Below are 131,812 nucleotides of genomic sequence, written 5' to 3' on the forward strand. Positions count from 1 at the left end.
TCATATACCACATTTTGAGGTACCAGCAGATTTTGCTCCAGGTAGTGCTGAAAACTGGGAGGGACATGGTGCATGCTTCAAATCCAAGCACACGAGGGGTTCTTCCACTGTCAGTCACCTGGTTTGTCTCCATCCATCCATCCATTCATCCATCCATCCATCCATCCATCCATCCATCCATCCATCCATCCATCTCCTCTTTTCTCCTGGACAAATGGATGGTAATAGAAGCCCTCATTAGACCTTTAGGACTCTTTCAAATATCCCTTGAAAAGAAAGGGAGGTTCAACTCCAGAGCCGTAGCCAGGTTGAAGATGCTTGGCTGGACATTGATTACATTTACACTGTGCCCTACCTCTGGCAAGAGGCAGAGACCCAAGACAAATCCTCTTATGTGTCCAAGTGCCTGAAGTGCCTGCAGTCCCAGGTGCTTTAGCATTACATGGACATACAGGGAAAAAAAAAAAAAAAAAAAAAATCAGGCTCACTGCTATATTTTCCCCTTTAAAATACTACCTATTGAACAAGAAACTTGACAGTGCATCCAGCTGCAGCAGGTAGCTGGATCAAGAAGATAAATCATGGAAAGCAGATGGAAAATTAGACAGGAGTACTGTGTGTAACGGGTCATGTTTAAGCAAGACCTTGTGATGGAGCTGAGTAGATAATAAATCTGCAGATGGAAGCTGATTCCCAAACTGTCACTGAAAGACTATTAGTAACTTTCTAGGTCATGCTAAGTGATCTGAAGATCCATAGGATCCTGTTGCCCTTAGTATGCAGTGAGAAGTTTGAAAAGATGGTTCATGACAGGCTAAATGAAACTTTGAGCACTAACAAGGATCCACAGCCAGCAGCTGGGAAGCTGGAATCATGTTTCTTTCCACTGACCCACTTAGTGATTATTTCTCAATTTTATATTACCTTCATATAACATGTTCAATTAAGAATTTTATTGGAGGAAAAAATATCACACCATATTTGGGGAGATAAATCTATTAATTCGAGTAATTTGTGGTGATAATGTCAATGTTTTTTTCTTTAGCACTAAGATAAATTAAAATCCAGTCTCTCCCTTGAAGAGTTTATAAATAGCACTACACTAATCTTGTGAAGGGCATGGAAGGGTCAAGGAAAGAAAGGAATTACTTAGGGTAGCCCAGGGAAGCAGAGCTCTTAGTGAAGAGGTAAAGCTAAGAAGCGGAATTTGTGGCTTAAACATTATCATAGTGCTTCTTGATATGTATTTGACCTGTAAGTGGTCTCCCAAGAGATAAGAGGAGATCTTAAATGCTTGGAACATTCAATAGGATTGGACTGAATTCCTAAAATTTGGCAAGGAGTTAGCCTTCAAAAGAGATAGATGAGCTAATTAGCTTCTTTTCCATCTTCAGCTACCGTGGCTTTGTGTGTTGCCAGTGCTGACCTTAGAAAGGAAAGTGTGGGACATATCTGTGGAGATGTACTATACATAGTGGTGTATTTTCATGCAGAGCCTCAGAACCTCTGGCATGGAGCTAGATTAAAAAAAAAAAAAAAAAAAGTACTCAAAATAAAGTACTTAAGAATAGCAAGACTAACCTTTTCAAAGAGATCTGATGCAACTATCATTCCTCAGTCACCAGTATGTCTGATTTCTGAAACACCATTAAAAAATAGCAACACATTTTCACCCTGCTAGCTACTACTGGTTAACAGAGTGATCCCAGCACATAAGCACTTGGTAGCCTAAGAAAATATGGAAACACTTCACATGCAATATCTCACTGCTGATTCCTTGCTGTTTGTGTCACAACGCTCTTCACACAATAAATCATCTTGCCTGAAGTGAGTCACTTACCAAAAAGATGCCTCTGTACTCCTTGCCCCTTTATATGTTTGTCCTGAAATTTCTGAATGGATCCAGGATTAGAAGTGTAGACATGGTCAGGATCATAAAAGAATTAATAACTCAAAAAAATGATACTGCATGACTTTTGATTTATTTCTTTGTTCTGTTTTCAGTCCTGATCTTCCCAGCTCACATATCAAAAAGGAGAATGTTGTCCTCTCCTAATGTTACAAAAAACTCAGTTAGTCTTCATCCATCCTGCATTCTTTCTTTTTTTTTTAAGAAAAGGCATGAGAATTTTGCCATTCTCCTTTTTTTTCATATATGGCTCGCCAATCTCTTTAAACAAAAATTTTAAGACTTTCATCTAAACTTTCTCAGTCCAAGTCACACTTGAACCCAGCATTTCAATATCTCTGAACCAAAAAAATTGAATTAATTCAAGACAAAGCAGAGGGCAGGAAACAAGAAATAACTGCTGTTTGCAGCCTCCATGTTGATTTTCGGCACCTGGAACTTTGCACTGACCAATAATCAACTCATAATAAACAATCTGGACATACAGACTGCAAGCTTCATGCAGCACTAAACACTAGTAAGCGTTTCAACTTTTGATACTCATTCAGGAGATGCAAGCTACTGGCAGAAAACAGCCAGGTGTTAGTTAATCATTCTTGCACCATATATCAGATGGATTGTTGCACAGCAATATACTTGGATATGTAGGCTTCATAGTTTTGGAAATTTCAAACTAGAGAAGTTCATCTTGGGGATGTGCTAGCCATTTTCTCTTGGGAAATACTGGCACAAAGTAGCCATTGACCTGAACAGATGGGAATAAAAACTGTGACCATCTCCTCAGAAATGCCAATGATTCTCAATTACCAGTGGGGTATGCAAGTTCCCTGAACCCTTACCACATGTTAGTCTGGTTTCTGCCTCCCAGGAAAAGGAACCTTCATGTATTGAGGAAAAGATGAAGTTTGGAAAGTGAACATTGATTAGGTTGTCACTGGTCTCTGTGTGTCTAGCACACAGCTATTACCTTTGGGATACTAAAGGCTTAATATTGGCAGTATGCATGTTAAAATACAATTTTATGCATGCATACTATGTGACACACCAAGTACCTCTTCTGGAGTCACCATTTGTGGTATACAGTACAGTTATGGATTCTTGCTTTCAGCACAGATTTCTAGGGTATTTTGTAAGTCTCCCTGGAGGATTGGGGCTGAGAAGTCAGACATGTAGCATCAGGAATTAGTTATAGTTGGAAGGCCTCTCCCTCTCCGGACAAATCTTGTCTCAGTGATCTTCTTTTGCCATCACAGCCATAGCAACGCTACTAGCAAAAGATGAAAGATATCTGACAACTTTGTTTCTCTGGAACCACAGAGCTTTCTTCTATAAGGATAACTTTCATGTGGAAGAGACACAGAACTTTTTCCGGGAGTGGGTCCAACACTTTGAAACAAATCCTCATAGGATAGGAGAACCCTCCAAAACCTCACCACCTTCAATTCCTTTGCACATCAAGTGATTTCCTTCTTGCCTCCTGCAGTGTAAACATGCAGAACTGCTTACATATTTGCTTAAGCCTACCCAACTAAGATGTTCCACTGCTCCCACCCCTCTTCCTGTTCTTTGCAATGCTTAATCATAACTGGAAAATGTGCCAACATTTATGAACTTTATGATGAGTATAAGAATAAAGAATAGACAACAGAAATATGTTTTCTTAGCTCAACTGACTGTAGGAATACAGGGAGCGAGAGTGGAAAGAAGGGAAAAAAGAAGACAAACTCTAGGGCACACCAATCCACATATAAAAGAAAAAAAAGAGAGAGAGAAAAGTAGATACTGAATATCTAGTGTGATACAGGAGACTTATGTACAGATCAGGCACTTAGAACTGACACCACCATGAAAGCTCAGAAAGGACAAATTTGACAATTTGTAACAAACCAGAGTCCAAGAAGGCCCCTTTTTCCTTAAAAAAAAAAAAAAAAAAAAAAAAAAAAAAAAAAAAAGTAAAATTATCAGTAGGTCTCTGGAAATCAAAGATGCAAAATTAGTTTTTTTACTTCCTTAAAATTAGGCTGTATTCCACAGTCCTTGGGTGTTAAGAAAATAGGGCATTGGGCCTAAAATCAGGGAAAATGTAGCAGTGCAGCATTAAATCAGCATTTTCTCCTGACCAAAGAAACACAGATGTCTTCAAGAATTCTGGTGAAATTTTCAACTACATGGACTATGTCTGACTCCTTTTCTTTTTTTTTTTCTTTTCTCTTTGTGGAATGTTTGACAGCCTTTTTTACCATTATAAAAAGCAATCCAGACACTCTGTGCATCTACAGTCCAGCAGTCCTGTCCCTGATACCTGTGACCTGCTTTCCCTATTACAGCCCTATTCACAATTTCAAAGCTGCACTGTGTCTTCTTTTCCTCCCCTCATGGATTTACCAAGAGGATCTTCAGAGCATCAACAGAAGTAATCTTTCAGAAAATCCTTTCCCACAGACATGGGAAAGTGCTGGCTGTGACAATCCTGGCTTGCAGCAGCACTGATATCAGGAACCATGGGGAAGCTCATCTGGGCTGATCACCATTTGGGGTGGCTTTAGTCCTGCCAGACTCACTCAGCATTGGAGTCAGGCTGAAGAACCACGTCAGGCTTTCTGGTTTCTGTTCTCCAGCCACATCTGCACATATCCAGTTCAGCATATACCTGGACCTTTTTTTTCCCCCAGACATTTACAATTCTACCTCATGGCATTAAACTTGCCTGTCCTTGGCAATGGTTCTTTCCAGCAGTGCCAGCGACAGCAGGAGTTAGGTGTACATCAACCCTGGGATCTGAGCCGGCTTTAATCGATGTCAGGGCAGGGGGAGCTGCTGGTACAGTCAGAAGCTCCCTGTACTGCACTTATCCTAAGGAGCTGAGAGCTGGGGTGCTGCAGATAAGAGCTGGGGAAGTGCTGAGTGACTGTGCAGCTGAGAGAGAACAGTTCCTGCCTTATCCTGAAGTGGGAAGTTCAACCAGAATGGATTTTGTTGTTTCAAATTACAGGCTGGTGGCTCCAGGCAAATGTAGAGGGGGCTGCCGTCTCCTGAAATAGCAGCAGCAGCAGCAAGAGCAACATGTTGAGATCAGGAGCACTGGCGTGACATTTGGGAGTGAGGGTTGCTGAGATGGCCTTTGAGTGCCAAGGTCACAGCCCATCAAAATGCTGCTCATCACTGCCTGACCCTTCACTCCATCCTCTCCCCACCTTTACCAGGAGCTGGGGGAAAGCATGCAAGGGCCAAGCCCCACTGCATCAGGAGCCAAGACAAATCTTGCAGTCAGAAGCCCTTCCCTCCTAACAGCTCCCCTTTTTCTCGCTGAATCCAAAGCCTTTGGCTACATGGGAGCTTAAATATTTTGTTGCACCCTCCTCACTTACAAGAATGTAGCAACTGACCCTAACGCTTTAATCCTCCCATTGTCTTTAAAAGCTTTTTATATCGTCACCAATAAAGATTGCCTGTCTCAAGGGTTTTCCTGCTTCTCTGGCTGGGTTACAGCAGTGGGGTGGAGGTAGAGGAAGGGGGGTACAGGGAAGGGAAGAGAGCTGGATCATTGCCAGGCTTTAAAAGGCTGCTTAAGCATTTTTCTGTGGCTTGCAGGGTTTTACTCAGCAAAGTCTCCCAAGCCACAGAATATGCCTCTACTTGTATAACATTACAAAGTTAAGATGATTAGAGTGTAAGCCTCAGCCCTCTGGAAGCTGCCCTTTTGTCTCTGGGGTGTAACGATACATTATTTGTCCTTGTCTAGTTCTTATCTTATTAATGCACTGTGTTATTTCTGCTCTCCCTCCCATCCCTGCTCCTGCACACATACCTCCCTCTCCTGAACTTCAATTAATGGAACAATCGTGTGCTTCTAACCCTTTTCAAAGCTCTGGACTGTGACTCTGCATGTGTGTGTGTGTGTGTGTGTGTGTTTGCACTGCACGTACGTGTTGGAGTGAAGCCTTCCTCTTCATCACCCTGCCCTCCCTGAGCAGCTCAGCACACTCTCACCCCCACCAGTTGCAGAAACCCCCAGCAGTCCAGGTCTGTGCCCCACTGGACTGTGTGTTGTTAGCTCAGGGCTCAAACCCTGCCTGTTCGCAGTGCTCAGATCCACAAATCCTCATCACTACATTGAATTTTCTTTTTTTCATCTTGCCTCCTTCTCATAACATGCCATTTTCCTACTGTCCCAGGATTTGCCTGCATCTTGCAGTATGTTCTAACATGAAAGGAGGGATCCCCTCTTGTGCTACCAGAAAGCACAGTGGAGAATCAGGCTCATGGAGGTGCCTTGTGACCTCTGTATGTTTTCATGCACATGGGAATCAATTGCAAATATTTGGGAAAAGGATGCTTCGTCAGCTTAGGAGCCACTGGAATGGGCCAGGAATACTCCACAACATGCTGACATAGGGAAATGGCTCCAGTTGAACTGAAAATCTCCACAGCTTCAGAGAAGATAATCACTGTGGGTGTCAGAAATTCCAGGATATAAGAAAGGGAGGAAATTAACTTTGGAATTAAAGCAAAAGAAGGAGTGAGGGTATCCAGACTCCACTTTTAGCTCTCCCGATGGCTTTTATTTTATCCTTGTAAGCATCACGTCCTCCCAAGCACGACGTTGAACAATATCCAACACGTAGCTCTCTGGTTTGTGCTTACTCCTCATCTATCTATAGAACATCTTAACCCTGCTTTTTGCTTCAGCCGTAAACCCCTTGAGGCCTGGTCTGTCTTTTTTCCTCTAGCATTTCTCCAGCATGTGGGACACAATGGTCCATGGCTGAGCACCCCTTGGGCACTCTACAAATTCAAACCAGCCACTGCAATAAATAGCACTGCAGCAAAACAACAGGGGATAGGATCTAAATTTTCTTCATCTTGCTGCAGGTCCTCGCCACTAAACTGGAAGAGAAATGGTTGAGCCTGTCTGCTGGTGGGCAGTGATGTAGGGATGTCAGTGGAGTCTGCTGACAAGGTGAAATGCTCCAGCATCACTTACTAGAAGTGCTGGGAGTCAGAGCACTCAGGGACTACAAAGAGAGAGTAGATCATGCTGCTGTCCTCACTGCAGCCCCTCCCAGATGCTTCTTCTGATCTTTAGCAGAGGCATCTCTATTATTTGACTCCCAGAATTCCCAGGGCTCAGTGTGGGGCCTGAAAACAAGGCTTTGATTGGTATCATTAACATTTCTGAGGAAGTGCTGCCGCTTCCTGGCAATATACCCCACAGAGCACCTCAGCAGGGAGAGAAAAGGGGACAGGACCGCGTTTCATTCCACAGACGTGCAGTAGGAGACAGAGTGTTCTGTTTGCGACAGAACAGCTTTAAAATGCACGGTAGAAACACATTTCAGAGCAAGAAAGGGAAAAAATGTGTTGCCCAATGAGAAAACAAAATCCAATCATATTAAGCCAAAGGAATCTGTCCCACAAAGTGCTTTCCTTGGGCTGTTCAGTGCTCTCTGTAGTAACAGAACACCATTGGCAGGGATCTCCTCTCAATCTCTCTCTTCCTCTTCCAGGAACTATTACCCCCTTCCTGATTTCATTAGAAATTATAGTCTGCATTTTGTCCTGACTGGGGAGAAGGGAGAAGAGGAAGAAGAATTTTACCCAGTAAGCAAAATAATTTTTTTTCTCTCTTTCCCTTCATTTCCATAAAAGTTAACCCTCTAAGATTTTCCTCCCATGAGCAATGGTTAAAGACTGGTCTAGGAACTCCAAACAAGCACAGAAATTCACTCACTCAAAATCTCAGAGTCTGCTCTTTTTTATTACTCCTTTTCCTGTAAGACCTTTGAGACTGGTTTTAATAGCACATGAGTGTCACCAAGACTCAACGAAAATAAGGAGGAAAAGCTTTACCCAAGTTCTATCCTTTGGCTTTATTGGATGACCAATTTCTAATATTCTCAGTTTGCCCAGAGACCAAATGCTGTGCAAAGCAGCAATCACTGTTATATTCAGTAGTTTGGACATTGCCATATTGCACAAAGGAAAGTAGTGCAGAGAAGAAAGCAAGAGAGAGGGAAAAAAAAAAAAAAGCCTGAAATGGATCTTCAGTATCAACTTAAAGAAAAGGGGTATTTTTTCTTTTTTCTCCATAAAATCTCTGTAAACAGCAATGCTAATTTTAATACTATTTTCAAGTTTGTTGAGAGTCCACAAAACCCAGACTGAGTCTAGATACTCACATCTGGTTTTAAAGGGAATTAATGCTGGAATTACTACAGTATTTTGCATATAGTTAAATGTTTAGCAGAAGTACAGTATGTTCAAATTAGTTTTTTCTTTTACCATTCATGGGAAAAATGTCGCTTGTGAAATACATATATTATTTTTGAACATATATAAATATTTGAATTGAATATATCACTTGGGAGCAAAAATATTCCTGGTACTAACTTAGGCTATAGCAATTGCCATGGGTAGATCTCAGAGGGCTTTACAAGGAGGTGAGGAACAGGGTTCTGATGTCCCAGATGGGGAAACTGAGGTCAGAAGAAGTCAGAAGAACTGCAGGCATTTGCAGAGTCAGGAATAGAATAATTATTTTTGAGGGCCAGGTCTCTGTTTTGCTCATGACCTTGATAGACTGTGTCTGTCCCCAGAAACTTCACAATAAAAAGCAATTTCTCACCTGCAAGTTCCACTGCAATTTCAAGCATTTCCTCACTTTTGTAGTGAGAGAAGCTCTGAAATCTCAGCAACAGATCTTGACCCATAAAGCCTCTTGTAGCAGCCTCCACTGCTTACATGCTGAAAGCAAATTGCATCATCAGTGGCTTAATGCAATTACTAGTTTCTCTACTGGATGTTTATATGCATTAAGTATTTTTTCATCCAAAAACTGAGCATTGGGAAGAAGGATTGGATCTGCATGACAGCAAAGATAGCCCAATGGCTGGGCACAAAAGGGAATATTGAGGCCTGTGTCTTTACCTTACAGGTCTAAATATTTGTCCAGACACTGTGTACTGTGATATCCAAACTGAAGGCAGGTGACTCAGACCTAGAAACAGTTTGTTTGCAAAAAGAAACATAGCCACACTAAAGTATGATGCAAACATGGGCTGATAACATCACCTTTTTTTGTTTGCCAAAGGTAAAATGTTCTTGAACTTTTTCATAGAACCAAAGAAACAAACATATAAATTAGTATCTCAGAAAAGACCACAGAAGTCTGCTGGGCACAAAACTTTTGCACCGAGCATTCAAACCTGTCATCAACAGCAGTCCTCCCAGAGACCGTGTGTGTGTGTGTGTGTGTGTGTGTGTGTGTGTGTGTGTGTGTGTGTGTGTGTGTTTGTGTGTGGATTTGGCTGCTTAGACAATAAAGGACAGATTTCCTGGCACTTACAAAGAGGGGCAATGCTGAGCTATGCTAATCGGCATCATCTGGTGAGCCTACCCTGCCCAGCCACTTGAATGCAACCCCAGCAGATTCAGTGAGTGCTGTCCCCAGTGTGGGAGTCTGGTTTCAAACTGGTCACCTTGCTGCAGCCCAGATTCTGGTTGGCAGCCAGTTGCAGATCTTGCCAAGAATTCTCTCTTCCTTCAGTGCATTTTTCCCTAGCTCTAAAATGAAAATCTCAGAAGGGGAGGGAGGGAGGGAGGGAGGGGGTTTATTTGCAGCATGGTTGAACAAAATGTCCTTTGCTAACTGCACTTCAGCTGCAGGGTAGGGCTGCAGCTTGCAATTTGCAGTGCTTGAAGCATCTCAAACTGTTCCCTAGCCTCTGAGGCAGGTGTAGAAACTGGTTCTTGTCTGCTTCACAGGCAGCAGGAGAAGCTAAAACCTCCTGCAAGCTGTAAAACACATCTTTCCTGCTGGATGTGTTAAATATTGCTCTGGCTTCTCAGTGCACATGAGTAGCACTTACTCAGCTGCATAACACCCTTATGCTCACCAGAGAGACCAGTAATGAGGCACAAGGCCTTAATTAACCACTTTTCAGATGTTAATTCCCTTGCAAGGCAGTCATGGGAAACCCAGAACTTCTGGGATCAGAAAGCAAAAATAATTCCTTCTCAGCAGAGCGAGGGTCCTATTTTGCCAGCCTGGCCTGTTGACATCTGTTGGAGACCAATCTCCAGCTTCTAGGAAGGCCAGAATGGAGGGTATTTGTAGGAGAGTTTGGCTTCCCCCTCAAGCTCCCTTGAGAACAGGAGGGCAGCATGTGCCATGGGGGCTCATCACAGCACATTGGAGAGGAACCGTGGGGGCTCATGGATGGCATCTGTTCCCTCCCTTTTCCTCCTTTGTGCTCCTTCCTCCTTGCTCTAGGCAGACTTTGTATCTCCATTCCCTCCCATTTTCCTGCTGGAAGCTGTTGTCTTATGCACAGGGAGAAGCTCTCTGGGGGGAGGATATCTGCACAACTCCACAAGAAACACTGCTGAGCTCCATGCTGATCTAAATGCTCTCATGCATCTGGGAGACAAAGAAAGCAGCAATCCAAGGCTGCATTAATACCACCCCTAAAAGCTGTCCTTAAAAGTTTCTGCCTTGTCAGCAGTAGAGAGCAAGGACTGGACTGCAGACATGTGGTTACAGCCCCCTTCCTTGCTGTGCTCCTGCAGATGCAGGGATAAACTGCAGGAGTCACAGCAAGGCCGATGACATTTGACTGTATTGTGAGCACATCCTCGCCATTTCCCTCATCACAAAGGTTATGTGGGCAGCAGCACAGGAAGACCTTGTGTAACTGCAGGCAGAGCTGGGATTTATCAATCCTCACACACACACTCCGCCTTGCCGCCAGAATGTGACGGCAAATCGCAAAGGCAGAATCCAGCTTAAAGACAATGCCCATTTGTTCTGGGGTCAGAAAAGTGACAGGATGGGTGGTGAAAAGGTAGGATTTCTTGGACTGACCTCTTCTGGAGGAAATCCCCTCTTCTGGTCAGCTGAAGGGCTAGGAGGGGATGCTTTTAGGGCAGCAGGCCAACAGTATTGTCAGTGATGACAGGGAGATTTCCCAGACTAGTCTGGGACAAAGGCAGGTAAGAAAACACCAGCACTAAAAGCCCTCTTTGCCTCCCCTGAGTGTGAGGCTCAGGTTTGCCAAAGCTACACCACCCCATCCTTTCCCACCCCAGGGCTTTTTCAGGTACCATTCTGTTGTGACACCTGCTGAACCAAACTGGCATGAGGCAGTGAGGGAGCCCCTGCACCACCAATGGGGATGAGTAAGGATTTGGAGTGTTGTAATCTGTAGTCCTGGAAATAGCCCTCACAGTTCCATAGCTGCCTTGAAGAGCCAGGTCACGTTCATAAGGGCTAGAATCTCTCCCAGCCCCAGCACAGGGCCAGGCCAGGCCAGGCCAGCTTGGAAACAAATGAGCCACAGAGACAGAAGCTTCCCACTTGACCCTGGAGAGAAACTCTTCTTTGCCATCAAGTGGAAAACCCCTGGCTTGCCTTTCACCTGAATCTCAGAAATCAATGAGAGTTGCAGCAGAACTGGGTGCATTCCTTTGTTTTCCTTTTTTAATTTGTGTCACTGGATAATGCCAACTTCTCTCAGAGGAGGGAACCCTTCTGAAAGATCAAAATTAAAATGAAAGATGCAAATCTCCTGGCAATGGGTGCCAAGCCCTCCTTTCCAGAATCCTTCCAAGGGGTGACACAAGGAGGAAAGTGAATGAGAAGCAGATGGCAGAGATACACCCCAGAGGAACGATGGATATTTCTGCTGTGACCCACCAGGGGAAGGTTTGGAAGCGCTGACACTTTTATGGCATTCTGTTTTATTGTGCAGAGCATTTTTTTCTTGTTAGTTTTATTTTGGCTTCTCTGGGCAACATATTTCTAAAGGGCAAGAGACATGTACCCTACGTGCCCATCTGCAGCAGCAGAGCCACGGAGAGCTGGCAAGAACTAAGCTGGACATTACCTGGCCTAAATCTCTCTCAACAGAGAAAATATCAGTCTTATGCTAGAAGAATCACCAAAATGAAGGCCCAAAGTTCTCCATTTTCCCAGCACAGGCATGTCTATGATAAAAGACTGGTGTGCCCATCTGCTGCCTGCTGTCCTGATCTTCTTATAACATATTCTTTTTAAGCACTGGCAGATCATACTTTCTTCATCTGATGTGGAATTTGCCTCAGTTTCCTCACAAATGGATTATGTGAATGAACCAAAAGTCACTTCTTACACTTCTGCAAAAGACTCCCAAGACTTCGACTTCTTCCTTATCGCTTTTCTCAGCCCACTCCAAGGACATCCTAAGCCACTTATCTGAAGACATCCAACAAGTGGCTGTCCTCTTCTTCAAACTGTCACAAGGGAAGAAAACCCCACAACTCAAGCCCACATATATCTTTGGCCTCTCTTGCCTTAGTCTCCTCCAGAAGCCCTTGGTTTGTTTAGATCTGAGATAACTGTGAAGCAGTGTGGGGATACTCTCCACCTGAAGCCACAGCTTCTATTAAAACCTGGCATAATATTCAGATATCAGAGGTGCAAACCTGAGAAGAGAGATGTGCAAAAAAAGCTCTCCAGCTTAGGGTGAAGAGCACCTGGGGAGCACAGCACAGCAGTGGAGAGTCAGGACAGAGGAAGAGTTTTGGCATTTACCTCACAGCCAGCATCTGCCAGTGACTTTGCTAATTCATCAAAATAGCCAGATGAAAGCCTAAGGGACTAACCTCAGTGTGCATGGAGATTTAACAGCTCTCTGAAGAGAATGAAATAAACAATTGCTGCCTTTCAAAGCTGTTCTGGTTTTTCTCCTTACAGAGATGATAAGGCTTCCAGGATACCAAAAGAGATACTCACCTCCCTGTTTCTTTAAATACAAAAGTTTCCCATAATACAGACAACTGCATAAAGGGTTTAAGGACAGTCTGACTTTCTAACCACCCTTTTTGACCACAGAATACTTTTGGCTTCACTGAATACTCATCTAGGATTCTGCATGTTACCCATTAGGTGAATGTGGAGATGCTAGCAAAGAACTCAATCCAGTTCTCATCAGTATCTAGTACTCTCTCGCAATGCGGACATGCTACCAGACTCCTCTGCTGCTGTGAAGGAGTCAAAGTCTCTGGGAAAGACCCTTATGGGTGCCTGTTTTTGCAGGCAACACCACACTGAGAAACTGTGGATCTGGGTGTGCATCACATGCTCAGGAGACAAACTCACAAAGGGCCAGGCACAGAGCAAGCGTGTCAGGAATGTGTGTCTACCAAGAGCATCGAACCATCTGCTTTTCTCAGTACTCAAGTGATGAGCTGTCACCAGTGGTTTAGAGCAGTATTTTAACCAAGTTGTGCAAAAGAGAAGAAGAAGAAAAAGCCAACAGTTTTCCCCACTGCCCAATTGCAAAACATTTCCACTCTTGGGTTCCAACTGCTGAATACAGACATCAGGTTTCTATGGTTTTAAAACTAAAGTGACTGGAATAAAGCAAAGCCAGTTGCAGAGGCTTCATTCACATGGTTAGATGATGGCACCTGATAGACTTACTGAGACTTCCAATCTGCAGTTCATGCACTTTTCCTCTGATGAAATTGAAGGCACCTTCAAATCTGGAGCTTGTCCCTTCATACCCTGGTGACCCAGAGGCTTTTTGGCATGACAGTCTTGTCACCAGTGACAGGCACCTTGATAGTTCCCTTCACTGCTGAGGGATCCTTGCCTTGTTCAAGGTCTTCCCAAGATCTATCAGAAAAGTACACTGGTATCTTTTGAACCCATAATAAACAAGATCTGTAAATAATCTTGAGGGCAGAAGTGTGACTTCCAGTCAGTTACTGCGGGTCAACCAGTTATATTTTCTATTATTATCTTTGACAAAGAACATAACCATGAACACGTCACTTTTGTGTTGGCATCCAGTGTATGGGGTTTAGTGCTCTCTGATGAAGAACAATGTGAACTTTGAAAAAAGATATAGCTACAGCAAAACAAGCCTGTGGGATACAGATTTGACCTTTTCAATCTTGCCACTATTCCCTTCCAGAGGAGTAAAGTTACTGCCCTATTTGAACATGAAATCCAGCCCCCAAAAGCAAAGTAGGATAGAGCAAACACTGAAATTGCACAATATAAAAAATACAGAATTATACAGCAACCAAGAGGAGAACATGGAGAAAAAGGTGCCAGAGGACATGCATCTCTACCCTACTAAATATAGTTTATTTGAAAGTATTTTACATTTAATTAAAGTAAAGCAGATAGGACATAAGCATAACTTTCCCCTAAAAGTAAGAATTGCTGGCATTCCACTTGCTTAAATTATTGCTTTTTAAAGAGCTGATTAATTCTTGCCCCTCTTAGTTAAGAGAGCAAACAAATATTATATAGGGGGTTTTACTTCCCAGGCCAAAGTGAAATTATGCTTTTGATAATAATTCTGAAATCAGACTTTATTTTGGACTTCATAGGAGCACTTTATGGAGATAGTAATTTATGTGAACTAGGTTTCTTTTTTTACAAACTAAAGCATTTAAATACTAACATAATACTAATAAGTACTAGCATGAATTTCTTAATATTTTTTATGTCTTTATTTAGAATGTGTAGCATTATGTTTGAACTATACCAAACCAGAAGATTCCCACATAGTTACTTTCATATTTCAGAAGTCCAGATATTCAGAAGTTGCATTCTACAAATCATCTGAGTTTTTAATCATTTGCATCAATCTAAGATAGTTGATTTAAATCCTCTCTGGAATTCTGACAGGGTGAGAATTGCATTCTTAACAACTTTACCTGCAAAGTTCAATATCAATTCTGAACCTGGACCCAACTAAAACTTCTGCTCCAGACCCCAGTTTGCTCCTTTTGTTCCATCATTGCATCCAATGGCATCCTGCTGACACAGACACTGAGTCTTGGGTTCACACATCAGGTGTAGGGTGCAGGTGTAGGCACAGGCAGAGGAAGAGAGGCACAAGAGTTCTGGCAGGGAAAAGAAAAAGGTCCTCTCTCCTGCAGAACTGAGACTTATTTTGTGGGGCTAAAGGAAGTGGGGCACCACAGTCAAATTCCTTTTTATCATCCCTTGTAAGTCACATTTCCAGCCTACAAACCAGCCATTATCAAGATTAGTCAAAGGCAATGGCAGAAAAGTGCACACTAGCTGCTGTACCTCACTAGTCATGACAGGTTTTAATTTGGCCATTTAAAGAATCTTTGGGCCACCAGAATGAGTTCTATTGGCTAGTTCTGAGTGAAAAATTTAAAAAAATCCCTTTCCCCGTCTCCTTTACTGCCTGTAGGGCAGGTGCAAGCTGACAGCTCCATGCCTATAAATTGCTGCTGGAGCCATTGAAGCCTTCTCTTCAAACCAGATGCTCTTCTTTTCTGCATGAGTAGCAGAACACATGCCCTGACCGTCTCCATCTATTTTTAAAATATGGATTTCTTCATAGCTTGTTTATAGCTTTATGTGCTGGGGAAAAAAAAAAAAGCAGAATTAACTTAAAAGAGGAAAAAAATGTCTGTGAGTCAACATGCATCCTCTGGAGGCACTGGAGAGATCTGGAGAGTTAAAAAATCTATCTGGTTTGTTGCATGAAACCATAAGGCCAAACTAAAGAGTTAAAAAAAAATCCTAAGAAAGTTTTAGAGTTAAAAGTAAAGAAGAATGTTAACAGAAAATAATCTACCCCAGTAAAACATTTCAAGCCATTATCCTGCAGCTGCAGTTTTCCCAAAAACAATCATATCACGTGTTCATCAGCTATGAGGGAGCTCAGTCCTTGCCAGGTCACCCAAGGATAACAGCCTGAGTCTTTGGACTCCATTTTAAGAAACCATTTTGCAGGCACCATCCCTTCCACCGCAGACTCATTCCTCCGGCTTGCCTGTGAAGGCGCCCCAAGTTTTGCATCTGTAAGGAAGCAAATGAAAACCAGAGGAAGCCCCCACTGATGGCATGTCACGAATCTGGGAGCTCTGATACAAACAGCAGCTCCCCAATGAAAGAATGACAAAAATATGGTTCTCAGAGCTGGAGAACTTCCTGTTGCTTTTTAGCTCTACCACTGAAGAGGGAGGAAATATGTGACACTGCAATATAATTATTATTTTCCACTGTCAGGGACCCAGGACAACCACATTACTCATGTGGAGCCATGAGCAAGCTGAACAGGTCCTCCCAAACAAGTGGTAATAAAACTTCGCTCCTGACGGTGCCATCTCCAGAGCAGATGACACATCTTTGTTTGCTTTCATTCAGATTTATGTGGGTTTCCTAGGCCTCCCTTTCCTTTCTTTGATGTTGATCACAGACAAAATGATGTCACTCTTGCCCAGAAGCTGGCACCAGGCACAAGTGCAATAGCAAATGAATTTTATCAGTAATTCATGACATGCTGGCAGTGGATGGCTGGCCCTGGGAATCTCTTTGCCCAGGCCTGTAGCCAGGCTGGAGAAAGCAAGAATTTACATCTAGTGCAAATGTGCTTCAGTCCCATGTTGCCACCTGTCTTCCTGATCATTCCTGTACAGCCTGAACCCCTTATGTAAGAGCACAGAGCCCTCTACATACCCACTGCTCCACAACACTGGTGGTCTATAGCCTCATGCCTACCTGCCCTGATAGGATAGACAAAATAGATTGTTTTAGAATTTGCCAGAATGTGGAAATACTTTGTATTTTCAGATCAATCAAGTGCAACTGTCAGTATAAAACTGCTGACCTCCTGTATTAACGCCCATTATTTCAATATTTATTAAGACAGCTATTATAGTATCTAATATAACCCTTTTAAAAACTCTGAGCTTTGTTCAACTGTTGGTATAGAAAAGATCTCAGCATTACTGTATCACAAACAAACTTTAATTTTTTATTACTTCTGCACCCAGCTTTGTATTCCTGGGCATTTGCCCAGAAGTTTGTGCTTTAAAAATAAAAAGAAACAGTACTGGGCACTTCCTTGTCCCACCGGGGTGCTCAGTGCCTCAGTGGGCTGGCCCCAAGGCTGTGTGTGTGAAATGCTCATGTTCTGCAGGCAAAGGGTCCCCCCACCTCCTGCAGTCACTGCAGCAGGTCTCGGTCGGCACCAAACAGCTCAGTTCAGCGTCAGGCCTGAGTCTCAGTTGCTTCAGCTTGCTGGATGGGATCCAAGTGCTTGTCACACTGCCACAGCTCTGCTAGGGAAGTTGCATGTCTTTCCCTGTGCCAGCTTTATCTCAAAGCTTTTTTCTGTATATAGTTCAGTGATTTAAGTGGATGACGTGGAGGCACAGGAGTTGGAGTCCTCGCATGTTGTGTGCGGCACCAGTGGATAAGGAGAGCGTGAAGGAAGTGAGCTATCCACCCACACACAATCAACACAAGGATTTGATCTCACTGGAGATTTTTTCTCTTTTATTTGCCATCATAATTAAACATTTCTGCACTACCTTGATCTTCAAACCCTTCTTGATCTCCAAGTCCCTCTACCTCACTCTCTGTGTGTGTCCGTGTGGCTGGGTCCCTTGAATGTTTATTCTGCTGCAAAGTGCAGTGATTTCTGGGCAGGATGTCCAAAGATAAATCTGGCTTGTGGCAAGAGTTAAAAAGATTACAGTAAAGCCTTGTTTACAAAAGAGAAAGATCAGCTGCTGTTCTTGGAGTTTGTTTAAAAATTCTTTTTTTAACCATCCTTCTTTGTGTTTAGGTTTGTTTCCCTTGTTAAATAAATAACCGGTAAGGTCTCCATTGATCACCTCCGTCCTGTGCGTGTGCCTGAGGAGAGAAGAGGATTTCATGCCTTTCTGGAAAGGCCAGAAAATTTCTAGGAAAACTTTGTTAAGCATCAGGGAGTGGCAGAGTTAAATGCAGCCCAAAACCAACCAACAAGCTGGAACAGGTGAGAGAGGGGTCACTTATGATAAGTCATATATTCATGAACATATTCACACAGAAATCTTTCATCTTTCTGCCTTGCCTTCTTCCACAAGGTGGCCTGAGCAGTGATAGCTACTGACTTGACCTGCCTGTGGATCCATCTGCCTCCTTTTCACAACAGGAACCCCAGGACTGAACAATCAGAAGAGCATCAAGGTCTCTGGTAGATAAAACAGCCTGGCCAAACTTGAAGGTTTTCCCAGCCTTTTCAGCTTTTTTACCATAAAGGGCTGATGAAGAGAAAGCAGGGATGAAGAGGAAGCTAATGCTGACCTCTGTTGACAAACCAATGGAAGAAAAATTCAAAGACAACTTCTGGCTCATCAGTCCTTCAATCACTTCCCAGTGTGACTTTCCACTCTCCTACATTGTTTGTCCTTCCCTAGGTTCACACTTTGCAGGGGCTAACAGCAATGCCTGGTGTTTCTTCAGCTCACAGAGTGCTCAGCAGTGTTGCCTCCACAGGGACATGAGCACAGCCCTCCCCTTATTGCCCTGGCTCTATGGTGAAGACAGACACATGTTATGGGGCTCAGTACGATTCTTTGGGACCACTTTGAAATACAGCACATAGGACCATATGTCCCTTCCCAATGGTGGAAGCCATTTTCTTATACAAAGAAACTGTTCAGGAAGCTAGACCTATGATTTTACATAGATGAGAACAAAGTTAATCTCAGTACAACTTAGGGAATAAAAGCAGTGCTTTGCTTAGTTTGGATTTCCTTAATATAAATATTATTTTTCCTTATATAAAATAAAAGCAAGGTATGAGGGAGTAGGTGAATAGAATTCATTTTAGGAGCACAGCATGAGTGCATTTGAAGGCGAAGTAGATGTTGTTTTTCAAGAAAGCAGTGATGCATTTCAGAACCTTGAAGGGCTGTTAGGGCCATAATTAACTGCAGAGAGGTGAATGCATTCATCAGCATAGATGACCTCTTTACCAATGCTTACCAGGAAATAATAAGCAACATTTAGGTGTAGCTCCTCAGTGAAACAGAAGCTGCCAGGATTGAAATTCCTCTGTGGAACGAGAGCTCCACCTTCAAAGCAGAACTTCATTCTGCAGTGTCTCTTTCCTAAAAAAAGAACATTGCAAAATAGAGACCAACCTACCTGGTCTGGACATGCACTACATTTTTTTCAAGCTAAGGAAAACATATGACAAGACTGGGAAGTCTTCTATAAAATCATCTGGTCACATAACAAGACAAGATCTTTAAGGCTAACAGTTTAAACCATGAGAGTTAATGTGCCTTGGTCAAGACCCTCTTTAATTCTAAGTTAATAATTTGTTTGATCAATTATTCAATCATTCAGGGCCTGCAATAGTTATATACATTTTAAATTTATACATATAATTGTAGCAGCTTCAAGTTGAGGAGTAGAAGAATGTCCAAATATGCTGTTATCCATTCCTCATGTAACCAATTTTTTTATCCTCTTCTAAAATGTCCATGTAATGGCAAAGTGGTCAAAGCAAGACATACCTGCAGTGCTACTTTAAAGTCATGGCACTTCAGACCAAATTTTGCAATAACAGAAAAAAATTTTCTCAGAAAGCCTTATTCCCCCTTTCCATGCCACCAGACCTGAATCCTTGCAAAGGCTTTAAAAGTACTGAAGCAATGTTTGCCTCATGCCAGCCCTTCACCTGGGGTTAACATCAATGCCTAGATTTCCTCAGTCAGTGCCAGAATGAGCAATTAGTCCCCTACTTGTGAACTCCTTTCAAAATACTGCCAACAATTTTTTGCACAACTACTCATGATGTCCATTACAAATATGGCAGCCCAAGTTTTCCAGCTCCTGTCCACCCTTTTACCCCGTGGTTTAGGACAAGCATGGCAGGGAGGCTGATGCTCACAGCACTTTCTAGTTTCTATCTCTAATGGCACCATAATGAGGCTGACAGAAGCGTTAGGATTAGTTTAGTAGAGGAATTAAGCATCTGGACAAAAATTGGATATGATGGATTTTCCCCATTAGGATTTTTGGTCTGAGCCCAAGATAAATGATTATCGGTGTAATTACAGGGTGATTATGCTAAGTTAATTAATGGCATGTAGCTTTATTTACAACATATTCTGTTTCCCCAAAGATTCAGAGAGTGCCTTCCCCTCCCAGCCTTCCCCTCCTTTAGCAGAACAGTTCCACACAGACTTGGCATGCTCCAGAGGATTTAACCAGTTGCTTACTTACAGAAGCTATAAGCAGATGCATGGGCTTGAGGACTCACTTATTTGGGCTCTGACCAGGAAACCACTGGGGTTGTGTCTGCTCACAGCACCTGAGCATGTGGCCCTGGGGTATTTATCATGGTTCAGAGGTGATCAGCATACAGAGCTCAATGCAGGTGCACTGCTGAGGACAAAGACATGTTATGACCTGAGGAACTCTTTCCCTTTCACAAGAGATAACAGGGATAGTCCCAGGCTGACAGGGAAGACCTGAAGGCTGTGTGTCATGATGATACCCCATTCCCCAGTAAATCTGTTATTCGTATAAATATGAAGAGGGAATAAATTAGACACAAATAAGGCAAAGTGCTCAAGAGGGAAGAAAAAGAAAACCAAACAAGTTTCCCAATAATTTGGGAAAACCAAATAAGAAATCAACCACAAAAGCCCTGCTGCAGTCACATTTGAAAACTCCCTGGGAATTCAGGCCAACAATGTAATGAAAATTAAGTCTGGAAGATAGCTGCTTGCTTTTCTCACTACTGCCTCTTCCCAGCAAAGTACATGATACCACCAGGGAATCTCATACAAAATGAGGGTTGAGAAGGCAGCAGGGGTAAAGGCACCTCCTATACAAACACACCTCTGTTCAGAGGAGGAACTAAGAACTCCATGTGTCCTGCATCACTGCAGAGTGAATTCAGGGTGCATTTTGCCACTGTGCTTCACACCTGGGAAGGAAGTCAGAGACTGGGATGTGCAGGTAACCTCTAAATCATGCAGTGTTCAGACTATTGCTTTCAGGACAGGCAATGCAGAGGGATGAGAAAGGGCCTCTCTTGTTAAGCACTCTTCTTCCCTCTTTCTTCAATGGCTCATACCACAGATGTGAGTACCCAGACAATACTTACAGGCTCTGACACATAACAGGAGCTCTCAGTTTGACCTTTTTGAGGCACTGACTTCACCCTCCTGCAGGTCTTAGTGGATGTCTTACTTCTTTTCAGATCCTAATGACTAAAAGCAGTCAAATACATACATAAATATTTACCTCCATTTGCTAAGGAGACAAGACTTACACGATTGAGTGGTGTCCCCTTGAGTCAATTACTAGAGAAACTGAGCAACTGAAACTGGTTAGCAGAGGTCTCAAAACACTCTAAGCTGAAGACAAATAGGTGACCCATTAGAGAATAGGTACTTAGTCAATGCTAAGATATGTAAGTGCAACACTGTATTCAGCATCAGAAAAGTCACTTTCACAAACACCATTCAAGTTTGCGAAAGAGATTATATCATGAGTCATGACTTCACCATGTGTATTTCCTGGTATCTAGCAAGGGGGTTGGCAGTCTGTGATTTCTTAGCTGTTATGGAAAAACAAGTATCAGATAAAAAGTATTAGAAAATAAACCTTGCCAGAGGTTCATCAAAGGACCCTCTATCTTTAAAGGCCACTGAGATGGTTTCAAGCCATCTGTCATGCTACTCCATCATACTTCCCCAGCAAAAGTGTGAAGCTTTTATTTAGAAAGTCTTTTCATACCTTGTTGCCCTTGGACTTCTTTGCAAATCCTTTCTGTCATCTGTCCCCAAAGAAAGCCAGCTCCCATTTTAAATGGGTGGGGACATTGCCATTTTGAGCTATTTTCCTTCCTCCTTCATTAGTTGCTTTTGAAAGTCTTGGCCTAGGTGATTCGATTTGTGGCAAAGCTTGAAGAGAGTTCCAAGTGTACCAATCAAATGCCTGCCATGTAGAATACTCCTTCTTCTATGTAGGTCAGAAAATCACTTTCCTGGATGCCAGAAAAGATGGGGTATTCCATCAGCCCTTGCATTGCCCAGAAGCCTGGCTTCATTAGGAAAAAATGCTTATTAAAATTATAATCCTGAATCTAGTTCAGACCTGAAGCCACAGGCCTTCATCAGCTGCTCAGTCAGCTTTCCCATGAGTGTGTGATCTGACATCCCTGTTCGGACACTGCTCACTCTCTAGCCTGCAGACATTCACCCATGCCTCATTTCTCCTGTCCTTGGGAAAATTCCAGATTTCCCATGTAGAGTGAAGAGAAAACACAGCCCAAAGGCAAGGGAGAAATGAGTTGTTGGATGCAAAGATCTTGCAGGTCTCCAGCTGCTGGGAACTTGCAGGGGAATTATACTTCTTGTCACCTTGGATTTGGGTCAGAAGAACAACACGCATGTGATTCTTCCAGAAATTACTGGAAATTGTGTCCAGTGGAGTTGAACACAAGGAAGGAGCACAAGTCTCTGAGACAGGAATTGTGACATTGAAGCTGGAAGATTTTATGTGGGAAGAAAGGAGCAGACAGACTTCACAGACATATCCCAGACAGTGCCAAGCCTATATCTAAAGTGTCCCTAACCCAGGGCAGGAGAAAAGAAGCAGCTCTCTGTGTCCTTTAGATGAACTAACCATTTCCATTGCATGAGTTTGGGTTTGTCTATTCAGTTCAGAGTCCTGGAATTGGGTCTGTAATGCTCCTGTCTCTCAGGGAACATCCAGAAACCATTACAGCCAGGTGACCAAGGGGCACAACACAAAGATAGAGGGCAGGCAGAGCAGGTGTGGGCAGGTGAATTGGAACCACCAGGGCTTTGGATGGAGAGCCATGCTTCATGCGATATTGATTTGCACATGGCAGGTTCCCTGAGGGTGGATGATGGGGAGATTGGCAGAAAAAAAAAAAAAGCAGTATCTAACAGACTGTGAGCTGTACCACTTCTTAGGATAACCAGATATCCAGTACTGAGCATGCCTCTGATGATATCATTGACCCAGCTCTGGAGCAAATAGCAAGGTCTCTCTCAGGTTCTTTTGCAGTCAGAAACTGTAAAAACTGGACTTGTTACTCTGTCGGTGTGAATTAGGTCCCAAGAAGGCTAAACACATCTTAATTATATTTGGCAAGTCTTTCTATAGAGAAACTATGACAGTTTGAATGGTACATAATATTTGGATTTTTATTCTCCTCGGTGTTCATGCAAATCAGGAGAAGTACTACATCACACCTTAAAACCCTCGAAGAACTTGGCTAGATATGTGAATAAGCAAACACAAAAGACAAGTATGCCAATTTTATTTGTGTCTTTTTCAATTTTCAGTCAAGGCCTCTGCAAGTAATTTCTGATGATTTTTCAGGTATCTCCCTTGTTCATGGGCAGAAATGGCACACCTGTCTGGAGGCAGGAAAGGCAGGCTACCTGATTTCAAATGAAGATGTAGCTTAAGGTCTGAACCAATGGACTTCCTAACAGGAGGCTGACCAAGGGCCATGGTTTTTCAAGTTATCTGTCCTGTTTCCAGGCTGTCAATCTCACCAATGAACAGTCCTTTCTCTCCCAGGGCTCAGGAGCATAATTATTACCAAAGCTCAAATTATCATGCGTCAATAGAGCCATGGTGATGAATCACGAATGCTGCTACGAGCAGAGGAATTAGGACTGGAATGGACCTCAGGAGGTCACTATGGCCAGCATTCTTCAGTCTGTGGTCCATGGTCTGGTAGGCATCAGGCAGTAGCCAGGAAACTTTGGAACAACTTAATTTTCCAGTATATACACTCATTTCCACATGTGGGAGCAAGCAAGGAAGTGGAGGTGGGGGCCCGAGGGGGCAGGGATGACGACAGTAACACGGTTTAATGTTTGAAAAGGGCTGGAAGTGCAATCTATTGTAGAAACATTGCACTAGGTGAACTGTAGTTCCTCCCGGATCAGAAAGGTGAAGTCATCCTTGGATGAATTGGTAGAGGAGAAGCAAGGGCTAAAGAACACCAGTTGAGTCCAATCCTCTGTCCTAAGGCAGAATTCAGCTATATTAAAACATTTCTGCCAAATATTTTCTAACTTCTTCTTAAAAATTTCTATTAACACAGATTCCACCCCTTCCCTAGGCAATGTATTCCAGCATTTAACTGTTCTGACTGTGAAAAAGTGTTTCCTGATGTCTAACCTGAATCTTTCTCAGAGCAATTTAATCCCATTATGCCTTGTCCAATCCATAGGAGACCCAGAAAGCAATTTATTCCTTTTCACAGCCCCAGGCAGCACAAGGTAAAACATGTTAGCATAAACCTCACTCAAAAGCATACAGTATGCAATCTAGAGAAGCTCAGAGTACTTAACTCAAGGAAATTTGTGTTGTTTGGAACATAAAACAATATCCTTCTCCTCCTCAGCAAAAATAAGGTAATTGGTTCATGGTAAAAAGGGGTAAACTGCAAGTCCCAAGACATCCTTGAGCTATTCCCTGAAGTCCTCCTCCAGGGAAAAAAGTCCACTGATTTGCCCCCAAAATGTCATACATTAAAAAAAAAAAGAGGTACTGAAAGCAAGGTGTCTCTTAAAGGTTCCTACTGTCTCTAGAGCTCTCTTATTCCTCTGCTGTGCCAAGAAATCAGAAGGACCAATAAAATGGTGGGGGAAAAAGAGCTTTGTGGGCAGCTGTTAAAAGAAGGTTGAATGCTTATTTATTTATTTTTCTATGGGAGAGCATTGATGCAAAGAGAGAAAAACAAAGAATTGCTTTTGGAGAAGTCCAAAAGCTCCCTGCTGACAGGTTGGCCCCACCCTCCCCTCTCCAATGCACAAGGACTCTTTTCAAAGAGAATCACCTGGCCCATAAATTCCAATTTATGGTAATTTAAGGAAATAGTCTACAAACTCCAGTCTCCAACAGTGTTACGAAAAAGCAGGATTAAGCACAGCGATTAAAAAAGAAAAGCATTTCCTTGACACTTGACTTTGCAGGTGGGATTTGCTCCAATCCTCCTAGGTTTGTGGCTTCACTATGCAGAGCCTTCAAGGGGTTAAACTGGCACAGATGGGGTGGGGGTTACAAACACTGTGAAGGCTGGAGGAAGGGCAAAAGGAAATTAAGTGGCTTCTTTCTTTTCACCTTCCTTTTTCTAGTTATCTGTAGCAAGGCCTCAGAGTACCTATATTTAGACTAGGATATATAAAGAAGCACAGATGGACACTTGACACAGGAACATTTCCCATTTTCTATTAAGTTGACTAATTTTTAGCTTCTGCACTGCTTTCTTCAGTGATCTGGGATTTGGCCAAGGACAGAAAAAAAGCTTTTTAGGGCCACTTACTGAATAACGATCTTACCCGAGACTTAATTACAAATGTGGTGTTCCAAATTAGATAGGCAATGATGTTTGATTCAGTAGGGAGACACTTCAGAAACCAGGGCCAAATACTTCAGCTTTGTGGGGAGAAGAACAGAAAACATGGGCATGTCATATCCCTTTCAGTCCTTCTGGGACCACATGTCTTCTTTTAATAAGCATGTTGTCCTCTTCTCATACAGGGGAAAGCTCCACCAGAGGGCAAGTTGGATTCTTCATCTCTACTCCTCTTTTGGGGAGGCCAGAAGTTTACTCCACAAATGGTCAGAAATTCTCTCCTTTCCAGTTTTAGTTTATTCCTGGACACATTTATCTTTTTGCCTTCTGGTATGAAACATTTTTACTTCAGCTTAAATAGCTCTTCCCCCTCTGGCATCTTACTTTCTCCAACCTCAGCATAGCCACAGAAACTTTCTTGACCCTTGTTTTCCTGAAAAAAAGATAATGTAAGCAAAGTTCCCTTTCTTCTCTTAAGAAAGAGGGTCTCCAATGCTCTTTTTCTTCCCAAACTCGTATTGTACTCCTGCGCTAACATCAGTGTTCTGTGTGTAAAGAAACAGGCTGCAAGTCTGGTCATGAAACAGAAACTGGCTACAGGATCCTACTAAAGACCACAGCACCAAGGCTGAGGTACCATGGATGATCTGGCAGAAAGTCCAGGGGGAAAAGCTCAGAAGGAAATTCAGTCTGTACCCATTGTTTCATGGTCTCCACCAAAGAATGACTGTCAACACATGCCTTCCTGGGATAATATTTCTTCCAAAGCTCCATGGTGCATGCCAGGAGTCCACACCTCACCAAGCCACGTCAGCATGTCTTCTGTCTTCCCTCACAAGGAAGTCCACGGGAGACCCTCTCTACAGACACACAGAGTGTGGGTCAGAAGTCAGACTGCTTTCACCTCGTGCAGGGATGACAAAAGCTCCCCACACCAGCCAGTATGATTTTGACATCCGCATCTTCCTACCCCTACCACCATCCTGGACACCTGCTCCTATGCTGCCACCCAAAACCTGACAGCGCCTCAAAGCCAGGAGTTTGTTCCTCTGCTGCATTTGTGTCCTCACCACTCCTGACCCAATTGCAATCTAATTCCTACCAGTCCAGCCTGCCTGGTTTTCAGATCATGCAGTCTCTGCATCCCAGACAGAAGGAGCAGGTTCACAGGAAGCACCTGGGGAGCAGCAGAGTGCCAGGGTTAGAGCAACAGGGCAGGATGCAGTTAATGCTCCCTGGTGCTGCTGTGACTACAGTGGTGAAGGAAAGGTGTGGGTTCCTCTGAACGCAGAAGGACCAGTGATGGAAAGGCTGAGCTTGGCCATAACATTACCCTGACATCAAGTTTCCATTATGTTTTTGTTGCCATTTCCAAGTACAATTGTCTTTTTCCTGGGAGAGAGGAAGTGTTGAAACCATATATTTTCATTTCCCACCTAGAATTTCTGTGGGTTTTTCTAAAAATTGAAGGTGAGGATGGTGGGGGGAGGGGGGGAAGAGATATCTGCTTGCTTGCTTCCTTGACTTTCTTTCTCTTTTTTCTTTTCCTTCTCATTCTTTCAAATAAAATTAGCTTTTTTCACTGACACAACTCTCTCCCTGCCCCTTTCACTTCCTATCCAGATTTGACCTGTATTTTCTTAAGCATAAATTAATAATTTAAGATGCCAAATTTAGCATGCTAGACTGAGCCTATTTTCCAGAAGACAAATGTACCGCATTCTATTAAAACCTAGTTCCTGGATTCTCTCCCTCAAGATGTCCAACAGTTATTCCATCAATGCTATTCCTCCAATATACAAAGAGTCAAAATCTCCAATAATTTCAGAAAGCATTATCTTTTTATAGTCAAGACAGTAATCTGAACTCTAAAACAAATGAAATTTATTCCTTAAAACAACCCCAAAAACTCAAGAGATGTCAGCATATTTATTCATAAACAAAACTTCTCTAGCACAACCCTGAACTTCCCAACAAGCAGTTTTGTGAGTGAACTTTATAGTATGACATCAGTGAACAGATGGCAGGCATAGCTGTTGGCAGAGTGATGAGAAAGCTGGCCATTTATAATGGAAAATGTCCTGATAAAATGGAATGTGCTTATTTTATTCCACGGTAATGTTTATAAAATTCCTTTCCTGAGGCTTCTTCGAAGATCTTTTCATCATTATTGCATTATTATTAATAATAAAACATATAAAGGAAAAAATGTGCATAACAAATGACATTTTAAATACCCCAGAGAGAAAAGGAAAGGTTTTCAGCACTGTCAGGGTTGATTGCATTGTGATGATTTGTTATAACCTTTACAGTTACAATCCATGATGGCACGGACATTTCTCCCAACAGGGTTAATTGTAGAATAACACTCAATAATGGGCAGGCCTTCCCCCTTCAAGGGACAACACTGGAGTGTGAAGGCATGCACAGATGCTGCCAAATCTCTACCTTGAGACTCTCTGAATGCTGATGTGCCTCAAGTCATTCAAAGGCAGACTTTCAGCTGGATTTAATTCAGGATAGGTCCAATATGAAAGCAGTGGGGAACAAAGCTGGGCCTTCAAAAAATTGTACTGTTGAGAAATAGTTTTTGCCTTGAAAAGTCAAATCCAGGTAGTGCAATCTATTAAATTCAATCAATTTGAATAGTATTTTCTGGAAATTTCCAATGATGGCACATGACACAAAGCTGGGAAGGAAAAAATTCCTCTCACAGATAACCCCTGGAAATTCTGCACTAGTGCCTGACAGGAGGAGACACAGGATGAATTGAGGGTGGGATTCCTTGACCCACCACAGTGCTGAGTCACAGCACTGAGAAAGGAGACCTCTTCTCACTCCTCCACATTCTACCCTATTTGCCTTAATTTCAGGACCTCAAAACCAAATCGGTTTTGCTAAACTTAAAATGTCTTACAAAGCGATTTCACTTTGATAAGACAGGATGAAGACGTGTGGTTTGACTTAATTACAACACATTTCCTTTGTACACAGCCCCAACAAACCAAGAGAGATATCCGTGACAAGGTTTAAGATAGCATAAAAGCAAATAAGCAGGGGAGCAATTCATAATAATAATTGAAGGATTATCATCAGGTAGTTCTTATCAGTCCTTATCTTCCAGTTTTTTATAAAAGCAGTTGATATCATTATTGTCATTGTACAGATATTGAAGCTGGGGTCAAGAAAGGTCAAATAACTGACGAATGCTTGCCCTGCCAGACAATGATAGAGCTACAAAGCTGCTCCTTCTATACCTGTTACATTCTGATATACTGCATCCACCAGAACAGAAATCTGACAAAATAGACTTTGTCCCAGTACAAAAAGATGGGAGCCAAAAAGCTTGTAATCTTTCAGAGAAAAACCACCTCAGTAGACAGACTCTCTTTCCAATGTATTTAGCAATACAAAACAGAGAGGGCAGCTATGATCCCATGCTATCCACTTACAACCAACAGGCAGTGACCTTCTGGTGTGTTACAGCAACATGGTTAAACAAACAACGTGCTGTTCCAGCCCCCCGTGGGTCAGATTCCTTGGTGGGGACAATCTATTTCCAGCATTTCCATATCCGGATCTGGAAGTCATTATATCCACCTATTCCTACAGTGAGCCACCCTGAGTATATCTGAAGTCTCTATCTCATCCTGAACAACATGCCAGAGACCAGCTGTGCTGGAGGAAACTTGTTTTCTAGTAGATTCTCAGACTCAAATCTTCTTAGGCACGGAACACCCGCTAGTCTGGGTGAACTGGATGCTGAATTCACAAGTTCCAGGGTCATGCATGAAATCCAGCATGTCACAATTTTATGCTGCTTCCTGCTTCCCTCTTTCACAATTCTGAGATGTCCTCAATTTACCTGCAAATATATTAAGAAAGTTCTTATCTTTTGGACAAAACCTCAACTTGGAAAAGCCACAGGAACTATAAACTATACTTCAGCAAATTGCCTTAAGCTCTCCAGCTCACTGTGGTTTGATACTCTGCCTAGTGGACCATTCCTAGTCCTCAAATTAATCCACAAAAAAATTTTTTTAATTTCCTTCCATCTGCAGCATTTTTTGTTCCACCTCCTCTATACAGCTCTGGTTCCCTGAGACAATAATTGCAACAACAACAATCAAATCAAACAGCAACACAGCAACAGCAATGTGCCTAATATCAGGCTCCACTGTGGTCACTTCTCTGCTTAACATGGTAGAGAGACATGGACATGGGCACCAGGTTCCATCTCTCTCTTGCCAAGGATCCAATATCCTGTTCTCAGTTCACACATTTTGGATCTGCCACTGTTTCTGCCAAAGGAAAAAAAAAAAGCTTCATTTTACAGGAGAGGAATGAGAAAAAAATAAGAAAGGGAGAAGATGAGGAAGAAAGATTTTTAAAGAACAGCCAAGATAATTCCTCCTGGATATTTTGATCTTTTAAAATAATTTGTTCTTGAATAAACTATATTCTGGTGGCCCTCTGCAGGAGAGTGCCTAGTGGAACATAATCCTTTCACCTGGGAAGAAAAAAGGTGCAAGATAATATTATTCTTTTACAATTCTAAGAAAAAAATAACTTTTGGATGAGAAAACTCTACTGGGAACAAGAGGAGATTAACCCTCTCTCAGATCTATTGCAGAGCTTCCTCTCAGATATGGACAGACATGCAGAGATACAAACCAATTTCAGAAATGGGTTCAGGTGAAACAAATCCCACCAAGATCCAGAACCAGTGACTGAAAACCATTTCCCAGAAATTGCTTTTTGCTTTTATCCCCACTGCCAGAAATCATGTCACAATTTAGGGCACTGCAATGGCTCCACCTCTGTCCTCTGTTTGCTCAGATCTACTTCCTTTAGGTGTTCATACCTAAAAGCTCCTTTGTGCATCATCCAAAATCAGATACCTGTCCCCTAGAGGCATGGTCCTCTCCTGTCTCCTTTTTGGCTGGGATGGGCATGAAGCTCTAGAGCTCAATAAATAAAGCTTACAACTTCAAGATGAAAACCAGTCAAGACTACTCCTTCCACTTTGTTTGCCAGGGTATTCCTGGTCTGAACCATCCTAACTTGTGTGAGTGTCAGAGACCTGCTCTGGTACACAAGGAAGTAGCACTGAGATGCATCATCCTGAAGGTCCAAGTGAAAGTCATAAAGGCTCTTTGACTCCACAGCTTTCATGGAATAACTCCAGGTTGACACCAGGTTTGGCAAGAGCAAGTAGAGTGACTCTTTTATTTTATTTCCTGAATTTAGTACTGCTTCCAATTCATGTCTGTTCCCTACTAAAACTCCAGACCTTTAAGTACTGTTTTCTGTAGAGCTGTATTATTTACTCCATGCTAGCTGGGACAGTCCTGTATATGTCTGACTTGGTTAGTTTCAGTTTCTTTTGGAAGTAGGTCTCAAATAGTGAAATTCATTCAGGGTCATAGAAAGCTCAAAAAAAAATCATTTTTATAATGTTAGATTTTTAGAATAGATACAGGCCTTATACCTAGTTTTCCAGCTGAAGTGATTCAATTCATGGTTTAGGTCCTACAGCTGGCTTGAATTTGACCTCCATTGCAATGACAACCTAGAAGAAGAATGAAATGAAATAACAATTATGAAACACCCTGATTTTTTTATCTTTGCTGAACAATCCAAGCAAAGTTCTGTTTAACAGATTGCAGTGAGATTCTGCAGCAGCCTCAGTATCCATAGGCACTTGCCCCCTGTTCCCAGGTACTTATGTTTAGAAGATCCCATCTGGTCTTGTAATATGGTATCAGAGTACATTCAATACATATTCTGATCACTCTGAGACTGCTTTATTTATTGGCAAGAAATTTTAAAATGTTCATTAAGGAAAACAAAATCATTTTAAAAGACCATCCTTACTGAAGCAGCAGCTGAAGAGCTTGTAGTCTGAAGAGCATCTCCTGAAGCTCAAAAAGCAGGAGAGCTGTGATTTTGGTCACATTACTATGACAGCTGAGCCAGTAACCAAAAATTCAGAAATTAGTGTGAAATGATGCCACTAGACTATGAAATTCAACTATTGTGCTGTTGACATTTTCTTGCCATTGTGAGCTCAAAAGAATCCAAATGCCTTTAGTCATTTAGACTTTACTTCAGACACAGCCTTATTTTCATTTCAATGTTGTTGATGTATGAAGTTGTAATATTGTCCACGCATGTTTCTTGTCAATAACATTAAGAAAAAAACTATTTATAGATCTCCCCTGTTAAAAAATGCTCCATAAAAACTGAGTCGTTTGTTTACAATGATAATACAAATGGCTCCACTCTCCAGCTCAGTTCTAGCCCTTTAAATTCAGAAGCCTAACTCTGCTAAGTTCAGTTTCCTAGCAATAATATTCTGCTCTATGTTTCTGAGCATACAGCCAGCACTGGCAATGCCTGACATAGCCTTATTTAGGCAGAGCACAGGAACAGCCCAGAGTCACTCATGCCCCCAGGGCTCAGACCAGATTAAAGGTTCTGTTATGGGACTTTGCAAGGAGCCCAAGTAACACAGCAGTGGGAGCACTTGGGGAGGATGGTGCCTTGCACGACAGATTAACCTTCTGTCTCTTTCACACAGGTATCTCCACACTATTGTGCTATTCCTTGCTAAGCAAATGAGCTGTACACCAGGATTTTATATACACAGTCTTTGACCACTGGTCCAGAGAGTGATTGTTATTTTTGAGCAGACATGCAGAAGCTTCTCAACAAGATTTAGCACAAGACCTGGTGCTCTGGGTCTATGATTTGTTGGAGCAGAGAGTGGATCATCCACCAAATCATACAAAAAATAATTTGTTTTGCATCTTGTGGAGGTGTCACAAAACCATAATTGTTTTTCTAATAGTGATTGCCTCCTTCTCTATTGAAAAAGGAATAAAGAAGGCAAAATGCCTTACCACAGATAAAAGCACAATCTATCATATCTCATTTCCTTCAAAGTTCCTTGTACCACTTCTACGTAGTGCTATATTTTCCCTGCCCTGGCTCCAGTGATGACTTCATTAGATTCACAGTCAGGCCTTATATGATTCAGCCAGGTGTTGCCTGTATGCCTACATCAGAGCTACACATGAAAGGAGAGAAATCCCTACTTCTTCAGAGTGTTTTCATGCCCCTTCCACCAAATTAGCACTGACAGAAAGCGGAAGGGGAAGGCAGTGACACATTTGACCATACTGCTCTCTGAAGTGAACACATCTAAATTCCCATTACAGGATTTTGCCCTGTAATTAAAGCATGGCTCAATCCAGCATTAGAAAGCTAATGTGGCTGAAATTAAGACAGGAACTTTTTCAACCCTCCCTCGGTGCTTATTCTAGCAAAGACAGTCCAGAAGGATTTTATCAGTCCACAGGTTTTCTTAGGTCTTTCTTAGGGAGGTGAAGAACAAAGAAACAAATCCATAACTGGAACTGAATATTCATCTCAGCTGCATGCCACAGAAACTGCTTCTGTACCCCATCATTCCCCTATCACCTTCTGTGTCTTATAATAATATATTCAGGTAATACAGCCTTCATTTCCTTAAGTTCCAAGGGACTATTCTTTGCATATTTTTCTCTCTAATTTCAATATTTATGATTTCACACCAGACTGTGTAGGTGTGGTAGATCATTTATTTTGGATCCCATTGAGTTTGAGAGCTCCCTGAAATCTCCAAGAAATGTTTTTAGCCTTGCATTCCCCTTTTTAAGATATTAGTATAACCTAGCAGAGATGGGTAATTTGGGACTCCCATAACGCTGTCTTGTCTTTTTCTGTTATCAGTGCTCAAGGTGAAACTTGGACAATCTCCAGCCTTCTCCCCTTTAAATTAATTGGAATAAAATGGGTAGTCTGCTTCATTGTTCTTGCTAATACTTCAAGTGTTCCTCCTTCCCTCAAACAGCTTTGATGTCATCTAGTTCCACTTGAAGGGGAAAGAATGTGTTTGGGAATAATTAACAGGCTAAAAATTACTTTGTCAGAACATTTGTGTTATTGAATTACTTGCAGCTACCAGCTTTAGAGAGCTGAGACAGTGGTTGGGCACAACTAGAGCCCTTTAAAGGCAAAAAAAGTATGCTCTTTTGGTGCAGCACAAAGTTGTCCTGAAGAGGGGCATGCTAATCTCCTGATTCTGCCTCAAAACTCTCATGTTACCTCAGGAGCATTAAATAGTCTACCTACACTTCAGCCCCTCACACAAAATCCCCCTTGTGACTCTGGACTCATTATAGCATAAGCAAATATTAACATTACAACAGAGCTGTCTCTTAACCTGCATTCCTGCCTCATCCAGCATAAGAGTCCTGGATTTTGTCAATGCCTCTGGGCACTGCTTTAATACAAATAATTCTCAAGTCAGAAGTCTTTCTTTCTTCCCTCTTATATAGAGCATTGTTATTTTGAGGAGATGCAATAATAAATCTGCCAGCCTTTATAACAAGGACTGTGAGCAATCAATACAAAAAAAGTCAACTAACATATGGCTCTTTCTTTTGCCACTACAAAGCAGAAATAAAGACACTTCTGTTGCCCCTCTACAGCTGATTTAGAAACTCAGATCACTTAGTCTCTTGTTTCATTGTGAGAACAAGCATATATATAGAGGATTGCTTTAAAAGTACACTTTGGTATGGGATAATTTTACAGAAAAGAAAAAGTTCTGCCCTGAATAAATTGCATTTCATGCCTGGATTTTCAAGCATTTGAGCTATCTCACCCCTGCAACTAAGATAGCTGTTCCATCAGCTGTGCCAGGATCTAGCCCGAGGCTCTTGGAGATTTAACCTTTTCAAGACAGGGAGAAGAACCTAAGATCAAATTTAGAAACCAAATTTACCTTCTTCACTCCTTTAAACTTATGCTGTGGTGGATCAGATGAGCTGTTCTGTGCCTGAGCAATTGCACAGACAGGAACGTGCACATACAACACATTTACTCAATAGGAAACCAGACTTGATAGCAAAAGAGGAGAGCTTAGATAAACACACACAAAAAAAAAATCTTTTAGCACAGCCCCATTTTCAAGAGGCCCCATTTTCTCTTCAACCCCAAAAGCTCCCTACCTCCTCCTTCATTCCTTCTAAATCAAAGCTGGACCTGGCAATACCTATGGCTCAAAGTTATCTCCAGTGCCTGTGCTTATTGTTCCTTTATATATATATATATATATATATACACACCTTCAGCTTAGGCCAGTTTGTAGCCTGTGAGAGTTTGTTAGAGAAGGATTAGTAGTACTTTTGAGGAAGGGGCAGTGCTTTATTTCATTCAAGAAGAAAATAAAGAAAAGTAAGAATGTCTTTTCTTTCCACAGAGCTGTATTAATGGTCTGTTGTAGCAAAAGGAAGTGTTTCTGTAAGGAAGCAAAAGAAAATCTGGTCTGTCCTAGATGTCTGAAAGCCTGGTAGGCTAATTTTGTCTGCTGCTGTTTTATTGCTAAGTTAGTCTCTGCTGTATGACTCCTGAGAGGGGCTTGCATTTATTAGTCAGAATGCTCTCTTAGGCTAGTTCTTATTTCTTCACTAATATGTTTTGTTATAAAAGCTTTATTGTATCTGTTCATCTTATGTCTGTTTCCTATCTCTATACCTTCAGTTGAAGGGAAGGGCAGAGTACTCAATGTGAAGGAGTAGCAAAGATGAAAAATCCACAAGTAGTGAGCAAAAGAGATTTTGGCTGCTGTGGGTGGGGAAGGATAGGTTGTCCTTGACAACTAACACAGCCAAGCCTGGTATGTGTGAAAGCTACTTGCTTGTCTTTGACATCCACAAAGGAAATATCTGGTGTTTGAACTGAAAGGCACCCAAAGCCATGCACCGTGATTCAGCACCCTTTTTTTCTGCCTCTGAAGAGAACTGTAAGCTCTGAACACAGATCATGCTGCTAAATGAGTTTGCTGTATGTGTCTTATATCCGGTAGTGAACACACTTCTATTAAGCTCAGCTGTGTTGTATTTATTCTGTTGAAAAACAAAGGAATGCTGTGCCTTCCTAAGGAGTTAATCCCCTGCCTGTGACCCTGTGGTCTGCCTCAGAAGCTATAGTTAAAACTCTGCTTTTAACCACATCCTCTGCATGTTATGTGGTGAGTTTGTGCTGTTTTGTGTTTCCCTCTCTCCTGATTGTTAGGAGAATAAAAGGTGAGAAGGAAGCCATTGGGAAGTGTGGCTAAGGAAGGAAAAATATAACATATCAGCCAGACCACCCAGTTGTCATTAACTTGGAAGGTGTCAAAATGTAAGCTAGGGTTGCCATCACAGCAGACTAAAAAAATTGGAAATTCAACTCAGCATGTAGGGGGAAAACAATCTTAATGGTTAAAGTGAGTGATGGGATTGGAAAACTTTGAGGGTCAGGCATCATAGCAGGATACATAAACATGAATTTCTAAATAATGTCTGTCAAGTGCTGATGTCCTGATTTGAACCCTTAATGGTAGCTAAGAGGCAGCACAAAGTGTTTGCTGTGAACCCCCCAGCATACAGGCACCCCCAGTGCCCCAATGGCCTGAGTATAGTTGTTCTCTCTTTCTACTTTGGTTTGGAATTCTTCTTTGAACTTTAGTTCTCATTATTTTTGGACTTGTCACTTTGTTTGGAAAGATTTATTTCCACTGCTCCTTCTCTGTTCTTTCCTTGCCTCTTCTCCTCTGGATGCTTTTTTGGCAAAGCCTATTGCTATTTTTTATGACTTTGTGTACTGTTTCAAAACAGTAAAATGTTTTTGAAGCAAGATGATCCTGTGTTGCTATGCTCATGCAGTAGCTCCTCCACCTCTGCTCCTTTTTGAAAGACTTGTGCTATACTTCTGGTTTTCAGTGCTCATTAAGAAAACAAGATACTCCAAATTGTAAAACTAAAAAAAAAACAAAAAATCCCCTCTTCCATGCATCATGATGTTACTGAGTTTTTTACTTCCCTGCATGACAGTGAGCCAGATGTCATTTTGTGATCACATGCTTTTACTCACAGATATGAGATATGAGTAAAAAGGAGCCGTCCTGATACTTCTGCCAGGTGAAATTGAATTCAGCTGAAATTGGTGGTGTAAGAGGGACAGCTGGCCCGTGTGATTTCTGAATTGCCACTTCCTTTGGACACCAGAACTAAGAATAAAATGTTTGTGTATTTTAAATTATGTTGTACCATCCTAGAAACAAATGAACAACTTGGAAGTTGGAGGCAAAGATCTAAATCTAATTTTAGTAGCTCAAAATCCATGCCAATTTATAAAAACACATGTAAATAGATTTGATTGGCTGAAATGGTTTTCCTTTAGTACACTGCTATGAGGCTTGTCCTGTGTCTTCAGGGTCCTACAGAAAGCTCTTGAAAACTCTTCATTTTATTCAGTACACTAAATGATAGCAATAGACATTTATATTGAGATTATTTGAAGTGTTTCTGTGTACTTAACCAGTATAGTTTGAATATTAATTTTATATGAAGATGGGCCACAAAGCTGAGTTTGGTGCTTATAATGGCAATAAAAGCAACTATTTTAGTTGTGTTTCTAGGGCTAATACTTGTAGTTCTCAATTCTTTTTTTTTTTCTGAAATTGATATATTTTTAGAAATAGTCTATTTCTCTTTTCTGCCAGTCAATTTTTTTGTTTGTTTGAAGAAATGCTTTTTGAGGTGCTGAGGTTGCTATACAATACTGGTCTGTCTTAAGGGCTTAATTGTTTGGATGGCTACAGAAAAACCCTTGTAAGTAGATGTAGGTGCAGTCTGGCTGGCTGATGGAGTGACAAGATGCTGGAAATACATATTCACAGCTTTCCAGAGATGTGGAATGGAAGGGCCACTGTGACACTTTGAGGAGAATTGCAACAACATGGTGCAGAAGGAGAGTAGCTTCCTGATTTGGACTTGTAATGAATATCACAATGAATGTCACTGAAGGACAGCTGAATGTCAAATTTCAGACTAAGAGAGATGTTAGGTCATAACATGTAGCTATCTACAGAAAGCATCATACAATTCAGTCTGGGAAGATCTAATGCTGCTTTCAAAGTTAACAATTTCTTACATCTTTTCAGATTGAAAGTTTTAAAGTAACTTTATTCCTCTCATTTAGACTTTCTCCACTGACTTTCCACCTGACATTCTCTTGTGACACTTTATCCTTATACCTTTCTCTGACTCTATGCTGGCTGAAATACCTCTTTTTCCCTCCTGATGAATGACTTAAATCTATTACTAAATAAAAGCTTAATTCCACTTTTATTAGGCTATCTCCTGCACCTGCTTCCTCTTTCTTGAAGAGCACAAGCCAGAACACAGTACACTCAGGTGTGACAAGTATACAGTGTAAGAAAAGAGGATTGTGGACAACTCAGGAGAAAATAATGAATTTGTCCCCTTTTGGTGGAAAGGGACATCCCAAAATGAAAGAAACTCTGTCAACAATTGCAGTGCTGTAGCAATTTGAACGAGGCCCATGTACACCTGCAAAAATAATTTGTGCAGCAGCCGCTGGAGGGGTAATAAAGGGTTTTTTTTTTTTAATCCAGTCATTGGTAGAATGAATGGATATTGTCAAAAGAATCCCTTTCCTGTATTAAAAATAAGCATGTCTTGCTTCAGCTTCTGCAAGACACAAATACCCCAATCATTTTTCCTTCCTTTCTGGAATTCAAAACAGGCTTTCAAGGGCAAAACAAAGAAGTTAAAATTCTAGTGAGACCTGTGGAATGCAGCTCACAGTGAGTATGATATGGAGGGTCCTCAGGCAACCAGGAATTTCCTCTGGAAAGTGAAAAACAACTCTCATCTGAAGAAATAAATTTAAATAAGCTGAAGGTGAAAATGTTGGAGTTTGGAATGGGCTTTCTTAATGGTCTACAGGGACAGAAGCTGTGAAAGAGGAACTGTGTCCATCCCAGCTCTTAAGGAATTCTCCCATTATTTTGCCTTGTGGTGGGGAGTTTGTGGCTTAACCGGTTTCAAACCCAAGGAAATGTCTCTGTTCCCTGCATCAAATTGGACTACTTTCTTTTTTTTTTTTTTTTTTTTTTTTTTGGAGAACATTTGTAGGCCTCAGACTGTAAATGGCGTGGCTGCCTGAAGTGAGAGCAGGTAGAGGCACAGTCTACTATGGCATGTGCTTTCCAGAGGGAATGATGGATGTTTCTTGGGCACAAAGGACCCACAGGCAGAAGGGAATGTGTGTGGTTTTAATGTCTCCACTGTATCAGCTAAAACCTTGAGGCTAAATGCCCTCTTTAAGAACTTTAGAGATCAGGTTTGTGGTGTTGTCCAAGGTTTCTGTTGCAGAAGATGTGTACCTGGTCCTGAAGAAAGCTTGCACTTGTATGTACGTGGTGGTTTGCCTCTGAACATCATACAGATTGTCCTGATAGAATTGGCTTTCACCTGTCTGTGTATCCTACGAGGAAGGAAGAGGATGGCACTGTTTGGGATTCAACATCATCAGTCTCAAGTATTCAAACATTCTCATGTACCTGCAGCATGGAAAGCTGGCATATTAACACTCTTAATTTAATAAGCCCCAGAATAGCAAGATGGTGGGTGATTAGTGCAAATAGGTTGCTGTTTTATCAAAGATGCTTTGGAGAAGGTCTCCTGGGAAGAATATTTTCTTGATCATCAAATGCAAGTTATTCCCTGTTGTACTGTTTTGAGCTCTGTAAATTATGTGAGTGTTTGCCCTTTGCCCGAACAACCTTCAGCTGCCTTTGCCCCCCATACCCACCCTCTCCTCTAGTGTCCAGCACAGCATCTGCCACCCAGTCACTGATCCTGCTTTAGACACCCTGCTTTTGGTTTATTTCTAATCAGTTGCAGGGATGAGGGAATCCTGTGCTTGGCAGTACTTGTTTCAATTCTGTTTGATTTTGCTTAGCTCTCATAAAATTGATCCCGAAGGGCCCAGTCCATTGCATCAGCTTGCTGCTTGCTTTCAGCTTCCATGCCTTTGCTTGCTTGCAGGCAGTCACCCAAGAGCAAAGTCAAACAAACTAGGCTACCAGGAGGCCAGCCAGAGGCTGTTCTTGCAAAAGAAATTTCACCCATCTTACCCAGAAAAGGGTGGGGAATGAGACAAATTCTCTATTAAACTACTGGCTAAAGGACATCCTGAATACTCCTGTCTCCCTTTTGAAACAAATATAAATAATTTATTTTTGTTATGGGGGTGGAGGGACCTGTTATGGACACAAAAATTTTACTGCTCGTAGTTTCAATCTAAACTTCAGCTGCCAGCATTTCAGGGCTATGTAACAGCCAAAACAGAGAGAAAATAAATAAATAAATAAAATAACCACAAATTTAACAGTAAAGCTGCAAATCTGAAACATTCTTAAAGAAAGCCAGATGTAAAGGTGTTATGGTCAAGCTATGTCTTCTCTTTTTTTGGTTTGTTTGGGGATTTTGGGGGTTTTTTTGGTTTTTTGTGGTTTTTTTTTTTTTTTTTCTGCTGTTGCTTTTTCTGCTATTGTCTTCACTTGATGAAATAAGGCATACTACCTCATTTGTATTCCTTTAAGTTGTGGAGTCTGCTCCTCTACCAGTCTGGGTAGATATTAACAAGGGAAGAAATGGGAGAAGAGAAGATGCTGTCTACCTGCAAAAATGCAGTGCCACAATGTTCTCCAGGAGCTGATGCCACCAAGCCCCGCTCAGCCCTTGGCACACAAAGCAATAGCACAGTGCACGCATAAGAGCAGGGAGGGGACTGGAGCAGGCTCCTTGCATGTTGAAGCTGCTTGAGAATTTAGTTGCCAAACACTGGCAAATTTTCTATTAAGCCTGTGTGATTTTTTTTTAACTTTACAACTTGACCATATTTATATATATTTTTGTTTTTCACATTGATGGTATAAGTGCCATCTGTGAGACCACAGCCGTTCTTCTGTCAAATTTTACATTCCTATTCTAAGCAAAGGCGTTACAGTTTTTCAATGGAACAGTTGTTTATTTCTTTTTTCACTTGGACAAAAAGATGTCTTCAATTTTCCTTGGGAGTGGAACTGTTTTAGCTGAAACTTCAAATAAAATAATTCTGAAGCAGTATCATGGAAAACTTCAGGTTAAGCCATTTCAGTGTGATAGTTTTAAAAGCAATGATAAAACAGAGACCTTTCTTCAAGAAAAAAATGTTAAATTCTATCTTTTTTGCCTACATTTACAGAACATGGGGTGATAGGGCTTTTTAGCCCTATCAAACATTCTCTCTGTGGGAAAAACACCAATTTCACCTCAAATCCTGCCACTTATTCATATGGAGGGTGAAGAGCTCTACAGCCCTCAACTTAGTCAGGGGTATTGAGTGCATTGCCTGATGCCAAGTGCAGGAAAGACTAAGGTCTATATTCATCCCTCAGTTCCCAGGTGACACCAAAGGATGGGATCAATCAAGTGCTCTCTACTGACCTCAGCTGTAGCTTGGTGACCTTCATCAAGTCCTGTGAAAGCACTGAGCCTGAGCAATTCCTGTCAGCAGCCCACAGCTCTACACAGTCCTGCCATCTCTGCTTGGAAAATTCCCTTGGCTTTGCTTCCTCAGAAACTTTTATAAGCTCCATAGAGACTGTAACTCCAATGGCTCAAGTCAGCAAACCCAGGCTGTTCATCCATCCCCAAACACATTGCTCATTTTGAGCAAGAAAATGGAATTAAGAACTTCCTTTAATATATGAATATAGTTTTTAAAAAGCAAAAATAAGGAAACAAGCATTGGAGGCAAGCTGAAAATATTTTTTGAGTTTTATTGCCTCTGCTTGAATCAAGCCATTTAGACTAATATTACTCTTTCCAATATATTTATGAGTATGTTCCTGCCATGGCCCATTTATGACATGGGAAGTGTGTGAGGCACATGGGCCTTAGAGCCCATTGCCTGTGGGGTCTCTGCTGTTTGGCCCAAAGAACAGGCTAAAAGCCATATTTTCTCTGTCTTCATTCTTATGGAAGCAGAAATTGGATTTGAGGTCAAACATCTGACTTGTTTTGGATAAAAGTTATTTATCTCTTCTTTCCCATCGGTTTTTGAATTTTTTTTCCTTTAGTTTCCTAAACTATTTCCCCTTTTTAGAGAATGGGCCTTATTTGAAGTCACTTGGATTTTTCTATCTTCTTCAACAAGACCTTGGACAAGGCTCTAGATACCAATATGGATTTATTTCCACACTTCTATGTGACTGCTCTTTAGTGATCCCTAGTTGTTGTCGTGAGATTTCATGGTTTACCCTGAACCCTGGTTTTCTCCCCTGAAGTTGTGTCAATGACTCCTCCTTTCCCCTCCCTGACCCCTGCCAGCACTGTCAGTCACTCCTGGCATTCCAGAAGTTGAGTGATTGGGCAGGTTCAAAAGATGCCCTCCACCCCCAGGGGCCATTGGGCCATCCAGGTGTCCTTTGTCCCCTGAGACCTCCTCTGCCATACCTGGTTGCTGGCTCCCTGTCCCTTCCCCTGTCCCCTCCCCAGGTAAAAGAGAGAGGAACCATGCGGTCCGAGAGATCTGATGGAGCAGTGGTTGGATTCAGAGGCCTGCAGGGAAGTTCTGCTTGAACCTGCTGCTACATTCAGGGGCCTGCAGGCCAGAATAAAAACTCTGAGTTGAACCCTCCATCAGAACTGGCTCCTTTCCTTCACCATAGCCTTAAAGGCTCCTCTGACAGTGGAAACCTGAGGAGAGGAGCCCCTGTGAGGGAAGCTCCATCCCACCACCACCTGAGCTCCAGCATGTCTGAGCTTGTCCATGTGCCCAGCTGCAACATCCAGCCAGCCAAAAGTGTCTCTGGGCTGAAACACCACAGTTGCCACCATTTGATCCAGCAGCAGGGGCCAGACAAGCCAGGGCACGTCCAGTTTCCAAAATTGGTAACTCCAATACCTAGTGAAAACGCCTCGTGCATTTCCTGAAGCATTATAGCCCTTCCTACTGTATGTGAACATGTATTTCCTTCAAGAGTCTTCCATTCATGCCAGCAGCATCCTAGATAATATACAAACATTTTTGGGAGTTTGGATTTCCCCAGGAGACAAAGATCGTAGTGGACTGAGGAAAAGGGGCTGTGATGCTGATTTTAATGCCTTGCAGTACTGCCAGAGATATGTCAGTTGTATACAGAAATACAAAGCAGCCTGCATTCTATTAAAGCCTCTAGCAGATCATTAAGAGCTCAAAATATGCAAGAAATTATGTCTTCCAAACCTGCATGTGATCTACTGCTTGAACAAGTTCCTCGAGGATATGCTCATGGCCCAAGTGACCAGGACAGCAGCATTACAGACTGAACTCTTTCCCTCCTAAACAGCAAGCTTTGGACAGAAATTTACCATTTAATACCATCACTACTGGCTGACAGTCTCTGGTATGCAATGTGCCTACAAACCTGGGGCTGAGGAAATTTTTTTTTTGCTTCAAACAATGGCATCCTCTACATATTTGCAAAACTAAATTTTGCATGTCTGGTATTCCGAATGGCTTTCTACATCCAGTGTTTCTACTGGAAGGCATTGATTCTACTTAAACACCAACCTCCATCCAAATTTTATTTAAATTTTACTTGGCATCCAGTCAATATTAAGGTGGATGGACACACTCTTAGGCATGTATTGCTCTGACCATACAAGGATTCCTTTCTTTGGTGGGGGAAAGAGCGCCAGAAAGCCTTGAAATATAGGTATTTTACTGAATATATTTGAAACCCAGTGTTGCTGAACCCATTTTGCATCTTGCTCAAGTTTCATCTGTACACACACTCTAACAACTCACGTATTGTGGCAGCTTTGAGAATGGTTCAGCTGCAGGGCCCTTCACCTTTGCCCATCTGCCCTCCCTTCTTTATTTATGAACCTGCAAAGCCGTCAATGTTATTTTAAAAAATCTTGCTACTTGACTTTGTTTATACTAGTTCTCTCACTATCTCAGAATTGAGCTTAGGGTATAACCCTGCATTTATACAGTTATTCTGCTTTTGCTTCATCTGTGCACATTTTCACTTCTGTAATCTTACCCATTAGTCACGTCCTCCTTGTCTCCTCCCCCTGAACACCAAAATGTCAATATGGTTTCTGGTTTCTCCCTACCTTCAAGGTAAGGACAATTTGGTCTAAATTAGTAGAACTACCAGTCAAAATCAGACTTGGTTTCTAAATTAGTTGTTAAAATTCTCTTCCAGGAGGCTTTGCTCTTTGTGCCAGGTTCTCTCACAATCCTTTTCTACCTACTAAGAGTATCTCTGAAGCCTTGAACCCCAGTCCTCCAGCTTTTAGCCTTTATTCCTCTCCCTCCTGCTGAGCCAGTGGATACTTGTCTGATGTTATAAATCCATGTAGGGTCTCCACTCATCTGAACATGAAGCCTCCCTTCTTATTCCTCTTTATGTAGTTAAGGAACCATTTCCTACCTGTGCTAGCCTTATTCAGGGTGTAGTTTACATGACTTCTCTGGAGGTTTAAAGAGCCAGAATAATCCTTTGTAATCTGTAAAGATTTACTCCTATAACAGACACATTCCCGAAAGCTACACTGGAACAAATAGCCAGTAGGAATATCTGCAGGTTTTGCAACTGTTCTGTATTGCCAGGCTACCAATGTACAAAGAAAAGAAAATCATTATGCCCTTCAAAGTGAGCCAATTCAGTGGGAGTAAATGTTTGAAGAATATTCTGTCCCTTCTTCCTTGCCTGTCAGCATAACTAAAGCCTGGAGGAAATTTCTAAAGCATGTGGAAATCTAGAAATCAGTTCTATGTGGAAGCATCAGTTACATTTTCACATAAGCCTTTGATTTATTCACTGAGTTTTTTGTGCAGACTGTAGAATTTCCCTGTCTTTTCTGGTTTTGACCCAGGTGTACCAGGTGGCAAAAATTCAACCCTAGGTTGTGGAAATTCATACGTTTGTTTAGAAGGAGCTATCAGCAGAAAGCAATGGCTGGAGCTGCCTTGCCAGCCACTGTGATAGGAAAGCCCTTTCTCTGCACAATGCTATTTGTTTTCCTAGAGTAAGGCACTGAGGTAGGGCATCCTCAGGAGGGCTCATGATCATCTGGTTTTAGGAAAATAGCAATTTCCTTCTTATTTCTCCCAATTAAGACATTTGTTTTTTAAATAACTTCCCTCTTTCTTGGATTTGAGTCCATCTGGTTTTGTTTCCTATGTTCAGAGGATCTTATAGGAGGAAGTGGGTGGTCATCCAGCTAGAAATAACACCATGCTGTCACACCATCTGACTGTTTTCTGAGATCCTCCCAAGCATATTGCCCAAAAGTGACCTCCAGACTACTTATGTGCTAGTGGGGATTAAATGTTCAGACAAAATGTGTGAGCAACAGATGAAGCTGTATTGTAAGAAGTTGTTCTCCAAGGACATTCTTCCACTTGCCTCTTGAACAAGATCTGAAACAACATCTGGACTAGGATTTTTGTCACATGACTTTAAACATGCTGACATTTGACTTCAGTTAACCAGTGACACATTCTGATAGCTCCTACAGGCTAAGGATTTTATTTATATTTTAGATTGTATTTATTGTCCATTAATAATGTACTGCATAATAACTCAAGCCACATTTATTGAGGCTGTTGCAATTATGTAACAGCTATTATGCTTCTAATACGTAACTGGAACCACTCAATTACATATGAATTAAAGAAGTTTTCTAGTTTACTAAGAAGTCAGCAGTTGTCAGCATGGATTTGTTGTTGGTAACCAGAACAAAACTCATGCTCTGGAAATTATGTTTTTCCTACGTGACATCTGCCCACAATTTTGGTTTCCCTTCTCCTTCTTGACTCGTGCAGATCACCTGAAAAAGGAAAATGAGAGAAGGTAGAGAGTAGAGACTGGGACAGGAGGCTGAAGAGACTGGCCCAAGACAACACAGCAGGAGGTCTGAGGTGGATCAAGGTGTGAACATGGATCTCCTGAAGTCATACTCTCATTTCACATTGCCTGGCAGTGAAGGTGGAAATCCTGCCCCTGCTGCTATTCCACACCCCAGGGGAATCTCTTAACCACCTGGCAAGTGCTCCCCTGTCATAAGTGGGTTTGCTTGTACAAAAAAAGTCAAAAACTTTGAAAGGTCTTCTTTTTTTTTTTTTTTCCCACCTTAATGTGGAAAGGGAACATTTATGAAATCTGTTTCATGGGCTGAAAAATTGCTTCTCTCTCTACTCTAGAGCAGATTGATAAAAGACTCATGAGAGCAAATGAATGCTGGGGGGGGTGGTGGTGGTGGTGCTGGTGATCTGCGCAGCTGTGCATAATACTTATTATTTTTACAAGTCACTGGAGGTATTTGGTAGGGTCAATATGGTAAGAAATCTGGACCTGAAAGTGAAACACAGTGTCTGTCAGAGGGGCCAGATTTTAATTGGAAACTAAATTTCATTTTGGAGGAAGAGGAAAATACCACACTTCTAATGAGATCCAGGGCACTCCAAAGAGCAGCCTGCAAGGAATATTTAAATTAAAAAGTTCTGTTTAGAAAGACCTTTTGTAAATGACTCCTTGATACTGTATGTAGATAAATGCACTTAAGTTCGTTCCTCACGAATGAGAAACCACATATAAAACATGCTGATGACTTAAAGTAAGATTCTGAGAGTCATTTTAACTTTAACCAAGAAAAGTTGATTATTTTTCAAACTGCTCAGAGAAGCTAAAGTTTTCTTTTCTTAAATATTCAGAAGGGAATTATTTTTATATGAAAGTGGAAAGCAAGGGCCAAATTAATTGTACATGAAAAAAACTGAGTTTTCATTAGATGCTTTCAATTAAGAGACTAATTGAGGAGATGCTTTTCTCTTTGGATTTATTTTTTCTTTTTTAAGTTTAGATTTATGCACCTTGAAGTAATTCAGACTCTTCAAAACATAGTACAAATGTTGGTACTTATAAATGAGCTCTTAGAAGTGGTAGTGAGGATTTCATTTAGGTATTTTGCTCAAACCAGGTGAAACTGCGAGCTCAGGGTTTGATCCTTAAATAGTCATTTGGTGGGAACAGAGATTTTGTGCATTGTGCATTGCAACAGCCAGGGGATGAGGGCCTAGGAAAACAGGATGGTGGGTTCCTGCCCCTTCCAGCATGCAAGTACCCTTGGTACAACCTGGGAAAAGGAGAAGGATGCAGTGATCCTAAGAGGACCAAAGCCAGAGTTCACTATCTAAATGACAAAGAGGCAGAGATGAGATTTTGCTTTTCTATTTCACCAAGCATACTTAAATATTTTAAGCAAGTTGAAACTTATTTTGGTTGAAAGATGAGGATGAGTTTCCTTCCTTTTTCTCTATTATTCCTAACCTGTGGCCTTAGCTCAATGGCAGAGCCTTGAAGTCAGAGATCTCAGAAGAGAAATGATGGTATGTGAAAGGATTGCAGGCACCCCTGTGGTGTCCTCATGTGGTAATTAAAACTCAGTCAGGGCTAAAGTGATTAGCAACCAAGTCCAAGAGGAAAACTGGGTGAGGAAGAGTTAAAAATGTCTCTTTCTTTCTCTTGTGTGAAAGTGCAAGGCTGATAAAATAAACAAATCTGTTGAAATCAGGCATTTCAAGCCAGAGACTGGTCATTCCAAGCTCTATAGGGAATAGGGGCAATACCTGTCTGCATAGCACACATCAAATCCCACTTGGCTGTTTTTCAATTGGACTGCCCCTGAGTCCAATTTGAGTGGGTTATCATGGCACAACCCCAAGCCCCCTGAACTAACAGGTCCACAGTAACTTCTTTTGCAGCTGGGTTGACTTTTTCTGCATTCTGGGTGTGGGGGCAGAAGGTTAAATAGCAGAGAGGAGAGGAGAGAAAAATAAAATGAAGGATGAAGGAACTATATATTTGCCTTCCCTCTAGCATGTATCAGTGGATAATGAAATTTTTCAACTGATTAGATGCCCCATTGGTTGGAAAATTTGGAAGCAATCATGCAATTATATCGCAAAACCTCAGAGTCATGTACATTCAGCCAAGTAGAGAAACCAACTATTAGCAAAAATAGAGAGAGAGAGAAGAAAAGAAAAAAAGACTATTTATATTGCAATACTGGTCCTAAAAACTGGAAAAGAAAACACAATGGAAAATTTTCTGCAAACAATTAAAGGAGGGGGAGAAGGCTCAGGATGGGTCTGGTGTTTCAGGATAAATATAGAATTTATAACATAGTAAGAGCTGTTTTTAGTGGGCCTTAATTGAAACTACATTGCTTGCCCCTCTACTGCTGCAAACCGGTGCTGCAGTCCGTGAGAAAAAGAGGGACTGGGTGACTTTCCTAGTAAGGGACTGATACATCTCAGCAGAGAAAACAATGACTGGCAATGCTCATTGCAAGCACTTGGGGCACTTTTCTAAACAGGGGCATGGACTTGTGCTCTGCTCCACGCCACAATGTCTCTGTTTGTGACAGGCACTGTTCAGCCCCCGTCCAGGAGCTATCTGACACACAGAGTTTTGCTAAATGAAGACAATTGCCTGAACTAATGCATTTTTCCTTTTCTTTTACTAAGAGGGTTTCTTGCTCCTCTTGTGCACTCCACCTAGACACGGACTTATAAACACAATGTTTTCATTGGTAGGAAGATGGAGTAATCTGGGGGATGAAATCTGACCCCACTGAAGTCTCAATAACATTGTTTTGGTCTTGGGGATTAGAAACTGACTTCAGCATTTGCAGCCTCTGTCAACAGCGTCCTTCCTTTCCAGCTGCCCACCCTCTCTCTGGGGCTGACCTTGAAGAGAAGGCTGAGGAGACATCTACAAGAGTTCTGTGCACCAGTGCTGGAATGATGTGAGTGGCAAGTGGTCAGAGCAGGATCTGCGGCAGCTGAAGAAGGGGCAGGTGTCTCCAGCACATTCTGCAGCAAACTGAGGACCACATCAACTTCTCAGAGTCCAGGGTCCTGCCTTAGCTTATTAGCTAATGAGGGACCCAGTCACTTTTTAGTCTTCCTTCTTCTCTTTGAATGGACTTCAAATCAATTTTAAGTCATTTTCCACTGAGGGACAAAAAGGAAGAGATAGGCCAGGATGGAGTGGTAGAGGAATTTAAAGAAATATTAGCATATTGTTGGCATATATGAATGGGGGGAAATTGTTGAAACCATAAACTGAACCTGAACAAGTTACTTATCTGATTTCTTTACCTTGTCCCCATCCTGAATGTGGCAATTGGTTTCTTCCCACAGAAGAATTTTATCCCACACTCCCTGCTGGGATTGGAAATGCTCCACTAGGTTTGATGTGTTGGTATTATTCTATTAATGGAAAAAAAATGTCCCTTCCCCTTGGCATTACAGATATGTGACATTCATGAAAAACTAGAAGTGTTTTTATTATTTAATACTATTATTTTCCAAGATAAAAAGAAAATACTTGGCATTTCCCTGCTTGTTGGTGCTGTGGTTTGATCTGTTTCCCCAGAAAAGTGGGAGCTGTTCTTTGGATTCTGCAAAGTCTCCTAGGGTGAGGGGAAATTGGTGGCTCTTTGGAGCTTCCTGGAATGTGAAATGCTATTTAGCACTGGCTTTATGTCCTCAGAAGCTTGGGAACTCCAATGTCTCAAAAGCCTAGGGAATGCCGGGGAAGGATGGACAATTAGATGGGTTAAAAGGGGGGATTCATTAGGAGCATATTCAAATCAGAAACTGCAAGAGAACAGTTACATTCTTTGCCTTATTCTTTACATGAATGTTGAGAGCCAGTGGAAAAAACAGACCATCTTAGAGCTGGATCCAAGCCTAACAGAGTCAGGGTTATGTTTTTGTTTTGTTTCCCACCAAATACTCAACACCCCTATTTTCTCTTCTTCTCTTGCAGGGAAAGAAATTGAACTCAACAAAGAGCTCTTCACCCACCAGCCCTTACTGTCCCACTGAGTCTTTTACAAAGTCTAGGTGCCAGCAGGAGCAGGGTTTATTTTACAAGAATTATTTGCCTGGTCTCTGGACGGTTGTACATCAAATCTGTCTCACAACATGGGAAATGAATGCTGATCTCTAATCTGCTCACAATGTAGAAAAAAAGACCCTACCCTAGGCAATCAATCTGTAGCAGAGCAAGGCTTATGCTGGGAACAGTTGTGAGAAATCTCAGGTTCTTCTATGCAGGGTGCAGGGATGGTTGTAGCCATCAAGACTGAACAAGGCTTGAAGCAAGATCAAAATGACAGTGCTTTTTCCATATGTCAGATTGAAGGACCTGACATTGTCCTCTGCAACTCTGTGAGGCTGATTTTAAAATAACCTGTTGAAAAAGAAAGGGAGAATATATTTATTTGAGGCTTTTACCCACATGTATTTCTTTAGTAAAAAGTGGACATCTGTCTTGAATCTGTCCAATTTATGATGAAAGCATCAACAAGAATGCTTCCTGGTTTGAGAAGAACTAATGTTTTTTTTTATACAAAAACCCATCTTTTTTTTCAGAAAGGAGAAGAAAGTTTATATTCTCTCCACTTTTCTCATGTGGATGATCTCCTGTGTTTGGTGTAGGCTGGTCATTGCTTTTGTTGCCACTAAGACATAAAGCATCAACTTGAACCAGATTCTTTCTAGGGACCTCATGAAAATCACTGAATTGTGTTCTCTCTTTATAGCATGAACTGAGAATAAACTTTTGCCTCCACTTTCTAGGTCTAGAAATTTCACCCCTGTGCAGACAACTTCATGACATCTTAAACACATTATAATCTTGTGATTGCCTTTTCATCCAAAAGAATCCTCATGTCTTTTCATCTGGATAGGTTTTTGGAGTTTTTTTTCTTTTCCCATTCTGCTCAGTACAGTGACTACTCACAGTATCCCAACAGCAGCTGTGAGGAGGAATCCTTGCATAATCCTTAAGTCCAGATGAAGGTCTGTAAAATAATTGATTGTGGGTCAGTGCCTCTACTCAACTGTCTCACCATTTTGCCCTTAGTGTCTTCTAAACTCTGATTGTTATCATACCAAAAAATCAGACTAGTAAAATGAGATGCCTGGGAGAGAACAGAGAACTTTATTATCTTACTAATTTCTCAATCATTTAATTCTGTTTGCAGTATTTAAATTGTTGATTGGAACTGGAAGGCAGATAGGCTACTACATCTCCAAAAGTCCTTTAACTCCCCTTGTAGAAAAGGAAAAACCCATAAGTAGATCACCTTCTATCATGAAATTTGTGTCCATTGCTGCATTTCTGAAGGTCTTCTTCTATCCAGAGGGCTGATCTGAAATCAAGGTTATTTCACATAAAACAAAATCTGCAGGTGAGGTCCTATTAAGCAAAATGGGAATCACTTTCCAAGGCTTTTTGAACTCTCTGGAGTCTTTTTGGTGATCAAGGGGCTTACATTTGCCATATGGAAACAGATCTGTTGAGGGGAAAGTAAAACAATGCTTTCAAAAGAGAGCAAAAGGCCTACAACACTGCACACACAAAATGTTCTTTATATATTAAAAATTTAGTCATGAAACTAGTTTGAACTGACAATTTTACATGAGGAGCCAGTGCCACTAATCACTTGCAGCATAAAATTAAAAAAATTGTAGAGGAGTTCAAATTCTGTTCCGTTAGAGTTTGGTGGTTCTTTTGTCCACTTATATTGCTTTTTGTGGGATCACTTCAGCATAATTAAGAACATTTCCTTTGACCTCTGCAATTTATATCAAAAAATTTTTTTCTCATAAAACCAAACTGAGCACAATTCCACTTTTAAGAATTAATCCTTCAAGTACCCATGTACAAATCCTCAGTAAAGGTTTTGGCTTTACTGCTAAAGCCTTTATAACCCACAGAGGAGAGCCTGCACATAAAAACCCATGAAAATTAATGAACATGGACTTGCAGCAGTGAGAAATTTGGAATTCCTGTTCCTTGGGAACTTCCAGCGTGTCAAAACTTATTATTCTAAGATGAAGCAAGTAGTTTCAACATAATAAATCTGCACAAAAAAAAAAAAATTCTTATAATTTCTGTAAAGAATTGCCAACACTTCAATTGTTCTTGAATAGAAACTATAATGAGAACTACCTTTTATTTGCTAGATTTGACACACACGCTCCATTTGCCTGAAATTCTATTAATACTGGACTTCACATTTTGTGAGGGTCTCTATTTTGACTTTGTAGTTAAAAGGCCAGAACTCCCAGGCTTCCCTACACACTAAACCTTTCTGTCCAAATTACATTTCTCATGCAGCACTAGAGTCACATGAGTACCAAACACAGAACATAATTCCAGCCAAGCCAAGTGTGTGTTATTTCTTGCGAGGCAACTCCTCCAAAGGACTATGGGTCCATAGTAGAAAGAACAAAGTTGCCAATTAAAACTTCCACAAGGCAATGCTCAAATAATGAAACTAAGCTGTATGCCATGGTGAACCAAGACTTAAAAAGCTATGAATTATTTTGTATAAATAAAAAGAAAAAAATATTCTTTTATGAACCTGAGTTGTGTTTCATTTGGATTGCAACACTTTATTTTGCATCATTCCTACTGTGATTTTTTAAATTCTTCACTTTGGAAAATCAGTCTGGTGAAAATTGCCATTCCTGTTGGAGCCTTGCACCATCTCTGCTGTTGGTAGATACATCCTCCTCTCCGACAAGGACAAGCACAGTCCAGCGTTTGGTGAATCAACATAGGCAGGAACAAAGAAGCCAGAGGAAGTTAGGTGATATAGCCGAATGTCACCCGTAAAAGTATGTAGGGCTTTAGTCACCTAAATTACTTCTCTTTTTCACCCTTTCCCTGTGAGCCCTATGTCTTTTCTGCTGACAGATAAGTGCTAAATGTTGTGTTACTCCACAGCACATTAGCAGGAGTTCCGCTGATGTGAGGAGATGACTCTCTCATGTAAAGAAAGAGAAGACTGAAACCAAAGACATTTCTGAGAAAGAACTGCTCTTCACAGTGTAGTTGCTCTGTTACAGAGCAAGAGACTGCAGTTGCAGTAGACATATGTTCCTATTTCAGCCAGAATTGAATTTGGGCTTCCTGTTGCAGTTCAGTGATCGTCTTGGGGCCAGGTGCCCAGTGGGTACAAAACAAAGTAGTACCTGCTGCTTAAACAGCTTGAAATGAGCAAGAGTCCCCTCTCCTGTGGTATTCATTGCGCTTGTTCCTCTTACACATTATACCCACAGTGCCTTCAGCATTGCCCTAAACACCACCCATAACGCTCCTTGTCCTAATCCAGGCCACAGAGTCAAGAGCTTGGGAATTGAATAAAAGCCGACTGTGCAAATGCAGTTTGTAAGTCACAGGAAAGGAAAAAAAAAAAAAAAAAGAGTACATAGACACATTTCAGTTTTCATTGGTACTTCTGGCAACCTTCTTCCCCTACACATCATCATGGAAGAGACAAAACCCAGGCTCCCCACTGAGTACACAAGAAAGGGAGACTTCCCTTGTGCTTCCCTGTGCTGCAAGCTGTAAATTTCTAAAGAGCTCTGCTATAATCTTTTACAGTCTGCAATCCCACCCTTCAGCTTAATGAAATGGAATGGTACAAATGCTCTCTGGACATTTCACTGCTGACAGTTACCCAAGGTTTGTTTCAGCTGTTACAATATGGTTATTTTATTGTCTTTTTTTTTTTCTTGTACAATTTCATGACTAACTATGTGTAAAATGGAAGGAATTTGACTATCCTTTCTTCATCCAGTTGGACACAAACTGGACTGCTTCCTTTAACTCACTTTTCAGCTAGCAGGGCTTGCTTTCTGTTTTCTTTTAAATGTCAGAAAAGGTTAAATAGGCTCTTCAAATCTGCAATAGATTTGGAAGATCTCTAGGGGTAAAACCTTCACAAGAGAAACAGTTTATATTAGTTCAAACAACAAACTCAGGTTCTGAACCTGGAAGGCAGGTAAAACAAACCTTATGCACATCTCACATTAAAAAATCACAGTATTTGTTTTTGCCCAATATAATAATATAATGAAATATTTTGAATGGTTTTAATCTATTTAACTGTCTTGTTGTTTAGGGCTTTTTTACTGTTTTTGCTTTATTTTGTTTGATTTATATTACACTTTTATTTTGCAGTTGGAAATACTCATGCAGATCGAGGATCTGGACATGAGAAAGTGACTCCCACCATTTTCCTGTGTTTGCCTGGTATCCTGCTTGGCCACAGGGATTACAAAGGGGTCAAGGCCCCAGCTATTCTGCCTCATCTCTTCCTCACTTGAAACAGAAAACAAACAAAAACACTGTGTCTAAAAACTTGAAGGAAAGTTGGCGAGGACTTCAGCTTTCACAACTCGCTGAAAAATTCAGCATTCCCCATACCACTGAAACACTACCATCCCAGCTCAGCATTTGCCTGGCAGATACAGTCTTTACCTCAGGTAGAGGGCAAGGAGAGAAGACAGTAAAATGGTGCCTGGATCCATAGAGCTGTCTATCAGACATACCATCTCAATATACTTTAATTTTGAGGTAAGATGGGACAGAAAAACAATATGCAGAGATTTTAGAGAGTGGCATTGTGCATTGGGTGACTAATGCTTTATGCTTTCTACATCCAAACACAATCCACACTGGAGGACAGATACACTTATATCAAATTCCTGCTGATTCAAAAATAGCTTGTCTTTTACTGCCAGATACGTGCAAGGACCTTACAAATTCAGGCTGACCATTGTTTTAAGATTCTTTGGATGCGTCTTTTCTTATTTCTCACTGCCAATATTGTTCATGAGGAAAGAGAGAGAATTTGGCCAGTGAGTAGAAGTTCTTGTGCAGAACGACAAGTCTGGATTTGTTGCACATGCCCTGTGGTACTTGGAGTCAGAGACTTAGAACATGACAAGCATCTCATGAGGAAATGCTTCCTTGATAACTGGACCAACTGCAAGTGTACCCCAAAACAGAAGGGCCTTTGCTTCTGCTTCAGGTTTCCCACTGCAAATGGAAAAGTTCACGTGGGACATGGAAACTAGATAATCTCTTGATGCCATCATTAGTAGCTGAGGTTACTGATAGCTGGTAATCCCTGCCTGCTCTGTCCTCACCTTGCTATGGAGAAGCCAACCCTGTGTCCAGACACCAGACAGGAGCTTGGGCAGGATGCAGTGGAGAGAGCACAGGCATGTCTGAGGAGAGAGATCACGTTACTGTGGTGCTAAGCCCCTCACCTCAGCACTCTTGCCACTGGCAGGATCTCTTCCCAGCACTCTCTTGCTTTGAGAAAAATGTGAAAAGTGGTTTAATTGGCCTCAGGCTTGTTATCACTTATGACAGCAATGATCAGAAACAGAGGCCATTAACAGTCCTGGTATTTAACTTGTACATTCACTTACATACATAGAGGTCCCTGTCTGTATGATTAATGTCATCTCAACATATTCCATTAACAAAAATATGAAGTGCTTTGACTTTTTCCCCCACGTGACTGACAACATAAACACATTGTCGAAAGCACTGAACAGATGGTAAGGCACTTAGGAAAGTTTGCTACCTTTAAAGAAGTCACTGGCCTTCAGCGAGCACTTAAACCACCGTGGGTAGTAACTGAAAGAAGGCTGTCCTTCAACTCCAGAGTGAAATGGAGCAGAACACGGTCACTGCATCCTTCATCCAACAGTAACTCAGCATTCCCATAATGGTTTCTAATGGGAAGCCACCCTCTTATCTGAAGCTGGTGGTCTATCATTAGAGAATGGCACAAGGAGCAGAGGATGGGCAGAATGTGGGACAGCAGCAGGCAGGGAGCAGAACTCCAGTACATGCAGGAAGCAAGCTTGCCACAGTGTCAGCTTTCACCCTTGGACCACTTACAGCTGCCTTCTGCGTCCTTCTTTGCAGGGAAGTATGCTCAATTTACATTTTCTACACAGTAAGCCTTACATTCTCACCTGACAGTATCCTTGGGTCTGGCTGTCCTGGCAATCAGACTACTCTTTCTCATAATTTCCTAGAAATCATTACAAGTTTCATCCTCCCCAGTGTCTATTTTCACTTTTGGGTCTTTCAACAGCTTGAGTAATGAGCACTGATCAACATCAACTTAACTCCCACAATATGAACTAATTATTTCTGCAGAGACGTCTTACCATGAAGAAAAATCTGGAGGGGACTTTGTCTTCCCTGTTCCTACCTGAGGGAGTTTTAGATTTTGTTGTTCTCATCTTCCTGTGACATGGATTGCCTTGAGCAGCTTCTTGTTCTAGCAACTGGTACAGCTTGCAGCACATCCAGGACTAAAAGCTGGAAGGGAAAAGCCTGAAACACCCCTTTTCCCACTACTGTTTTAGTGTGTAAGCTAAGTTATCCTCATTCCTCAGGCTTTGCAATCACTTTATGAAGCCATGCATCCAGAAGTGACTTCGTTCAATTTCCTCTGAATTATTTCCCACAAATATTCTTGTCATTGTCTAATTCTACTACTACAAAGTCTTTAAATACAAGGATTTTTAAAATTCCGAATAACATTTGCTTGAGAGCTTTCTAATGCTAATAGTGCTATTACTATTATTTGTCTTACTAAGCCTTTTTTTAAAGGTAGATCCTTCATTCCCAGTGGAGATATGGTGACCTTTCATAGAGTAACTGGAATACTCTAGCATTTTTTCATGTACAGGCACTGTCCTAATAGCTTTCTTCCTTGGATCCTACTAGTGATGAACTGCCTGAACCGGTTTCAACTCTTCTGTTTGCCCTTAGATGGCTATTAACTCACTAAATAAATATTGATCAGAAAAACAAATAAAGAGATGTTATATAAAAAGTAGCCTGATTAAAGAAATGTGGAAGAAATATCATGAAAGCAAACCTTGGATGCACTTCAGACAATAGGTCTTGTCAAACAAATTTGATGCCATTCTGTAAGGTAAGCTATTGTTCAAGTCTGATTCTAAGGCACAAGTTAAGTAACGCTAGCAGAAAAATATTAATATTCCCACCCACCTAACCTCTCATTGCCATCCTACACCCTTTTTTAGAACATGGTGGCAAAGATTTATGATTTGGTATTTAACACAACTAAGAGCCAGGTATGGTCATGGAGGCTAGGCTGTGGTTCCTCCAAAATATAGGTATTGATGCAACACGCTTCTCCATCCTAAGAAAGGAGCCATGTTTCCACTGAGGGCACAGAAATGATTCAAAAATTTACCTGGGCTTCTAAGTTAGTATGGCTTCCAAAAACAGCAATCACTATACAGTTACTGCTTTGCAACATTAAGTAAACATTGCTCATTAAAAAGATCATTAGAAATGTTGTATGTTTGGATTACTATCATTAGTTTCACTGAAATTGCTAGGGCCCTATATTTTGATTTAAAGCAAATGATCACTGAACATTATATAAAGCAGGAATTAATTAAAAACTGACAGACATCTCAAACTTTCAATAAGAGGAAAAGCCTGAATGACTGTATTTTTAGTGCTGCTGTTCTATGATGAGGGTCATTTTGGATCCGCACTTTCCTCACAAATTTAGTAATGGGTACAAAATCCCTGCTGATAAAAGTTACTCTGTGAAACAAGCATTGCTGGAGCAATGATCTATAATCAAAACATTCAACTGGTAAGTTCAAATGAAATATTTCATTAAAACTTTCTAAGAGAATGGCAGTTCCTCATACCTACAGAAGGACAGATCCTCACCACAGATGTCTTAAGATAGAGTTTAGCAAAAAGGCCATTCATTCTGGTTATGAATACATACTAAATGAGGCTGATGAATTCATAGGATATGTTGAAATAGAAATAATAACCTAACAGATGACATTATTACCTCTGTAGATGACATTTATTGATGCCAGCTGGTTGCATCCTGTTCTGAATCCACACCTAAAAAAGGATACAAAACCACAATATTTAGCATAACAGAACCACATGGTTGTTTTGGGTCTGTAGAAATCCTCTCACCATGGGAGAGTTAAAGAAGTCAATCTGTTTAACAAATCATAAAAGCAACTGGGGAGACAAGAGGTGACTTGATCACTCTATAATTACCTTCCCAAGGAAAAAATAGCAGTTACTAAAGACATCCTTAATGCAGCAGAGAAATGCAGAAAAAGAACCAGTAGCTTGGAGTTGACTTAAAACTTGGCACATTATTTAACTGGGAAGGGATAAGAATCAGCTAATTAGAGTAATCTGCTTGTAGAAACAAAGAACATGCCTTCTTCTCTTGTTCTCATGTTCCCATGACTTTTCTTCTCCAAATAAGACCTGAGCATTTCTCTAGAAAGCACAATTTCACTGAGAATTGTTAATGGATTTTATTAGGTGGTGACCAGGAGAAAAACTGTGCCTAGTATTCATAAACCAGTCAGATCAGATAACTCCAATGGTCTGACCTAGATTCAGATACTTTAGAGCTAAGAACTGCCTGGTACTGACCAGGGCTGTGTGAGATGCTTCACAGTACAGAACCATTTCAAAGAAATTGTATTTGGCTTCTATTGCAGATAATCCTCTTGGGAAAAAATTATTTCAAAGGCATTCATTGAAAGTTTGGTTGCCACTATATTGATTGGACTACTGGTAACAGGCTGAGACAAATCTTGCAAAGTTGTCTAGTACAACTAATACTTACTTATATGTTCTTTTTACTTTTTTCTAGATGAAAAAAAAGTCTGAAATGACACCAAGTCAGGTTCTTCTGTAACAGAATTCATGTGGCCACTGACACACTGGACTGCAGTCATAAATCAAGCCAAACTGAACCGTTAATGACATTAATTTTTATCTGATGCTAGCAATGCAAATGTCTCATAGAAATTACTATTTTTTCTCTGTTTTGATTTCTTTTGGGTTGATGAAAGCCAATAAATCAGCAATTTCAGTGGCAATTATCTAGACAATATTCGTTTGTCTGTCTTCTTTTCTTAGCTTAATGTTTGCATATATATCCTGACAGTAACCTCTGGCAATGGAGGAATATGACATGTTGGATTTATCTCATGTAAGAAAAGCTGTAGACAGTGAATGGCCTTCTTAATTCTCTGATTAAAATGAGCATGTTTGCTTGGCCCATGTCCACAGACACCCCTCTTTTCCAATACACTAATCTTTCTGGACAAGCCACATTAGATGGACTTATCTTTACCATTGAAAATTTTCTTTGTATTCTCTAGAGTTTCTTTAACTTTCATACCAAGATACATGCACACGCCTCATCCCTAATATCCTCAAAGTGTTATTCATGACCTACTAATTTCCAAGGCATATGAGAGAAATAAAATGACTGATTTCACTGATGTTGTTCCTTCCTAATCCATTCAGAACATTTTGAATTTGAGAGAGGAGTTGTTTTCTTGAGCAATTTAGTTTTTTCTGGTTGTTTTCCAAAAACTAGGCAATGTTGGATAATCATTCATTTTCCAAGTACACCAGTGCATGGTCAGACTGTGACCTGTCTGTCTGGACTAGTTTGCAGGATGCATTTTGCTATTTTATCCTGCAGATGTGACATTAAGACACATCTTCAGGATAAAATAGCAAAATTTTCCATTAGCACTTGTTTACTTGTTATCTTCCACTAGCACTTGTTTATGCACTGTGATACACAGATAAAACTGTATTTTAATCATCCACAGCAGTCAGCTATGGACAAGAAGACTTTGGGATATCTGGAGATAAGAATACTTCTAATACACAAAAATCCCAAGTTGTGATTTCAGAAACTCATAGCTTACAGCCAGTGAACATACTTTGAAACACTGGAGCCTTTTTATGAATGTCAGAGCTTGTGATTCAGAGATGGACAAGATTTGTCCACCCAGATTAAGTCTAATGATCTCTTCCTGTATAATATGCATCCTGCCAATGTCAAAGTTGTTTGAAAATGCAGTATATTTTATACATACTAGAAGGATATTCAATGCATACATCTTCTGCTATTAATACTAGTATCTTCACCCACATGTTAAAATTACATTTTCTTTCAGCCAAATATGTTAGATCTTGACATTCTCTTAAAAGGAACATACCAATTTTTTTGCAAACTTCTTGCAATTATCATTGGCTCTTTTGTTGTTGGTTTGGTACTTTAGAGTGCTAGAGGAGAATGTTCCAAAGTAACACAGTGAAATTCTTTTGCTTTATTTCTCTGGAAAGGTCAATAAGACAAGGTAAAATCTGCACAGTTGTTTTGTGAAGAAACTATGAGATTTTGGCTCTGAACAACATTTAACAGGACTAAAAACACCAAAGAAGCCTGTAGCCTCAGGTTTGAAAAATATGAGCAGTCAGTTGTGCTAGAAAATAATTCAGTGCCATGCTTTAAAAGGTAAAATCAAAGAATTCTGTGTGCCATATAAAGCTGAAAGGAAAGCAGAATCCAAAAGGGTTGGGTGACCAGTTTTGAAACACAGTTTGAATAAGATGGATGGATTGGAGCTTGCCGTACTTGATTTGCAGCCAGGAATAATCTTTTCAAAGCTAGAAGTGCTTTTGATCTCTGCCTACTCCTCCTCATCACTTTGAATCTCCAGGGATACAACCCTACCATGCAATACAAGGGAAAGAAAATGTGCTTCAGAAGAGGGAGAGGAAAAAGGACAAGGAAGCCAATGAAATAGTATCTGAGAACAACACCACTGCCTGTAATGACACTGACCTGCTGGTGCCAGTGGAAGAGTTTTGTAATATTTTTCCAGGTTTGCTCTTGTTTTTGATACTAGGCTGTCAAGCTGGTTCTGTGACTCTATACCACCCTCAGCACGCTTCCAGGGGTATTGGGAATGGTTCTTATGAACCTGTGACTTGGGAAGAGTCCTGAAATATTTACAGGCCAAAAGTCCCATCAGGCAAAATTGAGCCAAATTGATGTGACATCAGTGGGAGCAGATACACCGATGAGCAGGGGTCTCTGCATCACTATCTCTATGTAGCTAGGAGCTGGTTGTGTTAGAGGTCAATGCAATATGTTTGCAGTATGCGGCAAACCCAGGAAGCATTTTAGGAAGAAATAAAAGGATATAATCCATCAAATGAGTGCAGCAGAGAGCTCAAAGGGCACATGGTGTTGTTTATAATGGAATGCACACAGCTCAGCTGGAATGAAGTTGCAGCTCTAGTTAGAAAAATGGAAGTGTCTTGTCTTTCAAGGACCATCAGACCTCTTAGTTACACAGTACCACCAAAACCACCTTGGCATTAATTTTGGTTTAGACTGTACTTGCTAAGAAGGATGTTTCCACAGAATTACTGAGGCTGCAGACCTCTCTGGAGGTCTCTTGTAGTATCCTGTAAACAGTAGAAAATCAGAATGTCTTGCTGGGAGCGTAACAATCCAGTTGTTTTGGGATGCCTCTTCTCTACAACACAGATGCTGCAAAGACTGAAACAAAATCACCATCTCCTGTTGGGTGGCATATCTTATGATGCATGGGAGATTTTAATAAGTTTTTCTATGAGTAATATAATCTCCCGAGACTGTGGATACAGGCTTGAGCCATGGAATAAATGTGGCTTTTTGGGCTTGCACTCGTCCTGAGCAACATTCTCCACTCCAAACCGCACCCTGCACTTGCTGGCGGGAGAGTATAAACAGTCAGCTGGAATCTTCCTCTGGTTTCTTCCCACTTGACTTGGAAATCCCGGGTATGGAGGTACCCAATGGCACCACCAGCAGTGACCACCATGCAAACCATTTCTGAAAGCCATCATAGTCATGGCTCCAAGAGAAGCCTGCAAACTGCTGGCTTCCCTGAAGCTGCACCAGGGAGCCAGGTCCTCCAGGGCTGTGGGGCTGGGCAAACCCAGGACAAACACAGACCATGCATCATGTCAGCAGAGATGGATGTCTGCCTGTTGGGTGGTTGAAGGACTGCCCAGGCCCCACTCAGAGTCCACATTCTGATCAGTTCCTTTACAAAATTGCTCTCTTGTTCACCACCCTGCCTCACATGCATACTCACTCATGTACTTCTTCGAGCATACAAGACAAATGTGTATTGCTTGGTGTTCCCCTTGCTTGTCTTTGCATCACCCAGCCCCACAATTCCTGTCAATTCCCCTTCACTTGCTCTTTGCCAGAACATTATTAATTTTCCAGAAACAATATCCCCTAGTGTTTGCCATCCTGTTGTGCACAGGAAAAACAAAAAATGTAACCTTTTCTGAAAAAAGAAATAAAGAAAGAAAAACAGAAAAATGGAAAGATGGGAGGAAGGGAGGGAGAGAGAAGAAAAGATGAAAAAAAATTTCTTTGCCCTCAAAGGCTTTTCTTTTAAAGGTTTTATGAGTTTGCTGACAATGTTAATTTACTGGCATCTCCTTCAACACCCTACCTACTCCATGGAAACTTTAGCCAACTTTTAAAGCCAAACTGAATTCTAGGGAAAACTCACAAGATGCACAGAGAAGAAATTTTATCTTGTCAAGTGTTACACTGATTAGTGGTGGAGTAAAACAAAATCTCAAACAACCTACCCTCTCACTTCTTGTCAAAACCCACATCCTCCTGTTTTTCTCTCTCACTACCACCCTCACCTTAAAAATAAAAGCAATAAAAGGAAAGTAAAATAGCCCCCTTTCTAACCACGTTGGAGAATGAAAGCTTTGAAAGCAAAACAATTCCATAAAATGATCCAACTTCAATTCAAAATAAACTGGTCTCACAGAATAAATTTGGTTATAATATTTGGAAAAACCACTGCATACGTTCCTCCCCGAGGTCTGGTAAAGGGCAGCCACAAATTGTCTGATCACAAAGAAGGAATTTCCCCCTCACTGGTTTGTGGCAAGAGTACATGAGGCTGAGAACCTTGTCAAAGAAGACAAGATGAGCACAACTTCTGCCAAGTGACTGACCCCTTCTCAGTCTCCACATTAAGTAACAGTAAAAAGGGAGTAAGGAGAGAGGAGGAGACACAGCTCCGTACATCAGCTGTGGGGGGAGCCAGCACAGACACAAGATGCTTAAATCAGCAGTGAACAGCAGGGAATCGTTAAAAGATATTTTCAATATATGACTGATATAAAAAGAAAACCTGGACATCAGCATGAAGAAGTTTCTCACCCCCTGCATCTCTGAATAATTAACTCAGCAGAAAAATTCACAATATGAGGCCCCTTTTGTGTGGTCTCAGGTAGAGAAGACACTGGATATCTTCCATCCCACTAACAATTCACTGTGTCAAGGGCAGCTCAGTACCAAATAAGAGACCATCATTTTCTTACTGAAATAGTTGGTGCTGTCAACATTTACTATCTTTCATATTCATTCAGCACATGGAAAAAGGAAAAAAAAAGGAAAAAAAAATAAAATAAGTTGACCACCATCCTGCCTCACAGATCTCTGCACAACCCCAGAAGCCTTCTCCTTGAGCTTGTATAGGATCAATCGATAAAACAGAAATGGAACAAAATGAAGTGAAACAAAAGCTGAGGAGAAGCATCATATGCATCGCATTTGGAATCCTCCACTGTTTTGACTGCTAAATGGGAGGTGCTGTGATTAATCTGTGATTATGTGACTCACCATAATTATGTCTTGTTGAAATTGAATTTATTGAAGCATGAATCATTCTACCCAAAGTAGAACCTAATTGCACGATTGCTGTGGCAGCCATTTAGGGTTTAGAGGAGAGGTTGCTATGTTGGGTGAAGACTTCCGCTCAATTCAAGCAAAGAAAAATTCCATCTTGTGACTTGCAAAAGGGTGAAACTTGTCTGTAAAATGAGAGGAGAAGGAACAATCCCATGAAGTTCCATTTGAAATGCTGGAAAATGATCAGCCAACCTGATTGTGAAAAGCTTCCTTAGACTGAGAAGGTACATAAAATATCACTTTGGGTTTGTAAGCCTGTTGTATTTGAATGTTGTATCACTCAAGACCTCCCACTGTTTCACTGTTATTTCTGGGCACATGCTCACCAGGACTAGTATATATTCACAATAAACCTGTAATTTCATCAGTAAGACCAGACTAGAGAGAGATGAGCCTGGCACTCCTGCTTTGGATGACACATGCAGGAGGTTGAAGTATGTGGTGTGTCTGTGGGGTGTCTCCCAACCAGCAGCTCTGTATAACAGAGAAAACTAAGGTCAACTTGGATTTTTTCCCCCATTTTAAGGAAGAGATCCACATTTTCTATTTGGTTGTTTGAATTTTTGGATGGAAAAGACTTTATTTAAATGGGAATTTTTATGGGTAGACTTTTTGTTCCATTTTTTACCAAAAAGCCACATTTAATGAAACAGTCTTTGTATTCAGTTTAGAAGGGAAAAAAAAAAATTTACATTTTCTCCTCTGATGTAAAATCGACCCTTTTTCCTAACAGAGTTAAATATAATTATTGCTAGCATTTATGAAGGAGTATAAACAATGACTCTCGAGAATAAGGAGTTTTGTACAGTTGTTAAATTTCCTGCTCTATTTTTAAAATTCTTATTGCTGCTGCTTTCTCTAATACAACAGTAGCAAAGGCCCACAACAGCAGTTAAGGTTGAAAGGGGGATGAAAATTGCATTTAAAAACAAAACCAAAGTTAGGAAATACTTTGTAGTGCATAATGCCCAACCAGGCAGAAGAATCAGACAGGGGGAAAGGGTGAAATTTACACTTTTATTTCTCATTTAATGACTAAGTTCTAGGAAAAAGGAAAAAATCCTGCCTCATATCACCCAACCTCAGTGTTCTGTGTACTATTGTTTCCCCCCAATTATATTTAGCCAATGGGAAAGCGGTGCAGGAGTCCCATCTGGTACAACAGAAGATGCCTCTTTGTTGGGATCACATCTGTTTTATGTTCACACTGAATCTTGGAAAGGAGATGTGGAGCCAGGGTATTGGCTTGTCTAGTACAAATTTGTTACTTATTTCTAGCAATGCACCATTGAAAGCAAATATTCAGTGTAAAATAGCTGGGCTTTATGGATGGGGAAAAGGAAATAAATATGACATTTTTTAAGAGATACTAGATGAGTGTGTTTTTGATAGGTGTTGCCTTAGTCATCAGGAAGTTCTGCCCTTCAAGAGGAGGAGCTGCATAAGGTGTCAGCTTTTCTTTCTATATCTGCCTCTCCAGAGAAGGCTTTCACTGACCCTGTCAAAAAGCTTTCCAATTTTCAGTCTGATACTAGAAACACTGGTTCTTGTGTAGGTCACCCATGGTTCCTTTTTTTTTTTTTTTCCCAAAGGCTAGACTTGTTTACCTATATGGCAGTAATTTTATTCTCAGGCTCCTTCAATCTGGTCCATAAGAGATTCCTTCTCATCATGTTTTTTTTGCAGAGACTGCTTTTGCTTGCTGCTTGGTTGGGTTTTTTTTGTTTTTTGTTTTGGTTTGGTTTTTGGGGTTTTTTTTTGGTTGGTTTGTTTTTTTTGGTTTTTTTTTTTAATGGAGAGATAGAGTCACTTCTTGTTGTTACATTGTTACATTGCCAAATACATATTTTTCAAAATAAAAGTGAATTGCAGTAGTTGTTCTTTTTGCATGCAAAGGTTACAAGAGGAAAACTTTTGCCTAGAACTGAAGTTGCACTCAAGCCTTAGTCAATAATTCTATACATTTTCTGAGGTCCATTCATTCATGGCACAAAAAACTTTTGAAACTAATCTTGAGTATATTGGTAGGTATAGTGGTAGACTAGTCCTGTTGCCACCTTCATGTGTCAATTTCTGGCTTCACATTGCTGAATGCTTAATATTTAAAGGAAGGCATGCAAAAAACCTTTCTCCAGGGTGACTTCTCTTCTGGGGCTTGGAAACCAGTCCCTGCAGTCCCCATGCATGGAATGGCACACAGCCATTCCAAAAAAAAAAAAAAATGGACAGGTGAGACTTGCACGAGGGGAATCAACAGAAATACGTTCTCAAGGCCAGGAAGAACACACATTCTTTGCCTTGAAGAGACCCTGATCTTCTTTTTGGTTCTCTGCATCTGCCAAGTGGAGTTAGAGCTGCAGAGAGGGATGCATGAACATGTGTATGGACACAAAGCAGTATTGCAGGCCACCAAGTCAGAGAGGCAAAGATGGTAATAAAGCAGAACTTTTAAAGTCATTTTGCTGCTTCATCCCTGAGCAGATTGGTGGATATCTGCCTTTTTCAGAGCAAGAGGAATGGGGAAAAAAAATGATACTTCAAGATCAAAGCTTTAACCATTTTGCCACAGTATTCAGTGATGGCTCTGACACCTTAGCTAAGAATACTAGGGTAAGGGTCTTGCTGTTTTACTAGTACTCTGTTCCTGATCCACACCAAAAGGTCTGAACAGCATCAGAGTCATCTTCTCATAGGGCATGGGGCCACTCTTGATTCGATGGGTAAATGTCATCTGAGCAAGAGCTGTCCACTGTTTCCACCTCCACAAGAGTCAATCTGCTGTTCGGCCAAGCAGGTTCCAGTTATTGGCATAACTTTCATCCTTTCTCTCTCTATGATAAAATTTTATCTCTCCTGTGTCCAGAAATAAACTGCTGGGTTTATAGTTCTCAAGTTTCATGCTAGGCAAATAACACCATTGGTCCCACAGAACAGTTGTCTGTTTGCTGGAATCAGCAAATATTACTTACATATTTCTATCTATCTATCTATCTATCTATCTATCTATCTATCTATCTATCTATCTATCTCTATCTATCTATCATCTATCTATCTATCTATCTATCTATCTATCTATCTATCTATCTATCTCTCTATCTTTCTATCTTTCTATCTTTCTATTTTTCTATCTATATGTATTTTCTGAGAAATTTATAACCAGACATTTTGATTAGTGTTTTGCTGATTTTATCTGCTTTGCCTTCTTTTCCAGTATATTTTTTAAAGGAAGAAAAACTCCCTTCAGAAGATGTTTACAAACAGAAAAAAGCAACTTTATTTTCTCCTCAAGCCCCTATTGTTACTCATCTGAAAGTTGCTACCTTCCTCCCCACCATCTCTGCAGATGTCTTCACCAAATCAAAACTTGCACTCTAGAGTGCCTTTCCTGGGAAACAGAGTTTAATGTGATCATGCTGTTTATGCGTCAGCCCGAACAACTTCCAGCTAACAGCTTTGTAACCTGACAGGCAGGAAAGAATGCCTAAAAATATTGTGACTATCATATTTCATCAAAATAAACAAGTGGAGAAAGGAGAAAGACTTTCTTACTCAGGGATCACACCTTTTATTGAGCACTAGAGAATCCACATAAGTGAGGGTCTTTGGAATGAGTTTTTGTTTCTTCCTCTACTTATGGAATCACTTTGTCTGTGAGTTGTCACTGCTCCCCCTAATTATAGCCCCCTCCCCTGGGTTGTATCACTTTTTCAACAAGTGTGAAATATTGCCTTGGAACCTATCATCCCACAATTCACCTTGGGTCTGGCCTGGAGGATTGTGCAATTTCTGCAGTCTGCTCCAGTGCAAACAGGAAAGAGAACCTGAGCCCCAGTTTTTACAATGTGCAGCTTGCGTGCAGGAAACGGACCTGCTCGGCAGCATCTCTGGGATGTTTATTGCTCTGCGCTCCCGCCAGAGAGGCCGAGGCCGTTTGCTCTGCTGGCGGAGGGCTCGGAGCCGTCGGCGCTCATCAGGCCTCTGGTGGCTCCTCATCCCGCTGGAGATCAGCTGGAGCAGGCCAGGAGAGGTTCTCAGGCACTGCCTGAGGAACAGGCAAAAGGTTTCTTCTTTTTCCAGAGAGGTGATGTGAACAATTGCAATGCTCCAAAAAGAATGAGCTCCAAGTTAAAAGCCAATTTTTTTCCCTTGTTTTCAATAGCAACCCTGTGTCAAGTGCTAGTGGCACAGTCATCTGCAGTACAGCTGAGACCGTAGGTGAATCCATCTCTGTTCAAGGCATCTCCTTTCTTCACCCACCTACATTTTCTACTTAGCTCAAGTTACTTTGGTTTTGGCACCTTCTGGGAATGAAGTTTCTCTCTCCAGAATACAGATTCAGACTTGGGGAGCTGGGTTGAAATCTTCAGCCTTTTCATTAAATTCATCCAACTTATATCCACACAGGATGGAGCCTCAACCTCCATGCAGTGGTGTTTCTACAGTCATTAGTACTGCACAAATCAATCCTACAGATCACTAGTGAGTAGCTCATGCCAGCTAAAACAGACAAGCTCTAAAAAAGCCTTTCTCCCACACTTTTTATGTTACCCAAATCCATCAAGGAATGAGTTATTTTTTGAATTAATTTTTATATCCATTGACATGTTTCTGTCACAGTTAACATTACTCAAAGGAGGAAATGCCCTAGTGCCTGTATTTTACTGCAGACAAAGAATTTGCATTCTCTCCTCTAATCTTTCACACCATGAAAACAGATACGTAGATGTAGCATGATATTTTGGGACTCCCTCTTCCAGGTTTCCAAACTCTGTGCCCTGTCACTAGGTTGCTGAACTGGGTCACTCCCTTTGCTAAGTCACTTTCTCCCTCTGTAGATCTTGGTTTCTCTACCTTTTATAAACTGCATTTGTGTTCCTGGGTGAGAAGAAGCATCAGAGAACACAATACTAATAGCAGCAGTAAGACCAGGTGTACATTAAAATTCAGGAGATTCTTAACTTTGTCTTGGTTAATCTTGTCTTTGTGGTTTGTGGTTTCCACCTTCGTGTTCTTTTGGCCCCTGTAGCAGCGCTGGGAGATCTACATGTGCTGGGACAGAAAACTGCCCTCTGCATGCCTTGAGCATCTAATCCAGTCCTGGAGAGCAGAGGGAGGCACCACACATGTTTGTGAAAAGCAACTGGTCCTATGTGCAGCTGCAGATGAGCTCCTGCATGGGGGCAAGACCTGAAGTCCAGACATCACTGTCCCAGGGCTTTAGGCCACACAGCAAAACTGCATGTCAGCCAGACATGAGAAGCAATGAGCCCCCAAGAGGGGTTAGGAAGTGAGGACATTTGAAACACACAGACCCTCTCCTCAAATGGGCACCGGAGAAGCTAGAGCAGAACATGCAATCTCTGAAGTGTTGAGCTGTATCAATCCTGAACTCCCAGGAATATGGAGGTATTAGAGCAATTGGTAGAAAATCAGCATGATCTGCTGAAGGGCAATAGAGAGGCAAGATTTAGTATGTGACTGCAAGCTGCTTCATGTCACTGTTTCACTATTACTGAAATCACAGTGTTTACTCAAGGAATGAACTCAAAAAATCTTCTTCACTTCCCCTCTCTTATGTAGTGGATGACCAGAAGCAGCTGAAGAGTAGCCCTGCTTTACTAGCACAAGGTATGACATGCTGCAGCAAAAGCTTACCTGTGCTGGGGTAAGATGATTTTCCACTGGTATACAGGAATATCAAAACTTTCTGCAGAAAAATGTCATTTTAGAACAGGGGGAAAATCTCATTGGATTGCCTAAACTCCAGCCCAAATGTGTTTTTCCTTACAAGATTCCAAAGTGTTTTATTTCTAAATCTGTATCATTGTGTGTATCTTTTTGGTACTCTGCAAAGATCAGGTGCTCACTCTCCCTCTTAGGACTGCAGATTTCCTAGAAAACTACATATCCCCCAAGGCAAGCAAAAGTTGGAAGTTTTTTGACACTCGATGCCACTCCTGTTTGGGTAGTTTAATGGGAGATGTAGTCAATCTGACTACTAGCTTATAGAAGACAACACAGGCTTGGACAACAATTCCCAGGAGGCAACATAATGGTTGGTGAAGCTGAAACTAAGTGCTAAAACTACCTCAGAGGAAGGGATCCTCTGCAGGCTGTCTCAGATATGAAGTGCTTCCATTATTTACATTTTAAATGTCAAAACAAGATGTTTTGACATTTGCTACTAATAAAAAACACTTTTGACATTTTCTGCAGATTAGAAATTCTGGAATTTTTTTCCTTTTTTTTCTTTAACCTCATGTTTGGAACCTAAAACAAATTTTCAAATGTCAGCTTTTCCCTTGGGATGGAGATTCGTAATTTCTTCTCAGCTGTAGTTGTGATGCTTGGAATTACCTCTGAGACCTAAGGGACCTACAGTCCAAACAGTGAAACCATCTGCAAGCTTAGGCAGAGGAGAATTTTCTCCCTTTGTTCTATATTTTGAAATAGTAGTTTTTCTTAATTCTATGCCTCCTTTACCTGATATAGTTTAGCAAAGTAGACATTTCTATCTAATAACTTTCTTCTTTACTATAGAGCAATCCCCTTGATATTTAACCCTGCCTAGATCATGTGTGTAAATTTCCTAGGAAAGAGAAAAGTGCTGCAGTTGGGACCTGTGGATGATATTTCTCTTTCAACAGTTCAGACTGAGGTTCTGTACACCCCATGGCCATTTCCTGGACAGCCAACAAAGGTCTAAATTCTTAAGATTGCCAACATCTTGTCTGGAAATCCCACATCCAATCTCAGTAAAAGACTAGGAGTTGACCCTTACTATCTGCCCTGTCAGCAGGAAGTGCATTACACCTGGGAAAAACTGAAAAGCAATGAAAATCTGCTGACTATTGTACAGTAACCAAGACATGAGAAACACACATCTTTTTCTAAAGATTCTGCTAATATAGTCAGGTGTCAAGTCCCTGTTAAACAAGGTTTGGATGTGATACTGGAAGCCCAAAGGAGCTTTTATCTTGACCAAACTTCGTGCTTTTAAATAAGAGGAGGGTAGATGAGGGGAGCAGAGCATGCTGCTGGGGTAATATAAAAAGAAAGTCTATGAATAGAAAGTGGAAAGTGTGTTCCCTTGTGCTAGCCTTGTGCTAGCAACCAAGGCACTGAGTTGATTGCCTTTGGACTTGGCAATGCAAGGAAGGCATGTCTGAGCCTGTGATCAGACCCTTGAGGGACTGCTCAAGTTCATTCATGTGCCTTTGCAAACAGACCATTCATCCAAGATGTGCCACATAAAGTGCTAGAGCACAAAATTAAAGTGTTAGCATTGAACATGAAATAACACAGGCCACTCACCCACAACAAAAAGCTGCTGATACGGAGGACAGCTCTGTCTGATGATGCTAACCAGTGGCAGCTGCTCTAGGATAAGTGCAAGAAACCTCATGACAAAAGTTATAGGTTATGTAAAGACTTTTGATAGTCAGAATAGCTTTTATCCTACAGTTGTAGGATGCCTTTTGTTTAGAATTAATTGTTGTAATCCCAGATGCTCATGCTCCTACTGAACATGTCAAATCTTTGATTAACTATATTAGTGTTCATGTTCTTGAATCATGTTCTCTAGAATATATATCCTAAATAGATACCCTAAATAAATCTGGCAAGGCATATATATCCTAAAGAAAAAGTGATGAAAGGTAAAGCAGGTCTGATGGCATGCCAAGAAGTGAGCAAGGAATCATCAGAAAGGGTGAGTAAAGAGAGAAGTGTTGGCACCATCTTCCCTTTAGAGAAGAACTCTGACTTCAAAAAGAATATGAAGTGATCTTGATGACTACTTGAAAATTTACTAGTGCTGGCTCCAGAGCACATTCCTCACAGGGTGTTAGTATCAAAGGATGCTTTTTGGACTTCCATAGACTGTCAGAAGCTCCTGTCACAGCTTTGCCTACACAGGGGCATGCAGCATTGTTCAATGCAATTAATTGTGGGGCTGAATATAAAGCTGATGTTTAAACTAAACTGGACCCCAGGTTAGATTATCTCATTTGGTTTTAATGTGGTTTCAGTCTGATTTACCTTAATTCACTCTGGGAGTGAAGATGAGGACTTAAATCTTAGGAAAAGAAGTGAATTCAAGATAGAATTTCAATGATCATAGGGACAAATGAACTTGTCCAAGTTATTTTGAGTTAAATAATCTGCTTGGAAAAAAGCTAATTCAGATTCCTTTTTCTTTCCTTAAATGTTTCTTTGCAAATAAATCTGTGCAGATAATGGTTTTCTCATCCTGTGAAGCTCCCTGAGACTTCAGAATTTTTTCATGTCCCACCACAGGATAAACCCCAACTCTTTTGTAGTGGTTTTGGTTCATTTAGTTGGGATTTTTGGGGCTTTTGCTCTCTCTTCCCTTCCTCTCCCTGAACAAACAAACAAAAACTATCTCTCTCTGGAAAAGAATCAGCTGACTAAAATAGCAGAGATTGGCTGGGAAGGAGCCATTGCTCTCATGAAGTCAACACAAGCCTAAGACAATCTTTCAAATTTTTATGCATATGAATGAGTCCCCAATACATCCTCGTAGTTGAGGCCAGGTCATACCTATTCTAAGACATATATTCCGTATATTAGCAACTATTCTGGGCTGAAACAATCTACATTTGATCAGAAATTTCACCATCAAGCTTGGAAACCCTTTATTGAATGTTTGAATTTAGTTTATTTTATAATGATGATTTCTTGCAAAATGATATGTGGTGAGAAAGTTGGAACAGAAACATTTTCTATTGAAAACCCTTGCAGCCTACAGTCCTGTCTGTCTTCAAGCTGTTTTTCCTTGGTCTGTGACCTTTGTGTGCTGCTACTGTGTCTCATGGGCTGTGCTTGCATATTTGATTTTTATGTCCTTTCTTGTTGGACAGCCTAAACAATGGCATACTCTGAGGGGTTTAGAAGATACCATATCCAAGGGGGCTCTACTGTCACACTCTTCAACTGACCCAGACCTAAATGAAGAATGTAGCAAAAGTCTGAGGAAAATCAAGATAAGGAAGTAAGTAATGATGAGTGAGTCTAGACAAAGGTCATCTAAATCCTTAGGCTTTCTTAAGATTATTGGGTTTAAGACTCGAGTCTCATTCCTACATTGCCACTAATTTCTCCAGGACTGATGCCCACAAAAGCATTTGGGAATATATTTCTGATAGCAAAGTTCCTGTCAATGTCTATGTAGCTAAAAGAATTAATGCCTAGGATTTACAAGAGTTTTATGCCATGAATGAAAAGAAGTAATATGGAGTCTAGTAATCAAAGTTATTTTTTTAACTACAGTGATGAAGGAAAATAACTTTAGAGCATTTTCATTCAAAACTGGAATCTGCAAGTAACAGTAGCAAAAAAGAATATATCCAATATAATTAATGACAACTTATGACAAGTTGTTGATATACCCTGGTAAATGAGGTTGTAGAAACTCCATTTCTCTCCTAAATGTGTGTAAGGAAGCAAAGATGCAAACACACGTGTCTAAGAAGTGATTTCTTAATAAGGATGACCAGGGAGAGCAGCCTGCCAAAGCCATTTCACTTGCCAAAGCCAATAGCTTGAAGTCAGATGAGAACAGTCAGCAAGACAGCTCCTTGGGTTTTTGATTTTGGGTTGTTTAGATTTTTATCTAGAGGAATTAGTATTACTTCAGCCTCACTACTTTGAAATTGTGGATCTTTGTCAACAGGATTGAGAAATAACTAATCATTACTCTGAAACTACTTCAGTGAAAGAGTTACAATTGGTCCCAGTAAAAGAAATCTGTCAGAAATTTGATCATTTAATACTTCATTGGTTTTGAAGAAGATAGCAATGTCTTTTATCCAGCAACATCTGAACAATGTTGATCAGAGCTCTGAATTTTTATGGAGAGGAGGAACTTGTGGAACAATGTCATTTTAACAAGGCATCTTAATGCTGTAGTCCTGATCAGGTCCAGCTCCAGATTTCTGATGGAGTAACACCTGTGTGGTGTATCTTTACATATTATCCCTTGGTAGTCCAGATTAAAGTCCCCTCTCTGCCCTAAACTTTAGGAAGATGGCTTTACTAGGGTGGCTAAAGCAAAAACACCAACATCCCCAGTGATAAGCTCACTTGGCCAAGAAATTTTCAGGGATACAAATACATTTTACTTTATATCACATTGCACCATGTCCTCATTCAGTAATCCTCTAAATTAGCCTATGACTACATCCAGCTGTCTGGTTTTCTCTGATTTTTCACTGGAAGAGACTTTGGGTCACTGAAAATTCAACCAGAATAGAGCACAAGAGTGCCTGTACTCAGGGGGCAAACCCAAAGGCTCCCAGCACAGGCTGGGAAAGGGGCAGCTTGTTTGGATAGCTGGGACAGTTGCTTATTCAATGTATTTCCCTCTGTCCATGGTCAGTTTGCAGTGTGCTATAAGACCCTTAGTAAACTTGATGAGGAAGCAGGAATAGAAACAAGACTGCAATTCCCAAGTAGGTCAGGAAGGGTAAAATTTCAATCTGCCTACTTTATTGGAAAACACATGAAGGGACAATATGATATTCATGACACAGACTTGGAAATTCAGAGCCGAATTAAAAATATTAACAACATAAAGTTTGGGTGGGTGGATTTTTTTATCTTTTTTGTACTTTTTTCTTCTTTTTTTTTTTTTCTTTTTTTTTTTTTTTTTTAAGGAACATTTGGAGGAAGGACAACAATTTCTAGGACACAAGTGAATTAGCCTTGCAATTCCTGGTAATAGGAGTCTGGCAACCCACATATTCTAGGGGTTATCTGAATGCTGCCAACAGGAAGGCAGCTATACATTTGTCTTGCAGCAAGGACAGAAAGAAAAATGAAACAGGATTATTCTGCTCTTCCCCATAAAACTTGAGCATTCACACTGAAAGTAACTGCAGACAGCCCTGGGACCTGTACAAAAGACTAGCAACTGGCTGTAAGCACCATAACTTAGAGCACATTCCACACTAAAATGAGGAGAACTTAGGAAAAACAGAAAGAGAATAATAGAAAGTGCCTCATCAAGCAAATTCCCAGCACCCAGCTCAGAGAGAGGTGAAAAGTAAAAGAGAGAATGGATTGAGATTTCTGTGGCCAAATGAAGAGAAAACATAAGGGAAGAATAGGAGTGTATAAAAACAGTTGATGCCTTCCATTAAATCTTTAAATGTTTGCTTGTCAGGAGCAGTTCTGTTCAGCACTGCTGATGTCTGTAATCTTCCCCTTTCTCTTGATACTTCCTGCTAGGGATGCTCACTGAATGACCTCTTTTGTTTTCCAATGGCTTATACTTAGGGAGGAAAGCAAACATATCTTCTTAAATTCAGTTATTGTGGTGGGGGGATGAAAAAAAACAATATTTTGAGCTTTAAGGCAAAAGTAACATATTTAGTGTCCTATTCTGGAAGTGATCCAGATGAAAACTGTCGTGGGTGTAAAACATTTGCTCAGATTTACTTACATCTCAACTCAGGTGTTTGCCTGTTCCATATCCAACTGATCTGTGGTGTGCAATCATGAATCTTAACTCTGCAATTTCAGCTTGTGGAAACTGAAACCCATCATCTGAAAATCTGATACTTTCAGATCAGCTGAAGCTTCTTGGAAGCCCATACAGGACACAGCTTTAGGGCATCACATCCAAACTTGTCTGAATTTCTTAAAAGAAGGTCTGGATTCAAGGCTGTGGAAGATTGACTGTGCCTCATAAGGAGAATGTACTTAAAGATCTCAGAGGCAGTGAATATTCACTTCCCCACATGATACTGAGCTTGAAGAATAAAGATTATTCCCAGATTCTGTGGAAATTCTGTTATGAATCTGGGAAAAAATTCTCAGATCCTGCCTAATCACATAACAAATCTTCCAAAATTGTGAACACAGTTTTTGTAACTGTTCAACAAAATCTACTTATCTCTTTGGTTTTTGCTCTTCTGTGAGTGTGTATTAATCTGAAGAGCCTAAATACAATAACCCCTGCTAGGTGATCCCTCTAATAATTACAGTCCTACAAAGGAGACTATCCATTCCTGCTGAATGTGTTCCCAAAAGTGTTTTCCCAGCATTATTTGTAGGTCATTTTCTTTACAAAGAAAATCACTGCTGCTTGTTTAACAGGAGAAGGAATGACAGCTCCTTCTTGAAATCCTTTATTTACAAAAGAGCAATTAAGGATATGTCCATATAGCCTACTTGTGCCCTCTCCCTTTACAAGTAAAAGTCACATTCTATAAGGAAGTTGCAGTGCAGACTTTTGGACCCTGCAGTCAGACACCATACACACAAATAAGAGTTCTCAGCTATCATCACCTCCAGCTAAAATTGTAACAACTGAATTATTTCCAATTTACTCAAAGGCAATGTTAGTTGGAAAGATGAAAAAGTGTTTATTTTTGTCTTTTGCTTTTTTTATTTAAGTTTTTTCAAAGAATAAATCTTCATTTGCAGGGATGGAAATTCCTTCTAGCACTTGGTTTAGTAGACACAACAAAAAAATGCACATTTTGTCTATTTTTATTTTTTAATAATTAATGTGGTTTGATTGGTCACTTCTCAGAAATGCTTTAGTCTGTTTGATGCTGATGAAATTGTGGTGAAGTTAAAGAAAAGAAGAGGTTCAGCACTTACACAAACTGTCCAGTTTCTAAGTCATCTGGTGTTGGTATGAAAATTAAATATGGCTATCATACACCACACATAATGGAACCCACTTCTACTGTTGTGAATCCAGATGCCATAAACCAGACACATCCTGGAAGCTGATTAAGCACCATTTGGTGAGCCTAAATCCAATGAAGAAAAGCATGATATTGTCAGAGTTGGAGCCAGGCACGACTGCTATGGTCATTTTTCAGTTTCTTTTGAGAAAGGAATGATGTTGGGGGTTTTATTGGGCAAAAAAGGACACATCATTGCATAAACATGTGAAAATGCATCTTTTTGTGTCATCTATAGCTGGAGAGTGAGTCAAGAAGTCATTGAATAGTGAAAACTTGAGAAAGGTGTATCTAGCAGCATCAGGCTGCAAGGTGGTGGGTCTGAAAAACTGGTGTCCAGATGTGAGACATGAGCCCTGTTCCCATGGGGGTGTGATGCAGCTGTGCACCATTAGCCTTGCCTGGGAATGAGTGCCCAAAGCCAGGAACACTTATATTCCAGAAGCAAAGTCTGGTGGTTGAACACCTCCAGATGGATCATTTGAGTAAATTTCTTCCAGTTGAGACTTGACCTGGGCCAGGTTTTAAGCACATTCTTGCGTAAGCACAGTTTGCAAGCACAAATATGTGGGTTTGGGCACTGTGTGCTCTGCACATGGGTCTTTTCAGGGTAAGGTCTTTTAATTGCTGCATTTCCTTTTAGTGGGTCTGCTGCTTCCCAAGAAGCATTTGCATCTATGCTACGATCTCTCAGCTACAGTCCTCTCCTGAAATATTGTGCTTGCTGCAGGGCTAGAGTGTCATCTCAGACAAGAAGCCAACAAGTCCTGAGTGGGTTTTAGACCAAACACCAATGTATACCAAAAAGGTTTCTGATGCCATCACAGCCCACAAGGTGATTTAGTGAGCTGGAAGGCAGAAATAGGTACAATCTGCAGTGTGCCCACAAGGAAGCCATGTGAGTGAAAGGAATAACATTGTCCTGGTTGCTCTCTGGACTCTGATGTGAAAACAGTGCAGATATAGCCAAAACAGTATCGGGGAAAAGCTGAAAGCTGCCCATCAGCCAAGGGGCAATGAAAAGCTCTCTAAGGTACCAAGATGAGTATCTGCAGCCCCAGCAGCACCAAGAGAAGCTGAACCAGACCTCAATCCATCATCTGTCTATCTTAATGAAGGCCTGAGGGAATGAGCATTTAGCATGTCATTTCAGGCTGCTACTCATTATCTCAAAATCTTTTTCTTGAGTTCATCATTTTCCTTAAAAGATACTCTATAAGAACCAAGTAGTGGCAGTATCCTTTTGTCCAGTTAAGATATCTGTAAAATCTTCTGTAGTTAAAGTAGGTAGTAAATTTCTGCGATATTCAAAGGTAATTTTTCATCAGTAATGTCTTTTTACCTTATCTGTATGTCTCATTTTTTCACCCAGCTGTAATCATATCAGACTCATTTATATTCTTCATTCTCGGGTAGATGTGGCACATTTACCGTGAAAAACTTCCTGATTTTCAGACAAGTCTAGGAGTGTCCATCAGATTTCACAAAGGTGCTTTTGGCTTGCCAGGTAAAATCTGTTCTTCCACAGCTTTCTAATTCCCTAGATTGTTTGTTTCAGTGCAGAAGGGACAATAAAATAAAGAACCAAGCCAACAAACAAAAATAAATGTACTCCCCAACAATCTTTCCAGCAATATTCCTGGACACGAAGAACATCCAGCCCTCTGCTCCTCTAGCGCCTCTCTAAAGCATCCATAGGCTCAAACACAGTTGTCAGCTTTACTCTGCTGTGGTGACAGCTCAGGGATTTCATGGGCTTCATATTTCTGGTAGTAGTTTCCTGGAGAGTAGGCCTGAGCTCCTGAGAGAAACGACTGCATTGTGCACTTGCTGTGCTGCAGAGGGGGCTCTGCCTGGGGGTGACCAGGAGCCCATCTGCATTCAGTCTCCCTGCACCACAGCCAGTTGTCTCCCTGGTTTCAGGAGTTGAAAGATCAGTGTATCCATGAAGAACACACTGTGTACCTACAAGGTAATCAACTTCTGCCTCATTTTACAGACAGGTGTTACTGACCCTTCTGCATGGCTCACACACAGAAGCCCACGTGGCTCCTGCTTCCCAAACATCCAACATGAGCCGTATGGGATGTCCAACACTGGCCTCACCCACAGCGAGCCCAGCCAGCCACCTGTGTAAGGGTAAGCCTCTCTTCTCATCATTCTCAAGGCAATGGACCCTTGCCACAAAGGCGCTCAAAATATAACTTGGTGTGTGTTCATCTCTCAAGGGACAGGAAGATAAACAAGCACACTGGTTTAGCTGACAAGGAGCAGCTCTGTTACATTAATACAGCACCATTCTGCAGAACAGGAGCTTCCACACATGGATCCTTTCAGGACCACATTGGAGTTAGGCCGGTGTTATGTGTCTGCTACAAACGAAACCCATCCCTGTTCCAAAACCAGCCTGCTTTCATGCTGCCATGGTAAAAAAGGATTGTTTTCTTCCTGCAGCCTGATTCAATTTTAAACCAAATTTTTATAGCTCATATCTGTATAGGCTTCCAGTAAGACTATTCTCATCTGAGCAAAAACTGTTTTGAGGAAGTTTTACCACAAACTCTTAAATACTTTGATATGATAGCATCCATTGCACTGACAAACTCAAGGCTAAAAATAGAGTTTACGGGCTTAAGTTTGGCATACAAGCTGACTGAAGTATTGCAAAGCATTTAAAGTCAGCAAAATAATGTTTAACGTGTCCCAGATCCCAGATCTCCTTGGAGAAGCAAGTTAAAAAAAAAAAAAAAAAGGAAAAAAAGCTAAACAACCACAACATCAGGTCAGATGGTAATATGCTGCTGCCAAAACTCATCCATACAAAGTCATTGCAGATGCTTCCTGGTCAGTGACAGTCTAAACAAGCAGTGAAACACTTACAGCTGTAAGCCTGCATGCCTATCCAAAACAGCCTTCTGGAAGGGAAGGTGCATGGTTTCAGAGAACACTGATGTAAGTTAGGATCCTGTGGCAGTATCAGGGCAAACCTGGGGTTAAGAGTAAGAGTTGGATGAGGACATGCACGGGTCTTCCTGCAAGGGATGATGAGAGCAGTTCATTGACTCCTTGCTGGTCCTATTTGCATTGCTGCTTACAGAGTTTGTAGAAGATTCACATCAACCTAGATAGAGGGAAAGGCAGGATTTTATTTCCTGTGATTGAGAGGCCCACTTCTGTTCCTTTTTATTCATTTTTCTCCTAGTGCTTTGCAGCTGAGTTGTAACTAGAGACAGGGTGTGGGACAAGCATACTGGTGGTGCCAGAAGTAGTGAGAATTTCCCCTGGAGCCCAGCAGGTGTGAGGTTCTCATGCCATCCGGATAAATCCTATTGCCAGGGTTGGCTTTTTGAAGGATGTTTTTTCCCATTGCTCAGATCTGGCATGGATTATTTTAGAGATATTTTGCTTTTCCCTATGACATAGGGATATAATCTGTTCTTCAGGACTCTCATCATAATAAAGTTCTCTCTGAAAGGGAAGGTGCCAGGAGTACATTTTATGCTCTCACCCTGAGTGTGTGATGGTCCTCACATTCCCTCAGATTCTACAACACAATCTTAAACTTCAAAAGCACACATGTAGATTGTGCTGGGAGAAAAGCACCAATTCTAAAGATGCTTTTTGACTAGATTTCTGCATGGTGGCTTTAAACTATCAAGATGGGGAGTATTTTCCATCCAATCTGCTTTTTTCTATCCACAGTTTGTTGTAGTGGCATCATACCATCACTGGAAAGCCACAGCAAAAATCAGGCTGATGATGTGCAGGAAACTCAGTGACTTTTTTAGAGATTGACTTTGCAGCACTGGCCACTTGCACAAGGCTTCTATTACAACACATGTTGTTTTCAGTTGTTTATGACTTTGCCAAAGCTGAATGTTTGGGTTCAGGTTTTCCATGCTGGATGTATCCCTTCAAGCTGAATTGCTTTTTGTTGCTCCTCTTCCACCCTCCAAACACTATTCTCATCTAAGCTGACCTGACAAACATCTAAAAGAAGAAAAGCCACAGAGTCCCCATTTCTCAGGCCTGGGTCTGAGCAATACTGAGGAGAATGTGTCAATAAGCAGTACTAGACAGAAGGAATTAAACCATTTGGAAAACGATAGGAAGGAAGTTCTTGGAGGAGCCAAGAAGCACAATCAGTTTTCCCTAGCCTACAAACTGTATCCTAAATCTCAACTTTTTGTTCTCCTTCTCCCTTGCTGTAGGACTTATAGGATTTAAAGGTTAGGATGACATGGGTGTCAGAGGAGTTAGAAACTCTGGATCATTTGGGTTAGGGGATCTTTGTTCTACCAAGATCTTCCTCTGCAGGACTTGTGTTGGAAATGTCTTGTAATGTATTTATATACACTATATTTCTGTACGCTAACCCTGTTCTCATGTGCTGCCCCACAGCTATCTGTCCCTACTGAATTTCTCAGAGATGATCCCAGAGCCTGGCCAAACAAACAAACAAAAAACCAAGGAAACCAACTCTTTCACAGGGAAGACTGATTTGGCAGTAAATAGGGGACACGAACAGAAAAAGAAGGGTGACATGAGGATAACAGGGCACAGACCAAGACAGCACCTGACTTCTCCATGCAGAGCTCCAAGGTATCTATCAGTACTTCCTCAAGGTGTTTAACATGTCCCAGGAAAACTGATAACACAGGCTTTTTGGTTGCCCTGCTTTCTCTTCTTCTGTGCTCTGGGGATGGCCAGCTGGGGGACCTGGCCTTAGAGCTCTTACTGTGACTTCCCGGGAATGGGGCAGAAAAAACACATCCAGAACTCTTCCCTGCTGGAAGGTCATGGGGAACTTTGTGGGACCTACAAAAACCCTTTTGTGGTAAAACTGAAGCCTCAGCCACCTGCACATGTAGATGGAGGGCTTTGAGAATGGCTAACCAACTGCTGGAATGAGGTGCCAAAATTCTGGATGTTTCAGAGAACTCCCCAACATGTGAGGAAAATGTTGCCAGTTGAAAGTGTTTCAGACGGGAATGTTGAATAAAGCTGTCTGCTTTCTTTCCTAAATGCATAAGATGTGATTTGGCTTAGTTTAGAGATCCGTAATGACCCACCACCCTTTGAAACCAAAGCAGAAGTTTCTTTAGAGGTTGATTCAGAGAAGAAACCTGATTTCTTGTGCTCTTGTGCTCACAAATCTACCCACTGCATCTGACAGACAAAGGCAACTAGATGTCTGTACATGGCTAGCTGTATGCTTGGACATTAATGCTCTGTACAGATTGAGTAGGTCTGTTCTAACACACTTCCCATCAAACTATACTCTTCTTGAGTCTGTAATGTCTTTCTTCTTCCTGCTCTAAAAAGTGATTGTAATTTATATATAGATAAAGGGTAGAGGCAGGAAGCTAGCTCAGTTATTTCAGTCACATTAAATCAACTCTTTTCCTTGGTTCATGTCTTCATTATTAAGGTCAGGAAGCCTCGAGGATTCAAGGTCCATCCACAAGAATACCTGAGTACACGATACAACACTGCACAGAGTGAGGAGGCTTTGTAGGGAACAAGGGATTCGCCTAAGAAACCAGTGCAGATGATGGTCTTACATGAATTGCAGTTTCTAGCTTGTTCCTTTTGCCTGGTACACCAGGTAAGAGGGGGTGTTGGATACATCTCCCTGTGATCTGGTGCTGATGTGGCATCAGCAGCCATAGGGAAAGCTTCAGCCTGGTTCCTAGTCAGAATCACCCAGCACAAACTGAGGGAGACAGTCATGCTCCAGCCAGATGATATTTATGACTGGAAAGCTCATCCAATTGAAACGGAACTGCTTTTATACTTCCACTAGTTTTCAACCAGATCAGTTCCCTGACCAAATTCATCATGGGACAACAGGGATGCCTGTGCTGCTATAAGAGCAGATAAGGGAATGGGAAAAATCTGGGGTAGGTAGATTTACCCCTGAAGATTTATGCTGGCTTTGCTTGCCCTGACTCAGGGTAGTCATCGGAGACAGACACCTCTCTGTGACATGCTCTAGCTCCAGAACAATACAGTTCTTTGAAAACACATCAATGAGCTCTTGGTTCAAAATGAAGATGATCTATAAATCACAGCATTTTTTGGCTTAAAACACAATGCCTTGAAAAAAAAAAAAAAAAGAAAAAGGAAAAATAAGAAAGTATATTCACTAATACAGCCAAGAACTGTAATAAACTGTCAGCATCAGTCTTGTTCACTTCATTTTGGGGTCTTGCTAGTCCTTACAGAAAGGTTCTTCAGCTGTGATGTCCAGGCTGGTGGTCCGTGGAGATTTTCTGTTCCTGTGATTCTGTTTTTTCTATCTGAATCTGATAAACCTCATTAAAAGGAATCAGAACACTATAGGATGAAATGTCATACTTGTCTTCATGAAATATTGTGCTCTGAATTGACCCAGCACAAGCCATGTGGAATCTAATGCAACCATTTAAGTGCATTGCTGAGCCCAGCTAATAAGAGTTTTTGAGAAGTAGATTATATTAGTTGCCACTCAGCACCTTATGATTGCATTTCCATAGCTTTTGGACCAGTTTGGAGTGTGGGCAAAACATGTCCTGCCTGCCTGCTTGCAAATGACTGTGTGGATCCAGGTGCATGTATATCTAATCACATAAATGAATTGAAAATCCTTGCCCATAGTACAGGAAGGATTTAAGAAGCTGCAGAGTCTTTGCCTTCCTGAAGTGCTGGGGCCACTTTGGATATAAATCTGAACATGAGAATATTTCCTAAGGGAAGGCAGGGCCAAGTTGGGGTATTTCGGAGCTACACAAGTAATATAAAACTTCGGGAAAGCCATAAAGATTTACGGACAGGATGTCCTCTGTTCCCAGGTAAAGGAAAACAAGTACTTCCACAAGAAAAGGGGGAGGAAGGAGAAAAGCATAATTCTTGCTGTAAATTTCACTTTAATTAGGGGTCTGATACAGAGGCAGCACATGTGGCAGCTCAGCTTGGTTTTCAGCGTCCCATAGCTTGTTTGTTTGATTTTGGTGGGGCTTTTTCCTAAGATGCTGTTCTCTCCTGAGCCACCCATGCCCTAATCATCTCTGTGACATAATGCTTCTATGTTAATCTGTAGTTGCCATCCCACATATTTGTGCCTGCTTCCTGCACTCTGTGCCAAACCTACCTCGGTTTTTCTGCTACGCGGTTTCAGCCTTCATTCAGCTACACCAGTTCTTGCCAGTACAACTTGTCATCAGCTCTAAGGTCAGTTCCTCACTGACATCCCATTCACACGTCATCAAGTAGCCATGGGCTCCAAGCTAAATCCAACCCTTAAAAAGAAAGGGCTAAGCAGTGCTATAAAAATTAGTTGCCTTTGTTTGTCTTCATCACCTCCCAGGTGATGCTCTATTGAGAGCAGCAGTTCCTAGTCTGAGACTTGTGCCCATCAGGAGCACTACGTGGCAGGCAGAGCTAGTCCAGGAGGCAATCAGCATGGAGTGGAAAGACCACAGTGCAGCTGCTGTTGCAAAAGACATCATTTTTGTTCAGGTTTTTTCTTACATGAGGCTACGTCCACGCAGTGATATTTCATTTACTACTTCTTGATTGCCTTAGGAATGTTTCAGACAGGTGTAGTTGGTTGCCAAAGAAGACACCAAAGCTATTCCTCCTTGCCAAGGTTTGACTCCATCACAGCAGACTTGATTGTTCCTCAAAGGGAGTGGCACATTTTGATTGCTTTCACACTAGCAAGAGGTTGTGGCCACCCCAAGTTAATTCCTGTCTTGCAGGAGCAGGGCAGGGTGCACCAAGCAGAGGCAGTGACACTGAAAAGATAAAGTGTGAGTTTGTGTCACAGGCATCAGACTCTCCAGGATATAGTTTACACGTTGAGAGACTATAGAGTGATGTTTTCTTCCTCTTTGTTCCTTCAGGAGAATGTCTTGGTCACAACAGAATTTCAAATAACTGCAGAGCACCAAAGGGTTCTGAGTACTTTGAGACAGCAAATGGATTGTATGTCCAGAACACTTTTTCTCATGAGATGGAGGGAGACATTAATTTTACCAAACAGAAAAGAAACCAAGGACTAGCTTGTTGATACTTTGGCTACAGATTATGAGATAAAAATTTGTCAAAGTGCTAGTCTTCCATCACCCCAGAACCCACTGTTCATAAATCTCCCTCACTTGATCAGCAGGGTCCAAACTCAGATAGTATATGCACAATTCTGGCGGGGTGCAAATTCCTAATCCCATCACCTCACAGGTCTGGCTAAAACAACTGCTCCAGTGGGAATGATGGCACAGCTGCTCCTTTCTCTTCCTTCTTCCTTGAGCCACCAACAGAGATCTTGGCAGAGTCCCTGAGCTCAAGCCATGAAGAATCCATTTTGCTGCTTATGGATAGTTAACTCCTCTGGCATGGAGAGACAGCTTTTACTCCTTACAACTTAATCAAACCTCAGATGTGGCATCAGCCCTAAAGAGGAAGTATTTCTTAGGGCTACAGGTTAGAGACTTTGGCTGCATCCTGGTGTGGAGGCAGTCCCTACAGGTGACCTCCTCCCTTGCTGGTGTAAACTCACCCAGCTCTGCACTCAGATGCTGCACATGGTTTTGTCATGCAGACCTACCCTGTGCAGCCCTTTCCAGATGGACAAGCAGGTCTGAACTTGTGAGTGACCCAATGGTCACATTAGCTAATGCATTATGCTTTTGCTCACATACCATTGACCAAGTACTTTGATATCACATGGAGGATGGAGAGCAAACAACCTTGTAGTTTCCAGGGTTGCTTGAGAGTGATGCATACCTGGAAAACTGACCTGACAACTACAGCAATTTGTACAAATATAAGGCCCCAGAACCTGAAGAAGATGAAGCCTGGTAAATCAGACTCCTTAGTCCTCCACAGCAGGGGATGGCCTCACTGCTGGTTTACAAGCACTGCTCTCCATCATGCAAGGGGCTGTTGCTCCTGTGTGTAGCTGCCTGTCACTGCTGAGCTCACTGTGGGAGTGTGGCTGTAAACGTGCTGAAAAGCCAGCTTGTACTCAGGAAGCACAGGAATGCCTGCAGAATAAATAACAATGTAAATTAGACAGGATTGGAGTTCACCAGCCCCAGCAGGAGTTATCCCCTTGTCCAAACATTGAGCCAGCAGCTGATGAGCTTCCTTGTGTGCTCAGCAGGGCTTCTGCCAAGCTGAAAAGATTAAGAAAGAAAACTTGCCCCAGCTGAACAAATAGCCCAAAGGTCTGCCTGAGGCTCAATAAATGATTGGGGTGGCATGGTTAGGTGTTAGTTTCTGTAGCCTGAGAGACAGATGCAAGGAGCACCCCATCCAGCAGCAGCTGCCACGCTAGCCTGCAGGACCTGCAACAAGCCTGCAATTGTGCCCTCTGGAAAAGATCCTCACTTAACAGAGGAGAGCAAGGTTCAATTCTAACCATACAAATTCAAATGCCATCCACTCTTAGTCATGCTCTTCTCTTAACCACAAGAACAGATACCTGGGGAAACCAAACACCTCCTACTTTCTTCATTCCAGCCCTAGCACAGGAAAACATCTAGTCTATAAAAGAGACATCATGTCTTCCAGAAATTTTGACAGTCCTCCATGTTTCACCACTATTTCTGAGCCCAAGAGTCAAGTTCTTCTTGGCTTATCTCCCCTAGGATGGTTGATGGCTCAGCAGGGACTGCAAATCTATGTTTTACAGCTAGTGAAGCATGCCTCAAAAACATCTTCTAATTTACAGTCAAGCATTTATGCAAACATAAATCCAGTGTTGATCCATAGGGACCAGAGTAATCATACATTAAGGAAAACAGAGCATTTTGAAACTCCAGTGACAGGTTCAACCCCACCTTCCTTAAATCACCTCCAATGATCTTGATCTCATCTTAGTTCCCAACTGAAATTAAACCTGCTGTCACACTACTTTTCTTGAGTTTCTGCTGCACCTGAACTTATCACCAGAGAGTGACAGCAGGGAAGAGAGGGGCTGGAGAACCCAGTGAATATTACCATCACAAGGGAAATTTTTAATATGTTTTCCATCATAGCTACAAAAGGAATGATCCAGGAACTTTTATGATGCTATCCCTATGGCATCTCAAAGGATGGAAAATAAAACATATTTTTATTAAGCCTCTTGAAAGATATAACCATTCATTTTTATCTGTTGGAACCCTACAGATGGGAGACTTGACAACTACTTCACTTTCTGAATGCAAGAAAGTTTGTGGGGTGGTCAAACTGCATGTTGCTCTAATAACTTAACACCAGGACATCCAAAGGTGACCAAAGGTCAGTTTTGGCATATCCTGGAGGTAAGCTATGACTATAAGAAAAATTTGAGTGATCATTCTCATTTTTTCTGGTAAAGGAAAAAGGAAAGTGATGGTCTTTGCTTGATGACATTTGATACAAGCAGATGTGACTTTGCTCTACTTTCCTCCGCAATTCTTCTTTCACCAGAAACTACTCACCACTCTATTCTGCTTGTGTTACTCTCTGCCTGCATTCATCAGAGATTAAAATTAGACCTTTCAATGATTCTTCCGAAATCACAGGCTCTGGAGGACTGGTAGGTTTTCCACCAAACACGTAGAAACCACAGAGTTTTGTTCATGGGAATGGTAGGTGACAGGAACCCAATGGAAAATACTGTTGGTTGTCTGGGAAGTATTTTTATACTGTCCTCAAGGGAGCCAGAGAAATACAAGCTCTAAAGGAAAAGATCTTCATGTGAGAGAAAGTACTGACACAGCTATCTTTCCAGGTGATGTTATGGGAACAAGAAACAAACAGAAGTCTAACTTCTATACACCATTTAATGAACCTGGATTCAGCATGTCATCTCTGAGATGCTTCAAAACAGAGGTAGCCATGTCATGAATGTGGGGATCTCTACCCGGACTGTGGAGTGATATTAATTTAAAATTTGGTCTTAGATCTAGATTCCTTAGGAAGCACCTCTCTTTTGCTCCTAAATATATGCATGGAATGTCTACAGTGATTCTGATCCTAGTATAAGCACCCCAGAATTAGAGAAGGATACGTAGATGTGTTTTCACATCCCCAGTCTCAAGGAGTTTCCATCAGAGAATCTGCAACTCACATTAACAGTCTTGTTGATAACACTGTCCCTGTGTAAGAAACAGTGAAAAACATGATCCACGGACAAGAGATTTACAGATGCAGAACGCAGAAGCAGGACAGTGGGTATGGAGCTGAATACATAGCACCCAAGGACAGAGGGTGATTTAAAGGGACTTATAATTATCCAGGCACTTTTCACTGAGGATGGTTTAGATATATCACCTCTGAAACCTTCAGCAAATCACATAAATAAGGAAGTGATGCAAACAAAGGTAAATCAAAAAGTGTTTTAATAATCAGAAACTCTGAAAAGGCCTCTGATGTGACAGAAAGTTGATTACAAAGTTTAAAAATGTTAACTTGGCAGGAAAAAAAAATTGCACTTTTCTCCCACTGTGCAGTTATTTTTCTCTGTCCTGGCATCAGACCAAAAGCTGCATAAATCTTTGGAGGCATCTCACAGTACATGCATGGTTTCTGGACTAGAAATGGTGTAAGTGGATCTTAGACAACAGAAGTGCCCCTTGCTCCACTACAAAGGGAACGAGAGAGAAGTGTCCATGACAGGGAGGCCTTTGGGAAGAAAGGTCACTGTGAGCAGCTCTCCATGTGAAGGTTGTTGAAGCGCTCATGCCTTGCCTGTATCTGTGTTTAGCCTGTATCACTGTTCACAGATAGCTGTATAATTTGTCATTTTAATCCTTCAGCTGTGGAGATACCTCAAATTACCAGGCAGAGAGTTCAGAGCTTCACTGCCCTTGCTATATTCCCAGCACAAAACTGACATTTCCCATGCCTTTTCAAGCCTTCAGTCTCTCTTCTTTTGCACCACAGAAGCCAAGAGCTCTTCAGCATCTTCCTCTACATCCATTCCTCTTTAAAACACGAAGGTAGAAAGTGGGTTGGACACTAAAGTTTTCAGTATTTCCTTAAAAGTTTTCTAGATACTTGGTCAGCCTCTTCTGTTTCCTCTGGATCTCACCAGTAGCTTTGTCCCTTTTATGAAGTGTGAGGACCCTGTACTTCAGCTCTGACTTCATTGATGCTGAATTGGAGATTACTGTTTTGGACACTTTGCAAGGCAATGTCCTCCTTTATACACCTATTTTTCAGTGCAACCCAAAACCCTGTTTCCCATTTTTTCTGGTCCATTTTCCACTCCGTCAATCTCATATTGAACAATGCAGAACTGCTGCTTTGCCATTTATTCCTCCATCTTGAGTACTACCCTCTTGAGTCATTGAATATCCCTTCATAAGCAGAAAATGTTATGCCTATCTTTGTGGAAGGAAATTACATTTATTTCAGTCTGCTCCTGCAACTGGGAAAGACCTCTGCAAATTGCTGAGTCTCTATCTCATCATCAACAGTTAAGATAGAGTTTTAAAGCCATCAGTATTCAAGCTAAACTAATTTTTAACCTTTTGACCATTGTAAAAGGTGCTTGAATGTCATGATATATTCTCCTGCTGTCTTCCTGTAGACTTATAAAATGTGGCACTTTACCATAACTCAATATGTCCTTGACTTCCATGGGCTTCAAATCAGTTCCTTCTCTTTAAGAAAATAATAATTTAAAGGATTGTCTGCATCTGTTACTGAACCACACTGGACACTTTCTCTTCCTTTTCTGAATAGTAAATGAACATTTAGTAAGTGTCCTGATACTTCCAGTATCTTATGTGCAGTCATTATGGTCTGTAGATCAAACGTAATGATTCCTTATAAACGTCTTAAGTTCCCCTGGTTGCTTACATGGCTGTAATAAAATCACCAGGCAAAGGTATCTGTCAAGAATTGCCTCTGTTCCTGATCTCATTCCTCATGAATATGCATACAGCTGCCTCTTACCCCCTTCAAATTCAAACCCTAGAGGCCTGAAAGATTATTGTACACACTTGAACATGCCAAATTCCCAGTAGGTTAACCCCCCTCCACACACAACATCAGAATGCTTTACCCTTGCTTTGAAGAAATCACTTCCTTAAAATGCCTCTGGTTTAAAGCAACAGATGAGTTCATCCCCAAGGCCCAGTTTTGGCCCTTGTTCTCTGCTGAGGCTGACATTTTATACACAAGCTGATGTCTTCCAAAAGCTTTAAGGGTTGCAAGAGTTTCTCCCTTCATCCTTCACTCTATACCCACACTTCATGTGCACTGTGCCCCCATCAACAGACATGTGTGACCCATGGATCCAGCTTCTTCTGACTTATTCAGGTACTTCAAGACCAAAAAATTTGTGGCTCATTAACCTGCTGAGCCAAAATGGGGGTATTTGTGTTAAAACCTTTCATGTATTTTCCTCTTGTGAATTTGTCTAAATATTTTTGAACCCAAATAAACTTTCCCCAGCCACATAAAACTGCAGCATGAAGTTCCACATGAATTGCAAAATGTATGGGAAAACATCCTCTCTTCCCTTCTTTTTCCTGACACTTAGCTTCTTTTGGTACACCTCAGTTCTTGAATATGAAGAGACAGTGGGAAATCATTCCCTATTCATCCTTTCAAAGATATTCATACGAATTTCTAGCACACCTTTCCCTCATTGCCTTTTCTTCCCAGCCATCTCATTAGCTTCACAGAGATGGACAGATTGTTCTTTTTAACTTTTTCAAATATCTACTTTTCACATGAACAATTTCCATGATGGACACATATTTTTCAGAAATGAGCTGAGAACCATCAGCTTTATTGTATATAATTAAATGGCCATTTCAGTCACTACCGAATGTGCTACATTTGAACTCACTCCTTAGACTAGTAAGTGGTTAAACACCTGTAGAATAATGTGACAGAACTGCTAAGTACCAGTTGTTTTCCACTCCCATCAATGTGAAAATGCCAGAACTCCTCAAGTGGCCAAAGTTGAGAGTTACCATGCCTCTCCTCAGCTCTGGCAGCTCCCTACATCTCTTCTCTTTGCCTGTGGCAAACACACAGTGATTCATTTGAGCTTAGTCTGAAGTGTTAAATTACATTATTCTTCATTTGCCCAGGGATAAATTGACTCAGCATTTAGGCTAAGTATTTACTGTAAGGTTTGCATCCAGACAATTACCTCAGCTTAGCTGATGCTTGGTAACTTGTTAAGCCACAGCATCTTAATTACAAGACCTAAGGCTCTCAGAAAACAGATTGGGATTTTTAGATAACTTCTGCTTCTATTTTGAAAAGTTGGAATAAATTCCAGGACAAAACTATTCTAAGACAAAGCTCTGCATTACAATCTCCCATCATGTAGTCAGAAGAGTTTTGTATATACAACAGGAGTTGTAGCCATTTCTTTTCTAATCCAAACTGTCCACCAAATACAGAAATAAAATGAAAAACTACCCTTGGCATAGCTAATTGCAATTAGAGACTTTTGAAAATTCAAGCTCTCATTCTCCACTTCAAACACAATTCAGCAAAGTGTTTAAGCTCTGACTTGAATGGGATGACTTAAGTGATTAGAATTAACCACGTACTGAAGCATTTTGCTAAACCAGGAACCTGAGGAGGAGAACAATGCTTTAAAACTATGACAGTTCTTCAGCTGAAAGAACACAGAAGACCCTTATTCTCGGTACTAGAATTATATTTCTTACACATTTTTTTCTTAAAAAAAAAAAGACTTTAACATGGCTCATGTTGCAGCCTTTGGACAGGGATGAGTCTAGTTTTTTGCAAACTGCAAAACAACATCTCAAGGAAAATGTCTTCCCTTAGCAGTGAAGAGGTGGTGCATTAGTCTGCAACACTGACAGCAATCCTTTACCTCAGATATTTTCCAGTTTGGTTTAACACGTATTCAAAGGTGTGTGCCTAGCAAGGAATGCTAATTTTGTAACTTTGAGTATTAGGATCAATTCTGACAGCAGCATAATCTAAGTAACTTCAGCACTTGCTAAAGACCAACACAGTATAATTTAGAGTAGTTTTTGGCACAGTATAGCTCTTAATACAGCCGCTGTACCAAGATGCATTTCCATATGTTGCTACTGAATTTGTTAATATTGTGTACTTAATGGACAGATATGTCAAATAGGCCTTCAATTAGTTTGAATCAGTCCTTGAAATGGGACGTGATATTTTGGTGGGGTAACGTCAGAAAATGTACTTGCTCCTCCCCAGCCATTCACCATGCGTAACGGGTACATTCATGATTTTCATGACCTTAGAAATTGTTCTCTCACTCATTTGCCATGGTAAATGCCAGTCATTTGCCATGGTAAATGTGACTGCAATACCAAGGAAGGAAACTGTGAAGCCTGCAGTACAAATTCAGTTCTTGTAAATATTCCAGGCATTCAGGTTGGGCATCGGCTATGGTTGAAATATGGGGATCTGGGGGGTTTTCATTTTGCTAGATGATTACTCTGTTTGGGATAATCACTGAAGCACGGCCTTGAAAGAAATGCCTTTACTCTGCTTCTGAAAGAACAACCTTGCCAGTTAAGGTCCACAAGTTTAAGGGTGACATAATTAGTCCTGCCTTTGAGAGAGGAAGAGGTAACAGGAGCATTTTCTTCTCAGCCCACTTTCCCGTCCATTTTGTGCTCTGCAATACAGGTAAATTGGCTTCCACAGTGCATCTGTTCTAATATCTCACTGCTACACTCTCTTTTTGGTCCCATTATCAGCAATTAATTAATTCAGGTCAATAATCCACTCAAAGATCAAAAATAAACTCCAGTAGAGGAACAGACTTTATGTATCCTCTGTCAAGCTTGTAACTGTATTGAGGACCACATATTTGTCAGCATGTTATCCTGACTTGTGCATCAGGCTACTGACAACCGAGGCCATTCCTAGATAAACTGTTCGGCTGTTAAAAAAAAAGATCAATTTATACTTTTCTTCAATTTGTCATTCATCTTACAGTAGATTAAGCGAGGTCTTCATTCAGTGGATCAAAGTCTTCTATAAATAAAGCACTTTAGGCAAATAGAGCTGGAAGAAACTCCTAGGCCATCTCCCTACCCTAAAGTGAGACCACTATGTCTGTACCCTTTCTAAGACCTCCTGCAATCTCCCAAGGACTTGCAAGCTAGAAATCTCATTATGCTTCAGGTAGTTTTACATGTTTTAACTGCTTTGATGCTGCGGTGACTCTTCGTGGAAGAACTTCTACCACAGATGGTGCAGCTGCACTGTGCTGGGCTTCTGTTCTGAGTGTCAAAAGATTCCTGCTTGTCAGTCTTTGCTTGTCCACCTTCTCACAAACACACATCCTCCAGAGCCATTCTCCTAATTGGTACTGACAGACTCCTATGTACAAAATGCTCAAAACCCCTCAACTCATAATCCCCTCTGACAGCAGGTGGGCTCCTGGCTCCTCTGGCGTGTCCAATGGTTTTGCCCCGGATGTTGCACTTCTTATTCAAATACCTTCATTTCTGGAGGAGCTAAAAATGCCTGGCTCGTGCAGCCCTTGCACACGATGTCTGGCAAATGCTGCAGATGAGGATCCTCAGTCTAAAGAAAATGTAGCAATTAACACTACATTAATTAACAGAAGAAAAAGCACGCTATTTTTGGAAGTAGGGCCTGCCCACTCAAAAGCATTCAGAAGACCCATTGTACCCTTCTGTTAACAAAGCCTCATTAGCCTCCCGGAACAACCAGTCCAGAAATGGGGAAAGATGATTTAAACTGGGGCTACATGCTGTACAGATCCAGATTTTGAGAATCCATTTTCTGGACTATGTCCCAAAATTCTGTTGGATTGGAAAAGGAAACCCTGGGATGCCAGTAGAAGCAGAAGCTAAAAAGTAGCAGGGACTGCCCTGCTTTTTATAATTCTGCTGTCATGGGGTAGAAGAACCAGAACTCCAGTATGTGCTTGGCTGCGAGATCTAAGTCTGTTTTTGGAAATCCATACTCGGCTCTTTTTGGACAGATAGTGTCTCTTTGAAGCACTAAAAAAAAAAAAATGCTTACAGAATCTGGCTTGTCTAATTTACCAGTGTAATAAGAGGCAAGGCTCTGCCTGATGTCATTTTTCATATCCAGATAAGAGGACCATACCAGGGCAGCTTTTTAGCTGTCTATGGTCAGTGGCATGGTGGCCTTGTAAGGAAGCTTCCTTGAGAAAAGAGCTAAACAAACCACAGGGAAATCAATTATAGCAAAGAGAGAATTAAACTATATGCAAAAATATGCCCCCAGAAATCCTAGGTTCTTCAGTTTGGTTAGAACTGCTTATGAAGCTGATTCAGGTGGGATTTAAAGACCTCTGCGTAGGCTCAGCAGAGATGCAAGTCAGGAGCAACACCAGTGTAACGCTCATGTAGCAGTAACACAAAGCCAGATTGCTGCCATGCACAAATCCCAGAGTGGCTGACGTCCTCCCAGCCACAGTCTGGGTATTGCTGACTCTGGGAGCAGCTCTGGGGACTTGGAGAAGGAATAAATTAGTGCTCATCATTGAGAACTGGGGAGGAATTTTCCAATGGAAGTGTTTGTTGTCGGAAAATGTGGGTTCATTGACAGCTGCACACGTGGCAAGGGTGGACTGACTTCAGTGACGCTTTTTTTTTTTAGGACAAGAACTGTTTTCATGTCCAAGCATGGAATTTTTATCCAAAAACAGAGCTGAAAACAGCAGCTCCAGAGTACCCATTTATCCAGTGATTGCCATGTAAATTCGGAGGTGGAAAGCATGGGTCTAAGTCCCTGTTGCATATGATTTGATTTTCGTGTCCTTGCATCTCTAGCAGGTCCCCTCACAGTGGAGGTCATTGTCTGGGGAGAAGAATATGATCCTTCTTGCTGGGGAGGGCTGTTTCTGTCTTTGTTTTGATTTGTTTGTTTGTTAAGAATACAGCATTATTTCATGCAGTAAGAGAAAAAGAAAAACAAAGTTCTTGAAATCTCAAGTGATGCCAGAACATATTTTCTACCCAGCTACTTGCCATAAATAAAACTGACATTTTATATCTTGGCCATTACAGCTAAATGACTGCCATGATTATTTTTTTTCTTCTTAATAAAATAGAAGTCATGTTAACAAACACTCGCTACTAGAAGATTTGGTCTTGTTTCAGTTGGTGCAAAATGCAAATAGTGAAAATATCAGTTTAGAAAGACACATGAGAGGTTTTTTTCTTCCCTACCAACCTTAATTTTCATTTGGGGGACTCGTCTGCAATCCAGATGGTATCTATGAGGGGGGAATGGAGACAGACATGATTACTTTTTCTCTTTTTCTTCCAAGAACCACATTGAAAATAAATTTGGAAAGGGGACCACTTAGAGAAGACCTGTTACAGGAGATACCAATATTAATTCTGCAAAGGTGATTCTGCAAAGGTAATTAGCACAGTTCTATATCCATACAGTTCTTTAAATTTTTCTAAGTCCTCAACTGGACATTAAGTGACTGACCAGCTCTTAGAATATTTTTTTTTCAGCTGAAACATTTCACTGTGCCCTTTGGCAATGGATTTTTATGCTGCAATTTTATTTAAAAGTTTGCATGAAGAACATCAAGATTAAGAAAAAAAGGTTAAAAAGTTTATGTCTCCACCTATAACTGACTAGTTCTGCACATCTGGACAGTACCTGGGGATGGGATCTTTTCCTTTACTGGCACAGATCTGAGTTTGATCCAAAGCTTCCATTGCATTACACATTTTAACGCATTTCTCTGCATTCTCAGACAGTGATTTTTATGAGTAAATAACATTAACAATGAATAGCTCAAAATGTTAAGCTCTTTAACTCAGAATTGGGTTGGGCAGTGAAGAGTGCAGCTCACTGTCTCAGGATGAAAATAACAGGCTTCTATCTGACAGAACCAAGTTAAATTCCTGCCATGGACTTTTTCAGTCTTTGTGATGCCTCTGGAGCTAAGACTGGGCTTTGCACATATATACAAACACACTCAATGGTATGCTGCTTTTAGTAAGACCCTTTTATTTCCTCTGAGTCCTGGACTCTGTTCATGCAGTGACTCATGAGCAAACAGCTTTGCAGAACTTATCCTTTGATTTGTAATGCTCCCTGCTGTGCCTCTGCAAAGTCTTTTATTTCTTTGCAAACTTTGCACAGAACACTTTCATAACTATAATGCCCCAAAACCTGAAATCAATGAGGACTGTATCTATTACACTAAGGGTGCATTTGTCTTGCTATTTTCAACTTTGAAAATTGGAAGCTTTAAAGCACTTACCATTGAAGGCAAGAACACATACTACTACTTAGAAGCCCAAATCCTGTTAGCTTTCAGTGGAGTTCAGGTACTAATGTCAGATTCCTAAATACTGCTTTTAGCAGCAGTCTGACATGGATGAGCCTCTTTTTTAAATCCTATGTTTCTGCTGCCTCCGGTAGAAGTCCTGGAGCTCAGAGCAAACCAAATGCCTTGAGATGGTGACCCTTGCACCTGAGGTGGGACCCCAAGTCCCAGCCAGTTTCACGACTTCAGAAATTCATTTTCCTGAAAATTCTGAATTCAGATCATAAGCCAGACCTGGCTTAGCTTTTTAGCTTATGTTTCTGGTAAGCAAGGGAGTCTGACAAACCTATTTTGGCCTCTGCACAACCAGGCAGGGTGAAGGGGTACGTCTTAGTAACATTAGGTAAGAGCACTAGAAGAAGCTGCCCACAGAGGCTGTGGAGTCTGCTCTGGTGGTTCAAAACCCACCTGGCCATGATCCTATGTAACCTACTGTAGGTGAACCTGCTTTGGCAAGGGAGTTGGAGTAGATGGTCTCCAGAGGTCCCTTCCAACCTCACCCATCCTGTGATTCCGCTTGATTATGTGAAGAGGTATCCTGAAGTACTTTCCATAATGTTCATCCATCTTTTCTCCCCAACTCTCATTCCAGTGGCATTTTCATATCTAACTCCCCCAGCTGCCCTAGACAAACCTGGTAACTGCGAAGAGCACTGGCAACAACATGTTTTCTCCCATCCTCCCCAGCAATGTCTGAACAGTTCACAAATGCTGAGAGATGCAGACTTTGCAATACCTCTGTGGCGAGCAGGCTTGTGCTACCTGCTTTTATCAACAGATGGAGAGGTGAATGGTGTGACCATTCAGCAGAGGTGACCATTCCAGCTAAATGACAAAGAACATATATTGTTTTATATTCCTTTGGAAGCCCCCTTCTTCTTCTTGCCCCAGAGTTGAAGGACTACTAAAATATTAACTGGACAGTGAGAGCTACATGGGTGATTTTGTCTCGTTCATCTGTCATTCTCTCTTAAAGGGCAGTTTATCGTGTTGGGGACTTCAAAGGACTGCACCAGATAAGCAGAGGAGAAACACAGATTAGCTGAGGCATCAACAAGCATTGGATGAGGTCAATTAAAAGCCAAATTAAACAAATGGAGCTTTCAACTTCAATCCAGACAGGAAGAAGCAGTCAGTTGCAAGGGTTGGAGATGAAAAGAATTCCAAAGGGCTGATGCAGAACAGGAGCACAGGGGTGGGAATTGTATAACTAGCCAGGGGCAACATGGCAGTGTGGGGCAGAAGTACCTTCCATCTATTGTCTCCAGACAGGACCAAAGCTCAGACTTATCTGGATCAATGATACCTGGAGGAGCTGAAAGGGAAAAGCCCTGCCCAAGTTCAGAACTCTCTTGGTGGCTATAGAAAGGAAGATGGAGCAGAGCCCCAGAATAAGGGTTGGGGTGAGTGAGGGCGAGGACAAGCTGTGCTGCAGCAGGCAGAGCAGTAGACCAGCAGTGAGAAGAGGCAGATTTTGTGCCAAGTGGATTCTGGGTCACGTAATCCGAGCCAAGCTGCTGAGTCACCCTGCAGAGCCTTCCAAAAGTCACTTTGCCCACCTCCTGCTGCCTCAGTCAAACCCATCTGAAAACAGGGGTCAGGACAGTCAGGAACTGTGCTGTGAAAACAATGTGCTGGCTGAATATGCCAGAAGTGATCATGAAAAGATCCGAGCCCACAGCAAGACTCTGTGAAACAAAAGCAGAAGACCCCCAAAATGCTGGGATAAAAAGACTGACTTGGTCTCATAGAGGAATTTTTTCAACACTTTGCATTATTCTTTGCCCATCCAATTTAGTCACTTGGAATACTTACTGTTCTCCAAGGCTCTATTTAAAGTCTGGACAACTAAAGCAAAAGCCATACTTGTAAGGAGTGGTTGATTAGAGTTTAAGCAGATCATACCCTTCCCCTAGGCTGCCTCAATGCTATGTTTTCCTAACACCTCTTGGGTTTACTCCCCTGTCCATTAAAATATGGTACCTTTATTCAAATAACTGTTCCAAACCACTTTCCAGAGTCACTGTTTTCTCTGTTTTAGTCTTTCAGTTCCCAAGTTTACCTAATACTCGTATCCTTGCCTTCTAAAAGGATATCATCTTAATGATCTCAAAATTACTGTTTTCTGGCTTATGCTTCCATGGATCATCTGACTCCATCAACAATCTTCAACCAGTGCAGTATAATCTCAAAGACATTGTGGTTCCCCAATTAACAATGGCAGATTATAGAAGCTAGAGGCCAGCTAATGCTGTCTTGACAAGTGAAAAGCTACAGTGTGTTCCCAGCAATTCTCCATTGTGCTCACCAGAAGGTCCTGAGTTTTAAAATAGATATGTGATCTCTTACTAAGGTCTAGCAAGAAGAGAGGCAAGATGAAGGGGCTATAGGACACAAAGATGGCAAGCAGTCATACAACAGAGAGAGGGCTGTTGCATGGTAAGGAATGACAAGGGAAATACTGGGCACAAGTCCACAAGGAAACAGTTTTCATGACTTTTTGTGTCCAGGGACATTACTCTGGCCTGGATCAGAACATGGTTTACATGAACAGCCTCTTCCTTGCAAAGCAATCTAGTTCCCATGACACACAGCATTTCTTTTTTTCTCTCAACTTACTGGCATTGCAAAGACAAGATCTCAAAGGCCCCTCCAACAACTTCCCTTCAGTATCTCAGTTTATCTTCCTTCTCAAGAATCCCAGGACAAGCCTGATGTCAAATTCTTCCCTTGAGGCTGATTTCCATCACTCTCAGGGTTATGTTCAAACACTCATATAGCCTAGTAATTAATACACACTATCATGAGCTGACATGCACCTCTGTTGGTGTATCAGTATCCTCCATGCTTCCAGAAGATGGATGGATTTAAATATCATCTTTGAAGACAGCTGAAAAAAGTTAACTAGGGATTGACTAACACAGGAAAGCTATTTTTACCAGTCAACTGGTATCTGTTTACCTTGCTACGGGAAGCTTATGCAATGCTAGTAAATTCTTAACTAAGGAGGTAGATTGGACACCAAAATTATTTCACTCTGAGAGTGTCTATAGGACTTCAAGAAGAAATACATTTGACAAAAAGAGATTTACTTGCCTTCTGGTGGTGGAGCTGCAAGGGATTTATTATTTCCTTCAAGGTTTCCTCTGGAGCTATGTGGGCTACCATTAAAAAAATGGAAATTCATTATGAAATACCTGCTTCCAGGAACAACCTACTGAAATAAACTTTCAAATCTTACGATCTTCACCAGTATTTCATATGACCTAGAAGCACCAGCATTTTGGGGCATGCATTTTTAAAAGATTGGTGGTTTAGCATACACGTATGCAAAATAAACTTTTCTGGGAGGCATTGGCACAGCCAAAAGGATCTGAATAGTCCTGGGCTGATCATCCCAGAAAGTGAGTAACTTTGCACAGATGGAAAACACCAGGCAAAGCAAGCTGCCATTAATCTTCTGTCTTTCCTCCCTGGAGAATGAGGACAGAAGAGGAGGCACAATTATAATTTTGTTTTTACCTTTGCAACTCCACTAAGACTGTCCCTGGATCCAAGTAAGGACAGAGTTTGGCCCATTGACTACTGAGCAGGAGTAGGGGCTGATGCAACTAGACCCATGTGCAGAGGCAGCTGGCCAATAATACAAACTGTCTTGGGAGCCAGGGCACGATGCTGTGAAATGCTTGATCCAGCACAGCAAGATGTTTTCCTTATTTGCAAGCCCTAATATGAGAACAAGGCACACCAAGTATATATAGCTCTGGGGATCTGGATGGAGACTTTTGTGTCCTCAAAAAAATTACAAATAAATAATTTGCTGGACAAAGGGGGACAGCACTGCCCAACTGGGAAGGAATTGCTTTTTTTGGAAGGATCAAGGGAGGGTAAATGGCACTAAGCCACTTCTAAAAATTGATTAGGAGGGCAAAGCATGTGCAGGTTTCCAAGCAATGAGTAAGCACCATGACATCAAGGAAAGGTTTTGTCAGTGGGATGAAGAATTCCCACCAGTGATGTGTCTTGGGGATGCAGAGCCAGACAAATGCAAGAAGCTCCCTGGGGAGAGACTATTGAAACATATCACATACCATAGATGATGCAGTTCAGACTTCTCTAGAGAGATAGGGCAGATTATTTCATAGGATCACAGATAATAGCAGAACTAAAGTCTATTGCCATGTCCCAGTTCAAACAGTCAGCAGCCCCAGAAAGGAGTAAAATGTTATAATTTACCCTCATAGGATGAAACAAACCCAGATCCTAAGTTAGGTCTTTGTCTACTCTTTAATAATCAATATTGGCCTGCACTAGGTATTAATAAGTCTAAAATCTCTTTCAAAATCATGATAATTCATTCCAGTTACTGTGAAGACTTGTATTCAACAGAAAATTCAGACACTTTCTGTTTTCCCTTTAACCTGGCTAAACGTTCTTGTAGCTACGTCCTATTGCAAAGTTCTTGAGTTTGCCTATATGCTGTGTTAAACACACACACACACACACACACACACACACACACGTATTTACTCTGTCCTGGTCTGAGTTCATGCTGCTACTTAATGTCACCAAAAGGAGTCTGTTCCAGACTCTTACGCCCTTTGATGTGCGCAGACGTGGAGGCAGTATCAGTCCCATACCCTTCCATGGCAGCAGCTTCCCTGCTGGAACAGACTCACCTCCCAGTTTCTGGCCTCTGCAGGGATCAGTTCAGTTTTCCAAGGAAAGCAGCCCTGCCTGCAGCACCTCGCTCCTTGTGCTCCCGTGTGGGCGTGTGGACGCAGCTGGAGTCACGCCGCCAGTCAACGCCACCAGGCAGGAGGCACAGGGCCCTTGTAGCGATAATCTTATCTGCTGGAGCTATGGGTGCTGTTCTTACAAGTGAAGTACCTAATCCTCTTTTCTCTCTCCTAAGCTAAGCACTGGGGCTCCAGGTAGCCTCAAGCAAGCTCAATCCCTGTATTAATTATTGGTTGCATTTTCTTAGAGCTGTTCTTATTTTCTTTTCTTTTTTTTTTTTAACAGATTCAGTCGCTCCTAAGTGAAATTCCATCCGTCACCCTTCCCTCATAACGGGTTCACATCTGTTTCTGTAGTCTTTCAGTATCATAACAAGCTCTGATTTTGCAATAGTAGGCAGATTTGAGGGTCTGAGGGCATTTTTGCGGGGGGGGGGTGGGGGGAGGGGGGAGGGCTTGGCAGATTAAATTGAACAAACAGAATAAACCTTCATAATGACATCAGGCTAGAAGTCAAACTCACAGGGAGCAAAGCTTAGCTCCTCACCTCCAATCTTGCATCTCACCTGCATTTACAAGTGCATGCTGGGGCTTTTGACAGCTAAATGAACAAGAAATACCAGGTGTGCATCCAGCCCAGAAAACACTTTCCTGATTCCCCTTTGCTGTCCTACTCCCAGCAGCTTCAAAAATGAGAGATGTTAAGTGCTGGGGGAGGGTTCACAAACCTGTTAAAGGAATACCACACTACCTTCCATGGTAGCACAGCACAGGTGCAAGTGAGAAAGCCACAGGCAAGTGTATTTATTATTTTCCAAATGTAAATCATATCTTTGCAATAAGCCCATGCCCAAACCTATAGCAGCTCCACCAAATCAATGTCTTTTGCTGTGCTTGCCTCTCTGCCTGCACTGTCAGCATACAGGAATCCTCAGCTTTACACCTTCTCCTGTGTGCTTTTTATCACTTTCCAACCAACCTCAGAGAGGACACACCACTGTGCTAACTATAGTAGGGCCATTTGTTCCAGATTTGGAATGGATTCTTGCTCAGTTTTCCCTCACCTGCGGATCAGGCAATCGGGGCCACCTTGGCTGTTGCCAGCTGGAGCTGGATTTCCAAGGGTAACCTTCACATGAAGACTTTGATCAAATCATCTTCTATCCTCTTCTTCAACAGTAAAGTTGGAAATCTCTGAGGCTCTTGAAAATGCCTTCAATTTGGAGAGGCATCTCCACTTCTTCTATACTTCATGCCTGACACTGACCAGAGCAGAGGAAGTCCTGCTGAGAAGGAGCAGGCCTTATTTCCTCCTATCATTTACCCTGAAGAAAGACTTCACTGAATTTGTGCTGCCTCCTGCTTCAACTGTTGAAATGACCCCACCTTCATCTCCCTCCACTGGCTACCCTCACTCTGTGTCATGGCTCTGCACATCCTGGCCACTCACACATCTGCAGGGAGACAAAGGTTAAGTATGACATGAATCTGTCTATCCTCCATCTCCAGAAAACTCCTTAGTGCTATAGTGGAGAGGGACAAGGAGTGGAAATGTCAAATGTTTGCAGCTTTTTACAGCACAAAATCCAGAATATGTTCTTAGTCATCCCCTAAGACAGGCAGTTAAGGAGCACAACCATAACTGATGTCAGAAAATCTGCTTGAGACAGGACTTCAGGAAAGTCCCAAATACAGATAAGAGCAACACAGGTATGCACATCCATAAACAAAACACAGCTCAAGTAATCTCCCTTACCAGAGTTTCATGTCCTTGAGTTTGCCAATTCCATGGCTCAAAATCTCTTCTGTTCTAGTTAACATTTCTCAGTTCCACTAGGATTGTGCATCTTGAGATGTCAGACCTCAGTATGAGCCCATGTGTGCCTGTGCTTCAGGTTTTAGAAAGCAGTGCTGACACATGTTCTCAGAATATCCTGGCATTGTCCTGAAGCAATGCTAAAGAAAAAAATCATCATCCTCCTCATTTTTGCAGCAGAGATGTTGAGCCCCATGCTGTCTATTCTTAATCTGTAGCACCATCTTTTGAGGGCATGCTGTACTCCCAAGCAAATACACTGAGCTCTCCCCAGAGGATCCCCATGGGCCCTTGCTGGCCACAGTCAAAGCTGGCTGAAAAAAAATTGTGACAGAAGCTGTTTTCCATTGGAAAGAGACATTTCAAGGCAAAATGTTTCTTGGGAACATGTGACACTGAGTAAATTTGTGACTGAAAAATGTCAGGCTGCTACAGCAGCAAGAAAATCTTACTTTGTTCCAAGTTTTTCAATTTTTTCACTCACAGCTTGTTTTTGTCCAGCTTACATTTATGTTTAGGCATAAGGTACCATGTGTATTGATACTTTCTATTCCATATTTACATTATTACGTTTAATATTTTAGAATAATGTTTTGGCATTGATAAAATGTGCCATTTTTGGTATTTTCAAATGGAAATTTTAATTGGGGGGGGGGGGGAATAGAGAAATGTTGGGAATAGAGCATTCTACCTCCCTGTTGTTGATGGCATCATCATCCATAAAAAAACATTTTCACTGTCTGGACCTGTTGCAGTTAATAGCAAAGAATTGCTTTTTGTCACACTTAAGCTCTGAAGGAAGGGAGTGAATGTCTGTGTGCAGTGTGTGTGTCCCTTTACTTCATCCTGGATTTCAATCAAGGCTGAGGGAAGACACAGCAATATGTGCAATGATGTGTTAGTACCTGTGGTGATGACAGAGCTGTGCACTTAGTGACTGTTCCACCCATGCAGTGCTCTGGGGTGAAATATTCTCACCCAACACATAATGGGGAAACTGAAGCATGGGCAGGGGACATGATCCTTCTACAGCTACTCTTCAATATCTTCACTTTTTCCTTTCAGAACTTGATGAAAGGCCATGAAATAAAAGAGGTCTGTTCCAGGGGAGTAATTTCTCATTTCCATTTAGGTAGGCACTGGGTACTGGCTCAGCAATGCTGCTCGGAGCCACCTGCAAATTGCTACTCAGGCATGTGGAACGGGTGCTCACCTGCTGAGCTGCAGGAGATGGGCAGGGCCACTGAAACCAGAGCCTGGCATGGTGAAAGCTCATGGATGCCGTGGTGAAGATAATAATGGCAGCATCTTCCAAAGGCTAGCCATGTCTAGGGAGAAATATAAGCAAGGAAAAAAGTTTCCACTTTCCCTTTATTTTTATTTCAACCCCTTTTATCTGTCTTGTTTTATAGCTTTACATTGGAAGACAGCCCATTTCCTGGTACGTACAGCAGCTTGACTAAGCATAGCTTGGCAACAGTGCCTGTTGCTTTAGGGAAGAACAGAGCATATTCTCATTGTGCATGTTTTCCCTTGGAAACATTTCATCCTGTCTATATAATTCTATATATGGCTTCCAGCCATGCCACTACAAGCTGCAAAAACACCAGCTCTTATACACTAACAATGTCAGGCATATTTAATGGCTGTATCAAGGGCCATCAAGAAATTACCTGTGATTCTGTAGATTTTCTTCCTTGGGCAGATTTGGGAGTATTTTTGCCCAACACAGAGAGGAGAGCTATTTTGCCTTTTTTGAAGAAACCCTCAAAATCCTTATTTCTCCCATGCTCATTACATGCCTTCTTGGATGCATTTCACAATGGTAAGAAAAATAATTTTAAGTAAATTTCAGTATCAGTAATTTTTGTAGTTTTCCCTGTTCTATAGAGTTTATTTCATCCATTTCAAACAGATCATGTGGAATGCCTGGGTCCCACTCCCACAATGGGGCTACATGCTTCTCAGGTTGAACAGGGTATGCCCACACTGAAGGACCAAATTCAGTCCCATTCTTCTGCTAACAAGCTAAATAGAAGTAAAAGGAGAGGAATATCCCTCAGAAAGAGGAATTAGATTCTCTGGAATCCTATCTCAGTAAAATGAAAAAAAAAATTTCATGTTCAATTCAGGCCTTGTTTCAGGTCTGCCCTAAATTCATGTCTGTTTAGCTGTTAATAACAATGTCAATGTCAAAACAGGAAACAGAAAGCTTGCAAAGTTTCTTAGTGCTGAAGTCATAGCAGCTCTCTCATCCACGTAAGCATTGTTCAGAACAGCTGCACTATTCTAAGAAGTACTATTTCTCTAGTACTATTTTGGCCCACATCATCTGAAGTCACTTACAGAGCTGAGACCTGTTATTTTTGTTCTTTACTGCACCACACCGAGTGCCCTCAGCTCCCAGCATTAGTAAGGGGAACTCCACACTGCTCCAGAGGTGATCTTTGGGGGAGCTGTCAGCATAGGGAACAATGACTGTGGTAGGAGGAAGTTTGCTCCCAAAATGGGCAGGTTCAGCTCCACCCTTCACATTGCAACCCTTGCTTGACTCATGCCAACCTCAGGCATAACTTCAAGTGTCTGAGACCTCCTCCCTCTTGGCCTCTTTTCTGCTGAGTGCTTCAGTTCTGAGGTTAGTCTAATTTTCTGATGTTTCTCAGTTCCTTGACTGATCTGTCTCCTCAAACAGCTTGTGCAGCAAAAGCAAGAGAAAGGGACCCCTTAAACATTTCCTTGATGTGCTCACTGCTGTCAAACAGCTTGTGCAGCAAAAGTAAGAGGAAGGGACCCCTTAAACATTTCCTTGATGTGCTCACTGCTGTCTCACTGGCAGCTCTGTTGATGCCATGCTATCCTTTAGAATGTATCATTTGGCTGGAGAACACCCTGGCAAAAAGGAACAATTAAAAATAACAATAGCAGCAATGGTAGCAATAGATGGGGCTAGCAACCTTTCTCTGGGTGAATATGAGATCTGCTGCTCCTCTCAGCTGTTTGGGAGGTCATTACTCTGTTACATATCCGGTGATGTTTGTACGTGCCAGATTCCTCTGGTTCTCCTCATGGTTTTGCTTTAGAGTGACAGCAGTGTGCTCAAGTGCTCACCAGAGGTTCTGCAGACTCTAAGTTGGAGCAGCCAAAAAATGTAACATCCAAATGTTTGAACCTTGTTCATTTTACAGAGCTGTATTCATTTCACAGAGCTGTATGCATCTATATTGCATGATTTCTCATCATTCAGTTTCATGGTGTCTGCAGCCACCAGGAGTCTCTACTTGAAATCCTCTTCACTCCTGGGCATCACTGGTTGTTATCTCAGGGGTGACTCATTATCTGCCTAGATTGGTTACCAGAGGGTGTGAAATCTTTCTGTAATGGAGTCATGGACTACGAAGCCAAGAAGGAGCATTTTGATGAACCTCAAATAACCTCTGAGCTGTTCATGTATTGAGCTGCAAGTGTTAGCTGGTGACTGTAAGGGTTTTGCATACAGAAATGGATACTTGCATTTTCAGTGCAAGTTTGCACTTGTCTGCCTTCCCTCACTAACACTTTCCATGTTTTCAGAAAAAGATGGATTCTAACCATCCTTCTGTGGCACAATTATGGAGTAGAAATCATTTTCCCAAAAGGCCACCAAGGACAGTGGACAAAAAACATTAAAACTGGCATGTACTTTGAATGGCTCTGATTCTCGAGAGGGACAGGTTAAGCTGGTGTTTGCATGGCACAAACTAGTGAAGGACAAAGCTACTTTCATCAGCCCCCAGATGTGACATCCCCATGCCACCAGGCACCACAGGAAAGCTGCCTTTTCATAAGCTGCCTTGCTAGCACAAAGTCAATTCCAAAGTTGTAAGTCCAGATTTTCAGTAAAGAAGACACTTAAATTCATCCAGGGACATCTGAGACAGGAAGTCATGTGCAAGTCCAGCCTCAAGGGCAAGGTGTTTTTCCTCTGTCCAAGATGAACTACCTGAACACCTGAGGTCACCACATCAAGCCAGCTTCCCTGAATAGCACAGTCTCTCCATGGTTTGCTGCTCCCTGTGAAACCCGGCCCTGTGAGAGAATAAATGCCTGTTAGAAGACTGAAGGTGCCCTGAACTAAAAGTGTAGTCAATTCCCACACATCTGGATGCCATACTGCGTGGCTGAAAATGTTTCTTTTGACCATGATTCATTCTTCATTTTTTCACTCTGCAAGCTTCTGTGAGTGACTCAAATCTGACACCCATGAAAAGCTTTTATTTCTTTATAATTCTGGTCAGACCACTAATTAATTGCTGTGTTTGTTCTTTAATACCTGACCAATTAGCATAAGTAAATAACATGGGTAGAACAAGATGGCATGCAGGGCTAATAAAACTGCTGCAGTGGTTTTAATCACCAGCTTAAAACCCTGTGAAGTCTTCAATACAAAACGAGAAGAAAATAGGCAGAGTGGCCAAATTATAAACTACCTCCATAGGCTTCACTTCCAATTTGTGGACTACTTGTAAAAGGTCTACAAATAATAATATATTTATTAAACCCCTATATTTTCAGACAACATGAAATCAGGAGGGCTGATGAGTCAACAAAAGTTGAAGACCAGCCTCTAAGCAAGACCTATAGCTAGGTCCAGATCCTCAGTGTACTGGGATCAATGTATTTCCAGGCAGATTCCTACGTCTGCTGTTCATTTATTTTACTGGCTCACTATATAAAATTACAGGGTGGAAAGAGCAGGAATGTCTAGGGAAACCTTAGATGTCACTGTAACAGCCCTGCTACGTTTCTAAAGCTGTGTATATGCATTAACACAATATTGCTTTCAAATGGAACCATATCCTGCCTCCTAGCTTGGCTTCTTACCCCAGACTCTGGATCAGTAAGGCAGGTACATGATTTCTGAAACAGGATCTCATATGCCCAAACTGCTTGGCCAAGAAATAAGGCCTGTTCAGAGGTCTCTATGTAGAAGTGCCCCCAGTGATGGGAAAATATAGTAAAAGCCCAGAAGCTACCTGGAGACATTAGAAAAAAGTGTGGGGCTTTCAATGTGTTTATTGAGAAAATGGAGGGGTACAGGTTTGGGTTGAACAAAAGCCTGGCCAAACATGAGGATGATGTTTCTCACAGCAAGAGCTAGGAAGCCACATAGCTCTCCTGAGGAAGCACCATCACTGACTCATTTCAAACTAGTCTGAACAAATTAAAAGAGAAAAGAGAAGCAGGCAAGCCCGGCAACAAGATTTGAGCTACAACATTGCTTGATCCAAAAAACTGTTGGCCTTTCTCATTTTGAGTTTTCTTTGATTCTGCAGAAGCTTTTAATAATTTTATGGATTTTTGCGTAAAACAACTGCAGTGTCACATAAGGTCTCCATTAGCAGCTCCCCCTCTGAAGACATGTCAGCAGTTCTGGTAGGACTGTACTTGAAGGGGTTGGGGCTGCAGGCATTTCATATGCCATGGATATCCTCCATCACCACTCTTGGTGGAAGATGGGTTTAAAGATGAGCTTAGTGGATTTTCTCTTCTTTTAATGAGAGTTGCTTTTCTCTATCAAAAAGCAGGCATAGGTGTTACAGACTGATTCTTCCATAATTCTTTTCAGCTCAGGCTTTGCAGCTGCTACAATGCCCAGTTTAGGTGTTGAGATTCAGTTCTCTTGGCCATAATTTTAAAGGCCTCAAAAGTCTCAAAACCTTTAATGGCTGTGCAGCTTACTTTGTGAACAAAATCCACCATTTAGCATGGAAATTCCCAGGTGTGAATCTGAGGTACTTTCCCTACACTGGGGATTTCTGGAATTTGCAGGGTGCACTGGGGATGGTCTTGTGCTCTTCCCTCAGCATGTTCTAGCTAGTTAGTTAGTTACCTGCCTACACGGGTACTTGTCTGAATATGCATGGAGACCTGGCAACTACAGGAGCTGGCTACCCAAGCAATGCACAGAAGGATTTAGGTGTTTGCAGGGAGAATCTTACAGGCACATGGTCTCCTTGCTTATGTGTATAGACCTCATGATGGGAAAGTTTAACACCAGCTTTGACCCCACAGTTACAGCATACACAAAAGGCTGCTGGAAGCAGCGGGGCAGTTACAAGGAACATTTGGTATGAATTTTCCCTTGTTTTGCAGTTAATGAATCATTCCTGAGCCTGCCCTTCTAATATTCTCATTTCAGTTTAGACTATTGAGAAAAAAGCTCTTTAGGAGACAGACCTGTCTCTTTTTATGTATTTAATTTGGTTGGACAGAGACAGAGGGAAGATGGACTGTGTATTAACTGACTACATTCTTATCCTGTACAAGTTTAAGCTTGGTCTCCTTGCAGCTTATCTCTATAGGCTACTGTGAAGCTATAATGTTACAGGGGTCCCAGAAATTTTTTTCCTTTGCTGTGACTCAAGCATGGCACCTGCAAGGAGTTGCAAGTATGGCTCTTGCAACAGGGTACAGTGTACAAGGGTCTTCTGTTTACCCTTTCCTGGAAATTGTTTTCTTCAGCTCTGACCCTCAAGTACAATGAACCTGATTCAAATAAACTCTCATGGTAAAATTTCTGTATTCTCCTTACTGTCAGTTAAAAAAGAAAAAGAAAGAAAGAAAGAAAGAAAGAAAGCAAGAAAGAAAGAAAGAAAGAAAGAAAGAAAGAAAGAAAGAAAGAAAGAAAGAAAGAAAGAAATGAAAACAACAACCACCATGTACACATACACACCAAAAGGAAAAAAAAAAAAAAAAAACAAACACAAGACCCACTAGAATTCCAAGCTAAGGCATCTGAAAGATAAATTAAGCATTTTACACTCTTCGGTAGTGGGGTAAGGTGCCTGGGTTTTTCCTAGATCTCTGCTGCTATCTCCCTCTTGGATTGTTGTGATGGGGATCCAGATATGGAAGTGATCTCTGTGGTCATTCTAGTAACTGCTGTGTTCTGTAGGGTTAACTCCTCTTGGGTTTAAATGACCCAAAATGCAGAGCATCAACTTGACAAGTAGAAGTGCCTTTCTGTTAATTGCATTTTTTTCAGCAAGGAAAAATAAATTCACTGGTTTTTTGCCCAAAAATTGTTTTTTGTCCAAGAACTTAGCTGATGTATATAACTGTGTTTGAAAGCCAATTGAGGGCACAATCCCACAAACCAGGAATGGGTTAACTTTAGAGAGTTATTGAGCTATTGAGCTAGGCATGACCATTTATGCTGGCCTTCTTCTAGGAAATTCCCTGCAAGAGAAAATTAGAGGCAGAGGACAGCGTGTAGCCATAATCAAACCTTATTTATTTTGGCACTTTCTCTATCTATCCCATCTCTACCAATCTGACTTGCTCTGCTGTTTTCCTTGGCTGGACCACTATAGTAGTTATTCCTTAGATATATGTAATATTTCAACATATACAGCTAGTGTATTTGCTGCTTTATCCATCCTTTGTGTATCAAACTTCAGGGAGTGTTTTTGAATGTGATGAATTTCCAGGTTTGGCTGGAATTCTGTCCCAGGGCTGGGTGGATACCCAGAGAAGTGGTTCTTCTAGTTTTTTTCATCAGAGAGAAGGGCAGTGTCTTTTCTTTCACATCTTAGACATTATCAATGCACACATCATCATCACAGTAAGACCGAATTGTCTCCAGCTGAGGTAGCAAAGAACCTCTTTAATTCGTGAAAAAAATGACCCCTAGGCAGAAATCTCACCAAACCAGCTGAGAATAGAATCCACGGCATGACGGTGGTTTCCTCCCATTAATAAGTAAATTTTATATTTGAGTATCTTTATTTTTTTTCCAGAAGTGATTGCCAAACCCCATAAATAAACATAGCATTCTGCACACTAAGGAACTGGATTGACGTTCAATGATATTTCATACCATGTACACTTTAATTAAGACATGATGACCTGGATTCAGTGGGCTGACACGAGGGAGAATTAACTCTCCATTTTAACAGTTCTGCTGCCAAGGACAAATTCTCTGTTACATCGGTGTGACTCAGTTCAAACAACAAACAGTCTTGCAACTTAAAATCCCTGCAGGCCCTGGTCAAGTCTCCCCAGTTCTTGGATAACTTCCTTTTTTCTCCTTGATGTTTTTCCTTAAAGTGAGATATTCTGTTGCTTTGTCCTGATTTTCCAAGTAACGGGTGGGTCCTTATACTCCTGACAATAAAGTTGCCTTCCAAATATTTATCACATCAAATAATGTACTTTTCCATGTTATTAATCCTGGAGAATCTCCATCTTTCCATTTGGTGAATTATGCTGTCAAATATGGACAGATATTTCCAGATTTAATGTCAGATCTAATCTCATATTTCTGAGATTTTACTTTTGTAACATTATTGAAAATTGTATAAGGAAAAGAAAGAGGGTTATATCCTGCTTTGTTCATTTTTTGTTGCTAACATTCATGTGGTTCTGCTCAGGTCAGTGGGTGTAACTCAGAGCAGAACTGGACACACTTGAATGAAACTGAGTGGTTTAAACTAGAGATGGATAAACCTCCAGAGGAGTCATGCATACAGTCTCCTGAGAGACAGAAATGAAGTTCTTTTGGATTCTGTCTTGGCTGATGGACTATCCATTGAGTTCCATCATACAGACTCACTTAGGTTCATATTGTCATTGTGCTTCAGATGTCTTCAGCACATTATGGAATTTACTGAGTTAAACTAAAAATAAACCTAGTCAGAGCTGATCCAGTTTCTCCACTGCAACTCCATGCTATGGAGACCTGAGCTTGCCTCCACAAATTTCCCAGTTTATCCTGGAATTTGCCCTTGCCTTCCTCTGAGAGGACCAGTAAAGGACTCTACAGTCCTCTACGGAAAACAAGATAAAGTAGGATGAAGTTCAGGGAAAGCAGGGATGAACTTTCACAGTTGTCCCAGGTCCTGATACTGTAATAATCAAGGAACCCAGAATATTTTCCCCAGATCTCCCAGCTCTATCATAAAAGTCTTTCTTTGGTTTAAAAAGCATAAACACATGGAGAGAAGATGAAAACTAAATCAGAAAGACAACGGGTTCATTGCTATGTGTCCTTTTCCCAGTATTAGGCAGAAGATCCCAAGGAAACATAAGCCATTTGTCACTTGGCTTGCAACACGTCTGCCTACTTTGGTGAGAGCAAACATGAGCTGGTTTGCTGCAGAAGTTACTGGGGACAATCTGTTGTCTGTAATGGGAGCTTGGCTTCACTGACCTGGAGAGCTTAAAGGTTTCAAAGCTCTTGAATCCACCTGTGTGGCAATGCCACCACTAATAGTATAAGGATGGCATCCACACTTTGCAGCTGGCTCCATGTTTCCTAAGTACTGTTAGTAGTAATGGACAATTCTGTGTGCAAACAACTTTGAAACCAGGCCTGTTCATAACCTGGAATGGGCTAAGGGGTGGGGCTTCCCTCTCTGCTGGGATGTGTGAGGGAAGAACTCCCACACAGCATTACAACAGGTGAATTCCTTGCTCCCAGCCTCTTCTCATATGCCCAGATCAGAAGCTTTGAAGATACTTTTATTTTGTCCTTATGTTTTAAAGACGAAAACTTTGCAGGGCCTTTTTTTCTTGGCAGGTTTCTTAAAAAAGGCATATTCCTGAATCTCCTGTAACCCTTACCTTATCTCTCCAGGCACAGAGAGTTCTTGTACACATACAGCTTCTCTCTGCCAGAGAATATTTTCTATGGTTCCGAATATCACAGGAGCTGGCTGCTTCCGAAGGCAAAGGCTGGCCTGAAGTCCTTCCCAAAGGATAAAATTTGTGCACAATATGATAGCTCCTTCAAGGAGCACCAGTAGCCCTGCACAGCCAGTCTTCTGCTTCACCCAGGTCCCAGGGGGTCGTGACAGCTGATACCACAGAGTCTGTGGAGCTCCGGAAGCTGTGGAGGGAATAAATTCTGTGGAATGCACTTGTCTCTCTTCTCCATCAATAGCTTCAGACCACACACCGGTGCTCCATGCAGGACAGCTGTAAACACTGCCTACGATAGAGTTCTGGCAAAGGCCAGTTGTCCTCCAGTGAATCCAGATGGGTCTCAGAGGAGAACAGCTGTGTGTGAACAGGAAGGGAGAGCTTCCTCCTGCCTCTTCCAAAACCTACCACTCAACCGCTAAATAAATCAACATCAGCAGTGACTCTTCACAAGGGAGAGTGAGCCAAGCCCAGGCTGGGAGTTTACCTCAGTACATAGCAAAGGGAGAGGAGCTGTCTGCAGCAAACCAAGGCTTCCCCAATGCAAATCTTTAGGGCGTCACCAACCCATTTCTGCTGTGTTTTAATAAAGCTTCCTTCCTAGGGCTGTTTGTGCTGCCTGAAGCAAAGACAAGGTGCGTATCACCATATGGAAACAAGGCATTCAGAGTGTAGAACAGGTGAAACAAAAATTACTTTCAGCTATACAACAGCAAAAATATCAAGCAGAGGCTTGGAATATTTTGGTTTGGGTAACGCAGGAGGTCTGACCTCTCCTGTCACTGTCAAGAGTGGTGAAGAAAAATCTCTCCTGCCTTTGCATAGAACATGAGGCAAGTGTATAGTGGTATAGATTGCAGGTTTTTGTTGGGGTTTTTTTTCAGCTTTTTGGTTTGGTTTGATTTGGTTTGCTTTGTTTTTTTGCAGGACATGTTAAACAAGTAAGAAGCTATGCTATTTTGAATCTACTATTCCCCAAAAAGAAATTTATGATTTGTCATCAGACAACATCTGAAGTGACAAACCCTGGTTTCTCTGGTATCTTCATAGATCACTATACTGATCTTTCATTATTTTAAAAACAGAACTTGAGGTCCTTTTAACATGAATGTCTTGTGATCAGGCCCTCAAGCCTCATATTTGAGAATCCCCACCTCCTTCTTTGGGTGTGCAATTATAGGTGCTTAGTTCTCACCATCATGATGATGAATATAGTTAAATTACATTAGGTTTAATGGAATTTGATGGGTTCACCTTCTGTTGTGTATGGCATGACATGGTTAGAATGACAGAGTTCTCTGGATTGGAAGGGACCTGACACAGCTTCTGTTCCAGCTCCTATAAACTGGGGCACTCATACAATGTACCAAGGCAGAATTGTGGAGTGCACAAAGCAAAGATTAAACTAAACCAAAGTATAAATCATATTCACTCAGCTGCCTGGAGGCATCCACAGGAAAGGCTGGATGGGACAGCGTGGCCCTCCTAACACTGTATGCAATGGTCACTCTTGTTTGTCTGAAAAAGAGATCAGAACACATTCTTTCCAATAAGATATTTTCCTACTGAAAAGCTTCATTTAAAAGAAATGCATTTTCCTAGAAATATGTTGGTTTGGACAGATGTTTGCTTAGAAAGAAGAGTGTGAAACGTGAAACTTTAAAGCCAAGTATTTTCAAAGTAAGTCATTTCAGCATATTTGGGTTGGGGGGGGGGGATTACAGCTTGAAAGAACACTTTCCCCCTCTCTGTCTAGGCTGATTATTAGACATGATGAAGAGCTGAAAATAAAACAAACAAAAATAACCAAAGAAATTTCTTACTTCCTGAAAGAGAACTAGTTTGCTTTGTCCAGAAAAAACAATTTGTATAGAAGCTTTAAAATGGGTTGTTGTTTGTCCCCCAATCAGAATGCCTCTTGGTGTGGGTTCACAAGGTTTAATCCTTGCTTGGAACTTGAGATGCAGAAGCTCAAGAACCGAGGTTCCCTAGCCTGTGTACCTCTCAGTCTTCATTCAAGTACTGAGACTGCAATTTCCAGACACAAAAGGGGTTAGGTTATGATGATGCTTTTTAATCCTCCTTAAATTCTATCATGAGCCAAGATGGTCCACAGGAATATGCTACAGCTGGTATCACACCTGGTTTTGGTTTTCTGGTCAGAAAGTCAGGTTCTCTCATAGCTGGGTGAACTTGGACAAGATCAAAGTATGGCTGGAGCACAGGCTCTGGCTTCTAAGGAGTCCATGTCATACAGCTCTCTGGTACCGTTACTCTAGCAGTTGAATTTCACCCCTGCAGAACAGATTCAGGATTTCAGCAACATACAGACTTAAAATATTCCTAGAATGTTTTTGATTTTGAAACTTCACCAAACATCATCATGTCCGTCTCCCTGTAGGACAACTAAGCAAAGCAAATTTCAGCCTTTCCTCATTTGTTTAGACAAAAAGGGCGATAAATAGGGAGGAAGAGGCTTGAACTTTTTTGGTTACAGGATAGCATATTTTTCCAGTCAGTCTGAACCTGCTCTTCCTCATGCATCCGAATAAAACTCACATTGAGGCATGGATTATGTTTGGAAAACTTCAACTGACTATGTAAAAGCTCTGAAACAGAAAAAAAAATAATGAGAATTAATAAAAGAGAGGTTTAAAGAGAAAACTCCTCTGCAGCCTTCATTATAAAGCACTGCCAGATGCCTACTCTAAAAGAATTCATACAAGGTATTGCTCATTGGCCCCTTTGAGTCTACAAACGTAAATTAGAGTTACTCACATGAGTAAAGCATTGTGGGACCAGACTCTGCTTTTGCCCAAGTGTGAGCATCTGTAAAAAAACCTTCTGGGATAAAAGACACAGAAGAACTATAAGACCCTTATGGTTGTCAAATACAATTTCCTTTACTTGCATTTTTCTCTTACATTTGGGCTCCGACCTCCATCTGTTTATGGAAATATTTAGATCCCTCTGGTGTATTTTTAGCAGATCATTTTGCTTTTGCTGCTGCAATATCATTACATCATCATTCTTGGGTTGCTCAGCTTTAATTCCTTTGCATTTTTTCCTTTTTTTTTTTTTTTTTTTTATCTTAAGCTTCAATTATTCCAGCAGACACATGCACACAAAGTAAATGCTATGCTGTGTTTACATTCACACAAACATACTGGCAAGTTGCACACAAAGACACACACAGACAGTATGGCTTGTTGTGAGTTAGCGCTGTGGCTTTTTCAATGCTATTTCCATTTGTGGATCATCCTAGTAGAGACATTACGGAATGGTTGCCCTGGGAGCTGAGATTTTAGGCTCTTAGAGGTACTTCCCACAAACAGCTGAAGTCTGAAGGTACACCAGACTATCACCACCCAGTGAAATTTTTGCTGTCACATTGTTCAGTCAGCCCTAAATACACATGGTCCTGACACATTTTCTTTATCAGTGTTCAGCCCTGCATGCGCACGTGTACAGGAATCATCTCCTCCCTTGACTGAATGCTCTCCTTCACGTGGATATGGACCTTCCTTTGTCAGGGAGCTCACAGCCCTCCTTCCCCGCCATGCCTGTTATTCTGCCTGCAAACACGGCACAGCTTCAGATCCTTCCAAACTCAGGAGCCATTTGGGCTTAGTTGCTTACAAAGGCAGGAGAGCGCCAGCCTGATGGCAGACATTAAGGAGAACACCTGCAGTCTGGAAACTCAACAACTCATTAAATAATCCTCTTTGTCCCTCTCCATCAGATAACACTCACTGGGTTTCACAACATCATTACCTCCAGTCTGAGATGACCAGGCAGCCCCCAAACCCTGGAAGAAGCTTTAGGTGGACTCTGATCAAGTCTAGGTGAGATCCATAGGGATACAATTAGAGCTGATTTCTGCATGGATGTTTTAGAGACACCAAGAATTATGTCTTCTGGGTGAAAAGCTACCCTTTTTTGTGATAACCTTAGGGAAGTAAATATATGACTTGTCCCTTGGATTCAATTTCATAACCCCGTATTAGGTAACAAGGTGGAAAATAGAATGTTACATCATTGGGAGGCTATGTCATTCTTTGGCCTAGCTGTGTTAGTTTTAGGAGAGACAGTGATTTGTGACTCATACATAAATAGACCTGCATTCAGGAGAAGTCAGACTCTTTTTGCACACCTGAGGAGCCTCTGACTAGGCACTAATGAGCAAACCCATGAAAAGTCAAGCCATGCTCAGCATCTGCTCTTCCTAAATGCCTCAAAATTGTGTTGCCGTTTGCAAAATTACAAACCACAGTGGTCTATTTATCTTTCTTAGCCTGGACAGAGAGCGTGTGATGCTTGCTCTGGACAAATCAAACAGTTGTGCCTCTCCAAATGCTTTCATCATCGTCATTATTTATTATTATTTATCATCCCTGCCATGTGTTATGTTTTTTCTGTGCACAAAGAACAGGCAGATGTTTTCCATCTGTATGACTCCTTAATTTTAGATCTCGGGAAAAAAAAAAAAAGGAGAAAGAAAAAATAAATAAAGAAAAAAGAAACCATCAAGAATGAAGAAATGCACAGCATGCCTGGGAGTGGCATTGACCCTCATGTAGAGGTATGTGTATGTATGAGGTCTCTGCAACTAGAGCCAATGGATTTTCCTTTCCTCAGGCTCTTGGCTGACTTGAAGGAAAGGCTCCTGGGACTGCAATGGATGTCTTCACCAAAGCACAGGTCATAGGGCAAGCTTTACATCATGGGAACAAAGGACCTGTTTAGGAGGTTACTCTGACCCAAAATGTTGGGCTGAACTTGCCCAGACCCAGAGCAGGGTTCAGGTCTGCCTCCCTCCACATAAACCCCTGTTTCATCCCTTTGGCATCTTGCCTCCCTTCAATTTCTCCTCTGCCCATGAGCTCCTGAGTCTCCAATGCCTTCTCAGTTTCTTTCCCTACCAAGGCTCAGCTCTTTCTTATTACCTGATGTCTCAGATGAGCAAAGCTTTTGACTTTCTTCTCCCCACCATGCAAGATCCTTGTATCGAGTCCAGTGGCCCAGGACAATCCCAAGGCAGGAGGAGGAGGAGTTTCCCACCAGTCTCACTCAGCTTTGCAACAGCTGTAGTCAACACTGGCTTTACTGGGAAACTGAAGCTTTGACACTTCAATTAAATGTACATTTTCTTGAAAAGTGTCTTCTTTCCACAGGAATTTTGACTTTTTGATGAAGACCAAGAAAGTTTTGGCATAAACATTTTGGGGTTTTGAGTATTTTTTAAATTTAAAATTTGCCACAACTAGATTCCAGAAAGAATGGGCTTATTCTGGTTTCCTTTACAGTTTTCTCAGAATCCCACTCTTCCCAGAATCACTCTTCTTTAAAAACTTCAGTGTTGATGTGAGCACATAGCTGTGCCATACCACCTACCAGCAAGGGAGCAGGCAGGATACCAAACTGGGCTGATAGAAAGGTGAAAGGATTTGTTCAATACATCAGTTTCCAGAGCAGTCTAGTTGCCCTAGAAAGAAATAAGACAAAAATAATAAAACAATGATGGGAACAGGAGCTATATTAATACTAATGCTTCATAAATACACATGGCCTTTTAGATCCATATTACTAACAGACCATATCAAAGACCTTGCAAGAACAGCTCAGTGCCTCTAGGGCATTTGGAACACAGACCCAGATTTTGCCAATAGAAACTTATGTGATTCGTGAGGTGACACTTTAAATTCAGGCATCTGGTGGGTTGTGGGGAACGGGGTACTGTGACTCTGGTATTAATAGCATGTTCCCTCCGTTTACTAGTTCAAACAAGTTGCTGTGTTGTTGTTAACTTCAGAAAGCAAGCAGGCTTGTGAAAAATTGAGCTGTTTTCTTTCTGCTTGACATATTGTCGAAGAACTGAACAGACAAAGTAACAAGTTCAGGCACTCTGAAGTGTTTTGGTTAGTGATTATTGCTATGAAGTCCCTGTTTCTTCACCCCCACCACCCTTCTTGCCAAAATGAGAATTTGATGACAAGGTAACTTGACTCTGCCTCACCCTTAGAAAGATAGAAAGAGTCAAAAATAGCTGTAGGCTTTGGGCTACACAGAAAGCTTGCAAAGAAAAATTCACTTGAATGAGTAAAATGAAAATTTGTTGCATGGAGGCTCTCATATACACGGTTGACCTGAGAATCATGAGAAAAATTTGGCTGAGGGTAGGTGCAGTGGGGTGTCAGTGAGAGCTGAATGCTTCCTGCTCTGGGTATCTTTTTTAGCAATTAGAACTCCACCACATTGAGGTGGAATCTCTTTATAATTTTTCTCTCCAGTAAGAATTTGATATTTCCAGCCTCAAGAAGTGAGGAGAGAAAGTCTTCTCTTGCAATGCCTGCCTCATCTCTTGCCCTGCCTTCTGGCCAGAGCCTGCTGGTCCCATGGTTCCATACCCAGGGCAGCAGGGATAGCACCAGCCATTCCAGTAATGTTGCCTCTGTGCAGATCCCACATACAACTGACTCACTGCAGCTCATCCTAGCACCTTTTCACTGAACTGGGTTTGGTCTCAATTCTGCTCTCTCTGCCTCACCTTCCCCAAAGAGTAGAGACACATCTTCCAGGATCATCTGATGGAGAAAACCTGTTTGTCACCTGTTGCACCATAGCAACAGGTCAAAGAACTTCTGATGGACACCCTGAAGACCTTGGTCTCTGGATGTTTCCATTAACCATGTCCAGGTGCCTGAAGGCAAAGGTGTTAGAAAAATAGAAGGGTTTGTACACTGAACTTGATTTGCATACTTGAGCTTGATTTCTTTGCTTTGAGATGCAGTGAGACCATCATTTTACAACAGAAGACAATGGAAATAAACACAGAATTTGGAAATAAATATACAAATTCCCAGTGTCTACCACTCTGGTCATCTGAGAGAAACAGCCTTACCACTCATCCATTTCATTATCCTCACATGCAGCTCGCTTTTAAAGCTTCTTCCTGCACAGCACCAAGCTGAACTTTCTTGATGAGGTAGATGGTGAGCTGTGACCTCTGCAGATCCATCAGATCTGAAGCATTTCAAAACCAAATTCACATGCCCTACCATGCTGTGAACCTTCAAGCCTGCCCTGAGAGATGCCTCAGTCCAAGAGCTAGAGCTTTCTAAAGGTTCCAGGTGAGGTTAGGGATATGTTAGAGGGAGGCCAATGGCAGAGGAAGACAGCAAAAACCCTGGTCATGAATTGAGCATATTGAAAGTCAGATCTCCACCTTGTAGCACTGGCCTGGGCAGATGTACGGGGTCAACTGGCACACCAGTTCTGGGATAAGCAAGGAGCTGATCCTGGAAAGTGGAAAGTTAGTATTTCAACAGGTGGGATACTGTCCCACTAAGAAAAAAATTCTTTGCATTCATTATCTGTGAAGGTCTATTCAGCATATAATCTGTCTGCACTCACTTCTCTGATTATTCCAACCAATTTAGAGAACTTTTCTTCTCTTCCCACCCTCCCCTCCTTTCTACAACCCTGTGTCTTTCTTGATTTTTAGTTATTTTGGGGATGTTGCTTCTTACTACTTGTGACTGGTCTGTGTGGAAAGGGTCAAGGGAACTTCTTTACAGCCACAGAAGAGGAAAATAATCACCTTGATATTTTTCTTTCTCCCTTCAAATTGGGACTATAAGTCCCCACTCCCAGCCCTTCAACATGATGGCTTAACAGTGTCCATGAGGGAGAAATTTGTTTATCAGCCTTATAGAATTTCCCACTTCAGTTTACCTTAGAAAATGTGGGAGGCTAAGAAGTTACAATTCCATCCATAAAATTTTTCCAAGTAATTTCGTGATGCTGTTAAACTTTTCCCCACAAATGTATAAAGCCAGAGCTGTCAATCTAGATACAGCAAGTCTCTGCATGTACTCACTGCACAGACAGAGACCATATCTTTACAAGAAAATGTCTGCATAAGCAGCTTTGCATTTAGTTACTCCTGGGTAATTTCTTTCCCTCCTAAGATACATTTTCTCCTCTTTCTACTGCAATACATATCCATTTCTGCATGTGTTTATATAGATAAAATTTTATATCTATCTATCTATCTATCTATCTATCTATCTATCTATCTATCATAATACATTGCACTGCTTGAGTCACCTAAGGATAACAAGTATTGCAGGTCATTTCTTAATTCTAAGGATGGAGTCCAGGTTTTGATGTTAAAGGTCACAGGTTCATTCCTTTGAGATGATGATGATGATAATATGGAGTGGCATGTGAAAAAAAATACTCATTTCCTAATGTAGCAAGTACAATGAAATTATAGAACTTAAATGACTTTTCAAGTACCTTATGCTATTAGGGATTTTTTTTGTGTTTTGTTGTTTTGGTTTGGTTTTAAATTGAGAAAAATTTTCAATAACATAGATTTATTGACCTTTTTTTTTTCATTTTGATAAATATAACTGACATGAACATGATTGATTTGGGAGAGAGTAATAATGAGCTGGATTTGTCCTCCCCCGTGTTCCCTGACAACGAATCAAAGTATCCCTTAATGGCACAGTTATGGGTTGAGTTTCAGATGGACTGAAATCCAATCCTGATCTTGCTACTATTTCTGGTGTGAACATGGGTATGCCCTTTCATTTCTCTGTGCATCTTCTTCTCCTGCTGACCCGGGTCTCATCCAGTCATAGCTGGTCTCCTGTTTTTACAGCAGCTATCAAGAGCAGAGTCCTAATACCACCACTCAGCAGATAAAGATATAGAGGTTCCCAACAGATGTTGGTGTCTCAGCTGGGATGAATGACAGTAGGGGCTGTTTGAGGAAGTCTGTTTTCTTTGCTCAAACCATTTTTGCCTTTAAGGGAAAATTCAAGGTGTGTCAAAACTCTAAATGTGGAGTTGCTCAGATAGACATATCCAAGGCAACTAGACGTTCCTGAGTCATTATCTGATCAGAAATCTATGTTAGGCCAGCAGTTTACTTGGGAGTAAACTAAATAAATCAGAAATACAAAGGACAGGAAATTAATTCTCATGGAAATCTCAGAATCTCTTTTACTTTGCAAAAATCAAAATTTTTTTTTTTATTTTAGATGATATAAATGTGGATTCCTGAAGGCATTAGAGACATAGGAATAAGAGATTTGGTTTTGAAAACAGAAAATATTTCACATGGAAGTTTCCCAAACAATTTAAGCAGAGAATAAAAGAATGATGCTCAGTGCTAATGAAACACCATGTAAGAGCATCTGTCTGAATAACTGTTTTATTATTATCCACTGCTACACAGTTAAAGAAGACAAGCCCTTCTTTTCTGGCATATTATCTTCTTCCCATTCAATGCAGAGATCGACCCTCAATCAAGGTTTGCTGAAGGACATGGGTATGTAGGAGATTGAAGTGGCAAAGTAGAAGGAGAAAAAAAGAATCTTTCTGGAGGAAACAACAAAGAAATACCACGCTTCCTAGACCATAGGCAGGGTATGCATTACTTTCCACATCTCAAACTGGGGGGGGGGGGGGGGGGTGTTTTTTTGGTTAGTTCAGGGGTTTTTACCAGATTTGAGAAAAAGAATAAGACTAGGAGCAAAATCACAATTTTTCAAAAAGGGGTAAAAGATAGAAGTTCTTGACAGAAAAAGAAGTTAGTTTGGCAGACTGATGTACCTGAAGACAGGCAGCCTAGGCCAAAGAATGAGAAAGAGAGAAAGGAGTAAAGCCATGCAAGAGCCAGCACATAATCAGAATGCAGCCAGGGATTAGCTCCCAGTGATGTGACTGCCCTCTCTCTGATGATCAGCCCTGGGTGATGTCATCTCTTTTCCCATCACACATTCTAACAAACAACACTGTGCAAAGAGAGGTTGTCCCTTTTTTCTTTCTATCATCATTATTATTATTATTTTAATTTCAAAGTTAATTTTGTAATAACAGCAATTAGACTCTCCTGCCAGCCTGCCCCTGGGGGAGTGACTCTAGCACTACTGCAGCAAAAATTTGCTCCTAAAGAACATCATAGCAGGCATACAATAATCACACAGAAACACACAGCCTGTCGTGTCTTATTGCTTAATTATCCATCTTACCTTCTTTCAACCCTCTTCTTATTGTACTTTGTGTGATGTCTGTTTGTTTTACATAATTTTCCCCAACTGCCTTTCCCCCCTGCCTTAAGATTATGAGATTTGAAAACATTTTTCCCTTTCATTCTGTTGTCCTGAGGTTCCTCCTTCTTCGTTACTGCTGATCATTCCCATGAGGGATTACAAGCTCAAGAATCTCTGGGAGGTTTTCCCCACTTTTGAGTTCTTGGGGACCAATTCAACCACCTATAACATCATTACCTTGGTGTTTCAACAAATGTGAATGTGGCCTTTTGGTTTTAGGCCTGTTGACTGTGACCTGGTTCCCAAGAAGACCCTCCTGAAACAAAGGGAGATGAATTCAAAGAAACTAACACACAGCAGCTGGAAGTACTGTATGAGACTGTTGCTAGGAGTTCCTCACATGAATATTCTGGGGCTGGCTTGACAGGGCATGTGCAAAACTGTACAAAAAACTGCTTAATGTGTATTTTGGTGTGCCTTGAGATCCCTTGAATTAAAAACTGCTCTGGTTTAAGTTAGTTGCTGAGCTTTTCCAGATCTTGAAATCACAGCCAAGCATCTGAGTGATATAAGAGTGAGGCAGCTCCTGTGCCTTCCGTCCGACCACACTGAAACCGAAAAAGAAATATGTTCGATTTGCATTGTTTTCCTCTCCCATTTTCAAGAGATGTTCTTTACTGAGCGAAATCTGGGCCTCCATACCACATCTATGCAATACTCTCAAGATAGTTTGAGAGTAGTTTAGAAACCCAAGTCTGACACTGAAGAGAGGGAAGAACTGAGTATCTCACTGGAAAGCAGCAGTGTTTGCATCTCCCCTGAAAACAGGAACTGGTCTATGAAGTTACTGGAGTAAAACAATCAAAACTGATCCATTTTTCATCCATGTTCCAAACTCCTTTTGGTGCCTTGACTCTCTAATTTCTTATGCTTGTCTTCAGAACCAAACTAGGATCAGGAATGGCTGGGTGCAGCTCCTGAGCAGTTCAGCTGAGACACTCATGCCCAGGAGACTGGAAGGGACTGGTCCAAGGCTAGAAGAGCAAAGATGTCAAAGGGAGATGGAGACAGTCACATTGCTCAGAGAGTCCAGTGGAAGCCTCCTAGACAGGCTTCACCATAGGTGAGGAGATTTAGATTGTATTTGACTTTTCCCTTTTTGCTTTCTTGGGTTTTTTTGGGATTTTTTAAAAGATTGGTAAAACAAAGAAAATTAAGGGGAGGAGATTTTATTTTCCACTTAAATGAAATTTAAGAAGATTTTTACAAAATGAGAGTGAAAATAAATAGGCATTTTTATATTGATGTTTTAAATTCAGGGTTAGCCATCTTTAAACACATGTAAAAATACAGAAAGGTAAATTAACTAATTTATTTTTAAATGAAGACCTACTTCCAAGGCAAATAATGGAAAACATTTATTTTCCAACCTAATGGAATGAAATGATTGGACGGGAAGGGGCTTTGGTATTATTATTGGGTGCTTTTTCCCTGTCTAAATGAACTGCTCAGGGGAAAAGGCATGAATTCTTAAAACATTTTGGTACCACTAAATCAGGAGGGAATTTTTTTCTTTTTCCTCCTGGTATAAAAAGCCTTAGATGAAAAATATCACCTAGTTCAGTTTTGGCACCATCGCTGCCTAGTATTCACTGGGGTTTGTACCTCAGTCACTACCCAGCATGTTTGTCCACACTGCGAGCTGGGAGGGGAAGCCCATAACTCTGCTCGGCGTGTCGCTGCCCGGCGCCCCTGAAGAGCATGTTTGCTGTCGTGGGAGCAGAACCACGGGGCTGCAGAGACGGCCACCCGCACACGGCCCCTCGCGGCACTGCCAGCGCGTGGCCAGGCACACGGAGCTGGGTGGCCAGCCCTGGGTGGGACACGGCATTCCTGCTGCTCACATCTGCACCCAAGGCAGCGCTTCATGAGCAGTGCAGACACAAGCCCAGCCAAGGAACATCACTGGTAATTCCTCCCTCCAACCTACCAGCTTTAGTTTTTTTCATTAAGATATGCAAGATACGTCAAGGCGCAGCTTAGGAAGGGCTTTTAAGAGATCTTTACTGTTCAAGGCAGGCTGTGGTTTCATTATTTTTATTATTTTGGTAGAATGAGTAACAGGAATAATAGTAGCTGAGGGTTGTTTCTCTTCATTGACTCTGTGTTAGGCTTGGAAGCCATTCGACCAGGACAGTCAAAACACAGACAGGAAATAATCTATGATAATGTCCAACTGGGGTATCAATTACGGTTTTGGAGTTTCATGTTAAAGGGATATTGTCAGATCAAATTTAAACCAAAAGTTGTGGGTTGAGTTTTTCAAATACATAGATATACGTATAGATATGTATATATATGAGAGGGAGAAAAGGAGACTGTTGGAAACGTTTCCAATTCTCTTTTCTTTTTAAGTTTGAAAAAAAATTTCTAAAGCAAACAGTCTCCTCCCTGCCACGTGTGAGCCTTGACTGCTGTCCTCAGCCGAGCCAGGCCTCATGAGTTTGCTGGGGCTTTTTTAACATCCTCTCCTAAAAGACTCTGGTAGGTGAAGAGACTCACTCCCCAGAGACTAGAGAAACCACTGGGCTCATCTACCATGGTGGCCTCATGGCAGTCTCTGGAGCAGGAGCAGGCACATGGCTGCACAGAGGCTTGACAAATGCATTTCTGACCAAGGAATGGTGCATCCAAGCACAGACATTGATGGAGCCTTTCCCCAGTTCTGGAGGGCTGAAAGACATCTTCTACAATGAAAACCATGGCAGGTTTTCAACCTGGGGATTTTAACCCCACCTTGCTCAGCATTGTCAGCCTTTCTGTTGTCCAGGGTGGGAGAAACAGATGGCACTGAAGCTGTTCAAAAACAGCTTCTTTCTGGACATCTGCTGTTAAGTCTCTAAATATGAGATAGTAATTGCTGGTTGGTCTTACCAAAAGAATCTGGGTGGTCCCCAGAAAACCATGAAAGATTCCTTCATGTTATGATCGCATATTTAAAAGGAATATCATACATTATCATTTTCCTTCTCCCTCTTCCTTTTGTCATCAAGAACTGTCAGAAATAAATAGAAGGAGATGTATTCACAAATTATTTTATTAAACCAAACCCTGGCAAATATGTGAGAATAAAATCCTGTGTCCAGTTCTGGAGCTGGCACTTTAAAAAGAAAACTTGGAGGAAGCTCAAAGAAGAGCTGCCAGAAAGATTTATAGCCTGGCAAACGTGCTTACCAGTGAGAGAGGAAAGGAGAGCCATTTGTGACATGGCATATGGAATAACAGGTTAATAAGTGATCAGGGAACCCATGGAGTGAAAAACTCTGATATAAAATGAATCTTTGATGTAGCAGCCAGAGGCATGAGAGAATCTATGAGCTGCAACTTGGAAATCAGAAAAACCCACAGAGGAAATATGCTGTGCGTTTTTGTGCAGAAGAGTAATGCAGTGCAGGGAGAGCTGCATCCCAAGGGACGGGGTGGATTTGCCATCATTTGGAGCCGTGGGATGACATCCCTGGTCCTGGCCCAAGTGAACATAAAATATTACATCCCATGTTAAGCACAGGGCCAGATAAACTGGTGAGAGAGATGTCTTCCAGATCATCAGGCTGAAAAGTCTTCTGGGACGTAACCATCATTGCCCTGGTGTCCTGACTATGTGACCTCTGCAGTGCTGGAACAAAGCTGTTTCCTGCATGTATGGAAGGAAAGGCATTTTCACATATGTGAACAGAAGAAAGGGACTGAGTCCCGAGGTGATGCCTCCATCCATGACAGGTCACAGCTGGATCTTGCCTGCAGGCCTGAAGAAGATTCACATGCATTTGTCAGAGAGAGAGGCCAAATGGGAAGCTCTGAGGAGAAAAACTACACATAAAGCCTTCCTGGTAGCTGCTAAATATGGCTAGCACAAGCTCCTTGGCTCACAAAGAAGGGACCTTCTTCTTGAGGCATTGTTCAAGTGAGGTCCTGTGCTGGCATGGTAGAAGTCTTTGGCCTCACACACACACAGTGACTTGCATGGATTTGGGACCCTGCTGAAGGCAATGTGAATAATTTTTCAGCTCTAGGGCATTGATGTACAGAACGTGGTTAGCAGGCTCAAGCTGAAGGATAGAACAAAGGGGGTGTTAAGCATACAGTCACACATATTAAACAGAGATTTCAAGTAGGAAAAAGCAACATCAAAATGAGATTTTTCTGTTCTTTCAGTTCTCTGAGAGACTTTTCACTAGTATTTTCATTAGATCTCATTCTTATAAAGATTGTGCTACAAAAGAACAGTAGCTAGCAGAGTCTTACCTCTCACACATGTCCATCAAGTTTTGGAAAGGGTTTACCATCTTTAGGAAGCCCTTAGTTTCAGCATGGTAGCAAAACTCACTCAGCCTTTAAGAATGTGTGAAATTCCAAGGGCATTCCAGAAAAGCTGACTCATGTGCAGCCAGGTTTTGACCCCAGGATTTGACTATGCCTGAGGATAAGTGAAATAATTCTTTGTATTGGGGAAATACAAAGGAAAGCAAACTTCCAGATTCAAAAAATGTCTGGTGGAGTTTATTCTGAAACCTATGTATTCCTCCCCATTCCCTTATCACAGGTACTGTTAAAATCTGTGTGACTTCTGCAGGCAAGTCACCCAGCAGTGGCAAACTGGGAGGATTTATGTAGATGATGACTGAAACCTAGAACTGTGTTCCAGGATCTCAAGGTAGGTAACTGGACCAAGACATAGAAACTGGACCCAGCTAGAGTGCAAGGGCAGATGTCATCCATCCTGCATTCTCCTCAGTCTTAAGGACACAACTTCCCAAAGCCACCCACTGCAGCTTTCAAATCCCTGACCTCAAGGCAAAAGACTCCTGCTCCACTGCCTGGCTCTGGAGCTTTCCTGTTCCCAGTGAGGAAGCTTTTGTCTAAGCTCTCCTCCTTTCTCTTATGCTCCCTCTCTCCTCAAGCTCTCTTAGGCAGTTCATGTTCCATGTGACTAGAAACTGGAATGATTAAAAAGGGAGCCTCTGATTATAATAAAACAAAAACGGCAGAGTTTGTTTTGTTTTCCCTGAAAGAAGATCCGGTGGTTGGCTATTCTTTAGAGAGCTGCAATTTGGACAATTTGTCAGTGTGTTCAGGGCAGAGGAAAGCATGTGACAATGGATTCAGGGACCATGACCATAGCCTGGGACAGTGAGGGATACACAGTTGACTGGTCCCCACAGCCTATTTCTGCTTTTCTCCAGAGCCAATAAACAATGTCCAGTGATGATTAAGCAAGTATCAAAGACAGTTTAAAGTATTTTACCAATTCTTTTTCCTTATTCTTGATCCAGGTAAAGCTTTATATCAGAGCCCTATGCAGTAGTGCTCATGGTGCTTCACACAGCCTTAAGGAGCATCCCCAGAAAACACCTGCTGAACTGGGACATCCCAGACTGACCAACAGAAGGTCATGTTTTAACCCTTTCCCCAGAGGCAGAGTGCCTTTAGGATAGAGCCTTTACTGCCTCTCCTCCAGTTTAACAAATAAAAATCAGGCTACTAGCCTAGGTTGAGCAACCTCTGGAAGCAACTTATCCTACCTGGAGTTCTCTACAGAAAACTAAACTCTGCTTTACACTGACTTGCTAAAAGAAAAATGGGATCTAATTTTAGCTGGCTGAGGTGCAAATAATCCCACATTATTCTGATGTATGCAAATACATACATAGATGTGTGTCTTATTTGAAGAATACATCTTCTCTCAGTATCAGGAGAGATGGGCTAAAATTGTCTGAAATGTAAGTTTGATGATAAATATAATTACAGTACATTTAGGAGATTTTCTGCAAAGCAGAGTTGTGGCCTAAATTTCCAAAATAAGACACCTAACCTGGGGCCCTTATTATTTCCATATCTAGACATCAGTTTCAAAATGCTGAGAACACCTGGATCTCACAGCAGTCACATAAAAAGAAAGTGAATAGGGCCGCCTATAACAAAGAAGAAGTGAATTAATGTAATACTTCTTAAGCATGGGGACAAATATCAGACAATGTGTCTCCTTTACTTATGATAAGGGAAGGCTCAGACAGAAGAACAGAAGAGTGACAAATTCCATTTTAATAAAAAGAATGTTTTGTTTTCATGGGACATTGGGATTCATTGCCACAGGATGACTGGAATGCCAAGAGCTGAAAATTTAAGCCATTGCCTAGTTGGGAATTTGTCAAGTAGAGAGGGAGGAAAGGGCTGAACAGACCATCCAAAAACTCTCTGTTTTGGACTGCATGACTTCTCTTCTGGTGCCAATTGTGACTGGAGACAATCTCATGTTCAAATTAATCAGGAGCACCATGTCACACTGATTTCAGCAGGAGGGACATAAAAATGACCTGGCAGACAGACACAGGGATAAAAGCTCTGAAAGAGGGTCTCCGATGCCCCTGCTTTAACCACCCCATTCTTACCACTTTTTTACTACCACCAGACCCTAAAGCTGAGATCCTGTTCCCAAAGTATGAAGGTGAGTAAAAAATGGCAGTATCTCCCATAGGAAAGCGTAGGGGTGGGACACAAACCTGGCATCAATAGAAAACTTAGCATGGATTTTCAAGGAGCTCCAGAAATGGCAGACATGCTGTCATTGAAAGTAACAAGAGGAGGGCAGAGCAAAAATATATAGGCTTTATGGGGGATTTGGAAGATTAGAAGAATAAATAAGTAACACAATGGCTGGATATTGACTCAGAGAATACTTGAACTACATTTGACTGGCAAACAGTCCCAGTCTCTATTTGCCAACTGCTTGGAATTGTTTGAGCAATGACCTTGAAAAACATACAGCAGATTCAGACTGGGAAGCCAGAAGGCCGCCCCACACTGGTCTGATCCAATCCTCTGCACAACAGAGTCCCTCTAATGTCATCTAGCCCCAACTCTGATAACTTTTTAAGCCAGCAAAAGTGGCTCAGCCACTTTAAGATATTAAACTGGTATAAAGAATTAAGTCCTTCTAAATCTTGAAAGCAGTTTAGCAGATCATGCTGCTTTTAAGACCCTAATTTCTTAAACCACCTTAACTCTGATGGAAGACTGAGAGCTTAGTACAACAGAGATGTGCCAACTTAAGAGTTTAAACTCTTAAGACACTTTTCACATTATAAGCCAAATTCATGATCAAGCAGTGCCCACATTCTTGGTTGGTGTCAGTTCAGATGTTTAGCATCCAACAGCTTCACCCCACACCAGGCTGAGAGACTCAGGGCTGAGTGTTTTAACTCATCACCTGCTTTGCCAAATCACTTATCTTCCAAGAGCTTTTGTTCATATGAGTCAGTTTTAATCTATAAAGTTTATCTTTCTCTGCAGAGGGATTTTTTGCAGTACAAGAGTACATTGGCTAAGGTTCTTTAAGTTCAACTTATGTTGAAATTTTGTAATGATAAATACTAGCATAATAGCATATCCAGACCAGTTGAAAAATCCTAGAAAAGGGTCCTTATTCTAATGAATTTTAAGGAAAGGTTTCTGGTGGGCCTTTGTGACTGGAGCAGCACATATACAATTAGGTTTAAAAAGTGGCGTAGTTCAAAAATTTTTATTCCTCAATAAACACCAATCCATCAAATTCACCTTTCAGCAAAAAGTTTTATGACTGATCACAAATGACATTTTTCCTGGATGTAGAGGTTCATATTTATAGCCTTGAAGGTGATATTTGTTGGGCATGTGTGGAGACACTCAAAAGAACATAGAATCCATTTTTTTACATAGAATTGGGCTGATTTGGGATGAGAGAAACCTCCTGTGGAATAGGACAAAACAGGAACAGGACTAAAACAGTAGCTAACTGCTAAAGTAAAAAAACTGCAATTAGCCAAACATTTAATATACAGTGCACAAAAAGTCTTGTGTTGCATTTCTGATGTCTCTGTGTTGTCTAGAGTGAATGATTTAAAGAATAGGGAGAGGGACTCTCTGAAAGGGTGGTTCAGAGTAGAAGTGTATTCAGACTATATTAAATTGGGGCATGCAAAAGCACGCCCAGGCAAATCTGGACTATGTGGTTTGGAGACAGATTTCTGTGTGCATCAGTCCTCACTGCAACTCCACTGCCACCATTTCCACAGGAAGGAAACCATGCATGTGGGTCAGGAGGGAGCAACAGTGTTCTCAGCGTGGACACGAAGGAACAAGGACCCCTGTGTGTGTACTCCTCACACAGAGTGACCAGAGTATCTCACACACAAACACTCTGGGACTGACAGCAAGAGCACCCTCTGGAAATGCTTCACTGTTAAATGGTCTTTTGGCTGAACAGCAAATGGAGGCTGATTTTCTACAGGCTGGTACTGAGTCCCTCAGATGATACTTGTTGTAGTCATTTACAGAGTGGCTCAGCCCAAGACCATGTTTTCAGTTTGTTCCTGGTGCACTGGGGTCAGTGGTGTAGAGCTGATAATCTGCCCATTATCCATTCCTTTCCGTCCATCACATATTTTGCAGAGCTATTTAAGAAGAAAGTTAAAGCAAACCACATTTATAAGCAACTTTGTTTTCTTGAGGTAACAGGTTTGCTCAGTACAAACACTATTTCTTATCTAATAGCCCTAGAAAGGCACGTAGCATGAAGCTGATACTGTCTTCATGCTTGGCTTACTTTTGCATTTCAGCCCTGAGATATACAGGCAACCTGCCATCAGCTGTAAAACCACAAACCCCAATCTGTGATGGGGACTGATAAGAGAAAATATATGAAAACAGACTCCTTAGAGCTTGACTCCTTTCCAGCAGACTCCGGACCAAGATCTGGCATTTGAAAGTGATTGTTCATGCATAAGAAGCAGCTTTTTTTTTTTTTTTTTTAATGTTTCCTTTTTAAGGCTGCAGAAAGGTTAGAAGAAAAGAAAAGTGAGTTGGGGGGAAATCAACATAATGTTGTTAGGCTCCCATCAAGATATTAGGAAGTGCAATATCCAGTAGAACACTGGTTTTGACCTTCGAAGCCCCTGTGATCCCATGAGCCTTCTCCCCACTTCAAAATGAGAGGAAACATCATGTCAGCAGGTTGATGTGATTCTCAGGGACAGAAAAGAGAACACAAAACTGTCAGCTTCCACTCTTACAGACTGTTTATCAATCCATTTTTGCCTTGCTTGCTCAGTCTAAGCAGCCACTTGCTGCCCCAAACTTTGGAGTCTACAAGTTTTTTCAGACCTCCTTCTATCAAATAATACTTTGCTTGTTGATTATAGGAATCAAGTGGCCTCCCTAGATGATTGCTTGAGATGCTGTTTGTGTTCTAACCAAGAGAAAATACCTGGAATACCTGTAGTGGACATGTGTGTAGTGATGTGGTGGACATGTGTGATGGTGTGCATGCTCCCAGGCCCAGGGCACAACACTACCTGCCAGCTTCCTCGGTACTGTTTGCCAAACTCTGCTCTTTCTCACCGTATTTCTGCCTGAGGTAATATAGGTATAGCTCCTCTGGGTCTGTCTGAATCTGAAAGTAGAAAAAACAGGTACTGTTGCCACTGATGTGTGAAATTTGCTGCCCAGAAGGAAGTCTTTGTAGCTATTATTTAGCTTGCCTCCATCTCAAAACACCAGATCACCCTGCAACTTGAGCTAAGAGGGTATTTCAACCACCTGTTTGCAGAACAGAGCCCGAGAAACACTCCCAAGCTGTTGTGCTGCTACCTCCAAGCAAAACCACCCCCACACTCTCCTCTGCCCAATAAACATTTTAAGTCCTTGCATTTTTTTCTGAGAGCAAGGCCCAGCTATGGGTGGGAAGTAATCTTCCACCTCGTTCAATTTATGGCATTAACTTATCTCCATACTTTGTTTCTCCAAAGTTCTTGGGAGAAGCACCCAGATGCAAAGCAATTTAAATGGATGAGGAGTCAACAAGTACATTAAATGGCTTATCTGATCCTCTGGGGTGTCCATCTGGAGACAAGAGCCTTTCCCCATCTGCATAACAACAATTAGATCACCCTCTCGACCTCATCCTCCATAAACTATCTAATCCTCCATCCTTCCATCCAGACAAGGGCAGCAATTTTTTCTGGAGGAAAACGAGCTTGCCAAGGGAGGGCTGTACCTTATCAGGAACACACCAGCCCCCATGTTTGGTCAAAGGACCACCACCCAAACAAAACCTCCAACGAGAGCTCTTGCTTCCTCTCAGCAAGTAAAGGAATAAATGAGATTTGTTCTGAGAAGGCTCTGAATGCAGAAAAAGAATTCTGAAGATTTTGATGATTCTCTGGCATCTTCAACTACCTGGCACCATTCTAGAACTTCTTTTCTGCATGCCCTGGAATCTTGAATTCTTCGGTGCATTTCTTGAGCCCAGTGCAAAGGACTGACACAAACTCACATCATGTATTGCTTACAAGTGTTAAGGACATATTCTTGACCTCCACTGCACTGAGGAGAAGCAGTTATTGGCATCCTGGCCCATGCGGCTCTAATTTTGTGGGTTCTCTGTTGAGTTCCTCCACTTGCAACAACTCTGAAGAAAGTAAAATGTAAGCAAGAGGACTCAGAATTAAGGTGCAGAAACCAGAGTCAAGGAGAGCACCAATATAAAGAGCCTAAGAGGGCTTTTTTGTGAGAATGGCAGAAGCTCTCCAGTGCCAGCTATGGACTACTCTCCAACAGGCCAAGGGCAATGAAGAAGCCCAAGAAAGAGTCACAAGAAGAGAGCAAACATGTTCTGATACCTTCCTAGAACATTACCTCAGGCCCCTGATATTTCAGGCATGTGGACTTCCAGAACCACATTTTTGGTCTTCCTCTGATTAACTACTGATGGATTCAAGGATCAGTTGATGAAATTACTGAAGAAAAATCTTTAGCCACATGGTTTTATATTTTCTTTTTGATTCATATGATGCCCTCAATTGTTCTACCTTTTGAATGATTCCTCTTTTATTTATGGTCCTTGACCCAAATATGTTGCAGAAG

At 41.5% G+C, this 131,812-nt stretch overlaps 3 long non-coding RNA genes across 7 annotated transcripts; 2 read left to right on the plus strand and 1 right to left on the minus strand.

Moving 5' to 3' along the window:
• Positions 1-5,528: 5,528 nt before the first annotated feature.
• Positions 5,529-49,001, plus strand: LOC146766892 (uncharacterized). The gene is made up of 3 exons (XR_014956526.1): positions 5,529-17,709; positions 17,801-47,840; positions 48,869-49,001. It is a non-coding gene; the product is annotated as an uncharacterized LOC146766892 (long non-coding RNA).
• LOC110468399 (uncharacterized) lies at positions 16,576-103,565 on the minus strand. Of its 5 annotated transcripts, none has more exons than XR_014956524.1 (5): positions 101,046-103,565; positions 56,778-56,833; positions 50,193-50,258; positions 49,847-49,907; positions 16,576-49,294 (listed from the first exon to the last, which is right to left on the minus strand). It is a non-coding gene; the product is annotated as an uncharacterized LOC110468399 (long non-coding RNA). The 5 variants fall into 5 exon arrangements; XR_014956523.1 differs by having other exon boundaries at positions 50,193-50,402; XR_014956522.1 differs by having other exon boundaries at positions 50,193-50,402; positions 99,230-103,565.
• An 8-nt stretch (positions 103,566-103,573) lies between these two features.
• LOC146766893 (uncharacterized) lies at positions 103,574-107,851 on the plus strand. Its single transcript, XR_014956527.1, has 2 exons — positions 103,574-103,740; positions 104,676-107,851. It is a non-coding gene; the product is annotated as an uncharacterized LOC146766893 (long non-coding RNA).
• Positions 107,852-131,812: the final 23,961 nt, after the last annotated feature.

The sequence above is a fragment of the Lonchura striata genome, chromosome 7 (genome assembly GCF_050655825.1).
Source record: "Lonchura striata isolate lonStrDom1 chromosome 7, ASM5065582v1, whole genome shotgun sequence".
In the NCBI taxonomy this organism is placed as follows: domain Eukaryota; kingdom Metazoa; phylum Chordata; class Aves; order Passeriformes; family Estrildidae; genus Lonchura; species Lonchura striata.